We start from the raw sequence: 121,432 nt of genomic DNA, 5'->3' as shown, positions 1-121,432 counted from the left end.
TCTTTAAAATTAAAGCAAAGTAATCTTCAGTTTCAGAAGGGCCTTTTAATAACTGTTTGACCCACTTTATCCGGTATGTGCGATGTCCCACTATCTACTGAACTTTCACTTTAAAGGTCAAACTAGCAGATTTTTGAAACGAAAACGTGAAGAAACCAATAAAAATGGAGAAAATAGAAATTAAGCATAAGTTTCGACATTTGACGCAAAAACTCAGTGTGTCAGAGGTTTTGTAAGCAAATTTTGATAACGGATTTATAGGTAGTTGTTGAGGATGCTCTATCAATAACCGTTTCGATTTTGATGACACTGACCCCGACTGAAAAAGTTACCTTTTAGGTAAATCACTTGTAATGTTTTTCTGTCTAAAAGTTATCTTTCTAAAAAACTTCTGAAACAGACTTATCAAAGTTAGGGATGTCGTTTTGAATCATAGAATTAATGACAATTTATGTTTACTACTTTTTGTTAGATGAAACGTTATCTTCACAGCTTGTTTTGATCATCCCTGATGGTATTCAACACCAACTCTGAAAACCCGTGAATTAGAGTGAATCCTTTTTGAACCCAATCAAAATCAGTTGGTGGTTTTTGACGGAATTTTGTATGAAACAACATCAAAATTAGTTTTCAGAGATGACTAGAAAAAAGTTTCCTCAAACTTGTCATTTTCAAAATTAACTTCCGATTTCCAGGTTCGGAACCCAACTTCCTTCTTCCTTCCTTCTTCCGGGCTTTTTTCACTTTTTTCTTCCTTCTTCCTTCTTCCCTTTTCAAAAATTTTACTTCCGCACAGCTCTGCTTTGTAGTTTAAACATATTTTTTGAATTTTATTCTATATATTTTCAGTTTCAAAATGTCCTTATTCGGGTGTACTTGGTTTTTTGGTGATTATTGAAGACTGGCTAATAATGATTCGTACACAATAAATTCAATCAATTATTTTGTAAAAGATCAGCAAAAAGAAATTGGGACTAGTGTGCCCTACACTTCAGTCTGATCTGAGATCATTGGAGTAGACAGATAAAAACTTGTCTTTATTTATCCTTCGCTTTACTGTAAAAGCAGTCCAGTGCCTATTGAAATGATTTCTGTTTTCAACATTTTGTATTTTACTGTTTCACTATTACATTTAATCTTCTGCATTCACTGTTTAATCGATTGATATCATACCTCGGAATATGTTATGCACTTCGAAAAAAATAGTGCAGTTTCTAAAAGCACGTTTGTATTTGAACAGTTTTACAAACATGTTATCTTTATTTTCAAAAAAATAATTTTAATTTCCAGTATTTGATATTTTCAACGACTTCATCATAGTTTTTTTCGTTAACTAATGAATTTGCCTAAAGAAGACATAAATTTTTTAGCATCAAAAAAGAAAATAAAACTTTTCAAGCCACTGTCTCATGCATTGGTAAAGCGAAGTAGACAACTATTATGAAACCTTTCTGTAACTGGGAAATAATTTGCTTTAAAATAGTGAAAAATCGATATTTGTGAAGTTTTTGAAATTATCATTTATTATAGAGTATTTTGAGATTTTAATCCATGGTAATTATTTTGGAACCGATTGGTGCTTATTACACACTTTCTTGATACAGAAACAAACATCTAAAATTCACGCTGGGGGTTTAGAATCAAAAAAAATAGGCAAAAACTTGCAGATTTTAAGACAAAAATAGTAAAATTGAGCATTCAGAGTGTCAGATGTCTCGTAAGCAGATTTACATATTATTCTTCAGTTTCAGAAAGATCTCATAATAATTGTCTACCTCACTTTATCAGTTCGTGTAAGTCCTCAACAAGTCCAATATATGTAATTCATCATTTATCGAGGTTTTCTAGGATGATCTTTCGATCTTTATGTTTCGATTTTGATGATATTGACTACGACTAAAAAGGATCCCATGTAAGTATGTATACCACTTGTAATAGTTTTCTGTCAAAAATTATCTTTCTGAAAATTTCAAAAAAAAAATTTCTGAAACAAACGTATCAATATTGAGGCTGTCGATATGTATCATAGAAATAATGATAATTACTGTTTCACATGCATTTGTTAGATGAAAAGTTATCTACACGTCTTGTTAAGGTCGTATCTGAAGCGATACATATTTTTGTTGGTTTTTATTCCTGCTTTCTGTTTCGAAACTTTCATTTGTCTGGTACTTCTGAATTGTATGTAATTACTTCTTGTTTGTTGCAAATTTTATACAGAATTTATGTGTTCAATGAAACCTGTACATTCCTCTACGTACGTTCACATTTATCTTTATCGCACTTTCTTTAGATTAGATAGAAAAATAAGAATGATGTTTTTTTTGAAATAGCAAGTGTATTTAATGCAGCAACGTATTTCAGTTATGAAGTTAAATAAGGGCTGAAGTCATATTTATTATTTCAGATTCTGCTACTTCAGAAAATTCTGAGCAACTTTTATCATTGGGGCATATGCTAAAAATCGCTCTAAACGACCTATATTCACGTTTTCCCGGCTCAAATTGAGCTTTCGTGGAAGAGTTTGCCAACGCGAATTTCTTCCACCGTGTAGTCCTCTCGAACAAAATAATCTATTTTTAGTTCTCGAATTCTCGTTTTCTTGCTTTTTACACCAAAATTTTGTGTTTTTTCAATTTATAATGTGAAAAAACAAATAAAAACACGAAATTTTGTTGAAAAAAAACAAGAAAACGAGAAATAAAAATGTAATATTTTGTCCGAGAGGACTACACGGTTAGTGGAAATTCGCGTTGGAAAACTCTTCCACGAAATCTCAATTTGACCCGGGAAAACGTTAATTTAGGGCGATTAGAGCGATTTTTAGCATATGCTCCAACGATGAAAGTTTCTCAGAATTTTCTGAAGTATCAGAATTTGAAATAAAAATTATGAATTCAGTCCTTCCTTAAACCAATGAACAGAAGAATATTCAAAGTGCTTCATCAACTTGAAGAAACAGTCAATGTCAACAAAATCACAACGTAGAAACTGAAAAAGCATCCTAAATCTGTTCACTCTGCAAACCAAAGGCATCATCTTGTCCGGTTCCAACGGGTTTTATCTCTAAAAAGTCCAGAAAGTTATTTCAAGTTTAGACCTGCCTTCGTATCTCGCGCGCATCCAAGCACGAAATTTTGTTTAAAAAAGAAAGAAAACGAGAAATAAAAATTAAACCAATGAACAGAAGAATATTCAAAGTGCTTCATCAACTTGAGGAAAAAGCGAACTTCATTAACTCTATAAAAAAATCTGGACAAGGAGAATCGTCTCGTTTTTATGATGCCAATTTCTTTTTTTTCTCAAAATAATTGGCAATCTGGGAGCACTGGAGTAGACAAATGAACACTGGTCCAGTTTTTTTTTCAAACGGTACTTTTAATATTTTACTGTTTCACTCTGTTCATGAATATTTGCATTCAATCTTTTGCCTTCACTGCAAATATCATATGCATCACGACTCGGAATTTTTATTGAGAACTATGCAATTTTAAAAAGCACTTTGTTTTCAAACAGTCTTACGAACTTGTTATAAATAACAGCTTTCAAAAAAATTAAATTTTTTTTTCATATGCGTGAACTAATGAGATTCCCTGAAGAAGAAATTGACTTTTTACCATCAAAAAGAAAAGTAAACTTGTAAAGCCATATACTCTCGCACTGGTGAAGTGAGGTAGAAAAGTATAATGATACCTTACTGTAACTGGGAAATAATCATTTTAAGATATTTTCAAAACCAAAGGAAGTGAGAAGTCGATACTTGTGAAGTTTTTGAAATTGTCAGTTATCATCAAAGTATTTATAAATCCCAATGGATAGAAATTATTATATAACCGATTGGTTTTCTTTACTCACAATTTTGAAACTGAAACAAACATTTGATATTCAATCTGGGATTTTGAATCATAAAATTAATGACACCCGTCATTTTTGTGGATTACAGATTATCTTTGTCCCCAGTCTCTATGCCAGTTTCTTCAGTGATAGTTAATGAAATAATTGAAGTATGACACTGTTCATGTGAGCATTTTTTAAATCAGTGACTTTTAACATAAACTTTAAGAAACTGTGAATAACAGTGAATTGTTATTGGCCTTAATTGAAAACTCCTGAATACAATTGGTAGTTAAACATTTCTCAAAGATTGGAGACACATAAACGATTTGAAACATTTTTAAACAAGATTTTTCTGTTTCGAAACTTACATTTTCATCTCCGAATCTCCTGTTATTCTATTATGTGTTTGATCACTTGTTACAATTTTTTAAACTACGGTTTACTTAATTGGCATTTCAAAAATCAATCATCAAATGTATTATCCTATTCTCAATTACTTCCAACCAGTTTGAAACACATTTTCATTGAATTCTATTAGGCTGGTGTATAAGTTTCTTTCTTTTTTTGGATCATTTTTGTCATGAAATTTCTAGAAGGCTAATAACTCACATAATGAGAAATATAGTTATTTAGTACCTATAACTTATTGTGATTATACCTGTGACATGACGTCTGCCATCTCCTTAATCTCAGCCGGAGACAAGTCAAAATACTTGAGGAACCCTTTTTTGGTACCATTCTTCGTCTCCATTTTTTTCTCAGAAAATGTTGACGAGAAAGGGTGATCTATTCAAAATTAAAACAAGCTAGAAAAATTATGCTAAAAAAATTAATAAGGACATTTGAACTAAGCAACTGTAGTTTAGTGCCGGTCGCTGAAGAACGGCGAGGATCAGCAATTTACGGATGTGTGAGTATTTTCGATTTTTCTTAAACGCTAGATAAGGAAATTGGTAGAAATGTTTATTATTGAGTAGAGTAGGCATTGATGTTTCTGAATTAATATTGTTTCAGATGATTAAGCAATTTGCTTTTTTTCACAGGAAGCGCGAACTCAACATCATCAAAATCACGTGATTTTTAAGTTTGATGAAGCCTGCTACTCGTGCTTCTGAATCAATCCACTAAATCTTTTGCACATTTTTAGAGCAATGTATCTACTGTTGATTACTTGTAAGAAAATAGTTCTGACTTGCTTGAAAGCGTTGAGAAGAGACCTAGACTTCACCCAGCTCTACTACACAAAATTTCTTAAAAGCACAAAAATCATAGCAAACACGCGACCCACGTTTTATCACTTAATTGAATGGTTTCTTATCATTTTTTCTGGAATCATTTACTCATGTTGCCTGCTAACTTTTACACATAGTTTGGCATAAATGCTCTCTCAGATGTTTCTGTAATATGCTTGAACGTAGCTGAACAATGATTTCTAGTTGCTCTCAATCGTCTGATCATAATTTTTTCGCCTTTAACGTTCTGACCGTAAACTAAAATGTGACAACAAGATAAAGTATTTTTCTATAACTTTCATTTAGTTTCTCATTAAGATCGTCAAATTTTGATACCAATGTCGACTAGAACCAAAAAACTTTCCAAAATAGGCGTTTGGTTGACCACAGAAAAAACCATCGTTTTAACGAGCAGAATGTCTAGGCACCAACTTAAAACTGTATTTGTTAGCCACTGAGAAGGTCATTAGACTGCAAAAAAGTTTGGGTCGATAAACAATCACAGTATCTAGAAACCGTGAGTCAAAGTTTAATCTCAAAAAAAGAAAGAAACTTATGCACCAGCCTAATACTTCCTGTTTCAAAACTTTCTTATCCCGGTTTACTTGATTATATTATGGCTGATACAGGAGAAAAAACAGTCATTTTGAAAAAAAATTAGGAAGCTGACATCGGTGCTATTTGGATTCTCTAAAGCGATTTAAAATTTCTAACCGATTCATTTGATATTTTACTGGATAATAATGAGACTCTTCACTTTGAATAATCAGCTTAATTCAGGTGATTGAGAGTGAAGAACACAATTAAATAGATGAACTGGCAAAGTGAGGTAGATTAGTTTTTATGAGACCTTTCTGAAACTGAAGAATAGTTTGTTTTAATTTCAAAGATATGAATTAGTAAGAAGTCATAGCTTTAACAAGGGGCCCTCGGGGTCAATGACATCAGAATCCAAAAAAAGAAATCGAAAGAGCATCATTGAAAATCGATAAATCTTTTCTCAAAATCTGCTCACGAGACATCTTATCCACTGAATTTTCACTTCTATAGGAAAAAACTTGCAGAGTTTAAGCCAAAAAAAGTGAAGAAAACGATAAAAATGAGAAAATACTTAAATTGAGCATTCAGAGTGTCAGATGTCTCGTAAGTAGATTTACATATTATTCTTCAGTTTCAGAAAGATCTCATAATAATTGTCTAATTGGCACTAGTGTTACCTGCTCTTCAATCTGGCAGCCCTGGGGTAAACAGATGAACACTGGTCCTTAGTTTTTTTCAAACGGTACTGATATTTTACTGTTTCATTCTGTGCATGATTATTTGCATTTTATCTTTTGCATTCACTGCATAGATTATAGGTATCATGACTCGGAATTTTTTTTAAAATTATGCAGTTCAAAACGCACATTTGTTTTCGAACAGTATTACAAACGTGTTATCTTAACATCCAATTATGACCACAAAAGGTTATTATTTTCAATGACTGTTTCATACTCTGCGTGAACTAATGATTTTCCCTGAAGAAGAGGTTTAGCATAAAAAAGAAACGAAACCTTGTTAAGCCACGACTCTCGCATTGGTGAAGTGAGGAAGACAATTATAATGAGACCTTACTAAAACTGGGAAATAAGCATTCTGAGAGATGTTGAAAATGAGAGGAAGTGAAAGGCCAATACTTCCGAAGTTTGTGAGATTTTCAATTATCATAAAAAATTTTTGGAGGAACCGACGGAAAGTAGTTGGTTCTTATTACCCACTTTCTTGAAACTGAAACACAAAACGACATTTAATCTGGGGTTTCGAATCATAAAAATAATTATAATTACTGTCACCCGTCTTTTTTGTGGATTATCTTCGCCCAGTGTCTTTGTGCCAGTTTGTTTAGAGTTACTGAAATAGTTGTAAAAATTAAACATGGGAGCATTTTTTAAATCAATGAATATCAACATAAACTTTCAGAAACCGTGAATAACAATGAGTCGTTATTCACTTTGATTGAAAACTCCTATCGAATTGCTAGTTAAACAAATTATTTTTTATTGAAAGTTGATACCTATGTAGGTATTTTTGGACAATTTGCTCACAAAAAGTTCCATGTCCTTCATTTCCTGTTTCAGAGAAATAATGAATATCTCTGTTAGTATGGAAGATGAGAAAAAGAGGTTACCACCAGTCGACAGAGCTTGAAAATCTATTATACATCTTTTTCTACGGTTACATTTTACATTTTCCGTTCTGTTCAAGTGTATAACTGAAAAAGTGCCAAAAATGTGTCATTTTCCGTATTTTCCATGTTTCCGTGTTTTTGAATTTCAGTTTGTTAGAACTGATTTTATTAGAAATTCTGATGTAATCTAACCCGAGAGGATTCAAACCCGCGTCTACTGAAGTAATCTTCAGCCCAGGTATTATAGACTACTACATCCTCTGATCGACGAGTCTATCCGGTACCGACACAGATAAGAATGGTGGGGGAAGTTAATTTCATAATAAGTACCCTGTTTTTAGGAATTTTAATTATAATTTTATTGATTTCTAAATTAAAAATGTCCTGTTTTTTGGAATTTCAATAATAATTTTATTGATCTGTTGATTTTTGTTGTTTAATAAACATGTTTCGAGATTAATTTTCCAGTTTTCCACCATTTACATGGCAAAATTAGAAAATGTTCGAATTGAAAAGTTTCCAGCTTAGAAATTGCTCGGAATGTTGTAAAAATGAAGTATTATAACTAAAAAAAAGTTAGAAATAAGAAAAACTATGAAAAAAATAGGTAAAAGTTGAAAAAACCCAAAAAAAATTCGAAGTCGACCCATTTTTTGGGAAGTGGCATAAACTTTTGACGCGGCCTAAAAAGTGATTTTTTGATGGTGGAGCCGTATTATTGGAGGTGAATGTCTGAAAATTTGGTCATCTAGGTTTTTTTAGGCGCTGAATTTAATGGTATAACTGGTTTTTCTCGAGAATGTTTTGTTTTCGCAGAAACCCCTAATTTGGGGGGTGGCATAAACTTATGACGCGCACTGTATTCTGGGCCACATGGCCCATTTCGTGGGCAAAGTGCCGAAATTCGGTTCAACGCGCAGCATTCAGCTCCCTTTTCTCTTTCCCATTAATCACAATAATTAACAAGATTACACATTTTTGTACTTTTCTACTATTTATTTGTCAAATTCAAACACAAAACAATTATTTCAATAATTATGGAAAGTAATAGGATAAGCTGAAATTGGTCAAACTAGAAGATGGAACATAGGGATACAGGAAAAGGAAATAATTTTTCGTGAAAACTACAAATATACAAATTACAACAAAAAATTCAGAGTAAATGCAAAAAATTAAAGATAGAAGAAAATGAGCAGCTGGAGAGCGTAGTTGGCGATGATTCTTGTGTTGTTGAAATCATTTTTTGTTCAGCTGAAATTTCACCAAAAGTAAACAAAAACAAATAAAAAATACTTTCTTACCTGTTAAGTCGAGTTTAGATTTGTTTCATTTTCTGTGCGAAATAAGTAGAATTATATAAAAGGACGATAAAATTGGAAAAGAAACGAAATAAATAAGAAAAATCGTGGCGAAAAATCAGAGTGCGCAGTAGAGCGCGATTTCTCAACTTGTGCCCACTCCGTGCCCATGCTGCGCCCATTCATCCTCACCAAGCGCCCAACCTGTGCCCACATCCACCAAGTATTTCCTAACTCTCAACCTGTGGCCCAACCTGCGCCCAAACTAGGGCCCACTGGGCCATGTCGCCCTTTTTGCGGGCACTGTGCCCTATTCACGGGCCACATGGCCCAATCGAAAGTTTCGCTGCCCAACCCTTGCCCAAAAATACCTGAGTATAGACTACTACATCCTCTGATCGACGAGTCTATCCGGTACCGACACAGATAAGAATGGTGGGGGAAGTTAATTTCATAAAAAGTACCCTGTTTTTTGGAATTTCAATAATAATTTTATTGATTTCTAGGTTTAAAAAGTCCTGTTTTTAGGAATTTCAATTATAATTTTATTGATTTCTAAATTAAAAAAGTCCTATTTTTAGGAATTTTAATCATAATTTTATTGATTTCTAAATTAAAAAAGTCCTGTTTTTAGGAATTTTAATTATAATTTTATTGATTTCTAAATTAAAAAAGTCCTGTTTTTAGGAATTTTAATCATAATTTTGTTGATTTCTAAATTAAAAAAGTCCTGTTTTTAGAAATTTTAATTATAATTTTATTGATTTCTAACCCGGGAGGATTCAAACCCGCGTCTACTGAAGTTACCTTCAGCCCGATTATTATAGACTACTACATCCTCTGATCGACGAGTCTATCCGGTACCGACACAGATAAGAATGGTGGGGGAAGTTAATTTCATAAAAAGTACCCTGTTTTTAGGAATTTCAATTATAATTTTATTGATTTCTAAATTAAAAAAGTCCTATTTTTAGGAATTTTAATCATAATTTTGTTGATTTCTAACCCGAGAGGATTCAAACCCGCGTCTACTGAAGTAATCTTCAGCCCAGGTATTATAGACTACTACATCCTCTGATCGACGAGTCTATCCGGTACCGACACAGATAAGAATGGTGGGGGAAGTTAATTTCATAAAAAGTACCCTGTTTTTTGGAATTTCAATAATAATTTTATTGATTTCTAAATTAAAAAAGTCCTGTTTTTAGGAATTTTAATTATAATTTTATTGATTTCTAAATTAAAAAAGTCCTGTTTTTAGGAATTTTAATCATAATTTTGTTGATTTCTAACCCGGGAGGATTCAAACCCGCGTCTACTGAAGTAATCTTCAGCCCGATTATTATAGACTACTACATCCTCTGATCGACGAGTCTATCCGGTACCGACACAGATAAGAATGGTGGGGGAAGTTAATTTCATAAAAAGTACCCTTTTTTTTGGAATTTCAATAATAATTTTATTGATTTCTAAATAAAAAAAGTCCTGTTTTTAGGAATTTCAATAATAATTTTGTTGATTTCTAAATTAAAAAAGTCCTATTTTTAGGAATTTTAATTATAATTTTGTTGATTTCTAAATAAAAAAAGTTCTGTTTTTAGGAATTTTAATTATAATTTTGTTGATTTCTAACCCGGGAGGATTCAAACCCGCGTCTACTGAAGTAATCTTCAGCCCGATTATTATAGACTACTACATCCTCTGATCGACGAGTCTATCCGGTACCGACACAGATAAGAATGGTGGGGGAAGTTAATATCATAAAAAGTACCCTTTTTTTTTGGAATTTCAATAATAATTTTATTGATTTCTAGGTTTAAAAAGTCCTGTTTTTTGGAATTTCAGTAATAATTTTATCGATTTCTAGATTAAAAAAGTCCTATTTTTAGGAATTTTAATTATAATTTTATTGATTTCTAAATTAAAAAAGTCCTGTTTTTAGGAATTTTAATTTTAATTTTGTTGATTTCTAACCCGGGAGGATTCAAACCCGCGTCTACTGAAGTTACCTTCAGCCCGGGTATTATAGACTACTACATCCTCTGATCGACGAGTCTATCCGGTACCGACACAGATAAGAATGGTGGGGGAGGTCAAAGTTAAGAGCGATAAAGTATCTTGATTCTGGGATTTATAACTTACGTATATCAAATTGATGGTCATTTGATTCGTCTCGATCCATTGCTTTCTTGTCCACCGTTTGTTGCACTCGACCGTTCCTTATCTATCACGACTGTTGCTCTTCATGCGCTGTGGTTTACCACTGAAAAAGGTTATGTGGATATTTCAAAGATGGCCAAAAAGAGAAGATAGAAGAGTCACCATCCAGTACGGAAAGATGGTGGACGACTGAGCCAAGAAGATGATGATGAGGAGACTGGGGGCTAGTGGGCGGAGTCTAGTAGGAAACAGTCATCTGTTGGTCTAATAGGATAAGTGATTTCCCATGGAGATAAGTGAGCAGGTGGTTTGTGTTAACAGTAATGAGACAATAGGCAAGTGACTATCTAGTTTATGTTGTCTTGGGAAAGGGCATGGAAAAAGGAGGAAAGAGGTTGTTGAGGTCAAAAAAAACGTGAATATTCAAACGAAAGTGAAGTTGGGTGACAGGAGACGATAGTCATCTAGGGCGGAAGGACAGGTGGGCCCTCTTATCCTACCGTTCAAGGTTCCAAGTTTCCCCCAAAGTCATCCGTTCGGACAGATTTCTCAAAGAGATAAAAAGGCAGATGGTAATACGTGAAGAAACGTGCCCAAAACAATATACCAAGAGAGACAATGTGTAAATTAGTTGACATGTCTACGTTGGAGAAAGACATCTGCTATTTACTCGATCTATAACAGTGGGAATTGGGTCTGGTGCAACCAGACTATTTGGGGTCAGTATAATAATAGGGGTCAGGGAAAACGTAAGTTTTGTATGACAGTAACTAAAAAAGGACTAAGAATAGTTGGGTAATTTGATACTTAATTGAAAGTGGGCTTGTGACTAGAATAGTAAAACGAACTACCGACTCACGAAGAATTAGTAGTAAGTCTTAGTTTTACAGACAAAATGTAAGAAACGAATATTTGAGAGAAAGTCACTACAATTTATATCAAAACCGAATTTTGACGCAAAATAGAAGGGAAATTCATGGACACGTAGGGGGGAGAATGTGGGTAAATTTACAATCGGAAAATTCAAAAAATCAATGACAGTATATCATGAGAAATCATGGAGAAGCGTAAGGGTGGGAGACTTTTTGATAAGTTTAAGGCGGAAGAGATTATCTTCCATAACCCAGTATGAAATCATCCACAGCGTCATCTGACTCGGGCTCCGTGAGCCAAAACTTTGTATCTCTTCTGACTCTTCTGGATTGTCGGGCGACTGAAGCACAGAGTTGAGCCTCATTCATGTTACACGATCCACAAGAGGCTTGACAGTTTTCAGCCATCCATTGACGACGACGAGTGCAGAATTTTGGCCACGCCAGTAGGCACACGAGATGTGGCGATCGTGGCAGCCTGGAAATGAATAATTTTCTGCTTCGAAACTTTTATTTTTATGGCTGAAGATGTAATTCTATTGATTGTTGTTTCGAAATCTTTAATGTTTTTATGCAATGTTAATTTGAAAAAATGTAAACAGGATTAACTCAATAATTGTATTTTCCAATTCTCAATTATTTCCAACCAGTTTGAAACACATTTTATTGAATTTCACACTGATTTCCTGTTTCAATAATTTTTTATTCCGGTTTATTTGATTTTGGTGATTGTTATACAAGCGAATCATTTTTTGCAAAAAGGAAAAGCTAGCATTGGTATTATTTTTTCTTGTTCTCAAAAACGAATTTTTCAAATCTTTACTGTTTCGACGGGAACCTGCGCGTGATAGAAAAAAATCTATCCATTATTATTTGCGATTACATTCGCTTTGAAAACCATAGCCATCATGTCCCAAAACTAACAAGTAATCAGCTTTATTGAGGTCAGAGGAACTAGAAAAACAGAAAAATGACAGATGTAATACATTTTCTAGTCAAAATGACCATAAAAACTTGATTAAGAACACGAAAGAGGACTACTCCTCCTTCTTATCGGCGATTGAGGTGATGGTTTGACGACGGGCGGATTCACGGTTACGGACTTGGCTGGTCAGAAGGGCCTGGAAAGGTTTTATTAATAATCTCATGAGATAATCTATGAAAAAATCCTTGAGAGAACATTTTGGAACGGGAAAATTTTCTGAAACTTACACTCAAATCCATCAAATTTCCTCCATCCTGTTGTTGAATTCTTTGTTTCTCGATGGTTTGAAGGGTAGCATTCACATTTTCGATGCGATCAACAATACTGAACACGGATTCTTGCATTTGGTCGACACGACGGTTCAAGCTGAAATGAATCAGAAAATTCGGACCATTGATTGTCAAAGAAAATTCAAAGATTATCAGTTTTGTGAAACAGAATTTTAGTTTGCACAGGTCTTAATATTTCTCAAAAAGAAAACTTCTGCTTCATAACATTTTTTAAACATCTAACAAATAAAAATTGCTCAGTTGTAATTCTATTCCTATTGACAACCCTCTAACCCATTCCCTTACTTCGCATAATCCCTGTGATTCTCCATATAATTCCTCTTCTGCTCCGTCACTCTCGCCACTTCATCAGCAATATCCTCCGCCATTTTCTCCGGAATATGTTCGGTCATAGTGGTCACATTGAATCGAGTGAATGCTTCATTGATATCTTTCTCAGCGTATCCTGCACGATACAACATGATCTTGTAGTCCTCATAAGTGGCGTCCTCTCCAGGGGCATCCGGACGTTTTCCTCGTTTCGTTAGACCTCGGACTTTCTGGAATTTATTTGGATAATGAAAAATTTGGATACTGTTTTATTGAATAGTCAGAAGAAGCTGGAAATTGTTTCATCACTGATGGATTCTGACTGATAAATATGCTTACTCACATTCATAAACCAATCCAATATTCCTTCTCCATCCTTCTTTCTAGCCAACTCTGCCTTCACTTCCACATACGAATCGTTGATAATAGCCAAGAACATGTTGAGCAGAATGAACGAGACGAAGAAGACGTAGGCGACGAAGAAGGCGGGACCGAAGAATCTGTTACAGTTTTCCAGTGCGGAGAAGTTGAAGTCTCCGAGGATAAGACGGAGGAGAGCGAACGCCGAGTTGTAGAGGTTGGAGTAGTCGGCGATCTGAAATGGGAGTTATAGTTATTAGTATGGTAACAAAACAGAATGATTCTACTAAAGACTATTATCCTGCTAGAAACATTATTATCATACTTGCAAACCGGGACGGCGCGTATCTCCCTCAAATCGGAATCTTATGAGCTAAAAAATATACCAAAATGTAGATCTCGGGGAGTTCTATAACTGTGACCTACTGCGGACCGGATCGCTATTTGTTAATGTGCCGTGGGCTGGGCTGGAATGACCTATTGACTATTTTCCTGGCTTTTGGCAAGTTAAAGACTCACCAGTCGGTCTGTAGAAGGTCACGGATATAGAAATCGCCGAGATCTACATTTTGGTATACTTTTTAGCTCATAAGATTGCGATTTGAGCGAGTTACGCGCCGTTTTGGCCCGTTTTGGCCCGTTTCGGCCTGGTGTTATATTTCTCACCTGTGTTCCGAAGCACAAGTATCCAAACTGAGCGAATGCAAAGAAGAACACAGCAAACATGACTGCAAATCCTCCGATATCCTTTGCAGATCTGGTCAGTGTTGATGACAATTGAGACATTGTCTTGTTCACGGAAATGAACTTGAACACCTTGACCCATGCAATGAAAATCGCGCAGGCTTTGATATTCAAGTACGCGTTCTCCGCAGAAGTGACGTCATCAAACGGAGCATTTGTCAACCCGTTTTCTATGACAGAGTTGACACGATTCGTTGCAGTTTTTGTACGCTTCATGGATAGGATGATAGTGGCAACTGAGAATCCCAGCAACGCTACGTCGACCAGATTCCAGAATTGAGTGAGGTAGTGAAGACGGTGGCGGGCGATGGCGAAGAGCTCTTCGAAGATGAAAAAGAGAATGAATCCACAGAAGATCCCTTCGAAAACTATCATTCGGGTACCAGAGGAAGCTTGATAGGTCATCAGATTGTAGGTCATGATTTTAGGAGTCGTGATAACACCACCAGATGCGGGGAGCTCGAAGAGTAGTCTGGAATTGAAAATGTTTCAGTTTCATTGGCTTCATAATTCAATAATCTTTTAATTATTTTTACTCAACAATCATTTTCATGAATGATAGATAACTTACTTCACAACACAAAAAAGATTGATGTTTGCATTATACAACGCAAAGTCCACAACAATAGCTCTTGTTCCTCGATCAATCCATCGATTAGCTTTCAACGTGGCAATCGCTGACTGAGCTTCAGTGGATCCAGATACCGGGAGACGTTGAACGAATCCACCACCTCCGTAGGTAGAGATAGTACCAACAGTGTCGAAGTTTTCGAGTTCTTTGGATGTGGCGTAGATGTATCTGCAGGAAGGAATGGGGTTACGGTAAGTTTCAGTTGGAGAAAAAGTCGATGACCAATTGTGATTCACCGATTTTGAAACAGTTACTGTTTCAGTGAAACATTTTTTAAATTTCCGAGTGTATTAGTATTTATATGTACATGAAATTCCAGCTAAGGCTTCCATTTTGTTCAATTCTTGATCGACGTGACCGTTCGCCACCCTACGCAATTTCTTCTGTCTGCATGCGCCATATTCGACGACAATTTTTGAAATAGAAACCGGCTAAAGACTGACATTTTTCCGGTCGAGAAGGACAAAAATGAACAATTACGCACAAATAGGGACCTCGGTCGGCGGTCGGCCGGAGGTCGGACCGATCCCGACCCGCGGGGTCAGAGAAAGCACATATGAAACAACTGCGCTCCAGAAAAATTTGCATAAAGTTAGCGCGAGATTCAAATAAGAAATCCAAAAAAAATTTTGTGTGTGTTGAAAATTTGTATTTTTCCTACTTTTGATGAATTCGATATTTTTGGGCGAGATTAAGCCGAAAAGAAACGAGAAAATTAGAAAAAGTCAGCTTCTTTCGAAAAAATGAACACCCTATCGTTCGACATGGTCGGCCACGTTATAAATCCCGCATTATGGTTGAGCGTCGACTCAATTGGCAACCTGCCGCTTCATTAGACTATCGGTTTCGCGAGAAAATAATTAGAATTCATATGGACAAAAATGACTCTGTGCGACCTTACCGAATGGAAACGTAACTGTAGGTTGTACATATTTGAAATTGTTACTGTTTCAGTGTAACATTAAAAAAAACGCAAAGTTTTCCAACCATGGTACATCTTTGCACTAATTAACTTACGCATCAACACTGCCATCTGCCACATTTGTCTTGTCCTCATACTTCTCCTCATAATTCGCAAAACACTCTTTGATCTCCCTCTGGAAACTCTTCATCACAGTACACGAGTCATTGGTCACTCTCAACATCCGAATCCGAGGCTCTCCTAACAACCGGTTCTCATAGTAAATCATGTTCTCGTTATCCGTCGAATTCGAATTCTCCGTCCAATAGATACCGGGGATCAGGACTTGGGAGAACCACTGAAAACGTAAGTTTGTGACTATTCTAATGTAATTTTAAATAGCTGCGGAAATCAAATATATGAAACAGAAAACCCCCACTCACATCCCAGATATTATCCATGGAGGTGCAAGATCCGAAGGCTGGGGCTCCGTTGGCGCCAGAGGCGGAGACGAAAAGATTGCTCATGACTTTGGTGTAATAGTAAGATTGGATGCTATTTTGGGCGAAGGCAACTGGAAAATAAATATCGTTCTCGTGGAAAAATGTTTCATTTTTTCGTAAAGAAGATTTTCAAAAAACTATGCTGTTTCAAATACATAGCAGATTTGTTTAGTTACGCAATTCAGCAATGTTTTTAGTGTGTTGAAATTTTGTATGTTTCCCATTTTTGATGAATTCGATATCGTTTGTGAGAACCTTAATCGTAAATACTAAGAAACATGGAAAAAATCAGCTAAAAGTTATGAGCCGTTTTCTAAAAAGTGAAGATGTGAAGGATTTTTTGATATCATCGGATTGAGAAAAAATTGAGAGTTCCAAACGTGTGGTCCATTTCTGGATTGATCCACGTCATAAAAAGTTATCAATCGTTTTCTAAAAAGTGAAGATGTGAAGGATTTTTTGATATCATCGGATTGAGAAAAAAATAGAGGATTCCAAACGTGTTGTCCGTTTCTGGATTGGTCCACGTCATAAAAAGTTATGAGCCGTTTTTTAAGAAGTGAATATCATAACTTGCTTCAAAATGGTGGTAGAACAAAAATTCAAAGCTTGCTTGGCACCGCGCCACCTAGCGGAGCCCGCCGGCAGGCGGGGGACGCTAGTCAGCAAAAAAGAAATTGGGATTAGTATTACCTACGCTTCAGTCTGAATTCTGAGAGAATTGGAGTGGACAGATGAACAAAACACAAAACATCAAGAACACAAAAGAGGACTACTCCTCCTTTAGTTATGTGAAACAGTATTTTTGTTTGCACAGGTCTTCAGATTTCTTCAAACGAAAATTTGTGTTTCATAAAGTTCCTGAAACATGTGTTAAAACTAAGAACACTGTTTTATTGTATAGTTAGAAGAAGCTGGAAATTGTTTCACCACTGTTGGATTCTGACTGACAAATATGCTTACTCACATTCATAAACCAATCCAAAATTCCTTCTCCATCTTTCTTTCTAGCCAACTCTGCCTTCACTTCCACATACGAATCGTTGATGATAGCCAAGAACATGTTGAGCAGAATAAACGACACGAAGAAGACGTAGGCGACGAAGAACGCGGGACCGAAGAATCGGTTACAGTTTTCCAGAGCCGAGAAGTTGAAGTCTCCGAGGATAAGACGGAGGAGAGCGAAGGCCGAGTTGTAGAGGTTGGAGTAGTCAGCGATCTGTAATGGAATTTTAATAATTGGGCAGGAACATAATGTATTAACTTTACCCTTCATAAAACCCGCTTGAAACATTATTATCATGTTTGCGAACCGGGCCAAAAAGGGCCAAAACGGGTCGGCGCGTTACTCGCTTAAAACGCATACATATGATCTGAACAATAAACCAAAATGTAGATCCCGGCGAGTTCTATATTCGTGACCAACTACGGGCCGGCTGGCTATTCGTCAACATGCCGCAGCCGGGAAAAAGTGCTAAAAAGCGAAAATGATCAAAAAGCCATTACAACGGGTCTGATGGCTATTCGGCTATTTGATGTGCCGCGGGTCGGCTAAAATTGCATTTTTGACATTTTTCACGTTTGACACTTTTTCCCGGTTTGCGGCATGTTAACGACTAGCTATCCGGCCCGTATTGAGCCACAGCCGTAGAACTCGTCGACATCTATGTACATTTTGGTATATTTTTCAACTCATAAGATTTGAGCAAGTTCGACACCGGCCCATTTTAGCTCGGTTTGCAAGTATGATATTTATTTCTCACCTGAGTTCCAAAACACAAGTATCCAAACTGAGCGAAAGCAAAGAAGAACACCGCAAACATGACAGCAAATCCTCCAATATCCTTTGCAGATCTGGTCAGTGTAGATGACAATTGAGACATTGTCTTGTTGACGGAAATGAACTTGAACACCTTGACCCATGCGATGAAAATAGCGCAGGCTTTGATATTCAAATACGCGTTTTCCGCAGAAGTGACGTCATCGAACGGAGCATTTGTCAAACCGTTTTCTATGACAGAGTTGACACGATTCGTTGCAGTTTTTGTACGTTTCATGGATAGGATGATAGTGGCAACTGAGAATCCCAGCAACGCTACGTCGACCAGATTCCAGAATTGAGTGAGGTAATGAAGACGGTGGCGGGCGATGGCGAATAGCTCTTCGAAGATGAAAAAGAGAATGAATCCACAGAAAATTCCTTCGAAAACAATCATTCGGGTACCAGAGGAAGCTTGACAGGTCATCAGATTGTAGGTCATAATTTTGGGAGTCGTGATGACACCACCAGATGCGGGGAGCTCGAAGAGTAGTCTGGAATTGAACATTTTTCGGTTTCATCGGTTTCATAATTCAATATGCGTTTTCACTCAGCAATGGTTCGGTCAAACTTACTTCACAACACAAAAAAGATTGATGTTTGCATTATACAACGCAAAGTCCACAACAATAGTTCTTCTTTTTTCTTTTTAATGTACATATGTATTTGGCTCTGAAATATGTAAAAGTGAAAAATGAATTTTTTTCTTCCAAAAAAAATCATCATTGCAACATTCAAAACACCTGGACAGGGTAATAGAAGAGTCTATATGAAGCATCTGCGCTTCAAAAACTTGAGTAAAATTTTCGCGAAACTCAAGAAATCTTTCCTAAAAACTGTTGTGTGTTGAAAATTTGTAGTTTTTCTTTTTCTGATGAATTCTATATTTTTGTGCGAGGTTTAACCGAAAATAGCGAGAAAAATGAAAGGAAAGTTAGATTCATTCGAAAAGTTTAACTATTGTTTGTGCACGTTATAAACACGCGATTTGGCTGAGCGGCGATTAAATTGACAGTCTTACAATTGGTGTGCAAATGTGCTTTATTAGACTCCCGATTTTGCGGAATAGAATTTGAATTCGTATGGACTAAATATGGCCCTGTGTACGTGACCAACAAGCCATTATATTCAAGAAACGTTTGGAATGTGATAAATGGGCGGTGCCTAACACAATTGTACCGCAGAATTTTTTTAAGCTGTCATATAGTTTTCATATAATACTAATATCTTTACTATTAACAAACGCAAACAGCTGTATGTTTTTTTGTCTGTCGCCGATCCTACCGCCCTTCCTACTGGACCGATTTTCTTCGAATTTGGACCAAAAGATCAGAAATTTTCTCTTAACGATGCCCGTCTTTTTCTTTTTTCAAACTTCTCAAAATTACGACTTCTGGATCAAAAATACTGCTTTTCAAGCCAAATTCGACGAGAGAAAAAAAACGTACCGACAGTGTCGAAGTTCTCGAGCTCTTTCGATGTTGCGTAGATGTATCTGCAGGAAAAGGAGGGGTTACTGTATGTTTAAGTTGGAGAGAAATTTTTCGATCAATTGTGGTTCACCGATTTTGAAACAGTTATTGTTTCAGTGAAAAATTTTTAAATTTGTCATCTTTCAAATAGATATTCTGTCAACTAAGAAGGAATGGGTGACTGTAGGGTAAAGCTAAAATTCGGTTCAGTTTTGACCGGTCAAACCGATCGCCAATCTAAGCAATTTTTTTCTGTCTGCATGCGCCATATTCGACGACTAAAAACTGACATTTTTCAGGACGAGAATTGCCAAAACGAAAAAGAAAGAAATATTTTGAACAGAGTTAGTACTTCCAATCTTTGATGAGCACAGGTCTAATATTTCGATTTTCCAAAATCATTCGAAATTCGTCAAATTTTTCGAAGGGTATCATGTTATGAAGGCATTGTTAGCTCACTTTTCACAAACTGAATTTCGGATTATTTTGAAATTTGTGAAAAAAAATTAAACTGCCGATAAATACGTAAACACTTCACTCAGAAATGCGGACCTCGGTCGGCGGTCTAGCGGTGGTCGGACCGATCCCAACCGGTCCTAATGGAAGCCTTACTGTAGCGTGTACATAGCGAAAATTTTTACGGTTTCAGTGTATCATGAATTTAACGCAATGTTTTCCAACCATGTTCTGATCTCTGGTTAAATATAAACTTAAAATAAAAACTTACGCATCAACACTGCCATCTGCCACATTCGTCTTATCCTCATACTTCTCCTCATAATTCGCAAAACACTCTTTGATCTCCCTCTGGAAACTCTTCATCACAGTACACGAGTCATTGGTCACTCTCAACATCCGAATCCGAGGCTCTCCTAACAACCGGTTCTCATAGTAAATCATGTTCTCGTTATCCGTCGAATTCGAATTCTCCGTCCAACCTCAATTTTCTAGTTCTGATTCGCAACGATTTTGATTCGGGTAGATTTCTGTACCTGCCTAACTATTCTAAAAAAAGTTCCAGTTACAATTAGTTTTCAAAGAGTCAGGCTAAAATCGCTTCAGTGTTTACTATCCCGTGATTTCTAGAACACTTACCATAAACCAACACAATCAGAAACACCGCATACGATCCAACTTCCATGAACGAGCTCGCCGTCAACTTGATCTTTCCATCCGATTTCTCGTGTCCAATTTCAACGCCTCTTTGATCTCCTCTTCCTTCTGAAATTCTAGTTCAATAAAACATTTCTACAGAGCGCACTTACCACACTAATTACTTTTCCAGTACAAAACTTTCTCAAAATTGGCTCACAGAGAGTTCCAACATGTGCCACCCTGACACCATCCGCCATGGTATCCAAAGTGTCCACTGAACAAGGCACGTTGTTAGCCAGAAGGTTTGAGAGTTGTTTGTCTTCAGGTTCCACGAGGAATACTAAATTTTTTTTAAACATAGTAAGAAAAAGGGCTAAGGGGACTTACCTTCCATATCCGGTCTCAAATTTCCTATCAAAAAGGCTACGGACGATGCAAATCCACCGCCTCCAACGGAAAGGAAAATTGAGTCTATGTCATCCCCAGCTTGCTCCAAAATCTCAATTGCAATGGATGCCTGAATCCGAATCTTAATTACAAATTATCCCCTTCAGAAGTCTACTTACATGTCCATTAATCATTGATCCACAATCATAAGGGTTCACAAAATAGTACTCCAACTTTTCAGCTTGTTCTGCACATACTGATTCTCTGTAACTCTCACTGAATTGTCATAATTTAACTTATCAGCTTACCTGCTAATAACCGTGGACTCACAAAACACAAGGTTTGCGTTGTACTCTTTCATTCCATCTATTTTAGAGATCGGAGCATTGTCTGGTACTACGATAGTGCAAGGGAGGCCTATTTTTTGAGCAGCCCAGGCAAGGGCTTGGCCATGGTTTCCGGATGAGTGGGCGATCTGAGAATAGAGCAAATACAGTCGCTAGACTACCAAAATACAAATAAAAGAAGAAGATTTTATGTAGTGCTTGGAACATAATTAAATGTCGTTAGAATCTAGGCAAAACAATAAATAAGTCACCGTTTCAGAATGTAATTTTCAAGTCATCTTTTTTTTAAATCAGTTGGTCCAATTTTGAAACAATTTTTTTTAAATTCAGTTTTTCTAAGACTGGGCAACATAATGAAACAAAAAAAAATTTGTAAATGTTGATTTTTTTGGAAAATCCTGATTTCGACTATGTTTTTAATCTTCGATAAAACTCAAGCTTGAATAGGATTTTTAACTATTTTTGATTATTTTTTCAATTTCGAAAAAATTGAGAAAAATACTAGCACGGTACGCTTCTTACAACCGCGCTCTACCGAAATCGAAGAAAGTTGTGTGCGAAATTGAGAGACTCAGAGAAAAATAGATTTTTCAAAGGCATTTTGGTGGAACCCAGTTATAAGATCTTTGCCGTGCTAATACTTATTAGTTTTTTTACCTCAGAAGCTCGAAAAATTTACAGTTTCAGTTTTATCATATCGCAATGTGTCAACATTTTAAATTGTTTTTTGAACGCTTTTTATTTGTAATAATTTTCTACTCACCACTCCGTTCGCTTTTAGTTCCTTTGCCAGAATCGCTGAATTCAATGCTCCTCTCACTTTGAAACTTCCCTTTTTTGTAAATGTTCAGATTTGAACAATACAGGCACTCCAACCTTTTCATTGATATTTTCACTTGACATAATCGGAGTGTTATGAAGAAAAGGGGCGGTTCTCTTGTGAGCAGCACGCATTTCGGCCACGGATATTTCAGTGGTCATTATTCTCTCTTCAATCGGCGGAAATAACTGAAACAGTCACAAGAATATCCTCAAGGTTGAAAAGTAGAAAAATTGAGTGAATGAAACAGAAGAAAAAAAATGGTCGACGCGTGTTATCTTATCAGTGGTTTAATAAAGTTTTATCAGTAGCGAAGTTTGACCTTCATTCATGTGATAGAAAAGAAGACAAAGATTTTATGACAAGGTTGAGATAAAATGCTTGCGGATAGGTTGGGAAAGAATGAATGAAATATGTTCTACGGAATTTTGTAAAAAAAAAGCAACTTATCTTTTTTTGAAATTTTATGTTAGTTCGAGTTTTTTGTGTTTATTGTGTATCGCTCAAGTGTAGCTATATTTATGAAAGGTCTAGCACTTGATACCAATGATAGTGAATTTATCGGATCTCTGGAACAGCGAATTCTGTATCCCAAACAAACGTATTTACCCGATAATTTATTACCATTTCTTGAATAAATCAAAATTGTACAAAAAAAGTAAATAGTTCCGAAGTTTTTTTCGCTGTGTGGTTGAACAACACAGTACTGGATACCGATGAAAATAAGCTCATCGGATATCTGGAACAGCGAATTAAAGTATTCAAAACAAACATTTTTATTTAGATGAAAAGTTTCACAGATAATTAATCTTCATTATAATGGAAAAGCAATCCCACAAAAATCTTATTCTGGTTTTCACATGTAACTGAATCAGACTATCAATTCATGACTCTAAAAAAAATTTTCCGCATGTGTGTTGTATGTATTTCGAAAAGAATATTAAATATATCTTTGATTTGAAACAGAAAAAAATCATATCTATTTCCAAGAAACGTACTTGGTTTTCTCGTTCAAACACATCCAGTAATTTAGATTTTTAATCGAAACCATCACAGTAATAATTGAAACTATCACAGTAATTGGTAGAGGCTTATGCTGTAAAAATTTTTCCAAACGATGGCGAACGAAATACTGATAGTACTTCGGTTTCGGTTTCAGTATCAGGAGAAACTTAAACAGTAAAAAAAACCTTCCAGGTTTAAAAAAATGCAAAAAAAAGCTGTTCTGTGCTTACTATTTTCCCAGAGGTACTTGCGTTCTTCATTGTTGTCACTTCGATTGTTGCCACTATCTGTCCTAAACATTATATTGCTCCATGATTTTGTTTTCCCATGAACTGTAGTTTCATCGGGTGCTTTCCAGGGTTAATAAAACAAATAGACGATTTTTTTCAAAAATTGAAGTATACACATTGGCAAAATAAAACAATTTTAAGTACATGGACTGACTGTAACAGGAACCCGAAATACTCCAACAATTTTATTTTAGCATCTAAGACCGTGGCCATCCTTTTACGGGTTGCAACGGTAGTTAGTTACGTACAGTGCGCGTCATAAAGATAGCCCCCCTTCCGATTATGTCGGTTCTGGCTCATCCGTAAGTTTTTATGAAAAATGGGTAACAGCATTCGATTCCTCGTGCTGGGCGCAAAGTTTCATGAATCTCCTACAAAAACTACGGGTACACCATCGAAAACTTGAAAAATAGGCCGCGTCATAAAGATAGCCCCCCTTGAGAATTTTCAATTTCTCCATGATTTTTTTCCGTTTTTTCACTAAAACACGTTTTCAATCGATAAAATTCGCATTTTTATCAGCGTTATCTTATTTTTCTCCATATTTTTACAGCAAAAATTCTACTTTGAAGAGCCAGTTTATGCTAAAAAGTCCAAAAATCGGGATTTTTGAGGAAAACGATCGTAATTCGCATTTCAAATAGAGGGAGCAATATTTTTGCACGATATTTTACTTTTTTCGGTACTTGTCTGATAATTTTATTTTACTTTTGGCTGAAAAAAGCGGCTCTGAATGCTCAGAGGCCATCCCAATGTGAAGTAAATTCACTTAGGAAGATGGTTTTGAGCTTCTTCAAGTTGAAGAACGTCTGAGAATCTGTTTTTGAAGTGAAATCTGTTTGAGAATGGTTTAAATAAACTTTTGTTATGTAACTAAGACGTTTCTAAAAGACCTTACCAGGTTACAGATAAGTACTAGCAGTAGAAATCATGGTCAAGTTATTTTCACAAAGGAATATTGTGTTCTCGAACCAATAGTAAGTTTAAGAGATTTAAAATTATTTGAAATGAGTGAAAAACCTTTAAACAAAAACAATGTTTGTAGTTTCTTTTCAAAAAGTTGTCTACTCATCGTTTAACTCACGATATCCAGTGTTTTACTAGTGAAAAAAGATTTGGGACACTAGATCATGATTTGAAAGACTAGTACTTGTTACTAATTGGTCGAAGTAGTTCAGCTATGTCTTGGTAATAAAATGAAACTTGATTCTACTATTTCTTTCAAAAACTATACCATAAAAACAGATTCTCAGACGTTCTTCATCTTGAAGAAGCTCAAAACCATCTTCCTGAGTGAATTTCCTTCACATTGGGATGGCCTCTGAGCATTCAGAGCCGCTTTTTTCAGCCAAAAGTAAAATAAAATTATCAGACAAGTACCGAAAAAAGTAAAATATCGTGCAAAAATATTGCTCCCTCTATTTGAAATGCGAATTACGATCGTTTTCCTCAAAAATCCCGATTTTTGCACTTTTTAGCATAACCTGGCTCTTCAAAGTAGAATTTTTAACGGAAAAAAATCATGGAGAAATTGAAAATTCTCAAGGGGGGCTATCTTTATGACGCGGCCTATTTTTCAAGTTTTCGATGGTGTACCCGTAGTTTTTGTAGGAGATTCATGAAACTTTGCGCCCAGGGGTTATTTCGCACGAGGAATCGAATGCTGTTACCCATTTTTCATGAAAACTTACGGATGAGCCAGAACCGACATAATCGGAGGGGGGGGCTATCTTTATGACGCGCACTGTATATCCAATGTAGTCGTTTCCAGGTTTAAAAAATCAATTGACGATTCATACAAAAAAATCTTTGGTAAAACAACCTGCAACGACACAATACAAATGAGACACCATGTTTAAATATCTGGACTGACAGAAACACTAAAGATTCCATCAATTTTTAACAATCATACTTTTTGGATTTGCTAGTTATGATAGTCATTTTGCAGAACGTATTCTTCATGTGTCTCATATTATCTGTTCGCGTAAGTACATATAAAAGTGTGAAGAAACCCAGAATATTGCCACTTGAACGATAAAACCGCTTGTTCGAAAATGCAAAAATGGAATTTTACAAAATGTCTTAGTTAGAACTCCTGGTCGATAATGGGAAATCTACTTCCCTGAAAATGTAGTAATACATAGTTTTAAAAATTGAAAGGTTAATAAATTTCTATCAACGTGAACAAATTGAAACTTTATTGAAACATGAATGTTTTTTTCTCAAATCATCAAGGAATTTACAATTTCAGTTCATCATACTAACGGGCTCTAGGAAACAATGGTAGTCAAAATCTTCAATCGTTTCCCAAGTATTGCAGAATTCCACAAGTGGTTAGAGGAAAAGTTTTTATGATTATCCAATCTTTGATTTAAAAACCGGTTACAACAATGTTCTATTGTTGAAACATTTAGTTTCACGATTGCTCAGATTATTCCATGTTCAATACCTTTATTCAAAAACTAAAAACATTTACAAAATAGGCAAAAGTGGTTTCTCCGTGTTGCTTCCACACCAGTTGACACCTCTTTTCACTCTCATGTATCCCTTTTCTCCCCACACCTTGTTGTAAGTGTTCTTGAGAATCCAGTAGTCTGGACCGTATCCGATAACGATTAGAGCATGAGTTGGTTCGGTCTGAAATACAAAACTAACAAATATTTTCTAACGTTTCAGGATATTCAGAAACTTCGAACTTTTCGAACTTTTCTGTTTAAATGATTTTTAGGGATCTTTTGAATAATTCAAATAGATTACTCTCTGACTCACGCCGCAATCCGGATCCTCTGCAATACCACTGTGATAGAATCTGTTCTTATTAGTTGCAAAGTTAGCACAGACAATCATTGGCCCCTTGAGTGCCACCATTTCCGCCAATTCTTCTTCACTTTCAGCCTCTGCCCAGGTAGAAATCTTCGCAACAGTTGGAACATTCTCCCGACATGTTGTGGACCAGAAGTAGTATGGATAGCTGCGAGCACTGGTGACTCCATGGAATTGAGCATAAGAGAGAGCCTCAACTGGCTCACCACCACCACATTTATCGGAGACAGGCAGTCGAGGAGCTGATAGAAAACACCATGTGATTATTACAGAGGCATTCTTTCAAGGTTTTTACTGTCTCAGTGAAACAATATTTTTTCGAAAATTTCTAGGGGAATGTTAATCCCGGTCCCATTCGGTACAGTTTTTCCGCCGACCTGACCGACCGCCGACATGACCGACCGTCGACCTGACCGACCGCCTACCTGACCGACAGCCGACCGCCGACCTGATTGACCGGCTACTTGACCGACCTTCGACCAACACATCGCCGACCGACCGATCGCGGTCCTACGCAATTTTTCCTGCCTGCATGCGCCATATTGGACGACAATTTTTTTAATTGAAATCTGCAGAAAATTGACAGTCGGTTCGGACGGTCGGCGGTCGGTCCTGTCGGCGGTCGGTCGGCGGTTGGACCGATCCCGACCGGGCCGAATGGAAGTTCAGTCCATGCAGTATTACCTGTTGCGAAGACAAGCTCTGCAGACCACCTCCACTAATCGACACAGCGGATTCAATAGCCGCCGCTGTAGCAAACGCCCAACAGGATCCACACGGTCCTTGATATTTGATTCCGGTCACATGGTTGTTTCCTTTCACATTTCTCCTGTCAATGGATTCTGGGATAACTCGTTTTTCTTTTAGAGCGGAAGGCTTGGCTGCTGATTTTGATGGACTCTTTGGTTTCGGTGACATCAAAAATTTCTTCCATTCTTCGTCACTCAAGTCAGTGAAGTCATTGAGTTCATAGGTCACTTTCCCGAGGTCTTCTTTGTTAAATCTGAAAGAGATTCAATATTAAAAAAGAACTTTCTTCCTAGTAGTCAGTTATTTGAAACCGTAAACAGTACCTCTCTACCAAATCCATATTCCTTGAGAAAATACTGAATCTCTTCACCAATTCATCCTCTGTCTTATACTTTCTCAAATACTTTACAAGGAAATCTTGGAATGCATTGGTATACTTGGCATCTGGAGTTGGGATGTGATGACGTTGAAGGATGACGTCTAGGTCTGGAATTCGGAAGGGCGGGAGAATGGGCAACAAAAAATATTTATGTTACTAATCAGTGATCTTGCAACTGCGCTCTACTGAAACTCATTATTTAGATGAAGACTTTCACAGATAATTAATTTTCATTATAATGGAAAAAGCAATCCCACAAAAATCTTATTCTGGTTTTCACATGTAACTGAAACAGACTATCAATTCATGACTTTTCAAAACTTTGCCACACGTGTATTGTATTTCGAAAAGAATGTTAAATATATCTTTGATTTGAAACAGAAAAAAATCATATCTATTTCCAAGAAACGTGGTTTCCTCGTTCAAATATACTACTGATAGTACTTCGTTTTCAGTATCAGAAGTAACTCAAACAGTAAAAAAAACCTTCCAGGTTTAAAAAAATGCAAAAAAAAGCTGTTCTGTGCTTACTATTTTCCCAGAGGTACTTGCGTTCTTCATTGTTGTCACTTCGATTGTTGCCACTATCTGTCCTAAACATTATATTGCTCCATGATTTTGTTTTCCCATGAACTGTAGTTTCAACGGGTGCTTTCCAGGGTTAATAAAACAAACAGACGATTTTTTTCAAAAATTGAAGTATACAAATTGCCAAAATAAAACAAATTTTAAATACATGGACTGACTGTAACAGGAACCCGAAATACTCCAACAATTTTATTTTAGCATCTAATTGTAAGACCGTGGCCATCCTTTTTGCGGGAGTTTCGTATATCCAATGTTGTCGTTTCCAGGTTTAAATAATCAATTTACGATTCATACAAAAAAATCTTTGGTGAAACATCCTGAAACGACACAATCAAAATGAGACACCATGTTTAAATATCTGGACTGACTGAAACAATAAAGATTCCAACAATTTTTAACAATCATACTTGTTTCGATTTGCAAGTTATGGTAGCCATTTTGCAGAACGTATTCTTGATGTGTCCCATATTATCTGTTCGCGTAAGTACATATAAAAGTGTGAAGAAACCCAGAAAAATGTCACCACAACAATAAAATCGCTTATTGGAAAATGCGAAAATACTCAAAAGAAACTTTCAAAATGTCTTAGGGCAAACTTGTTTAGATCCACAACAGAATAAATCGATAATTGAGAACCTGCATCCCTGAAAATGTAGTAATAATTTAAAAAAATTGAAAGGTTGATTAAATTTCTATGAATGTGAACAAATTAAAACGTTATTGAAACATTATGTAATGTTTTTTTTCTCAAATCATCAAGGAATTTACAATTTCAGTTCCATCACACTAACGGGCTCTAAGAAACAATGGTAGTCAAAATCTTCAATCGTTTCCCGAGTATTTCAGAATTCCACAAGTGGTTAGAGGAAAAGTTTTTATGATTATCCAATCTTTGATTTAAAAACCGGTTACAACAATGTTCTATTGTTGAAACATTTAGTTTACCGATTACTACGAATATGGAATGTTCAATATCTTTATTCAAAAACTAAAAACATTTACAAAATAGGCAAAAGTGGTTTCTCCGTGTTAATTCCACACCAGTTGACACCTCTCTTCACTCTCATGTATCCCTTCTCTCCCCACACCTTGCTGTAAGTGTTCTTGAGAATCCAGTAGTCTGGACCGTATCCGATAACGATTAGAGCATGAGTGGGTTCGGTCTAAAATAGAGAACAGATTAAGTCTTAAGAAAATATTTTCTAATGTTTCAGGATATTCAGAAATTTCAAACTTTGTTACGTGAAGTGTTTCTTGATGTACATATAATTCAAATAAATGACATGAAAAATTACTCTCTGACTCACCCCGCAATCCGGATCCTCTGCAATTCCACTATGATAGAATCTGTTCTTATTAGTTGCAAAGTTAGCACAGATAATCATTGGCCCCTTGAGTGCCACCATTTCCGCCAATTCCTCTTCACTTTCAGCCTCTGCCCAGGTAGAAATCTTCGCAACAGTTGGAACATTCTCTCGACATGTTGTGGACCAGAAGTAGTATGGATAGCTGCGAGCACTGGTGACTCCGTGGAATTGAGCATAAGAGAGAGCCTCAACTGGCTCACCACCACCACATTTATCGGAGACAGGGGTGCAGTCGAGGAGCTGAAAGAAAACACCATGATTATTACAGAGGCATTCTTTCAAGGTTTTTACTGTCTCAGTGAAACAATATTTTTTCGAAAATTTCTAGGAGAATGTTAAAGTCCCTGCACAGGTTTTTCGCGAGTAGACGCGTTACGGATGCGAATCTTGTGCGTAGTCTTTACCGTAACGAGGCTTCTCGCGATAGGTCGTTCGCGCACAACGCGTATTTCTCATTCGCACACGGTCCGTTTATGGATGTCCAACTTTTCTATCGACTGTGCGCGCATTGCTCGGATACGAGATCGCATGAGAATGGTTTACGATGTCCTAATGAGCGACTCTGATTGCTTTCGCAGACGGATCGTATATGGATGATTGGACTAACTTTTTCTCTCGCGGCCAGCTCAATTTTTATTTTTATTTTGAATATTTTTTCCTATTTTTTCTCAAATTTTTTTTGATTTATTTACGTTTTCATGGTTTTTCAGGGTGATAAAATTATTGGAGACCAATTCGAACAAAATGGACAACAATTTTGTTGAGGTTTGTCTATCGGCGACCTATAAATAGTGTATGACTTTTATTTTTCAGAATCTTGTCGGATATTCAAATCAAGAAATAAGGAGCCGGAAGTTCAACATTTTTCGATAAATTATGCAGAAACAATCTACTTCCAAGCAGTTTTTCGGTGAGTGAGCGATTTATTTCCAGATAAAAATGAGAAAAATAAATTTTCAGAGCATCAATTGTTGCCTTGGCGGAAACGGACGGAGGCAACTACAACAGGATTTTGGCTTCAAAAATGGACAGAATTATGGATATTGACACAAAATCGACACAAATCGACAAAAAATTAGGAATGCTTCAATAAATTTTATATTAATTTTTTTGTTGACTTTTCTATTTTTCGTTCTTGAATTTTTAATTGTTTAAATGATTTTTTTCTGAAATAAATAAGTCATTACAAAAAGCTTTTTTGCTTTGAAAACCAAGAAAAATGGGAAGGGGAGGGCAAGGAGAGCAACCAGAAATGAACGGATCGCGCACGGACCCGTATACGACGTTCGCAAACGGGTCGGTTTTGGATCCATAACGAGTATTTTTTTCGGTACCGATATGGACCGTGCGCGATCGTCCAGAGCATCCGTAACGGATCGTTTGCGAACGACCTGTGTGCAATGGCTTCGACCCGACCGATCTTCGACCAACAGATCGCCGACCGACCGATCGCCGACATGACCGACCGCCGGCCTGACCGACCGCCGACCTGACCGCTGACCTGACCGACCGCCGACCAACATATCGCCGACCGACCGACCGCCGACCTGACCGACCGCCGACCTGATTGACCGGCGACTTGACCGATCATCAACCAGCAGATTGCCGACTGGCCGATCGCCGTCCTACGCAATTTTTCCTTTCCTGCATGCGCTATATTGGACGACAATTGTTTAAATTGAAATCGACAGAAAATTGACAGTCGGTTCATACGGTCGGCGGTCGGTCCTGTCGGCGGTCGGTCAGCGGTTGGACCGATCCCGACCGGGCCGAATGGAATTTCAGTCCATGCAGTATTACCTGTTGCGAAGACAAGCTCTGCAGACCACCTCCACTAATCGACACAGCGGATTCAATAGCCGCCGCTGTAGCAAACGCCCAACAGGATCCACACGGTCCTTGATACTTAATTCCGGTCACATGGTTGTTTCCTTTCACATTTCTCCAGTCAACGGATTCTGGGATAATTCGTTTTTCTTTTGGAGTGAAAGGCTTGGCTGCTGATTTTGATGGACCCTTTGGTTTCGGTGACATCAAAAATTTCTTCCATTCTTCGTCACTCAAGTCGGAGAAGTCATTGAGTTCATAAGTCACTTTTCCGAAGTCTTCTTTGTTGTATCTGTAAATTATCATGACAGAATTAAATAGTTTGTTTTTTTTCCAAAATTCAGTTATTTGAAACCGTGAACCTTACCTCTCCACCAAATCCATATTCCTTGAAAAAATAGTGAATCTCTTCACCAGTTCATCTTCTGTTTTGTACTCTCTCAAGTACTTAACAAGGAAATTTTGGAATGCATTGGTATACTTGGCATCTGGAGTTGGGATGTGATGGCGTTGAAGGATGACGTCAAGGTCTGGGATTCGGAAGGACGGGAGAATGGGCAACAAAAAATATTTATGTTACTAATCAGTGATCTTGCAACTGCGCTTTACTGAAACTCATTATTTAGATGAAGACTTTCACAGATAATTAATTTTCATTTCAAGGATCATGAAAAAAAACAATCCCACAAAAATCTAATTCTGGTTAATTCACAGGTAACTGAAACAGACTATCAATTCATGACTCTTCAAAACTTTGCCACACATGTATTGTATTTCGAAAAGAATATTAAATATATCTTTGATTTAAAACAGGAAAAACCCATATCTATCTCCAAGAAACGTACTTGGTTTCCTCGTTCAAATACATCCAGTAATTTAGATTTTTTAATCGAACAAAAAACACGTGTTCATCGATAATTTATTGTTATTGAAACCATCACAGTAATTGGTAGAGGTTTATGCTGTAAAATTTTTCCAAGGGATGGAGGACATACTACTGATAGTACTTCGTTTTCAATATCAGAAGTAACTCAAACAGTAAAAAAAACCTTCCAGGTTTAAAAACATGCAAAAAAGCTGTTCCATTCTTAATATTTTTCCAGAGGTACTTGCGTTCTTCATTGTTGTCACTTCGATTGTTGTCACTATCTGTCCTAAACATTATATTGCTCAATGATTTTGTTTTCCCATGCACTGTATTATAAATTCACGACACTGCGCCGCATGGCTTTAAAGGCGCAGCTACTTTGTTCAAAATGGTCTCGAAGCGAAAAACATTATTTGCATTTATTTTTAGACCAGCAAAGCTCGAAAATACGGTATTTGATCTATTTCAACTACGAGACCATTCCGCGAAATTTCTGATAAATTAGCTGCGCCTTTAAAGCCATGCGGCGCAGTGTTGTGAATTTATAATAGTTTCATCGGGTGCTTTCCAGGGCCAATAAAACAAATAGACGATTTTTTGAAAGATTGAGGTATACCCATTGCCAAAATAAAACAAATTTTAAATACATGGACTGACTGTAACAGGAACCCGAAATACTCCAACAATTTTATTTTAGCATCTAAGACCGTGGCCATCCTTTTACGGGTTGCAACGGTAGTTAGTTACGTATATCCAATGTAGTCGTTTCCAGGTTTAAAAAATCAATTGACGATTCATACAAAAACATCTTTGGTAAAACAACCTGCAACGACTCAATACAAATGAGACACCATGTTTAAATATCTAAACTGACAGAAACACTAAAGATTCCATCAATTTTTAACAATCATACTTTTTTGGATTTGCTAGTTATGATAGTCATTTTGCAGAACGTATTCCTCATGTGTCTCATATTATCTGTTCGCGTAAGTACATATAAAAGTGTGAAGAAACCCAGAATATTGCCACTTGAACGATAAAACCGCTTGTTCGAAAATGCAAAAATGGAATTTTACAAAATTTCTTAGTTAGAACTCCTGGTCGATAATGGGAAATCTACTTCCCTGAAAATGTAGTAATACATAGTTTTAAAAATTGAAAGGTTAATAAATTTCTATCAACGTGAACAAATTGAAACTTTATTGAAACATGAATGTTTTTTTCTCAAATCATCAAGGAATTTACAATTTCAGTTCATCATACTAACGGGCTCTAGGAAACAATGGTAGTCAAAATCTTCAATCGTTTCCCAAGTATTGCAGAATTCCACAAGTGGTTAGAGGAAAAGTTTTTATGATTATCCAATCTTTGATTTAAAAACCGGTTACAACAATGTTCTATTGTTGAAACATTTAGTTTCACGATTGCTCAGATTATTCCATGTTCAATACCTTTATTCAAAAACTAAAAACATTTACAAAATAGGCAAAAGTGGTTTCTCCGTGTTGATTCCACACCAGTTGACACCTCTCTTCACTCTCATGTATCCCTTCTCTCCCCACACTTTGCTGTAAGTGTTCTTGAGAATCCAGTAGTCTGGACCGTATCCAATAACGATTAGAGCATGAGTTGGTTCGGTCTGAAATACAAAACTAACAAATATTTTCTAACGTTTCAGGATATTCAGAAACTTCGAACTTTTCGAACTTTTCTGTTTAAATGATTTTTAGGGATCTTTTGAATAATTCAAATAGACTACTCTCTGACTCACGCCGCAATCCGGATCCTCTGCAATTCCACTATGATAGAATCTGTTCTTATTAGTTGCAAAGTTAGCGCACACAATCACTGGCCCCTTGAGTGCCACCATTTCCGCCAATTCTTCTTCACTTTCAGCCTCTGCCCAGGTAGAAATCTTCGCAACAGTTGGAACATTCTCCCGACATGTTGTGGCCCAGAAGTAGTATGGATAGCTGCGAGCACTGGTGACTCCATGGAATTGAGCATAGGAGAGAGCCTCCACTGGCTCACCACCACCACATTTATCGGAGACAGGGGTGCAGTCGAGGAGCTGATAGAAAACACCATGGAATTATTACCGGGATTTTCTGTCAAGACTTTTACTGTTTCAGGGAAACAATATTTTTTCGAAATTTTCTGGGGGAATGTTAAAATCCTTGCAATAGGTCCCATCCGGTCCAGTTTTTCCGTTGACCTGACCGATCGCCGACCCGACCGACCGCCGACCTGATTGACCGGCGACTTGACCGATCATCGACCAACAGACTGCTGACCGACCGATCGCCGACATGACCGAGACCGCCGACCAACAGATCGCCGACCGACCGACCGCCGACCTGACCGACCGCCGACCTGACCGACCGCCTACCTGGCCGACAGCCGACCGCCGACCTGATTGACCGGCTACTTGACCGATCATCGACCAACAGAGTGCCGACCGACCGATCGCCGTCCTACGCAATTTTTCCTGCCTGCATGCACCATATTGGACGACACTTTTTAAAATTGAAATCGGCAGAAAATTGACAGTCGGTTCGGACGGTCGCCGGTCGGTCGCCGGTCGGTCCTGTCGGCGGCGGTTGGACCGATCCCGAACGGGCCGAATGGAAGTTCAGTCCATGCAGTATTACCTGTTGCGAAGACAAACTCTGCAGACCACCCCCACTAATCGACACAGCGGATTCAATAGCCGCCGCTGTAGCAAACGCCCAACAGGATCCACATGATCCTTGATACTTAATTCCGGTCACATGGTTGTTTCCTTTCACATTTCTCCAGTCAACGGATTCTGGGATAACACGTTTTTTCTTTTGGAGCGGAAGGCTTGGCTGCTGATTTTGATGGATTCTTTGGTTTCGGTGACATCAAAAATTTCTTCCATTCTTCGTCACTCAAATCGGAGAAGTCATTGAGTTCATAGGTCACTTTCCCGAGGTCTTCTTTGTTGTATCTGGAAATTACCAAAGACAGAATTAAATAGTTTGTCTTTTTTTCCAAAATTAAGTTATTTGAAACAGTAAACCTTGCCTCTCCACTAAATCCATATTCCTTGAGAAAATAGTGAATCTCTTCACCACTTCATCTTCTGTCTTGTACTCTCTCAAGTACATTACAAGGAAATCTTGGAATGCATTGGTATACTTGGCATCTGGAGTTGGGATGTGGTGACGTTGAAGGATGACGTCAAGGTCTGCGATTCGGAAGGACGGGAGAATGGGCTACAAAAAACATGTGTTAATTGAAGGATCAATTCTGTTATCAAGAAATCAACACTGTGAAACCGGAATGATTTATTCGCCTTTCTTCAAAAATGTTTTCGAAACTTATAATAGCGCACCCCTTTACAATTTACAAAGTTCTGTACGACTCAGTTTGGCTTCCATGAATTTAAAAAAGTGACATCAAACTTCTTCTTCTTGAAAATACCGATACATTATTCACATTACTCAATAAGATCCTCAAAACTACATTCAGAAACTGCAATTTTCCATACCTCCTAGAAGATCCTGTTCACTCACCTCCGAAACTGCGAGCCCAACCAGAAAAACCACCAAAAAACATGATTTCCATAACATTCTTCAGCGAGAAAATGAAAGAAAAATGTGCTAAATCGTTCCGAAATTTGTTATCAGCTAGTTTTTTCTTGGTATCAATCGGCTTATTTCCACTTATTTCCATTGATAACAATGAGACTCTTAATAAATAATCAGCTTAATTCAGGTCATTGAGACTAGAAGAACACAATTCGATAGGTGATGGACACGTTTCTTGATAGGACTTACTGAAGACTCGAAAGAACTGGTAAAGCGAAATAGGCAGTTATTATGAGACCTTTCTGAAACTGAACAATAATAAGTTTTGATTTATAGGATAAATATTAGATTTGTCACGGGCCGTGCCGCGGCGGGCCAAAATCAAACTTATTCCCTCTCCGGCCCGCCCATTTTGAAATTTTGAAATTTTAAAAAAATTTTTTGAAAATAGTATAGTTTTTTACAAACAATTTAAAATTCGATCAAAATGTGACTATGTATATAAATTTAAGATTAACAAGGAAACCTTTCAAGTCTGGTCAATGCCATGAAAATCGAAACGTAGAGATCGAAAGCATCCTTGAAAACCAATAAATCCCGTTTTCAAACTCTGCTTATCTGACACACTGAATTTTCACTTTAATAGTTGTAGAAATTTTCAAACCAAGACGCTGAAGGAAAAAATGAAAACAAGAAAATAGTAAAATTGAGCATTCAGAGTGTCAGATGTCTCGTAAGAAAATGTACATATTATTCTTCAGTTTCAGTAAGATCTCATAATAATTGTCTACCCCCCTTCACCAGTTCGTGCAAGTCCTGACAAGGGAATTGACTTTCGGTATCCGTTCAGAATTTTCTATAAACTTGCACACTGATAGTTTCGAGTTTGCACTAAACAATGATAATAGTCAAAAAGTGCAAAACTCGCGAAAAGTTGGATATTTATGCTCCGAAAGTTTGCTCATTTTTCATCATAGAAAACACGCGTGCCAATTTGGGAGGACTATCGGGTTCGTAAAGGCAACTAGCCATCGTCTCGGCCAGCGATCGGATGGCCACGTGGCAGTGAGGGGACTGGTAAGAGGAAGGTCTGGGGATCGACCCCTTCTCTCTTTTCCATTTTTTGCTTTTTAAAAACCGGCAATATAATGTTAATTACGGCTTTTTCGACCTATTCTATTGAGTTTTCCTCCGTTTTGGATTTTTTTCTACATTATTTTAACACCAGCCTGGCTGCCGCGCCTTCGGCGCTTCATCCGGCTGGCCTCTTCTTATTTTCCTGTTCGCCCTCTCACAGAAGTGTTCATGTGGCCGAGTGGTTAACGCTCACGCCTGTCGCTGAAAGGGCGAAGGTTCGACTTTTGCCCATGGCGCGCTCTCCCCTTTATTTCTCAAAAATCTTGCGGACATCCTGAAAAACAGACAGACAAATCCACAAACAGAGCCCACACGCGTTTTATATATAAGAATGATTTCGGAAGAAATTTTTTTTGTGAAATTTTTGTTGTGAAATCTATTGATTCCACAAGTCGGAATCTAATTTAATATCACTCAAAAACAGTAATCTATCTGAATCAATAAAAGAGCAAAGTCTCTATTCGTCTAATCCCCTTTTTCAGATTCTCCGTCGTCCTTTTCCCTGGTTTCTTCTCCTGCTGCTGGTCCGCTGCATCCGCGCTCTGTTGAGCTCGTTTTCTCTGCCCTCTCCTCACTCTCACCATGTGGGGCGTTGGCTTGCGAGGGACTTTCGAAATGATAGCGTTGCTGCACGGACTTCGTTTTCCAGTCCCTTTTTACATGATTTTTCCACCTTTTTCACTTTAATGTAATATCACCTCGTTTCATCACCTTTCTCTGTAATTCCCTTCCCCCTGTTTCATTAGGAATCTCACAAGTCCACTAAAAACAGTGGCAAATTACTTTCCCTAAAATTACTCAACTTTCACCCCTAATTCGACGACAAACTCGTCGTCTCCATTCATTACCCTTCAATAAATATTTAATCCACCCTATCTCTTGTTTTCTTCTGTTCTCTCATTTCAGATTCCTTCCGTTTATTTCAGGTCTTCACTTACTATTTAGGCCCTCAAAATATACATCTTTATTCCCATTTATTCTACATTATTAACTCCTTTCTGTCTTCGTCGACTCCTCGGTATGTCCTCCTCGTCTCCTTCTAGTTTTTTCCTTCCGTTCGGTCTCTCCTCGTATTTCTCTCGTCTCTATTCCTCTCGTCTTTCATACTCTCTCACTCTGTTAATCTGCCCTGCCTGATTTGTAATTAGTAAGGGAACTTATACTTTCTTTACTAGTTACAACAATTATTAGGTTCTCATGGCCTCATTCATGATGGACACTTTTCCTTAACAATTCATTAATTAATCTCGTTTTTTTCTGTGGATATCCCGGATTACCTTACAGTACAGTGCCTTCTTCATTTTAAAGCAATGTCTGATTCGAGAATAGATGAAAAAATTAGTCTGAAAAGCTTTCAAAAAGAGGCCATGAGAACCTAAAAATTTCTCAAAAAAAATTTCTTTCAAAATGTTCAAATAAAGTAGAAAATAATCCAAAACGGAGGAAAACTCAATAGAATAGGTCGAAAAAGCTGTAAATAACATTATGTTGCCGGTTTTTAAAAAGCAAAAAATGGAAAAAGAGAGAAGGGGTCGATCCCCAGACCTTCCTCTTACCAGTCCCCTCACTGCCACGTGGCCATCCGATCGCTGGCCGAGACGATGGCTAGTTGCCTTTACGAACCCGATAGTCCTCCCAAATTGGCACGCGTGTTTTCTATGATGAAAAATGAGCAAACTTTCGGAGCATAAATATCCAACTTTTCGCGAGTTTTGCACTTTTTGACTATTATCATTGTTTAGAGCAAACTCGAAACTATCAGTGTGCAAGTTTATAGAAAATTCTGAACGGATACCGAAAGTCAATTCCCTTGTGAGTAGGTCCTAAATATAAACGTGTCCATCATTTATCGAGTTTTCGAGGATGATCTTTCAATCTTTATGTTTCGATTTTGATGATATTGATTACGACTAAAAAGGATCCCTTGTAAATAAACCACCTGCAATATTTTTCTCTCAAAAATTATCTTTCTGAAATTTCAGTAAAGAAATTTCTGAAACAAACATATCAATATTGAGGCTGTCGATATTTATCATAGAAATAATAAAAATTACCGTTTCACATACATTTGTTAGATGATAGGTTATCTTCACGGCTTGTTGAAATTGTACCTGGAGCGGTTTTTTTTTCCTGTTTTCTGTTTCAAAGCTTTCATTTCTCTGGTACTTTCGAATTGTATGAAATCACGACGCATTTGTTGCAGATTTAATGAAGACTTTATGTGTTCAATGAAACTTGTACATTCCTCTACGTCCGTTCACATCTACCTTATCGTACTATGTTTAGATCAGAGAGAAAAGAGATGCAATAGCAAATGTATTTAAAACGAAAACGTATTTATAATTCTGTGGTACCAATGACCGGAAGACTATTCAGTTTGCTTCGCCAACTGTAAGAAACAGTGAACAGCAAAACTATATGGGAACAACTCGGACAAGTACGGACACCTCATTTTCATGATGTCCCAACCAGAGTGCGGCCCCGGACCTCCGAGATCCGGGCCTGCCCGGGTAATTCTACCGAACCCGAGTTTTGGAACTCGGGTAATCCGGGCTTTACCCGGGTATTACCCGGGTACCAAGGTGCTCAAAATTGATTGTTTTGCTCCATTTTCTATTTGTTTTTCCATTTTAAAGCTTAACAACTTGTTTCTCAGTTCTCATTCCGTCAGCAAGAAAAATGAAATGCATTTTTTGGGATATTTTTTGTTTGTGATTTTTCTCTTTCGTTCCAGCTTTTTTGTGTCAAAAAGCAACCTGACTTGTTCTTCAACTTTTTACATAAACTTTGAGAAACCGTGAATAACAATGAGTCGTTATTGACCAACAAGATTTTTCTGTTTCGAAACTTACATTTTTATCTCCGAATCTGTTGTAATTCTATTAGGCGCTTCATTTTGTTATCAAATCTGTTAAAGTTTTTATGCAATGTTAATGTGTTTATTTGAACATATTTCTGCTTAATTTCTGAGTGCACAGGTCAATTAATCAATAGTTTACCTCTGTTGCTACATATTTACTTGTTACACTTTTTTAAACTATGGTATACTCAATTGGCATTTCAAAAATCAATCTAACAAATGTATTATCCTATTCTCAATTACTTCCAACCATTTTGGATCACATTTTTATTGAATTCTATTTCCTGTTTCAAAACTTTCTTATTCCGGTTTACTTGATTATTGATGATTGATACGGGAGAAATTTTGAAAAAAAAGGGAAGCTGACATCGTTGTTTTTTTGGATTCTCTAAAGCGTATTAAAGTCTAATACCTAATTGCATTTTTGCATTCACTTCCGATTTCGCTCGAAACAGATAAAGTGAGGTAGATAGTTATTATGAGACCTTTCTGAAACTAATGAAAAATTTGTTTTAATTTCAAAGATATGAATTAGAGTCAGAGCATTAACAAGGGGCCCTCGGGGTCACTGACATCAGAATCGAAAAAAGAAATCGAAAGAGCATCGTTGAAAATCATTTCTCAAAATCTGCTCACGAGACATCTTACCCACTGAATTTCCACTTCAATAGGCAAAAACTTGCAGATTTTAAGCCAAAAAACGTGAAGAGAACGATAAAAACGAGAAAATAGTTAAATTGAGCATTCAGAGTGTCAGATGTCTCGTAAGCGGATTTACATATTATTCTTCAGTTTCAGAAAGATCTCATAATAACTATCTACCTCGCAAGTCCTAAATATATGTAATTCATCATTTATCGAGTTTTCGAGGATGATCTTTCGATCTTATGTTTTGATTTTGATGATATTGAACCCGACTGCAATATTTTTCTCTCAAAAATTATCTTTCTGAAATTTCAGAAAAGAAATTTCTGAAACAAACATATCAATATTGAGGCTGTCGATATGTATCATAGAAATAATGATAATTACTGTTTCACATACTTTTGTTAGATGAAAAGTTATCTACATGTCTTGTTAAGAACGTTGCTATTCCTGCTTTCTGTTTCGAAACTTTCATTTCTCTGGTACTTCCGATTTGTATGTAATCACCACTTGTTTGCTGCAGATTTAATAAAGAATTTATGTGTTCAATGAAACCTGTACATCTACGTACGTTCACATTTACCTTTATCGCACTATGTTTTCGCACTATGTTTGGATTAGATAGAAAAGATAAGAAGTGTTTTTTTTTGCAATAGCAAGGGTATTTAAAAGAAAATCGTATTATTAATTAAGCTGATATCACTGACCAGAAGACTATTCAATGTGCTTCATCAACTTGAAGAAACAGTGAACTATATAAAATTCTATTTAAAAATTTGGACAAGGACGAACGTCTCGATTTGATGATGACACCGATCGACTACTTCCGACCGATTAAATCTTTTCTAACCTATTGTTTAGAACATATTTCTATTGAATTTTATTCTACCGACATCCAGTTTCAAAATTTTCACATTTGGTTGCACTTGATTTTTGATGATTGCTTGGTTATCATTTTGTGAAAGATCAGCAAAAAATTGGCACTAGTTTTACCTGCTCTTCAATCTGGGAGCCCTGGGGTAGACAGATGAACACTGGTCCTTAGTTTTTTCAAACGGTACTTTTGATATTTTACTGTTTCACTCTGTTCATGAATATTTGCATTCAATCTTTTGCATTCACTGCTCAGATTATTGGTATCATGACTCGGAATTGTGTTTTGAAAATTATGCAGTTCAAAACGCGCATTTGTTTTCAAACAATTTTACGAACTTGTTATAACAGCTTTCAAAAAAAAATTGAATTGCCAAAATATATTATGTTCAATCACTTTATCATATTCTGCGTGAACTAATGAGATTCCCTGAAGAAGAAGTTGACTTTTTACCATCAATAAGAAAAAAAATCGTTCCATAGTAACAATATCCGACTTCTCACCCTGCTTTTCAAAATATTTGTGCGTCCAATACTGGAATACGGCACAGTCGTAACTAATAATAAAATACCCGAAGTACGTCCAGGCAGACCAACGTTTAGTGAATTTTCAACTTCAATCTTTATCTTCTCGTCGAGCCGGATTTGATAAATTCTTCTTCGGTAAATTATTATTAGGAAAAATAGATATTGACTATACCAATTATTTTCAACTTTCATCTCACAATACCAGACGAGGCCACCTCTACCATTGGAAAACTCCGAGATCTAAAATTCGTGAGCATTTTTTCACTCACCGCGTCCTCAGTAAAACAGTTAGTCCTACAGCTCTATAGCACAATAAGCTTTCTCCAGTATTGCGGTACAACTGACATGAAAAAGTAATCGCCCATCCTATAACATTAACAATTCATTTACCTTCCACGTGTTCACTATTCTCCCTCTATTTCATTTCAAGTTCCCCCCCCCCCCCCCCCTATTGACCTTGCCACGTACTCTCACGTACGTATTTTAAATAAATAAAATAAAATAAAATAAAGTAAACCTGTATCTCTCGCACTGGTGATGCGAGATAGGCAATTATAATGATACCTTACTGTAACTGGGAAATAATTATTTTAAGATGTGGTCAAACCCAAAAGAAGTGAGACGTCGATTCTTGTGAAGTTTTTGAAATTATCAATTATCATACAGTATTATTGAATGGTAATGAATTTTTTGGGAAAAAACGGAAAATAATTTGTTCATACTACCCACTTTCTTGAAATTCAAACAAACATTTGAAATTCAAGCTGGGGTTTCGATTCTTGTGAAGTTTTTGAAATTATCAGTTATCATAAAGTATTTATAAATAGTAATGGATAGAAATTATTATATAACCGATTGGTTTTCTTTACTCACATTTTTGAAACTCAAACAAACATTTGATATTCAATCTGGGGTTTTGAATCATAAAAATAATGACAATTACTGTCACCCGTCATTTTTGTGGATTACAGATTATCTTTGCCCCAGTCTCTGTGCCAGTTTCTTCAGAGATAAATGAAATAATTGAAGTATGACACTCTTCATGTGAGCATTTTCAAAATCAATGACTTTTAACATAAACTTTAAGAAACCGTGAATAACAGTGAATGGTTATTGACCTTGATTGAGAACTCCTGAATACAATTGGTAGTTAAACATTCCTCAAAGATTGGAGACACATAAACGATTTGAAACATTTTTTAACAAGATTTTTTTGCTTCGAAACTTACATTTTCATCTCCGAATCTGTTGTAATTCTATTAGGTGTTTGATCATGTTATCAAATCTGTTAAAGTTTTTATGCAATGTTAATGTGTTTATTAAAACATTTCGGTTTAGTTTCTAAGTGCACAGGTCAATTAATTAATAATTTACTTCATTTGGTGCTACATATTTATTTGTTACAATTTTTCAACTATGGTATAGAGCAATTGACCTATCAAACTTCTTAATAACTTTGAAATACGGTGAACAAAAAGGCAAAAACAGAATGTAAAAATGTTGTGATAGGCCCGGTGTCGAACCCCTTACCCTCAAAACCATAATAACACCTTTTGTTCAAAAATAAAATTTATTCATGTTTCACCGGTTTCGAAATGTCTGGTTTTGAAATTTCCTGTTGCGATGTCCCAGATTCGAAATTCGTACTGTGCTCTCTTTGGCGCAGTCTTTGAATAATCTCTCGAGAATCTCTCGAAAGATTTTCAAGAGATTTCTCGAGAAAAAATTTCGAGGGCACACACTGATTACAGATACTGTTTCACATACTCTTGTTAGATGAAAGGTTATCTTTACAGCTTGTTTGGATCATCTCGGGTTTTTTTCAACATCAACTTTAAAAAAACCGTAAACTGCATTGAATCGTTATTGAATTGTGATGACCAGTTATCAATTGAATATTTTGTCAGGTTATTCATAACTAACTTGAAACATATTTCTTGTTGGAGTTTTTCTTCCTGTTTTCTGTTTCGAAACTTTCATTTCTCTAGTACCTCCGAAGTTTATGTAATCATTTGGCTGTTTGAATCCGAAGCAAACATTTGAAAGTCAAGCTGGGATTTTAAATCATAAAAATGACTAAAATGACAAACAGGTTATCTTTACCAATAATAGCCTGTGTGCCAGTTTGTTCACAGTTATTAAAATATGGAAGCATATTTTAAATTAATGATTTTTAACATAAACTTTGAGAAACCTTTAATAAATATTAATGATAGTTAAACAACGATTAGAGAAACTTTAACGGTTTAAAACGTTAAAACATATTTTTCTGTTTCGAATCTTAGATTTTTATGTTCGAATCTGATGTAATTCTATTGGTGTTTCTTGGAGATCTTTTACAGTTTTTATGCAATGTTAACGTGTTTACTTGAACATATTTCTGTTGAGTTTCCGAGTGCACAGGTTACTTAATCAATAATTTACTTCATTTGGTGCTACATGTTTATTTGTTACAATTTTTCAACTATGGTATAGAGCAATTGACCTATCAAACGTTCTTAATAACTTTGAAATACGGTGAACAGCATTAGCTGAAATGAACAGCAATAACTAAATATGTAAGTGTATTTTCCAGTTCTCGATAATTTCCAAACAGTTTGATACACATATTTATTGAATTTCATATCGATTCCCTATTTCAAAATTATCTTATTCCTGTTTTCTTGATTTTCGGAAATTAGTAGAAAACAATAATTATTTGTATTCTAGGAAATGAAAAAGATAATTTCTGTTTCAACGGTGATAGAAATTATGTACATATCAGGAAAAAACTGTTTGGTGGATGAATTTTTATCCGTTTTACTGTAAAAACAATCCAGTACTTATTAAAATGATTCCTGTTTTCCGACGGTACATCAATTTTTTCACTGTTTGACGCTGCGCATTAATATTTGCATTTAATCTTTGGGGGTACTTGACTTTAGAACTCGGAAGAATAGAACTGTGACAAAAAAGAACTGACTGAAAGAGAACTGAACAAAGTGGAACTACGAAAAAATGGAACTGCTACAAAATAGAACTCAACAAAATAGAACTCTAGTTCGGTTGGAGCGCGTTAGCTTTCTAGACTTTTTAGAAGAATTAGAACCTATTCTCGAGGATAAAAATTAACTTAAACACTTATTTCGTGGAGATATAGTCTCTGTATATTTAATAGACTACAAACAACTACATAAAATGATATCAGATAAGCCCAATAAGCATTTTCAAAACCAGTGGTAGAGTTCTATTTTGTAACAGTTCTAACTTTCACTGTTCCACTTTGTAACAGTTCTATTTTTGCCTGTTCTATACTTCATAGTTTTATTTTGTCACAGTTCTATTTTTCCGGTTTCTAAAGTCAAGTACCCCCAAATCTTTTGTATCCGCTCTGAAGTTATAGAAAAAAACCAACAAGACATTTATTTTATTTTTTCCAACATTTATTTTTCCTGTTTGAGGCTGCGCATTAATATTGGAATTTAATCTTTTCCATTCACTCTGAAAGTCATTACCAAAAAGTAACAAGTAATCAGCTTTATTAAGGTCAAAGGAACTTGAAAAACAGAAAAATGATAGATGTAACACATTTTCTAGTCAAAATGACCATAAAAACTTGACTAAGAACACGAAAGAGGACTACTCCTCCTTCTTATCATGAGATTTGGATCAGCGTTGCACATTTGCATCACTTCCATGCACACATCATTGTGTGTATGAGACGAGTTTGAAACGGGAAAATCTTACACTCAAATCCATCAAATTCCCTCCATCCTGCTGTTGAATTTTTTGTTTCTCGATGGTTTGAAGTGTTACATTCACGTTTTCGATGCGATCAACGATACTGAACACCGATTCTTGCATTTGGTCGACACGGCGGTTCAAGCTGAAATGAATTCTGATTGATTCGGGACTACTGTCTGTCAAAGAAAATTCAAAAATGTGAAACAGTAGTTCCGTTTGCACATGTCTTACTATTTCTCAAAACAGACATTTGTGTTTCATAAAATTAATGAAACGTGTTTTAAAACTAGAAAACATTTACTTTCTCTTCCGATTGTCAATCTTGAGAATCATAACAAATAATCAGCTTAATTCTGGTCATTGAAACTAGAAGAACAGCAATTCGATATTCGAACTGGTAAAGCGAGGTAGAGAGTTTTCATGAGTCCTTTCTGAAACTGAAGAATACAATTTTTAATTTCAAAGATATAAATAAGTGCGAAGGCATAGAATTAACAAGAGAGCTTTTTAAATCAATGCCAACAAAATCACAACGTAGAAATCGAAAAAGCATCCTAAATCTGTTCACTCTGCAAACCAAAGGTATCATCTTGTCCGGTTCCTACTGATTTTATCTCTAAAAGTCCATGAAGTCATTTCAAATTTAGACTTGCCTTCGTACCTCGCGCGCTCGATGCAAGATGCGCTCTAGCGCACTGTGTCATTTCTGCGGCGCGAACACGCTAATGTGAAGAGAAAAAGAGCATTTTCTCCATTCTTGAGCTTGGGGCGACCTAGGGTAAGGTCGTTTTCACCCCTTTCTGTCAAGCAGACTTGCAACGGGCCGGGCCGGGCCGGGAAGGTTGTTGAAAAATAAACTTGAGGATAAATATGAAAAATTTTCAGAAAATAAATTTTTGGACAAAAAATTGTAGTGAAAAAAGTTCAAAAATTCAAATCCGGCCCGGAATCTGCTGTCAAGTCTCGCCCTTTATTCATTTTTGGCTGTTTTCATCACCATTTTCTATCGTTTTATTAGTTTTTGTGTGTCTTTTAGCTTAGGTGTTTTAGACTTGTTCTTGACTTCTCGCTCTTTTTTGTATCAATTATCGATAAGATAATTGATTGATTTTTATTACAATAAAATAGTAATTATCTAGAAAACTGTTTTTATTGATTTTCTCGTTTCGTTCGCTTGTTGTCTTTATAACCAGTTATTAGCGTGACACCGTTGTCACGTTAATAATTTGACTATCTCTCGAAACATGAAACAAGAACTGCTCACGAACGGGTAAAGTGAGGTAGATAGTTATTATGAGACCTTTCTGAAACTGAAGAATAATATTTTTAATTTCAAAGATTTATTTAAGTGAGAAGTCATAACAAGGGAACTTTTTAAGTCAATGCCAACAAAATCACAACGTAGAAATCGAAAAGCATCCTAAATCTGTACACTCTGCAAACCAAAGGTATCATCTCTCGAATTTTTGCAAAAAAATTATGCAGTTTTAAAAATCACTTTTGTTTTCAAACAGTTTTACGAACTTGTTTTCAATTTCAACTAATTAAAAAAAATTGAATCGCCAAAATATATTAAGTTCAATCACTTTTTCATATTCTGCGTGAACTAATGAATTTCCCTGAAGCAGAAATAAACTTTTTACCATCAAAAAGAAAAGAAAACTTGTTAAGCCACAGAATCTCGCACTGGTGAAGCGAGATAGACAATCATAATGAGATCTTTCTGAAACTGAAAAATAATCATTTTCAAGATAGGTTCAAAACCAAAGGAAGTGATAAGTCGATATTTGTAATGTGTTTGAAATTATCAATTATCATCAAAGTATTTATAAATGGTAATGGATAGCAATTATTTTATAATCGATTAGTTTTCTTTACTCACATTTTTGAAACTCAAACAAACATTTGCATCAGAACGCAACGAAATGGCCTCTCTTATACTCGGTTGTATTTGATTTAATTCTCATTTTTCACGATTCTTTAATCGTATTTCAAAATAAAAAATAAATAAAAATATTCAATCTGGGGTTTTGAATCATAAAAATAATGACAATTACTGTCACCCGTCTTTTTCGTGGATTACATATTATCTTCACCACTAGCCTGTCTGCCAGTTTGTTTAGAGTTATTGGAATGTTTGTAAAAATTAACGCATTTTTTAAATCATGATTATTAACATAAACTTTGAGAAACCGTGAATAACAATGAATCCTTATTGACCTCGACTGAAAATCCTAAATCCAACTAATAACATTTTCAAAGATCAGACACATAAACGATTTGAAACATTTTTTAACAAGATTTTTTTGCTTCGAAACTTACATTTTCATCTCCGAATCTGTTGTAATTCTATTAGGTGTTTGATCATGTTATCAAAAAAGTTGTTATGCAATGTTAATGTGTTTACTTGAACATATTTCTGCTTAATTTCTGAGTGCACAGGTCAATTAATCAATTGTTACCTTCTGGCGTAACATGCCTATTGGCTACAGATTTTAAAGTGTGGTATAATCAATTGATAAATCAAATGTGCTTTAAAAACTTTGAAAACGGTTAACAACTCACAAATAACCATCATTAACTGTATTTTCGATTCTCAACTATTTCCAACCAGTTTGGAACACATTTTCATTGAATTTCATATCGATTTCCTGTTTCAAAATGTTCTTATTCCGGGTTACTTGATTTTGGTGATTATTACAGAGGGTAACGAATCAATTTTCAAAAAGGAAATTCATGTTTTTGTATTCTCAAAACCCGTATTTTAAAACTTTTACTGTTTCGACGGGAACCTGCGCGTGATAGAAAAAAATCTATCCATTATTATTTGCATTGGATCAATTGCATTCAGTTTGAACACCATATCCATCATGTCCCAAAACTAACAAGTAATCAGCTTTATTGAGGTCATAGGAACGAGAAAAACAGAAATGACAGATGTAATACATTTTCTAGTCAAAATGACCAAAAAACGTGATTATGAAAACGAAAGAGGACTACTCCTCCTTCTTATCGGCGATTGAGGTGATGGTTTGACGACGGGCGGATTCACGGTTACGGACTTGGCTGGTCAGAAGGGCCTGGAAATACATATAAAGAGATTTATTCAAATCACTGCCATGCATACATCATTGAGATGATGAGAACAGTTTGGAACGGGGAAATTTTCAGGAACTTACGCTCAAATCCATCAAATTTCCTCCATCCTGTTGTTGAATTCTTTGTTTCTCGATGGTTTGAAGGGTAGCATTCACATTTTCGATGCGATCAACGATACTGAACACCGATTCTTGCATTTGGTCGACACGGCGGTTCAAGCTGAATTGAGAAAAGAAAATGGAATTACGGTCTTTCAAAGAAAATTCAAAGATTATCAGTTATGCGAAACAGTAGTTCTGTTTCCACAGGTCTTAATATTTCTCAAAACAAACATTTGTGTTTCATAAAATTCCTGAAATATCTTACAACTAGAGAACATTCACTTTCACTCTTCTCAGATATCCAATCCTGAGATTCTTAACATATAATCAGCTCAATTCGGGTCATTGTTTTATGACAGGAACGGCGCTCGTACTGGTAAAGTGAGCTAGACAGTTATTATGAGACCTTTCTGAAACTGAAGAATAATAGGTTTAAATTTCAATGATACAATTAAGTGAGACGTAATAACAAGCTTAACCTCGGGGTCAATGCCATGAAAACTGAAACTTAAGGATCGAAAGCATCCTCGAAAACCTATAAATCCTTTTTCAAAATCTGCTCAAACGACATCTTACAGACTTAATTTTCACTTCAAAAGTCAATACTTTTCATGATGCCCCAACTTCACAGATTGGATACTTTTCAATACTAAATCGTTTCAAACCTGTTGTTTGAAACGTATTTTCATTGAATTTTACTGTATTGACCTTCAGTTTCAAAATGTCCTTATTTGGGTCTACATGTTTTTTGGTGATTAGTCGAGAGGAATTCGAACAATCATTCTGTGAAAGATCAGCAAAAAAGAAATTAGGATTAATATAACCTACACTTCAGTCTGAATTCTGAGAGAATTGGAGTGGACAGATGAACAAAACACAAAACATCAAGAACACAAAAGAGGACTACTCCTCCTTTAGTGATGTGAAACAGTAGTTTTGTTTGCACAGGTCTTCAAATTTCTTCAAACGAAAATTTGTGTTTCATAAAGTTCCTGAAACATGTGTTAAAACTAAAAAAAACATTTAATTTTTACTTTCTGTTCCGATTGCCAACCTTGAGACTCTTAACAAATAATAATTAGCTTAATTCTGGTCATTGAGGCTAGAAGAACACAATTCGATAGATGATGGACACGTTTTACGTCATGAATCAAACTGGGAAAGAGAGGTAGATAGTTATTATGAGACCTTTCTGAAACAGAATAATAATGTTTTATTTTCAAAAAAAAAAGTTATAAGTCATAGAATTAACAAGGACACCTTGGGGTCAATGATATCAAAATCGAAACGTAGAGATCTTATATTTTTACATATTTGTATAAAACTTTATTCTATCGACTTCCTGTTTTTCAACTTTCCATATTTCTGGCGTACTTGCTCTTTGGTGATTAGTAGATTAAAACGATGATTTTGTGAAAGATCAGGAAAAAAGAAATTAGGACTAGTGTCACCTACGCTTCAGTCTGGTCTGGGAGCATTGGAGTAGATAGATTAACCCTGGTATTTCTATTTATTCTTAGTTTTAATGTAAAAACTATCCATTAAAATTATCCCTTTTTTCTTACAATGATAATGAATAGCAATTATTTTGAAACCGATTGGTGCTTATTACACACTTTCTTGAAACTGAAACAAACTTTTGAAATTTAAGATGGGCTTTGAATCATAATGATAATTACTGTTACCCAACTTCTTTGTTAGATTACATATTATTTTCATCACTACTCTGTGTTCCAATTTACCAGTTTCCCAGTTTGTTCAAAGATTATAAACGCGTAAACGGTTTGAATATTTTTTTAATCATATTTCTGTTTCGAAACTTGCGTTTTTATGGCCGAATTGTTGTATTTCTATTCCGTGCTTGTTTAGATCTTTCATTGTTCTGATGAAAAATTAACGTGCTTATTTGGACATATTTCTGTATCTATTAGAGTGTCGTCTCGCGAGAATCAGTTACAGCACTTTGCGAGAATTCCAGCTGAATCCAGCATCGTCTCGTTTCGTTCTGTCTCGTTTTGTCCAGCATAAAGTTCAACATATTCTCGTTCAGCATAGTTCAGCAAAGTTCAGTTCAGCAAAAGTTCAGTTACAGCATATTCCAGCACGTTTCATTTATTTTTCATTCCCGCATAATTTCATGCTGGACATTGCGAGAATCTCGCGAGACGAACGTGGCCATTCTTTTGTATAAAGAAATTTAATTTTGACGTTTCTAATCATTTTTTCATACAAATTTTTACGAAATGAATGTTGAAAATAAAGCAAAATTGACATTTTTAGAACCGTGACCTTCGAAAAAAGTTTTAAAATGAAGGAACACTGTATTTGATTCACAATGAAAGATCACGGAAATAACACTTTAGCATTGATTTTTCTATTTTTCTCACAGAAAAATAATTCACGTTCGTCTCGCGAGATTTTTGCAATGTCCAGCAAGAAATTAAAAATTATGCGGGAATGAAAAATAAATGAAACGTGCTGGAATATTCTGTAACTGAACTTTTGCTGAACTGAACTTTGCTGAACTATGCTGAACGAGAATATGCTGAACTTTATGCTGGACAAAACGAGACAGAGCAAAACGAGACGATTGCGAGAATATGCTGGAATCAGCTGGAATCGTCTCGCGATACGACACTCTAGTATCTATTAAAATGTTCACTGTTTCAACGGTGATAGAAATTATGTATTAGAAATAACTGATCGGTAGATGAACTCTAATTCGTTATTTATTTATCCTTAGTTTTAATGGGGAAAACAATCGTGTGCCTAGTAAAATGATCCCTCTTTTCCAAAGGCAAATTTGATATTTTACTGTTTGACTCTATCCATTAAAAGTAAAATTCAATTTTTTCATTCTCTGCGAAAGCGATCGGTATGCTGACCCAAAACTAACAAGTAATCAGCTTTATTGAGGTCATAGAAACTAGAAAAACCGGAATGACAGATGTAATACATTTTCTAGTCTAAATGGCCATAAAAACATGATTAAGAACACGAAAGAGGATTACTCCTCCTTCTTATCGGCGATTGAGGTGATGGTTTGACGACGGGCGGATTCACGGTTACGGACTTGGCTGGTCAGTAGGGCCTGGAAGTCTTTTTTGTGAAATTTCTCGTGAGATTTGGATCACTGTCATGAAAAATTCATTGGATGGATGAGAGCATTTTGGAACGGGAAAATTTTCAGGAACTTACACTCAAATCCATCAAATTTCCTCCATCCTGTTGTTGAATTCTTTGTTTCTCGATGGTTTGAAGGGTTACATTCACATTTTCGATGCGATCAACAATACTGAACACCGATTCTTGCATTTGGTCGACACGACGGTTCAAGCTGAAATTGATCAGAAAATTGAGAGCACTGTTTGTCAAAGAAAATTCAACGGTTATCAGTTATGTGAAACAGAAGTTTTGGTTGCAAACTTGTTAATATTTCTCAAAATAAAAACTTCTGCTTCATAACATTCCTGAAACATCTTACAACCAGAAAATTTTTAATTTCATTTTTGTTATATCGACTACCATCTAACCCATTCCCTTACTTCGCATAATCCCTGTGATTCTCCATATAATTCCTCTTTTGCTCAGTCACTCTCGCCACCTCATCAGCAATATCCTCCGCCATTTTCTCCGGAATATGTTCGGTCATAGTGGTCACATTGAATCGAGTGAATGCCTCATTGATATCCTTCTCAGCGTATCCTGCACGGTACAACATGATCTTGTAGTCCTCATAAGTGGCATCCTCTCCAGGGGCATCCGGACGTTTTCCTCGTTTCGTTAGACCACGGACTTTCTGGAATTTAAGATTTGGATACTGTTTTATAGAATAGTTAGAAGAAGCTGGAAATTGTTTCACCACTGTTGGATTCTGACTGATAAATATGCTTACTCACATTCATAAACCAATCCAAAATTCCTTCCCCATCCTTCTTTCTAGCCAACTCTGCCTTCACTTCCACATACGAATCGTTGATGATAGCCAAGAACATGTTGAGCAGAATGAACGAGACGAAGAAGACGTAGGCGACGAAGAAGGCGGGACCGAAGAATCTGTTACAGTTTTCCAGTGCGGAGAAGTTGAAGTCTCCGAGGATAAGACGGAGGAGAGCGAACGCCGAGTTGTAGAGGTTGGAGTAGTCGGCGATCTGAAATGGGAGTTATAGTTATTAGTATGGTAACAAAACAGAATGATTCTACTAGAGACTATTATCCTGCTAGAAACATTATTATCATACTTGCAAACCGGGACGGCGCGTATCTCCCTCAAATCGGAATCTTATGAGCTAAAAAATATACCAAAATGTAGATCTCGGGGAGTTCTATAACTGTGACCTACTGCGGACCGGATCGCTATTTGTTAATGTGCCGTGGGCTGGGCTGGAATGATCTATTGACCATTTTCCTGGCTTTTGGCATGTTAAAGACTCACCAGTCGGTCTGTAGAAGGTCACGGATATAGAAATCGCCGAGATCTACATTTTGGTATACTTTTCAGCTCATAAGATTGCGATTTGAGCGAGTTACGCGCTGTTTTGGCCCGTTTTGGCCCGTTTCGGCCTGGTGTTATATTTCTCACCTGTGTTCCGAAGCACAAGTATCCAAACTGAGCGAATGCAAAGAAGAACACAGCAAACATGACTGCAAATCCTCCGATATCCTTTGCAGATCTCGTCAGTGTAGATGACAATTGAGACATTGTCTTGTTGACGGAAATGAACTTGAACACCTTGACCCATGCAATGAAAATCGCGCAGGCTTTGATATTCAAGTACGCGTTCTCCGCAGAAGTGACGTCATCAAACGGAGCATTTGTCAACCCGTTTTCTATGACAGAGTTGACACGATTCGTTGCAGTTTTTGTACGCTTCATGGAGAGGATGATAGTGGCAACTGAGAATCCCAGCAACGCTACGTCGACCAGATTCCAGAATTGAGTTAGGTAATGAAGACGGTGGCGGGCGATGGCGAAGAGCTCTTCGAAGATGAAAAAGAGAATGAAACCACAGAAAATCCCTTCGAAAACAATCATACGGGTTCCAGATGAAGCTTGATAGGTCATTAGATTGTAGGTCATGATTTTAGGAGTCGTGATGACACCACCAGATGCAGGGAGCTCGAAGAGTAGTCTGGAATTGAAATTTTTTCGGTTTCATTGGCTTCATAATTCAAAAAGTATATTTACTTATCAATTTTTTCACCAATTAAATTACTCACTTCACAACACAAAAAAGATTGATGTTGGCATTATACAACGCAAAATCCACAACAATAGCTCTTGTTCCTCGATCAATCCATCGATTTGCTTTCAACGTGGCAATCGCTGACTGAGCTTCGGTGGATCCAGATACCGGAAGACGTTGAACGAATCCACCACCTCCGTAGGTTGAGATAGTACCCACAGTGTCGAAGTTTTCAAGTTCTTTGGATGTGGCGTAGATGTATCTGCAGGAAAGAGAGAGGGTACTGTATGTTTAAGTTGAGGAAAAACTATTCACTGAATATTAACGAAAATTGTAATAGTTACTGATTCAGTGAAACATTTTTTAAATTTCCGAGCTCTTTAGTAGATATACTAAAAAAAGCTGAGTATTTCATTTGGTCCGGTCGGGATTGGTCCAAAGTTTTTTTTTTCTTTTTCTTTTCAGAATTTTCCGAAATTCAATTTGTGAAAAGTGCACTGACAACTTTGTAAGAACATAATTTGACGAATTTCAAGAGATTTTTGAAAATCAAAATAATAAACCTGTGGTCATTGACCGAAAATGCACTATGACCGAAAATTGGTGTTTAAAATTGTTGGTAATTCTGTTCAAATTATTTCTAATTTATTCCATTTTTGTCATTCTCGTCCGGTAAAATGTCAGTTTTCACCCGATTTGTTTTTCAACAACTGCCGTCGAATTGGACTCGGTCAAAAATTGATCTTACTGTAGGGTGCACATAGTTGAAATTTTTACTGTTTCAGTGTAACATGAAATAAACGCTAAGTTTTCCAACCATGTTAGATTTCTTGAAACGTTAAAACATGAACTTACGCATCAACACTCCCATCTGCCACATTCGTCTTATCCTCATACTTCTCCTCATAATTCGCGAAACACTCTTTGATCTCCCTCTGGAAACTTTTCATCACAGTACACGAATCATTGGTCACTCTCAACATCCGAATCCGAGGCTCTCCTAACAACCGGTTCTCATAGTAAATCATGTTCTCGTTATCCGTCGAATTCGAATTCTCCGTCCAATAGATACCGGGGATCAGGACTTGAGAGAACCACTGAAAAATCAAAGAGTGTGTGAATTGTAGTAAAATTATATTGGTTGACAAGTAATAATTGTGAAACAGATACATAATGCACTCACATCCCAGATATTATCCATAGAGGTGCATGATCCGAAGGCTGGGGCTCCGTTGGCGCCAGAGGCGGAGACGAAGAGATCGCTCATGACTTTGGTGTAGTAGTAGGATTGGATGCTATTTTGGGCAAAGGCAACTGGAAAATAAATATCGTTCTCGTGGAAAATTGTCATAGTTTTTCGTAAAGAATATTTTCAAAAAACTGTGCTGTTTCAAATAGCAGATTTGTTTTTGTACAGTTTTAAAAATAGTTACACGAGAGATTGCAAAACTAACTTGAAATACATTGATTTGTCAAAACACTTAACTTCAACTCATCTCAACTATTGATTTTTCTTTTTTTTTCTTTTTTAAGTACATATGTATTTGGCTCTGAAGTATGTAAAAGTGAAAAATGAATTTCTTTTTTCCAAAAAAATCATCATTGCAACATTCACCTGCCGAGGGTAATAGAAAGTCTATGTATATGAAGCATCTGCGCTTCAAAAATTTGAGTAAAATTTGCGCAACACTCAAGAAATCTGTCCTAAAAACTGTTGTGTGTTGAAAATTTGTATTTTTTCTTTTTCTCATGAATTCTATATTTTTGTGCGAGGTTGAACCGAAAATAGCGAGAAAACTGGAAGAAAAGTGAGATTCATTCGAAAAGTTTAACTATTGTTCGTGCACGTTATAAACACGCGATTTGGCTGAGCGGCGATTCAATTGACAGTCTTACAATTGGTGTGCAAATGTGCTTTATTAGACTTCCGGTTTTGCGGAAAAGAATTTGAATTTGTATGGACTAAATATGGCCCTGTGTACGTGACCAACAAGCCATTATATTCAAGAAACGTTTGGAATGTGATAAATGGGCGGTGCTTAACATAATATTACCGCAGAGACTGTATCAGAGCTGTGCGGAATTCCTTCCTTCGACTTCCTTCTTCCTTCTTCCGGGCTTTTTTCACTTTTTTCTTCCTTCTTCCTTCTTCCCTTTTGAAAAAGTTACTTCCTTCTTCCGTCTTCCTTCTTCCCTTTTGAAAAAGTTACTTCCTTCTTCCTTCTTCCTTCTTCCCTTTTCAAAAATTTTACTTCCGCACAGCTCTGGACTGTATATTAAAATTTCAACCGTTTCCTATAATTATGGTAACGATAAATTACTGACAAACAATTTACTCGAAACAGAAGAAAATCTGATGAAATCTGGTTTACTGTGGTCTAGTTCGACTAAAAATTCTACTGTTGCTTGGAGTTTTTATAAGTATTCGAGGCAAGCAAATATAATTGCGTTGTTGTACATCCTGATAAATTGAAGAAAGTCACTTTGAGGATAAATACAGTTCTCATGGTGCTAGCACTAATGAAAATCTCTCGAATCAAAACATATTATAGCCAATAGACCTCAATTTGGTAGTTCTGATTCGTAACGGTTCTCTGCATAACTATTTTTTTAAAGTTCCAGTTTCAATGAGTTTTCAAAGAGTCAGGCTAAAATCTCTTCAAAGTTAACCACCCCAAGTGCATGCTCACCATAAACCAACACAATCAGAAACACCGCATACGATCCAACTTCCATAAACGAACTCGCCGTCAACTTGATCTTTCCATCCGATTTCTCGTGTCCAGAAGCCAAGAGAGCTTGAGAAAACGAGATTCCTTGCTTTGGAGCTGGGTTCTTCTTTTTATCATGCTCATACTCCTCGCTGACCATCGAATGATCGAACGCAGGTGCTTGCTCCGCCGCAGCCACTGGCTGCGGGGGATTAGCCCACCGCTCATCCGAAGCGTCGTATTTCATTGGTCAGATAACCTAGAAAAATTAGAATTCCAAAGAAAAATACCGGAAAATATGAGAGGAGAAAAAAGAGAAGTCGACTAAAAAGTGGAAAATGAAGTTGGAAAGAAGGGATGGCTGCGCCGAATCCACGTCTCCGTAGCCAGGTGGCTCTTGGAGACGTCGCGGATTGCTAGGAGACGTTCGATTTCCGGCGGAGAGTCGCGATTTTAGGGTTTTTTTTTCGATTTTGTTGTTTTTTCTTTATATCGAAACGACTTAAGTACTACGGTGAGGGAAAATATAATTTATGGAGAAATGGAAACTGAAAAAAATTTCAACTAGTGTAAGAGGAACAGTCGGACATACAGAAATCATATAAAACATATACACTCCCTATCAGACATAGAAGTTCTTCCAAACAAGGAAAAATGAGAAACCCAGAATTCGGAAAACTGCGAAGCAATCGCAGCACGGTGAGGCCTACCCTTTGCAGCTAGGCTTTATTGTGAATTTCTAAAATATTGTCCCTAAAATATTTCATTTCAAAATGAAAATTTGTGATGATTCACAAAATGGAATAACAAATAATAGAAACATACCTAACGTTTCACACACTACATAATTGAATCAGACAACGTCGCGACTTCATGGGGAAAAAACATATGTCCTGGTCAGTATTTTCTTCGGAGTGATTACCAATCTAGATAACCTACAGAAAAGTTCTAACATTTAGTCCATCCAATATTAGAGTAATATGATTCCCAACAAAACGTCATTTTTGAGACAGAACATTTTTGTGAAGAGGCAGACGGCCACGCCGAATCGATGTCTCCGCTCAGGAGGCTTTTTTGATTGCTAACTAGGGAATGGTCTAAACTGACCGTGGAGTTCAGAAACGAGACCTAGCACAATCGATAGGCAATCGAATTTTAATGGGAAATCAGTTTTCAAAAATTGCTGAATGGCCTCCAGAATCCAGATATTCTAGTCTGAAAATGCAAACTTAATACATGTGATTTACTCGATTTTTCACCCAAATTTAGCTGTGTTTCGCCTCAAATATCACGGCAACTGAACATGCCTTTCGGCCAGCGATCCGTGGTCGAGTGGTGAGTGCGTCTGTATATGAAGCACGCTATGCAGGTTCGACCCCCGCTTTTTCAAACTTTTTTTGTTTTTTCTATTCTTCTTTATTTTTACTTTTTGAGCCGTTTTTCTATTACATCTGATCAAAACTGCGCCGTGAGTATTTTATATCCGTCTTGTCGTAGATAATATCGTTGACGGTACATGTGATTTATTTCGATTTTTCACCCAAATTTAGCTGTGTTTCGCCTCAAATATCACGGCAACTGAACATGCCTTTCGGCCAGCGATCCGTGGTCGAGTGGTGAGTGCGTCTGTATATGAAGCACGCTATGCAGGTTCGACCCCCGCTTTTTCAAACTTTTTTTGTTTTTTCTATTCTTCTTTATTTTTACTTTTTGAGCCGTTTTTCTATTACATCTGATCAAAACTGCGCCGTGAGTATTTTATATCCGTCTTGTCGTAGATAATATCGTTGACGGTACTTCTGATTCGCTTAACTTTCAAATTACTTCATGTGATTCAGAACCGTTCGCAGTTTTGATTAGATGTAATAGAAAAACGGCTCAAAAAGTAAAAATAAGGAAGAATAAAAAAAACAAAAAAAGTTTGAAAAAGCGGGGGTCGAACCTGCATAGCGTGCTTCATAGACAGACGCACTCCACAGGTAGTTGGCGTGCGGACCGCATGCGGATTCAGTCCCATTTTCCGTCCACATAGAGTCCGCAGCGGAAATTTGGTCCGCTGCGGACTGTATATGAACGCAGTGTGGACTTCGGGAAAAGAGGGAGATGTGGAGGGTGGAAGTTCGCGCGCGGCCTCAGCGCGGACCGTATATGGAATAGCAATGTCGTCCACGTGGACTGGTCGTGGACAGCAGTGGCAGCTCGCGGAGAAAATTATTTCATTTACGTTCGGTGTATTGTTCCGTTTTGTATTCGAATTTATTGAAAGTATATAATGCCGACTGGTATTTTAAAAGATTTTCAACCAAAGAGAAAGCGGGTAAATGACGATTTAGGCAAGTGGTTCTTACGAAGATGGTGACGAAAAAGAATTTACAGAAGTTAGTCGGCATAGGTTGAATGAGGATACTGAAAATCGCCAAGTTCCACGCCGAAGTCATGGAATTGAATCAGACGATGTTTTATCTAATGCGAGTGAGACGGATGACACAAATCTTACAATGGATTTGGGGGAGATGAATGTTGATGTAGATGGTGAAGGAAACTGGTTAGACTCGATGACTTCAGGTATAAATAAAAATAGAGAGTGAGAAAACAAAGGAGATCTGTCATTTGTAGAATTGGTGAATGACTTGAGAGATTGTTCAGACAAAGTTCTTCAGTTTTTAGCTTCTGCTTGCTTGGATCGGTTGTCAGAGAACGGTTATTTGTTCGATTTAGGATGTTTTACATATGGTTTGACGATTATTTTAGGCTTCGAAAGGTTCCTATCTTCACACGAAGATGACTTTGTTGATTCTGTGAGGAAAATATGGGAATACAAAAAAAACAAATGCACGGTTTCATACTACTGTAACATTTGTGGGTCAAATGGCAAAGAAAATATGAAGTTGTAGGAATTACTGTATCATTGCAACTTTGAGATAAACCATTCAGCTGTAATGAGTTTCCGGCCAAGTTTGTGAGAAATGGTGTTATGCCACAACTCCAACAAATAATGTCAACATATCTATCTAAGATCGTATCTATCAGAAAAGATTTGAAAGAAGGAAGACAACAGACTCATAACCTGGCGGCTCAGTTCTTCACTCCATTGAGAAGTTCGGAAGAAAGTGAGTATGAACTAAGGTTGTCTGGAATACTGTCAATAGATGGGGTCGCTGTACCAGGAACTTCGAAGTGAGTAGTTTATTATAGTTTGTAAAATAGTGGTTTTTTGATAGGAAACTCTGGCCAATTTCTATCATGCTCGTCGATCTTCCAACAGGCGATATGCAGAAAAGTAGTAACGTGATGTTGGAAGGTATGATTGAGAGCAGTAGCAATCCATCTACAACACTGTGGAACTCAGTCTTGCCGATTATATTGGCCGATTGTGAGGCTAGAGAAGGATCCGTTGGAATGTATAAATACAAACTTCATATCGTTACCGTGAGCGCAGATCAGCCGGTAATATACATATGTGAAATGATTTCGATGATTGAACTATTCAGGCAAAACGTAGTCTCTTCGGCATGAAAGGACATCATGGATCCCTTTCTTGCTTTTTCTGCCTCTCGGCAGGCACATTTTACAAATTAGGAGGCGAAAGTATAATGTTTTATATATAATTCAATTGAAATTTTGATTCAGAACGATCTGAAAAGAGACCTGACAATCTTACCGTAATAGATTCAGAAAGTGGATTGAATGGCTTTGGGAATGTTGCTGCTAAGATAGTACAATTTGTAAAACCATATGAAACACCCATAGATTGTTTACACAATCTGGGTGAAGGAGTCTACGAGAATGTAACCAAAGGTAACAGAACCTGAAGATTAGAATAATACGGAATCTCAGAACTTTTCTCCAAAGTTAACAAGTCTACTCCGAAATCAGATTTGTTCGAATGCGACTCCAACACCCTACAAAATGCTCTCAATTCGGTTATTCTTCCTTCTTCCTACTCCGAAATTGGTAATTGTAGAAATGGATCGGACAAAATTTCAGTAAGAGTTGAAGTTTATGCATTTCGATTTTAACCTTCTCATTCAGTTTTTCCGTCTACCGCTAGCACTGGTAGCTGTACAATCAGAGTTTCTGAAGCCTCAAGCTCGGTTTGTAATTATTGCTCTCTCCATGATTGCCAATAAGATGTACACAACTGGAAAAGGCCCTGCATTGTTTGACGAGCAGATGTGCTCCGCTGCTCTCTGGTTTTTGAAAGAGGCCAGCGAAGAATACTTGTCTTGCAAAACACATGTGGGTTTAGAGGATCTGTTAATATCTACTGTATTGTTGATTCAGGAAGTATTGTTTCATTTGCCTGATGTTGTTCATGCATTTGGGAACATTGGCCCTCTTGGCACATTTGCATTTGAATCGTCCTATCAATTTGCACTTATGGGTTACAGTACCAGAATGACACGACACTTCTCGGAGACAGCTTGCGCTAGGTGAACAATTCTCATCTCTAAATTCTATCAATTAGAGGATGTTCAGAGTTCTTATTCACAACGCGATCAGACGAGAAATCTCTCGACGCTTTGCAGAAAATCCGTCCCCGAGCCTCAAAAAATTTCTTACTTTCACGAAAGGGTTGACGCCTCAACAAGTTTACTACAACAACGTCATCAGCTGCCAATTGGAAAATATAGATGAACCATATGGTGACGGAAATACTCTATACGGATCACTATCTTTGCCTTGTGGGAAACTGAAATCGGAATATTACGAATCGAGCACTAAGGATGACGTCTTTTTTGCTGTGAAAGAAGGAGGGCATTTGGAATGTTTCAGATTTGTTGCGGCTATGGTGGATGCTGGAGAGATTAAAATATTAGCAGAGCCATTCAATGAGATTAATGTCGCCAATCAGTTTCCCTCTCTCTCCAAGGCTCTTCAAGAGCTCGATAACACTGATCTTTATTATGGGCAAGAAGTGATCCGAATGCTAAAGGAATTTGAAGGAGTAAAATTTTGTCAACTCTCGGAAAGAAGAGTCTTCGTTCCCTTGAAATCCGTCATTTCTCTTGGAAGTTATATAGATTGTGGAGATGGACTCTGTGTGTTTGCCGTAAACGGAACAATGATTCACAATTAATACGAATTATTGTCGCAACAAAAAAGTTCCGACATTTTTTCCCCCTCGGTGTTTGCGGACTCAAGCCAAAATTTGGAAATTTTGGCTTGAGTCCGCAAACACCGACGAGGAAAAAATGTCGGAACTTGTTTATTTCGATAATATCTGTTATTTTTCTCTTTTTTCCATTCTAAATTCCGTTTATTTCGTTTGAATTTTATTCCTTCCCTCCAAAAATGCCGTGGCCGTCATATGAAATGTCGGTCGTGTACTCCTCTCGGACGATTTCCTCTCGTTTTCTATGTGGGTGGTCCGGCATTGGATGGTTTCCGTTTCCTTGCACTTATTTCCTATAAACTTCTATTTGTTTTACTCAACAATATCCTCGATTTAACCGAGATCCTAAAAAGTCGTTTCCTTTCAGAATTCGTACCAATGGTGTATACGAGACGTAAAACTTCAGTTAAATCACACGAAAATGCTGCTGCGACATCTACAAAAGTATTAAAAAGTGGCAGAGGAAAGGCCAATAAAGCGGTTAAAAGTGGCGTTAAAGCCGTCAGAGATACTGAAAGAGAAAAAGAAAAAGAAACATTGAAAACAGGACCTCCTGAAGTCGTTGATGAGATGGGACCAGTTCCAGCTGCTGAATTTGTCGAAGACGATATGGAAGAAATTGCCGCTCCATATTCGTCATCGAATCGTCTTGTCGATTCACCAGTTTATGAAGAGTTAGAAAACGTGCGGCACGAGGAGCTGTTATCAGCTAATGTGAAGGTTTGTAACATTCCCTCCCACTAATTACCTTAAAAACTTTTCAGGAAGAGCATACATCCACACCGAAAAATCCAAAATTAATTCCACCTCCGAGATTTATAAAAAAAGAGCATTTGTTGACAAGTTCGTTTCGTACTGTGAATGAACAGTCTACAAGTCACTCTTCGTCTTTCGCAAACGGATTGAGAGAGTACAACGTCGCCGGAACTCCTTCTCAATTTTGTCCAACACCATCATACTCGCAAAGAGTTACCCCTTTCAACTCAGAATTGGGAGTTCGAGAGCGACAGAGCCATTTCTCCACTCAAAACAAAACATGGAATCCTGTCGGATTCTCAGCAAACAATTTGTATGATATGACAACCGGGATTCCTTTGCCACGATTAGAATGCGAGGTTTGTTATTCCCTTTTTGTACAATCAATTATCCACATTTCAGGAGAACCTGAAGAAGTTGACCAAAAACTTTCTCGACGCGGACTACTACCCGTTTCTTCAAATCGCTCAGCGATTTCATAATGTCAACAAAGACATGGAAATGTTAGCGATGGGTCAGGCGTTTAACGTCGCAATGGTATAATTGTCAGTGAGAGACTTATTGATGAAACAATTTTCAGCTGAACAAGATGACTGCTAGACTCCGCCAAGCGGAACGGGCAAATGAAACATTGGAAAGAGAGGTTAACAACTAATTCTCGCGTACATTTAGTTTAATATTATCGTATTACAGTCTGATATTATCAGAGGTCTTGGATTCGATTTGAAAAAAGCCACGGAAGTCGAGGAAGTTGTTGAGCTCCCGTGCAAAAAAAACTTCAAATTATCATCAATTGTTACTGTGGCGGAGGCTTCGAAATACACCTCATCCCGTTTTTATGGTGATTCGAAGCATTTAATTCGATTCGTTTACAAAGAAGTAATTCTGGACAACGGATTACACATGAATAACATTTATCCGTTTCAGGTAGCAAAACGGGATGATTTCTTTGCCGGATACTCCGCCCAAGACAGTTCAAATGCTGGATACTTTCCATTCGGAGACAAATTCTACGGCCCAATCGTCGGTGCGTTACAAGAAAAATTTTAAGTATTTCTTAACACTGCTTTACAGATTTTGTAATCGCCGGTTTTCGACAACTGAGGGATATCAACACGCTTACAACTCTTCATTGTGCCGCTAGGGAATCGATGGTCAATCTACTGTAAGCCACATTTCCTTTCGGTTCCCATAAAACTTTCGCATTTGCAGAGATAGATTCCGTAAGGAGTATAAAGATAAAATGGAAACAACTCCTAAAGAAGTCGCCGAAGCTCTAAAAGATCATCTTCTCCGCTTGTCTCTTGAGGAGGACCGTTCGTATAGGTATGTCTCATCGAAATCTTGATTATTCCATTTCGTTTTATTTCAGCGAACCTCTGGACTTCTCCGACTCATCACCGCCACACGACAACTACACCTGCCTCAAATAAGCAGTTACAACCAATACTACTCATTCCATTGTTAAACGTTTTCTCGTTTTTATTTGCGTTTTCCTTTGTTTTTCTTTCTGATCTTTTGATAAAAATAAATATAATTAACAGTAACATATTCTTCCCGTTTTCATCGATCAAAGCAGGGAGCGCGGTATGGGGAAAGAGGAGGGGGATGGCGGTAGGAAGAGAAGCATCTTTTTCGGCGCGCGGACTCCAAACGGACCGTATATGACGCACACATATCGTCCTTAGCTACTTCTTTTTGAGTCCGTCGCGGACGCGTATATGGTCCGTATTTCGTCGCTGGCCAACTACCTGTGTCACCACTCGACCACGGATCGCTGGCCGAAAGGCATGTTCAGTTGCCGTGATATTTGGGGCGAAACACAGCTAAATTTGGGTGAAAAATCGAGTAAATCACATGTATTAAGTGTGCATTTTCAGACTAGAATATCTGGATTCTGGAGGCCATTCAGCAATTTTTGAAAACTGATTTCCCATTAAAATTCGATTGCCTATCGATTGTGCTAAGTCTCGTTTCTGAACTCCACGGTCAGTTTAGACCATTCCCTAGTAAGAGACGTTCGATTTTGGCGAAAAATCGGGATTTTATGCGTTTTTCTTGTGTCTTCTTTCATACTGAAAAGAATGATGAGAGATGTGTAACACTGAATTGAACAGTGGTAGACAATGGGAAATAGAGTGAGAAAGGTGGTTAAAAAGAGAATGTAAAGACGAAAAGCAACAAACCAAGATATCAAAATATGAATATGACCAATAAGGCAACTTGAGACAGGAGAAAAAAAATTCATAAAGTTCTGTTGAGAAGTTTTCAGGTATTTGAGGTTCAACGGGTTCGTGAAGGTTGTTTGAGTCATAAAAAGCTACTCATTTAGAATCACTAATTTAGATTTTTTCTTAATAGTATGGAGGGAACTCGGGAATCTGTTTTTTGAGCAAAACTAAGACAGATGATCGATGTATAAATAGTTACAAATACACAGTCTAGTGCATTACATATTATATGAAACAGACAAAAACAGTTTTAAAAAACCGTAAAAACTTTTGAATTAAATTATTATTATTATTATCTCCACAACAATAAATACATATTTATGGCCTCTAACAGAAGATACTTGATCCAGATGCCTCTAGATACCGCGCTGATTGCTAAAAGACGTTCAATTCTCTAGTTTTCAAGAAAAATGAATATTGATTCAAGAGAAAATCCTTAACCTGTATTAAAATAAAAATACTGTAGATGTTTCTAAAAGTTTAGATTTTCAGTTACAGAATGTCGATATAATCTGGAGGCAACCAGAGTAAATGATCGTTTGCAGTGTCTTCTCAAAAATCGGAATAAAAAATCGCAGAAAAACGAGTGTTCGATAAGGTTAAATTATCACGCGATGACCAGAAGAGCGCTTCGAAAAATTCTGAAAGTAGAAGAGAAGAAAAAGAGTAAGGGATTTTGTCGGGTGGAAAAGTGGAAAAAAAGTTGAAATGAAGGCAGAGCTGCGCCGAATCCACGTCTCCGTAGCCAACTGGCTCTTGGAGACGTCGCGGATTGCTAGGAGACGTTCGATTTTGGTGGAGAGTAGCAATTTTATGGGTTTCTCTTCTTTTTGTTTTCAGATTTTTCTTTAATATATTAAAAAAAAACATAGCAGTTGTGAGCAAATTGAAGTTTGTAACAAGCTCAGTAAGGACTCCTCGATTATTGCGTTTAAAAAATGTTGTCATTACTATTATAACAACGTCTCACTATCAGAACAGCTTAAAACATGTGAATATCTCTGAAATTCACAATCAATCATAAAAATGTTAGCATCTTTTGATACCAGCACACTACTCACGCCTTTTGAGAAATTAAGTCCTACAACTTGTGCTTAATGAAGAAGAAGTTGTGAAGCAGTCTTAAAATGTCTCAAAATTTAAAAACTAGAAAGAAATCTCTTCCAATTGTCGGCGGATTGCAAGGATACTCACTCTTTTCGGAAAATGTAGTGTTCTTTTTTCCGCTCAATATTTTTTTGGAAATTCAACAATAAAACTATTCACTGAAGTGATCGTTTCTCGGCGCATTTTTTTAATAACCACAATCACACGAACGTAAAAATTTGTCTGGGAGCTACATATGAAAACTTTGAAACATTTGATAATTTAGACTCAAAAGATACCGTAAAAGCTGTATTAGAAGGGCGTGCCAATACGCGGGTTCTTCTAATAAACCGGCCTTTCTAGTACAGGTTTACAGTAATTCAAATTGCTTAGTTTTCATCGTAGCTACAAACATCATACGGTGCACTTATACTGTGCATTAACTATTCATTAGTAGGCTTTTTTGTAAGCTCTGAAAAGTTTTAAGGTCGATCACGATTAAAAATAACTACTTTCTTCTTACGGAAAAAGCTGTTTTGTAAATTAACATAACCAATCTATTCTGTTTCCAATATCCCGGTTTCTATCTCACCAGAATTACGGTAGACTCATCAAGTACGTCGATATTATCGACATTTCAACAATTTTTTAACAACTGTACGAACGAAAAAATTAATTGTTACGAGTGGCATTAACGTTTCAATCCCATCAGTGAGAAATCCCTATTTCACTCATTTTGTTCAAAAATTAAAAAGTGTTTTATTAAAAAGGCGTTTTTGATTGCTAAATAGGAAACCTTCGATTTTGGTGGAGAGTCGGAATTTTATGCGTTTTTCTTGTGTCTTTTTTCATATTGAAAGGAAGGATGACAGAAGTGTAACGCTGAAGTGAATGATGGAAGGCTATGGTGGCTCTAGACACCGCGCGGATTGCTAATGAACGATTCTCAAAGAAAATCTATATTGACTCAGGAGAAAATCTTGAATCTGTATTTTAAAAAATCAGAATTAAAATATTCTAGATATTTCTAAATTTAAAATTTTCAGTTACAGATAGTCGATATAATCTGGATCACAGCCACAGTAAGTGATCCTTTCGATTTACTGTAACATCTCAAAAAATCGAAATAAAAAATTCGCAGAAAAACAGGTGTTCGATTAAGTTAAATTACCACTCGATGACCAGAAGAGCGCAAAAAATTCGAAAGTAGAAGAGAAGAAAAAGATAAATGCATTTTGTGCGGCGGAAAAGTGGAAAATGAAATTGAAATAAAGGCAGGGTTGCGCCGAATCCAAGTTTCCGTAGCGAGGTGGCTCTAGGAGACGTCGCGGATTGCTAGGAGACGTTCGATTTCCGGTGGAGAATAGCGATTTTATGGGTTTCTCTTCTTTTTGCTTTCAGATTTTTCTTTCGTAGATTCAAAAAAAGACATAGCAGAATTTTTAAAAATGATGTTTCGAAAGTTTACAGTTACACCAGGTCTATGAAGTTTGTAACAAGCGCGGTAAAGTAGTAGGCTCCAAATATCTTAAGCAAAAGTATCGAGTGAAAAAGTGCAGGTCGTCTTAAATTACCAGAAACAAAATTATCCTGATGAATACCTAGAGTTTTCCATTTTGCAATTATAAAATTAATTGAATGCCGTAAATTTCATACATACATAGTTAATAATTGTGACCACTCTATTGTTTTACACATAACATGATACAGGGAAGAATATGTTGTAGTAGCTCAAAACTGGTCGGAGTAGATTTGAACTTCTCAGAATAGCTTGAAACATGTAAATATCAATGAAATTCACAATGTTACACATGATCATAAAATTTTTTGTATCATTTGACACCAGTATTACATCGTCTACACAAATGACCAAATCCTGAAAAATAAGTAGCTGAAGAAAAAGTTGTGAAGCAGTCTTATAATGTATCAAAGCTTAAATACTAGAAAGAAATCTCTTCGAATTGATTGCTAGGAGACTCACACTTTTCGAAAAATTTACTGTTCTGTTTTCATCACAAGGCAATATTTTTGGGTACTACAGCAATATCAACTTCCACGTGAACGTTTCTCTGCGCAATTTTTTCACAACTGTCACATTATAACTAACGAAACAAATTTGTCTGACAGGTAAACATGAAAATTTTGAAACATTTGATAATTTAGACTCATTTGAGATTTACCGTAAAATTGTATTAGAAAGGCATGCCCCTCTGGAGAGGTTCTTTTAATAAACCGGCACTTCTAATACAGCTTTCACGGTAATTTGAATTACACGGTCATATTCGTAGCTACAAACTTCCTGCCCGATACTGAGCACGATTTTTTTTGAACTCTGATCAGTTTTAAGCTTGAACACGATAAAAACAACTATTACCCAGTTACGGAAAAGATGTTTAGTAACTTTATTAACAAAACCAGCCTATTCTGTTTCCAATATCCCGGTTTCTATCTCACCGCAATTACAATATGTAGACTCAAGTACTTCAATAACGCTTTTGGAAATTTCTTCTGCCCTACGCCTAATTTGAAACATCCTACTCATAAGTATACTTTCCCCACCTATTATTTTTTAAACAACTGTACGAACTCTGAGTGGCATAAACGTCTCAATCCAGTATGTGAAAATTGAAAATTGAATGTTTCAGTAATTTTGTTTTGCCTTTCCGACATCTGTGTAAAATGTTCTGAGAATTCTCGAATTTCGACGGAAATCTCGGCAGCATTTTTGTGGTTTTTGATGAAATTTTTGTATGAAAACAACACCAAAATTCATCTTCAGTGATGAATAGAAAACATTTTCCTCAAATTTGTCATTTTCAAAATTAACTTCCGACATCCATTTTAAAAAATTCTACTTGATCACTAGGTTTGCATTTCCTACTGACATGGATTCTTTTTAAAATATCCTCTCATATTTCCTGTTTCATCTGAACATTGAGTTTTCAAAGTCCCTTCATAACATAATGTGTTCAGTACTTCCATGCCGTTTTCTTTTTTTTCAATTCTGTTTATTTTTGAATCTTCCATCATACCGGAATTGCGTGCTTCCGTTCTCAGAATATGTGGAAAAATAGATTGGAAACAGATGGTTGTCAGGAAATTGCGTAAACACAAATGCTCTTGAAAGTTTATGATTGAAAATAAATCCATGTGACGTAAAGAAATCTGAAATCTAGATTCAGGATTGTGGCGCAGTGCTAGTTGGCATTGGTGTAATAGTGTGTACTTTGGATGACGCTTTCATTTCGTGGAATCCATTGGTGCAAGCTCGACGGATTCCTGAAAAAATATTTTCTGTTTCCTATGGCTAACGAGAGTTTACAACATTTAGTGCTGACTCACTTCAGTTCGGAGAATTTGATTGAGAAATCTATTTCAGCAAAACAAATAGTTAACGCTGTGTGGTAGAGCGCAATTGTAAAATCTAAATATCCCCACACTCACTTTTAGCAGTAACCGTGTACTCCGACACCACATACATCACAATAATCGAATCAGTGGCTGGGTACAAAGTGAAACTGCATAGCATTACTCCAGAAGGCAGGCTGACGTCGAGGTTGAAAACTGGTAGAAATATTATGATAGTGATAGGGATGAATAAGATGATTGTGGGTGTTGTGATCTGGAAATGAGTGCATTGTTAGGATATATGTGAATCAACTTTTTTGAAAACTGTCCCAGTTATGACAACTCTCTGAAAATGTAAAAAAAGATTACCTGTAAAACCAAAGTCACAAAATGGAGCAAATATTCACAATGGAGCAAATATTCAGAATGCCCATAATACCCCTCCAACGAATTGACCCATCGACTGGGTCATATGCAACTATAGACATTGCTGGAATCTCTGAGATATTGACATTGTAGCGAAGAAGCACTTCTTCACGGAGATATTCATCAGATGTTTCATCTCTGGCCAGGAAGAAATAGGTTCCCAGGGCATATTGAAAACCGAAAAAGGCACAGTAGACAACCCAGATAAGGGAGTAGAACCCTTTGAAGTAGTTGAGTTTGTTTGTGCTGGAAATAGTCATAATTTGAAATCCAAAATCTAAAAATCTGTTTCTAAAATCAGTGAAAAATTGTACTAAATTTTGTGTTCAATATTCCATTTGCAATCTTTAAACTCACTCGAAAACCGCCCAGTATCTATAAATAAAATGTACTGATAGCAGAGACATGGTTGCTGAATGGAAAAATGTGTAGCCGGCTGAAATTGTTTGGCCAATGCTCCAGGGGGTACAATGCTCAAGGGGACAAAAGGGACATTTACTCTTGGGGGTACATAGTTGATGCTCAAAGGGACAAAGTCTCAGAGGGACACATGCTCAAAGGGACACTAAGTTGTTGGATTTGAGGGGGCCCCAAGTTATACTCAAGGGGACAATGAAAAATTCTCAAGGGGACAACAGTTTATACTCAAGGGGACAACAGTTTATACTCAATGGGACAACAGTTTATACTCAATGGGACAACAGTTTATACTCAAGGGGACAACAGTTTATACTCAAGGGGACAACAGTTTGTAGGCAAATAGATAATGAGAATGCTGGAAGAGAGAGAAAAGAACTTACTAGAATAGTTATTATTTATCGATGAGGAAACACTAGCATCTCTTTTCAATCATTGAGAGATGTCTCATTACGTCTATTGTTTGACATGAGAGTGGAGAATGAGATGACTTTAGTGTCACAATTATTTGTCGAAATAATCGATTTCGAACTATTCATTATTGTTTTTACGTTTTTCTTTTCAAATTATTATCTAATAACAATTCATTATAATGAGATTTTGCTGATTTGTTGAACAATACGATATGTGTGCTGCGGAAGTATCGAAATGAAGCAATGGAGTAAACTGTCTGACGTTTTTCTAACTTTTAGTTTATCTGAGTGAATACTCAATTCAACTGAAAACAAGCAGAAATTATAACTGTCCTCGTCTATCATGAAGACTTTAAACGTACTGGCACACAAGCATTACATTTTTCTACCAAACTCTATTGAATACAAATGCTGAAAACTCCCGAAAGTGACTATCACACAATCGAGAGTTTTTGGGTTGGTAAGGAAAAACAAAACGTTTCCTGAAGCGATCTGTAAAATTATGAGAAGCAATAAAGATTATTATAGAAATATGAGATTAACAATAGATTTAAAATTTACTAGATAGTTTATTTAGAATTACATAAACCGACAGTTCTGGACAAAAACTATTGTCCGAAAAAATTAAACCAAATCTAAGAGACCGATTGAATCAGTGGTGAGTTGGAGCAGCGATGACCTTGACTGCGTTTCTCTCAGACGAGCGATTTCAGCCTTTCTGTTCTTTCTGATTCCACTTGAAAAGGAAGTACATTCCATCGTAGCTAGCGAGTGCGGCACGGCAGATGTTGGCTCTTCCGAATTGCTCATGAAGGTCAACGAGACTCTCTGGGTGTGGATTGCCAGATTCCACGGACAGCATCAGCCATCTTGTATGAGCCAAGGCTGAAAAATGAGAAATTTTCAATATTAACCAGCCAAAGATAAAGAAAGAGACCAGCAACAACTCGTTTCTGATTGAAACGACGACTTTTACTTTTTTTAGTATCGGAGGTCGTCACAATTCTTACCTGCTAAGAGTTCCCGATCCGCCGGTTCGTCTTGAGTTCCGTATTTGACAACATCCCTTAGTAGATCGACTCTCCTCCAGTTCTGTTTCCACGAGTGAAATCTTCTCCTTGATTCATCGAACGATTTCTGCGAGGATCTGGAACGAAACAAATAAAAAACTAGACAACGGGAATATTAGCATTTCTCACCGAGCCGCATGGAGATGTCGAAGAAGTTGCACGCATTCGGAGGAGCGAGGAGTAATCGCTGAAAATAATTCGTGTTCAAGAAATGAATAAGAGATTATTGAATTGAGAGAAAACGAGATGAGAGCGGCAAAAATCTTCAAAAAATGAGAGAAACAGGCCAAAAGATCAACAAAAATAGGCCGGATATATCAAAGAATAGGCAAAAAAAACAAAAAATTTTAGGATTCTAGCGGAAAAGCAACAGAAATACCTTAAAAACAATAAAATTCACAAGAACAATTCCGAAAATCTCTTTAGAAATGAATATTATTACACTATATTACAGAAAAACTCGGAAAAGTACGAAAAAACTGGAAAAATTCTTAAAATTCGAAAAAAAATTCGTTCGAGAATGTTCGAAAGAACACCGCCTCGTTCCCATGGCCGAACGTTTCACGAGTTCTCGGCCACTTGTAGATTTACGGGGGCGTGTACTCTTGGAGAACAAGTAGAAAAACAATAAATATTTATCGAATAGTTTGCCTAATTCGGGGTATTTTATCATCGGTTGTTCTGCTACTTTGAGTGAAAATTCAAATTAAATTTATTATTTCGATTCACCCATAAACGAAAAAACTCAAATGATAAATTAAACTGGCTATTACTACGGAAAGTAATAATTAAAGAAAAGGAAAACAAAAAATCTGAAAAAAAACAAAAAAGAACAATTGAAAATAACAAGAGAATTGAGCAACATTCAATAAACATTAAGTATGAGTCTTCTTCAAGGAATTCGCTCTTGTATTGTACTTGGTTTGGCTGGATTTTTGTACGCGATTGCTGCGATGATGGTCGTCCGAAGATTTTCTGAACAGTCAGATTTTATTAAAGATTGAAAAAAAAACACCACTGTACCGAGAAAGTCGAGTATGCTTGGTTTTTGGAGATTTTGGGCTGTCCAAAGAGGAATCTATCTCAATGTTTTCGTCGCTTTTCAGAGCTCCTACGTTTGCTGCTTTGCTGGATTGATTTCTTTTTCTCGGGACGTTTATATTTTTTATAAATTTATTGAGCCTTCTGAACGTGGCGCAGTTGTCAGAATCAGAGCTGGATTCTGACTCCGTATGATTGGCCTGAAGAGAGTTCGACGGATTACTCTGTTTCTCCGTTTCATCACAAGCTGAATCTATCATCGTATCATCCGAATCGACTATTTCAGTAGGTGTTCGAATCGTCGTTTCTGTCATGTCGATATTAGAAGAGATGACTGAGTTTTCTCCATCAAAACTCGTTTCATTTTGTTCCGATGTTTTACCACGAGCAAATCTGAGAAAAAGTTGTTGCATGCATCTAATACGTTTTAACTCACCCAAGAAGGGTACGATCATCGTTGTTCCGCGAACTTGAAGTATATTTTCTTTTATTAAACCTTCTTGCTTCTTTTCCACTATTGATTCTTCTACTGAACTCTTTTCTCGAGATTTGTTTCAGATTTCTCCCCATTTCAGTCCAGCATCTCATTCTGGTATGAACCGGCAAAATAAGAGCAGTGGACAAACTGAAAATGTGGTACTGTTGTTCACAAACTTGCAAATCAGTCTTACATATGCAAACAAAGAGCATTCAAATCGGTCGAGCACTTTGAATTCTTGCAAACCAGTGTTGAACCATTGACGATGTGTACACTGACAGCTCTGAGAGAAACAAATATTTTTGAGAAAATAATGTAAACCTACTCTTCGCTGTTTCTGCTTTTCTGAACAAGAAACTTTTCATCAGTTTTAGTAGTGACTTCCAGAGAGAAAACATCGTTTAACTTTAACTTGTCTTGGTCGCAGCCTGGAAATACAAGTTTCATTTAGTCGGATTTTCTATTTGACTAACTGTTCCATAGAATGTTCGGGATTTTCAGCACTTGAGAAACGGATGATTTTAAAAATCCAACTTTTTGCAACATTTTGGACCGATCAAATCCTGTGGCGTTTTCACTATTTCGGTACGATGAATAGCTTATGAAGCCATCATTTCCATTCAAAACTGCATCAGCTAATCGACTTTTTTCTTCTGTAAAATCAGAGATAAAGTTCCCACTCTGGCGATTGATTTCTCACCTTCAACAATACAGATTAACTTTTCTGCGCAATGACTTCCGGTCACCGGTTTAGAAAAATGGTTCTTGATTTTTGAATTAAAGTTTTCAATCCGATTGGTTGTCACGTATTGCATTATTAATCCAGCTTGCAATCGTTGATACAGAGAATGGGTTTTAAACAAATCCAGTTTTCTGATATCCAACCTGAAGGAAATTTAGGAAAGTTACATTTGTTCCGGAGTAATAACAACTCACCAATTTTTCACAGTCTCACTCAAGTCCGATTCTTCTATTTTTTTCTCAAAACTATCGAAATTCATCACATCGAAAAGGCCTCCTCTTAACTGTCCGTCTTCCAAAGTTGTACCGAAGATCGTTCTGACTTCCGAGTCAGAAACTAACATTTCTCTCGTTAGATTGTCACGTCGATGAACCGCACAACGGAGAAGCACCGTATCTTTGAAATAATCTTTCTGTAAATTGTTTAAATAAGATTAAACATAATATTATAAAAACTCACATTTGTGTATTCGGATAAAGCGGATTCGCCGTCTGTAACAACAACTGGAACACCTTTCTGCAGTCTAGGATCCACATTGAGGAATTCTTGATGAAGACAATCGGCGAAAAACTTGTGGCACTCTCGTTTCTTACTGGAACTGATCATGAACGCCAAACAACAGTGGCGTGTTTTTGTGCTTGACCGAGTTCTGAAACGTAACAATTTTTAGATTAATTTAAAAGCAAACATACAGAAATCCGGTCAAATCGCAACTGATAATGGTAACTACGCAATCCGATAAATCGAAGGTGCAATCGATTTGGAGCTGGCCAGACATCTTATTTATTGTTCCGCTATTTGAATTTTTCGAGTGATAATCTAAAATTTCCAATACTTCAGGGATTATAAGTTTTTTCCTTACCGATAAAAGAATTTATATCATCAACCGACCATTTCTCTGATTGATCTAACGTGCTCTTATAATCCTGAATATTTATTCTAGTAGGCAAGGATTTTACATAGATTGACATCATATCCTTGTCGACATAAACGAATTCAAAATCTTTTCCTGAAAAAATGATTACAACAACTGTAATTTTTGATTACTCACCTTTCGAATTGAAATATGAATCTCTTGTTGTTGTTTGCAGCTGAGCTAACACTTCTGGGACAGTAACCGGAACCAATCCTCTGTTCTTCTTCACACAATCCGGCACCGTTCTAGCCAAATTGCGCACCTGAATTATTTTATTTTCTATTTCCTGTTTCTTTGGCAGTCTTTCATACTTGTTTCTCACTCAATTCGGGATGAATCTTTTTCAGATTCTCGAAAACTGACTTAATCGTCTTCCCGGCCAACTCCTCTCGAACCTTTTTACTCAAGCTATCTGAAAAATTTCGAGTCTAATTGTTTTTAATAGCAGAAAATCCACCTGAAATTCGATTATTCTTCATATTCATAAGATCGTCGTAGAAATGTCGAGCACCCGTTGATACGTAAACAACATGTAGAGTTTTTTCGTTCGCATTTTGAAGAGTCTGTAAATTTTCGTGTGTCTTTAATTAATTTTTAAACCTACATATTTCTTGAACGAAGAACAGAGAGGAGAACAAAAGCTTGTCACTTCGAACTGTTCTCCTGCCAACGAAATCAATCTCTTTCTTGGTTTAATCACTGGTTTTCCTAAATTATAGTTTTAAAATTTTTAATTCAAATAATAACGAGCTGACCTTTCTCCTTTCGTGACCACTTCAAACTATCATTGTATATTCCACTGGACACATCAAATGAAGCAAATTTCGAACCAGATTTCTCAAATTTTGGAAGAACGAAGTTGGAGACGTCTGTTGAAGTTCTGGCTCTGCAAAACCTTACTGCAATTCGTTGAATTCTAATAAGAAACATACCCCAATTTGACGATTGTTTCCATTTCTTTCTTTCGAAAGTTTATGAAGTACGGACCGCTCCTCCAAATGCCATCTGCTTCCAGAACTGAATTACAGTGTTAAGAATTTTCACACTCATTTCTATGCCACAAACCTTCCGAAAACTCCATTTTTTGCTGTTGAACACTTTTTTCTTTTAGGTCTCCATCATCTGAGCTTTCGGAACAGGAGGATTCCTGTTTTGATTTTTTATAAGGCTTGAATTCATCCCCCGTCTCCTCTGAGGAGCTTGACGAGTACTCATCATCCATTTATGTCCGTTCTGCAACTTTCACATTAATCTCAACGGAAACCGAGAGAGACGGCAAAGTAGAAGATATACAGTAGCGAGCATAAGTGAGCACCCCTTCATACTTTTATGTGTATCTCAGCTGAAATGAGTCCGTTTTGCATAAACTTTTTTATAAAAGAAAGCCAAAGTATTCAGCAATAAGAAAATATGTTTTTTGAAAAATTTCCGTCATTGATTTTTTCGATAATCGATTTTTCCTGATCTTGATTTGAAAATTCGAAAAAAAACTTTTTATTTTTCTCTTGGAGATATTGAGTTTTTGAATTGAAAATGTTGGAAAACACTCAAATAAACAAAAAATTATGTTGAATTAGCTTCTCAACTCCTGAGTATCGTGCTAGAGCTCCAGAAGTCAAAAGTAGTGCCCTCGGGGAAATAATCATAACTCATCAAAAAATGTTTCATATTTTTTGAAACATGCACCAAAATACGTGTCTTGAGTTTTTCTACAAACCAACATTAAAAAGTTACAATTTTAGAAAAAAATAATTTTTCTAATTTTTTTCACTCAAAAATTATTTTATTCCCATTTTTTCCCAATTTCCGTCATTTTTTGGTTATAAAACGTACATACCTTTCAAAAACTGTATGCAAAGTGCTTTGTCACAAATAACAAAACACATGTATGTATTCCTTGTTCGTGTTATAGCCAGTAAATAACGGAAATTGAGAAAAAATGAGAATAAAATAATTTTTGAGTGAAACAAATTAGAAAAATTATTTTTTCTAAAATTGTAACTTTTTAATGTTGGTTTGTAGAAAAACTCAAAACGCGTATTTTCGTACATGTTTTAATTAATTTGGAGCAATTTTTGATGAGTTATGATTATTTCCCCGAGGGCACTACTTTTGCTTTCTGGAGCTCTAGCACGATGGTCAGAGGTTGAGAAGCCAATTCAACATAATTTTTTGCTTATCTGATCATTTTCCAACATTTAGAAGCAAAAAACTCAATAATTCCAGGGGAAAATAAAAAGTTTTTTTTTCTGATTTTCAAATCAAGATCAGGAAAAATCGATTATCGAAAAAATCAGTGACGGAAATTTTTCAAAAAACATATTTTCTTATTGCTGAATACTTTGGCTTTCTTTCAAAAAAAAGTTCATGCAAAACGGACACGATTCAGCAGAGTTACACATAAAAGTATGAAGGGGTGCTCACTTATGCTCGCTACTGTAATTAAATTTAAACAATTTACGTGTATGGCTCTAGATGAGTACTAAAAATAACAACAAAAAAACAGAAAAATTGGTGATAAAATACCCCGAAATAGGCAAACTTTTCGATAAATATTTCTTATTTTCCTACTTGTTCTCCAAGAGTACACGACCCCCGTAAATCTACAAGTGGCCGCGTGCAGAAAACGTTCGGCCATGGGAACGAGGCGGTGTTCTTTCGAACATTCTCGAACGAATTTTTTTTCGAATTTTAAGAATTTTTCCAGTTTTTTCGTACTTTTCCGAGTTTTTCTGTAATATAGTGTAATAATATTCATTTCTAAAGAGATTTTCGGAATTGTTTGTGAACAACAGTACCACATTTTCAGTTTGTCCACTGCTCTTATTTTGCCGGTTCATACCAGAATGAGATGCTGGACTGAAATGGGGAGAAATCTGAAACAAATCTCGAGAAAAGAGTTCAGTAGAAGAATCAATAGTGGAAAAGAAGCAAGAAGGTTTAATAAAAGAAAATATACTTCAAGTTCGCGGAACAACGATGATCGTACCCTTCTTGGGTGAGTTAAAACGTATTAGATGCATGCAACAACTTTTTCTCAGATTTGCTCGTGGTAAAACATCGGAACAAAATGAAACGAGTTTTGATGGAGAAAACTCAGTCATCTCTTCTAATATCGACATGACAGAAACGACGATTCGAACACCTACTGAAATAGTCGATTCGGATGATACGATGATAGATTCAGCTTGTGATGAAACGGAGAAACAGAGTAATCCGTCGAACTCTCTTCAGGCCAATCATACGGAGTCAGAATCCAGCTCTGATTCTGACAACTGCGCCACGTTCAGAAGGCTCAATAAATTTATAAAAAATATAAACGTCCCGAGAAAAAGAAATCAATCCAGCAAAGCAGCAAACGTAGGAGCTCTGAAAAGCGACGAAAACATTGAGATAGATTCCTCTTTGGACAGCCCAAAATCTCCAAAAACCAAGCATACTCGACTTTCTCGGTACAGTGGTGTTTTTTTTTCAATCTTTAATAAAATCTGACTGTTCAGAAAATCTTCGGACGACCATCATCGCAGCAATCGCGTACAAAAATCCAGCCAAACCAAGTACAATACAAGAGCGAATTCCTTGAAGAAGACTCATACTTAATGTTTATTGAATGTTGCTCAATTCTCTTGTTATTTTCAATTGTTCTTTTTTGTTTTTTTTCAGATTTTTTGTTTTCCTTTTCTTTAATTATTACTTTCCGTAGTAATAGCCAGTTTAATTTATCATTTGAGTTTTTTCGTTTATGGGTGAATCGAAATAATAAATTTAATTTGAATTTTCACTCAAAGTAGCAGAACAACCGATGATAAAATACCCCGAATTAGGCAAACTATTCGATAAATATTTATTGTTTTTCTACTTGTTCTCCAAGAGTACACGCCCCCGTAAATCTACAAGTGGCCGAGAACTCGTGAAACGTTCGGCCATGGGAACGAGGCGGTGTTCTTTCGAACATTCTCGAACGAATTTTTTTTCGAATTTTAAGAATTTTTCCAGTTTTTTCGTACTTTTCCGAGTTTTTCTGTAATATAGTGTAATAATATTCATTTCTAAAGAGATTTTCGGAATTGTTCTTGTGAATTTTATTGTTTTTAAGGTATTTCTGTTGCTTTTCCGCTAGAATCCTAAAATTTTTTGTTTTTTTTTGCCTATTCTTTGATATATCCGGCCTATTTTTGTTGATCTTTTGGCCTGTTTCTCTCATTTTTTGAAGATTTTTGCCGCTCTCATCTCGTTTTCTCTCAATTCAATAATCTCTTATTCATTTCTTGAACACGAATTATTTTCAGCGATTACTCCTCGCTCCTCCGAATGCGTGCAACTTCTTCGACATCTCCATGCGGCTCGGTGAGAAATGCTAATATTCCCGTTGTCTAGTTTTTTATTTGTTTCGTTCCAGATCCTCGCAGAAATCGTTCGATGAATCAAGGAGAAGATTTCACTCGTGGAAACGGAACTGGAGGAGAGTCGATCTACTAAGGGATGTTGTCAAATACGGAACTCAAGACGAACCGGCGGATCGGGAACTCTTAGCAGGTAAGAATTGTGACGACCTCCGATACTAAAAAAAGTAAAAGTCGTCGTTTCAATCAGAAACGAGTTGTTGCTGGTCTCTTTCTTTATCTTTGGCTGGTTAATATTGAAAATTTCTCATTTTTCAGCCTTGGCTCATACAAGATGGCTGATGCTGTCCGTGGAATCTGGCAATCCACACCCAGAGAGTCTCGTTGACCTTCATGAGCAATTCGGAAGAGCCAACATCTGCCGTGCCGCACTCGCTAGCTACGATGGAATGTACTTCCTTTTCAAGTGGAATCAGAAAGAACAGAAAGGCTGAAATCGCTCGTCTGAGAGAAACGCAGTCAAGGTCATCGCTGCTCCAACTCACCACTGATTCAATCGGTCTCTTAGATTTGGTTTAATTTTTTCGGACAATAGTTTTTGTCCAGAACTGTCGGTTTATGTAATTCTAAATAAACTATCTAGTAAATTTTAAATCTATTGTTAATCTCATATTTCTATAATAATCTTTATTGCTTCTCATAATTTTACAGATCGCTTCAGGAAACGTTTTGTTTTTCCTTACCAACCCAAAAACTCTCGATTGTGTGATAGTCACTTTCGGGAGTTTTCAGCATTTGTATTCAATAGAGTTTGGTAGAAAAATGTAATGCTTGTGTGCCAGTACGTTTAAAGTCTTCATGATAGACGAGGACAGTTATAATTTCTGCTTGTTTTCAGTTGAATTGAGTATTCACTCAGATAAACTAAAAGTTAGAAAAACGTCAGACAGTTTACTCCATTGCTTCATTTCGATACTTCCGCAGCACACATATCGTATTGTTCAACAAATCAGCAAAATCTCATTATAATGAATTGTTATTAGATAATAATTTGAAAAGAAAAACGTAAAAACAATAATGAATAGTTCGAAATCGATTATTTCGACAAATAATTGTGACACTAAAGTCATCTCATTCTCCACTCTCATGTCAAACAATAGACGTAATGAGACATCTCTCAATGATTGAAAAGAGATGCTAGTGTTTCCTCATCGATAAATAATAACTATTCTAGTAAGTTCTTTTCTCTCTCTTCCAGCATTCTCATTATCTATTTGCCTACAAACTGTTGTCCCCTTGAGTATAAACTGTTGTCCCCTTGAGTATAAACTGTTGTCCCATTGAGTATAAACTGTTGTCCCATTGAGTATAAACTGTTGTCCCCTTGAGTATAAACTGTTGTCCCCTTGAGAATTTTTCATTGTCCCCTTGAGTATAACTTGGGGCCCCCTCAAATCCAACAACTTAGTGTCCCTTTGAGCATGTGTCCCTCTGAGACTTTGTCCCTTTGAGCATCAACTATGTACCCCCAAGAGTAAATGTCCCCTTTGTCCCCTTGAGCATTGTACCCCCTGGAGCATAGACCAAATTGTTTTTCTCATCGAAAAATGTTGATCCGAAAACTAACCCAAAGGTATATTCCTTGACCACGACCCACTCAAACCGAATGATTCCTCAAAACTGAAGAATAGTAAGGCGGCTTTGTAGTTGTGCACGTTCTAAACTTATTTCTCAATACTTAGTTTTTTTTTTTCTCTTAAATTTATAAAAAGTTATTACCGGCCACACAAAAATCTCCACTGTTGCAAAAGTCATACCGAGCAGTGTAAACGCACTGATAAGGTACTTGTATGACCCAAAATTCTTCTGTGCTCCGAAATAGTTGAGGAGCAAGAGAATGGTTCCAGCTGTGATTGTCATGACAAAACCAAGTTTTGGGACAAAATGAGTGACGGAGATCCAGAAGAGGTACGTGCCAGGGGAGGACATGGTGGAGTCTGACTGATTGAATATTGGTGTTATTGTGAGGAGTGGAACGGGATTCAAGGAACTGAGAAAACAGCGTATTTATAATAAAACGAATTCACATAACGCGAAATACAATAATGGTTCTCCGAAATATAACAAGTCCATCAACTATAATATTTACAGAAAACAACAAGTTCAACGAAAATGCCAGATCATAAAGTACACAGCCCAACAATAAATACAAATTGTCGAGCAAAAAGGTAAATACTGCAACAGCAAGAAATGAGTTTGATATATTTATTTTTTGTTTCACAAACATTTGAAAAATAAGATTGATTGTAATCAATATTGGTGTTATGCAAAGTGCTATGTTTTACCCATTATTGAATATTGCTCTGTAGTATACTCACCCCCTCCTGCTTCTAAATTATCGTTATCGCTAGAAACTCCTCTCCGTTTCTTCACCAGGAAAATCTTTCAACGCTGTAACATAACTTATTCCTCCTATTCCGATCGTCTAGCCCAACTTAATCTCTTCTCGCCATCGTAGACTAAAAGCCCAGCTTCTCCTCCTATATAAATTTCTAAGCGGTACCTCATACTTTCCACACCTAGATTCGTACATCCGGTTTTCCTCCTCCACCCGTCGCCCTATGAATCTTATTTGTATTAAACCCAAGTGCTCTGACTTTTTTTCCCACACCATTCCCATCTGGAATGCCATTACCTCCCAAAGCTCATATTTTCTCTCCCCTTCCGAGTTCAATACCCTAATCTCATCTAGTATCACACGCTATTAGAGCTTATTCTTATTCTGTACTCCCAAACCACCTTTCCCCGCATTACCACATTGCTCAATTCTTAATGCCTTCTTTTATTCCCCTCATACCGGTCATTATTTTTTTTTGTTGCCCCACTTCTCTCACTTTAACCCACCCTTTGAATGGTCTCGTGAGGGACTCATTCTCAGCCTCCCGCCCCATATATTGATAATTTTTTATAAGAATAAAATACAATACAATAAATAAATTATTGGTAACTATTGGAAATTAGTGACTCCGCTAATAAGAATTGATAAGAGTCTTCTCAATGCACGAAACATGCAGGTTACTAAAATTGCTGTTTCACTATTTCCATTAACTAGAGGATTTATCGTCATACTAATACTGGTTCTTTGTTCACAATTTTCACCGTAACCACGTAGAGTCCCGGACTACCTATGCAGACGCGCTCTATTGACGAGCATGGCACACATTGTCGTAGCGGTCTAATGTTCACCACGGTATGCACAGAAAGTTCTAAAGTTCACCGCTATGACAATGTGTGCCATGCTCGTCAATAGAGCGCGTCTGCATAGGTAGTCCGGGACTCTACGTGCATAACAATTTCGAATACTTAAACTTAACCCCAAGTTTACAAATATCCTTCCTCGCTGAATGTGTAGTATTCATTTATATGTTCGGTTCGAGGAGACAGTATATAACAAGCACAACATATTTCTCATCTGGAAAAGGTTTTTCTGAAACCGACAACTTTTATCCTATAAGAATATCTGATCCAGTGAAAAAATACTGATACAATATATGGTCTCAAAAAGAGGAAATGGATTCAAAAACTGGCAATGAGTGCAAGGATATTTTTTAAAGTTTAAAGTTCTTTATCAATTTATTGGTGAGCTACTTATTTTACGAATTCCTGTTTCTGAAGTTTGCAAAAAATTTGGAGGCTCATAACTTTACATTAATTTACGAGAGTTCACAGAGTGTTAATTTTTCCCATTAGACAAGATTTTCTCAAACTGACCAGAATGAAACATGAAATAATCACAACCAAATTTTGCTCCACAACATGTTTTACTTTACACATTTCCCGTTGGTTTTAGTCCTTTTATTTTATCTCGAATTCAGAATAATATGCTTCATATGATGCTGAATCGGGAAGCTGACTCGTTTTGTCGATGACTTTTTGCAATTCTGGAAAATTTTTGCTTTTTTTGACATCTTCTACGTTAATTTCTTACTAGCAAGCATTGCTTTATCTGTATAAATGAACGAATACTGTTACATGTGGTTAAAAAGTAGGACCGTCATTCAAAAAGGCAGTGATGTAATCCAATCCACAAAAAATATGATAGTTCAATGTCTAGATTAACCTAACTCTTATTTTTATTCTACATTTATTCTCAAAAAGATAGAGCAAAATCTACCGATCAATTGAAACACATTTCATGATGAGAAATATTCAATGAGAAACAGTAAATATGCTATTGTTTCGGTGGCTTGGGAAAGTTTTAAAGGTCCTCCAAGTATCAATCATTTTGAAATTTTTCGTGAATTGCTTTTGTCGTCTCGAGATTTTTGTAATTTGAAGATTTTTTTTTCAAAAATTCAAAAACTAAACAGCTAATCTAGAGAAAATGAAACAGTATCTCAATATTTTCTGTTTCACAACTTTCCTAACTTATGATATTCTGAAAACATTTCAATACCAATTTTTTTCCCATTCAACCCTCAATATTTCTAAACTACTGACCTCTGTTTGATAATTGATATGTTTTCAGTTCTAACCCAATGACTCATCACCGTAAAGTGACGCATCTCAACAAAATCAGGTGGCTTCCAACTCATTTCCTTCTCAAATTTCATCACAATAAACCAAATGAGTTTACATTATCTCAGTCTCTTCTGATCGTCGGCCTCTTGATTCCTCTCCCTCTTCCAGAGATATCAAAATAACAAACTTTCCTCCTCCCATCCATCCTTGACTCCGCCCACAAAACTTAGAGACAAAGAGGAGATGAGAGAGCAGAGAGAAAAAAGAGAAAAACGGAGAAGAAAAGTGTATAAAACCAGGGGCCAACGGGCGGGTCGGCCTCACTTGTCAACAAAAGAGAAATCTTTTTTCTTGACAAAGGAAACGGAGAAATGAGGTGTTCTTTTTTGATTCTTGCTGCGCTTTTTGCACTTTCGCAGGTTAGTTTTGGGGTTTTTTGGGAATTTAAAAGAAAGTTTGTGTTTTAAAATAATACGATAGCTCATATCTACTTCTTTCATTGATTGAACCTTTTGTATAAAATGAGAATTTTCCAAAACTTAAGTTTTCAATCTCAGTCTTTTATTTGGATGATAGAATTTAGGGTGTGTTTCAAAATACTAGTAAAATATTTGGGTATCTCTGGTGTTAATGTCAGAAAATAATTTTGTACATTTAAAAAATTGTTTCCTTATTTTTCGGTTTAAATCTTGTTTTTTCTAAGTCGTCCGTACTCGGTTTCCAAATAACTGAAACTGGGTTTGACCTATTCATTAAACTTTAAGACGCACTCTCCGAGTCGATCGAGCATCGATCAACAGACCATGTTCACCCGAAAAAAGTTGATCATCTCCGATTTGTCAATCCTTTTGATCAGAGATAGTATCAAGTGTTTTCAGCAGAACGAAGTACTTTTTGGCCAGGTCCGTCACCTGGGTACCTAGAAAAATCAAAAAATCGATATTTTTCGAAAATTTTTCCTGAAGTAGTTAGCTATGAAATCTTAACGGGAAATTAATGTAGACACTATTTTAAGCATTTTTTGTGTTCAGAAGAAAATTCCAGCTCAACACCTTCATAGTGAAAATTTTGAAAATTCATGAAATTTTCGGGTTTTTTTCATGAAATCGTTTTTATCTCGACAGTGACACGAGAAGACAGCGTTTTTTATTTAATATTCGAAATCTACATGAAATTTGGTATTGGAAACATGTTGTCCCTACTCGTAACTCGGGGACCAAAGAACGGTTTTTGAGGGAAGAATGAGAAAAACTTGAATTATAATTTTCGAGGTCCTCCGGTAAATCATTTTTGATGTTCAAAAACAAAGGTTTTTTGATTTTTCTTATTTAGTCATGTCATTTTCTTTTATTCCCAACACGATTTTCGATCATACCACAAAATTTTTTTCGAAAAAATTGAATTTTTTGAATTTTTGAAATTTTTTCCTGAAATGAATTTTTTGAACTGAAATATGAAGGATAACAATATAAAATTAGGAGGATATGATTGAAACATAATTTAGGTCTATGAAAAAACAAATTTCCATCATCGGGTCATGTGCAACGTACGCTTTCAGGGTGAAATTTAGAGAAATGTTCAACTACGGTAGTTGATGCATAGGAAATTGGTACTTGCAACGTTATTTGGCAAAGGACTGTGTTGAAAATGACAGAAAACATAGGAAAACTGCAAAAATAGATTAATATAGCGAGACTTTCTATTTACGAAAAAAAAAAGAAAAAAAAAACCTTTTCTGACTTCCAAAAAAGGTCAGACCATTGAACATGTATGAGTCTCTTTTTTTCAATTTTTTTTTCGAAAGTCTTGCTATGTCAATCAATTTTTGCAGTTTTCTTATGTTTTCTGTCATTTTCAACACAGTCCTTTGCCAAATAACGTTTCAAGTACGAAGTTCCTTTGTATCAACTAATCTAGTTGAACATTTCGCCAAATTTCATCCCGAAAGCGTAAATTGCAGATGACCCGATGATGGAAATCAGTTTTTTCATAAGCTTAAATTATGTTTCAGTCATATCCTCTTAATTTTATATTGTTATCCTTCATATTTCAGTTCAAATTATTCATTTCAGGAAAAAATTTCAAAAATTCAAAAAATTCAATTTTTCGAAAATTTTTTTGTGGTATGATCGAAAATCGTGTTGGGAATAAAAGAAAATGACATGACTGAATAAGAAAAATCAAAAAACCTTTGTTTTTGAACATCAAAAATGATTTACCGGAGGACCTCGAAAATTATAATTCAAGTTTTTCTCATTCTTCCCTCAAAAACCGTTCTTTGGTCCCCGAGTTACGAGTAGGGACAATATGTTTCCAATACCAAATTTCATGTAGATTTCGAATATTAAATAAAAAACGCTGTCTTCTCGTGTCACTGTCGAGATAAAAACGATTTCATGAAAAAAACCCGAAAATTTCATGAATTTTCAAAATTTTCACTATGAAGGTGTTGAGCTGGAATTTTCTTCTGAACACAAAAAATGCTTAAAATAGTGTCTACATTAATTTCCCGTTGAGATTTCATAGCTAACTACTTCAGGAAAAATTTTCGAAAAATATCGATTTTTTGATTTTCCTAGGTACTCAGGTGACGGACCTGGCCAAAAAGTACTCCAATTTGCTGAATACACTTGATACTATCTCTGGTCAAAAGGATTGACAAATCGGAGATGGTCAACTTTTTTCGGGTGAACATGGGTGATCGAACGAGTCAGAGAGTGCGTCTTAATATTTTTGTGATTACTATAACTTTGAAATTCTATACTTTCTCCATACATCAGTTTCATGAAATATAAATGACAATATCAAAAGCTCAGTTATGAGTCAACATATTTACCCAAAATACTTTTTTAAAAATCAAACGAAGCTTCGATTCCATAATGATTCTATTGACAATGACATTAATGTTGTTAGTTAATTGCTTTGATAACTTCAAGTAGAAACAGTGTTTTAGAAAGTTACTACACGATGAGCATTGAGGTTTTTTTAGTAGCATTATAAGATCTGTTCATTTTTAACTAACAGACATTTAAAGATTTCTCTAATAGGTTTCAGGAAAACCAAGAAGTTTTGGAATAGTCAGTACCGTTTCGTGGGCACTTTATAAATTGAGCAAATTTCAGAAATTCAATTTTTCCATTTTTAGGTGTCTTATCATACTTCAGAACTATAACTTCAAAATTTCAGTTAAAGTTCACATCATGGTAAAGGTTACTAGTTTTGATCTCAAGCTATAAATGACTCATCGCTAAATGTGTTTCTTGAATCACTAAAGTGGTTAAAATGAATCTGGGGACTTTGTTCATTCTATGCAATGGTATTAGAACAAAAATAATTCTAGATTTCCATACTTGCAACGGGCCGGGACGGGCCGTGACGAGAATTTCCAAGGCCCGGCCCGGCCCGAAGGCCCGGCTGAAAAATTTGAACTGAAATTTTGAACGAAAAGTTGAATTTTTTCCCATAAATGTCGAATTTTTGACTATACTTCAGAATTCAATCAAAAGATAGTTATGCATCAAAAGTTGAAAATTTTTTTGTAAAATTTCCAAAAAAATTCAAAAAATTTGGTAAAAAATAGGTACTTTTTTTTGAAGCCGGGCCGGGCCGAGCCGTAAATTTGCAAGTATGTAGATTTCTCAATTTGTGTAGCAGAGAACAACAAAAAGACTAGCACTTACTCTTATCCAGATTTTGAAACAGCACGTTTTTCTGCTTCATGTTCATAATTTAAGTAACCTCTTTACTAACAGTTGTTTCCAAGTGGCAATCGCGAACTCTTAAACCTAATGTCTTTAAAAAAGCCTAATTTCGCTCTCAAAATTAAAATTATCATCTGCTGCGACAATATGAAAATGTTTTGAAACATTTAGATTATCAGTAAACTTATTCTGTTTCGAACAGTTCACTTTTGGATTATTCATATTCAAAAATGTTAGTTCGACTTGCCCCATCAAAAAATTTCCCAATTTTCACGTTTCCCCACTGATTTTTGTTGATTTTTTCATTTCTCTCTCAAAAAGATCCAATCGAGATAAGACAAAGGGAGGACCCATAAATTATGTTAGTGTAACACATCTCTCTTGTCCCATATCTTTTATTTTCTTTTTCAATTTCCGTCGTCGTCTTTTTACGTGATGACGGAGGGGAAATAGAAAACAGTTGCCGCTTTGTTTTTTCGTATTTTTGAGTGAGAGGGAAAGACGGAAAGAACGGGAAGAACAAAGTGATGTGGATGAGAGAGGGGAACAAATTTGACAATAGGATTATAGTGTGTGGTTTTAGTTTGTGATGGAAGGTAAATATGATAGGAAAAGTTTTTTGATACTATAGAGCAAGAAAGCCGAAATCACTAAAAAATTAAGTTATTAGAACTTCAAATTTACTATGAAAAGTAGTTTCGGAAATAACATACCAAAAAAATGAAGACAACTGAAAATCAAGAGTCTGAAACGGCAAATTTCCTTAAATACCTAAATTATTGTACCTGAGTATAATCCATGCCTTCATTCCAGTTAAGCCAACGTCAGCTCTGCTTTTAATCTTTTTGTTCTCTACCTTTGTATCTATTGTCTGGTCTAGGGGCCAATGTGACTAACCACATTGAGGAATTGTATGATCTCTGCTCTGGATTGTTACGGATAGATCAGAAATGAAGAGAGAAGAATGCTTTCAGTTTCAGCTAATTCATTTGTTATTTAGTTTTCTGGAATTTTTAATATGTGACGACTAATTTCAAAAATTAAAAAAAAACATTAGCAGAATTGTGTCTGTGTAAAACTGGGAACAAAAACTTCAATGTTTCGGTCTTAACATTTGAGTACGCAAACATGTTTTAATCACTATAAACGAAAAATAAGTTTTAGGAAACCTGGGTACACCTTAACTGAACATTCCCAGTAACATCTTTAATTTCCAGGCAGCCGTCCGTCGTGACGCTTCCGGACCAACCCTTGTCCTCCGTGACAACTGTAAGATCATCCCAGCCGGAGGATGCTCCTGCGACGTGAAGGAAGGAAATGATGAGGTTGTGATCCGTGAATACGACAGTGTTGATCAATGCAAGAAGTCTGTTGAGCTGGCCACTGCTGAGAACAAGAAGGCAGTCAATGAGGAGATCAAGCAGAAATATGGAGACTTCAAGGACAACTGCTTCCCAAAACCATCTGGAGGCTGCAAGTGTAATGTTGACTTGGGACACGGTGAAGAGGTCGCTGAGTACTCCGCTGACGCCGACTGCAAGAAGTCTGTGGAGTCAGTTACCGCTGAGCACAAGAAAGAGCTTAATGAGGAGATCAAGGAGAAATTCGGAGCCTTCAAGGAGAACTGCTTCCCAAAGCCATCCGGAGGATGCAAGTGTAATGAGAAGGATGCGAATGGAAATGAGGTTGTGACTGCTTATAACAATCCAGAACAGTGCAAAGTGTCGGCTGCTCGTGTTAAGAGAGATGTCGGAGCAACTGTTCAACGTCAACCAGTTAGTGTGGCCAGAGCTAATGTTAAGGATGTCAAGCAGGCACAGCCGAATTATGATGTTAGAGATCCAGTCAGGTTGGTTTTTTGATTTTTATTCTTGGAACCGCGGAAAATCATATAATCAAAATTTTCTATGTCTAGACATTGACATAATATTAAAATGAAACCGTGAAAGTAATTTCACTTTTTGGGTTAACTTTTTTAGAAGTTTTCCATTTGAAATAAAAACTTTCCAAACCATCTGAACTATTCTGGGAAGTGATGTTGACACTAGCAAACAATTAGCAAACAAATATAACAATAGACATAAAAAGTTCAAGTGTTCATGGGAAATGTCTAGATTTGGTCAGGAATGACTTTTTTATGAAAAAATTTCTACTATGAATTAAAAAAAATTGTGATGTCTGAATAAAATATCACTGAAACATAGAATGATTATAGTGATAAAAATTCCGGAGCTTCAATATCCGAGCGAAATTCAAGAAGTTCGAATACTCTCTATTTTCTCAAGAGAATTTTCAATATCTCATTCCAGAGAACGCGCCCAAGCCAACTACGCAGCCGTTGTGGATGAGTTGAAGAACAAGTTCAAGGGATTGAAGGAAGGATGTTTCCCAAGACCAAAGGGATGTCTGTGTGTCATCGGAAAGACTCCAGAAGGACGTGACATCACTGACAGAAGAATGAAGGATGCCGACTGCAAGTGCAAGGAAGGAGAACGTGGACCAGGATGTCCAGCTGCCTAAATTCCTTTTTTGGATAACAAATTAATGGATACTCCTCTTGCCGTCTTTATTTTATACGTTCTGACTGAAAATCTTTGAATTGATTAAATGTGAATCACCGTTTCATTTTTACTGTAATAAATCTTTGATTGTTTGTTTTACAGTATTCCATTCAGAAATACTGAAATATATAAATTTTGAACCGAAATTTCCCGTTTCACCAATGCGATATACATCACTAAAACATGAAAGGACATTTACTATAGAAAAAAGTTAACAAACTGAAATTCGAAAAGACCGAGAAACAGTAGAATCTATCTATTACAAATTGAACTTTTCATTAAAAAACTTGTCAAAGGTTGGTTACGTATGACTTTTATTCTAAATTGGTTACGTATGACTTTTATTCTAAATTGTTACTGTTCCAGTGAAACAGTATGCAATTAATATAAATTTCAAAAATAATTTTCTTTTTTCAAAAACACTTATTAAAAAAAACTTTCTACTAATATTAATATTATTTGTTTTCAGTTCAATATACAGTAGCGAGCATAAGTGAGCACCCTTTCATACTTTCATGTGTATCTTTGCTGAATCGTGTCCGTTTCGCATAAACTTTTTTCTGAAAGAAAGCCAAACTATTCAGCAATAAGAAAATATGTTTTTTGAAAAATTTCAATCACTGATTTTTTCGATAATCAATTTTTCCTAATCTTGATTTGAAAATTCGAAAAAAAACTTTTTATTTTTCTCTTGGAGATATTGAGTTTTTGGTTTTAAAATGTTGGAAAACACTCAAATAAACAAAAAATTGTGTTGAATTAGCTTCTCAACTCCTAAGTATCGTGCTAAAGCTCCAGAAGTCAAAAGTAGTGCCCTCGGGGAAACCATCATAACTCATCAAAAAATTTTCCAAATTTTTTGAAACATGTACCAAAATACGTGTCTTGAGTTTTTCTACAAACCAACATTAAAAAATTACATTTTTAGAGAAAATAATTTTTCTAATTTTTTTCACTCAAAAATTATTTTATTCTCATTTTTTCTCAATTTCCGTAATTTTTTTGGCTATAACACAAACAAGGAATACATACATGTGTTTTGTTATTTGTGATAACGCACTTTGCATACAGTTTTGGAAAGGTATGTACGTTTTATAGCCAAAAAATTACGGAAATTGAGAAAAAATGAGAATAAAATAATTTTTGAGTGAAAAAAATTTGAAAAATTATTTTTTCTAAAATTGTAACTTTTTAATGTTGGTTTGTAGAAAAACTCAAGACACGTATTTTGATACATGTTTCAAAAAATTTGGAAAATTTTTTGATGAGTTATGATGGTTTCCCCGAGGGCACTACTTTTGACTTCTGGAGCTTTAGCACGATACTTAGGAGTTGAGAAGCTAATTCAACACAATTTTTGTTTATTCAGACTGTTTCCAACCTTTTGAAACAAAAAATTCAATATCTCCAAGAGAAAAATAAAAAGTTTTTTTTCGAATTTTCAAATCAAGATTAGGAAAAAACTATTATCGAAAAAATCAGTGATTGAAATTTTTCAAAAAACATATTTTCTTATTGCTGAATACTTTGGCTTTTTTTGAAAAAAAAAGTTTATGCAAAACGGACACGATTCAGCAGAGTTACACATAAAAGTATGAAGGGGTGCTCACTTATGCTCGCTACTGTATCATCAATAAAGTATGCTCACATGTATCGCAATACAAAAAAGAGCAAGAAACAAATGTCGAATACCTTTAAATAATTAGCATACAAATAATCTGTGATAATTAAAATAATTAGATAGGAACAGATTATAAAAACCAGAAGAAGCAGGAAATAAAAATAATAGAAATAATGTGATCTTCATTTTTAAGGATCATATAAACTTTTTCAACTTTTGTTGGGAACAGGTTATATCGAAACAAATCGAAACTAAAGTTTGTACAAACACTTTCTAGCATACTTGCAACGGGCCGGGCCAGGCCGATTTGAGAATTTTCACCGGCCCGGCCCGGCCCGGCCCGACCCATCCCATAGGATTTTTGACTATTTTTGATGAAAATTTCAAAAAATTTGGAAAAATTTTGTGAAAAAATTGTGTTCATTTTTTGACTCCGGGCCGACCGAGCAGGGCCGGGCCGACGGGCCGGGTCGATATTTTGCAAGTATGCTTTCTAGTTCTATATTCCACAATAAAAAATTAAGATTCTGCAACTTCTTTACAGGATATGGCATCCACTGCCACACCAATGAATTGCAGTTTCTGAAAGGAATTAGAAACAGTAACTATTTTAAAAATGTGCATTCAGTTAATACCATTAATTCAGAACATCTTTTGCAGGTTGGAAACTTTTTTGCATTAGGGCGACCTAAATTCTGTCATTAACTCTGCTGCTTGATTTCTGTTTTGATAGTTCCGAATAAGAAGAAAGAGAGAAAGTGGAAGGTTGCTGCATCGCTCAAACGTGTTTTTATATTGTTCCACTGATACATTGTTTTGGTTACATGTTAGGAAGATTTCTGGAATATTAGGAACGGTGAATAAATTTTCGAAGAGGCTATTTATATATTTATTCAATATACGTTTAAGGAATCGTGAAAATAAAAACTATTTTTGTGCCAACTTTTTGTAGGCAATTATAATTTTACCTCGTTCACGAAAAATGTGGCACACACAACAAAAAGTTCGATATTTTTGAAGTACCTAATTTTTAAAAATCATTATTCAAATTTACAAGATTTTTAAAAAGTACTGTCGCTCTATATATTCACTGGTTTATTTTTTATTTTTTATTTTTCAAGAATAAGGGACTATAAAATAATCATAGAATTTCTTATGACTCTCATTATTTGTTTACAGTTCTAACAATGCATCATCAATTAAGTATTTTCACAAAACTTACTAGGACGATGGAAATTTCATTCGAAATAAATCGAATCATCACACTACATTATTGTTTTGACGGTCTAAACTTTTCGAAAAAGTTTTTCGGACAAAAATTTTTCGGATAATTTTCGAAAAAAACCGTTCGAAAAATTTTGGAAATTTCTCCTGAAATTTCAAAATTTAAGTTACAAAAATAGTGATTTTTCGATTTTTCCTGAAATTTTGTACTCAAAACAGGTTTCTATCAGCCTTTCTTCGAAATACTTACACTTTTTACACAAATTCAAGATTTTTGGCCCGAAAAACACATTTTTCATACAGTTTTCTGGAAACTTTTTTTTTCGAATTTTTCGGTTTTTTTCAGTCAAAATTTTTCGAACAAAAATGTTTTTCGATTTTTTTCGGTCCGAAGTTTTCGAAAAAAATAAGTTTTTCGGTTTTTTCGGTGCCAAGATTTCGAAAAAAAAGTTTTTCGAAAATTTTTCGAAAACTTTTTTTCGCACAGCCCTGAAAGGGATGTCTGTGTGTCATCGGAAAGACTCCAGAAGGACGTGACATCACTGACAGAAGAATGAAGGATGCCGACTGCAAGTGCAAGGAAGGAGAACGTGGACCAGGATGTCCAGCTGCATAAATTCCTTTTTTGGATAACAAATTAATGCCTCTTGCCGTTTTTATTTTATACATTCTGACTGAAAATCTTTGAATTGATTAAATGTGAATCACCGTTTCTATTTTCTTGTAATAAATCATTGATTGTTTGTTTTACAGTACTAAGCGGTTGAATGGAATTTCATAAATTTTGAACCAAAATCTTCCGTTTTTCTAATGCAACATAGATCACAGTAACACAAATTTTTCCAAAAAAATCGGAAAAACTTCGAAAAAAAATTTAACTTTTTTTAGTATTGAAAATCCGGGCCGAACCGGGCCGGAGTAATTCTGATTTCGGCCCTTAATGCGAATATCTAATAGCCAAAAGCTGACAAACTGAAATTCAAAAAGATCGAGAAACTGTGAAATCTGGCTTTTATAAATAGGGACCGCAATGAACGTGGGCGGAGTTATTCATTTTCTTCTCTTGGGACGTCATGGGGAGATTATCAGAATGTTTGACGGGCTGTCCTGCGAGCCCAGAACGCTAAAACAGATTGACAACTTTTTACCCCTATGTAAACGATTCACCCTAATTTTTAATTTTCTCAGAAAACTGAAAAAAAAGATTAACCAAAGATGTGATTATTGAAATAGTATAATTGGATATGAATTATTATAAATAGAAGATAACAACCAAAAGAAACAGGAAATAAAAGCGGTAAATCTAATGTAATCGTCATTTTTACTACGTACATACTAGGGAAGTAATTTTTCCAACAAATCGAAACTATAGTTTGTACTAACACTTTCTAGTATTATACACCACTATAAATATTTTTGCAACTTCTTCTGCAGCAAAAGACATTCACTGCCACATCAATGAATTGCAGTTTCAGAAAGGAATTAAAACAGTAACTTTTCAAAACATTCGCTGATTGCGAAATTCTGGAATTACCATTGCTGATTAATTTCTGTTTTAATAAATCCAAACAAGAAAAATAAGAGAAAGTGGAAGGATGTTGCGTCATTTCAAACGCGTTTTTTTTCTAAAAAGTGACGACGTGAAGAATTTTTTGATATCGTGGGTTTCAGAAAAATAGAGGATTCCAAACGTGTAGTTAGTTTTTGGATTGATCCACGTCATAAAAAATTACGGGCTGTTTTCTAAAAAGTAACGACGTGAAGGATTTTTTGATGGCATGGGATTCAGAAAAAATAGAGGATTCCGAACGTGTCGTCCGTGTCCGGGTCAATTGCGATCCACTGTAACACACAGAAGGGTGGTGTTGAGAAGGAGGTTTAGTCGCCGTTAGGCGACGTGAACCGACTGGTTGTTTCATAATTGGTTGTTGATAAAAGCAAAATATACTCACTCTTTCGGACATTCCACTCCTTGACTTTGCTGGCTTGAAAACTGTGTATCCGACCGAAAAACCACTGGGTAGTGTGACAAACTCCTCGTATCTGATACCACCTCCTAAACTGAAGAATTCTGGATTACAGGGACGACAGTGTTGGCTGTCTAGGTCGAGATAGTGACCGGGTTCACACGAGAAGGCTGAAAAAGGTTTTGTGGGTTTTACTGTCACAAGAAGCTTAAATAATCTTGGTTAGGTGGGATTTTTGATGATAACAATATATTGACCTATATTATCAACTCAAAATTGTTCGTCCTTTCTGCAAAAGTGTAAAAAATGGAACGAGACATTTCTGACAAAAAAAAGTTTGAATGGATAATAAACCCACAGTAATTCAACCCTTTCCTCGGAGTCGGTAGATTCGAGCATTGCATTCCACTATGTGGCGCTGTGTAGTTTGTGAACTCCTAATTCTGATGCGTGCAAAGAAAAATAATATTAACAGGAGGGAAGTGGTATGGCCACTGAAATTAAAAGAAGTACTGTTTCGATTTTATATCAAATTTGAATTTTCTGGAGAATAGAATTATTTGGATTTTACCCTTCGGAATCGTTTTTTTTTCTATGTTCCCCCTTAATTATCCCGTCACTTTCCTCCAAATTAGCCTCTGATCCTTCCTTTAGAGGGTGTGGTTGGTTTTCCATGTGAGCAGTGTGTCAATTAAGAAAATGAAAAGATGAAAGAGAAGAAGATGAGAGATAGAGAAATGTACTTTTTTCCGATTTGTTATTTTGGAATAAGAGTCGAAATAGAGTATGAAAAGGTAGTGTGTTGGAAGGGATTAAAAATTGCAATTCTCAGAATCCAGAGATGAGATAGAGAATGCTTTAGTAATAAGAAATACAAATTCACGAATGAACTTGCACACTTATTAGCTAAAAACGATGAAACACGCGAAATACGAGAGAAAACGACGGATTCAAGAGAGAACTCAATGCAATTTATATCAAAACCAAGTTTTGATATAAATTCAATCTGAAACGCGCAAGAAACACACAAAACACAGCTTTTTGAGGAATAACCTTTTATTCCCACGGCCAAACGGCTAGAATGCAATAACCAGACTTGTCACGGGCCGGGCCGAAACCAGGAAAAATTTTGGCCCGGCCCGGCCCGGCCCGGCCCGCCGGGCCAAACTCAGGAAAAATCTCGGCCCGGCCCGGCCCGGCTCTTTTGAAACATTCTGAGTTTTTGATTTTTTTCTGGAAATTTTAGGAAAAATGTGAATATGTATGATAATTTAAGCATTTTTACTCTTATTTTCCGAAAAATTTTAAATAAAATTTGGTAAAAACGGGTTCCCATTTTTTGAAATCAAGAAAAAATTCGGCCCGGCCCGGCCCGGCCCGGCCCGCCCGGGCCGAACTCAAGAAAAATTTCGGCCCGGGCCGGCCCGATTTTTGACAAGTCTGGCAATAACTATATTAATAAAACATACACAATGGGTTAAATCACCCAAAATAAGAGGTAAACAACAAATAACGGCTCAGAGAGCCAGAAAACTAGAGGAGGAACCCTTCTCTCTGATGACTTAACCGAAGCACCACAAAAGCGCCCAGGCACGAGTGTCGCGCCAACCTTCTCAGAGGCGCATCTTGAGTGTAACAGACTTTCGCGAGGGAAATTTAAATATCTTTTCTGAAACGAAAAGACTGATAATGACAGAATTTCCGGTGAAACACCGGACACTTTCAGTTTCATTATTTTTAGAAACACGAAATGAAAGGGAATATAATTTGATCGTCTGTAGAAGTTCTTCGAATTTTCAGCGTTTTTTTTTTCAGCAAATTGACTGTAAACTATTCTATAGTGAACAGAAATGAACGAACCGGTGACTCAGCTATACCTTTTAATTCATGCATTTTTAACCGCGTGAAAATAATTTTAATAATGAGAGACTGATTTTCGAGTCTTAATTTATGTAGAAAACAATTATTTTCCACTGATCCCAAAGTTTTTGTACGAAAAGACAGACTTGTCACGGGCCGGGCCGGGCCGAAATCAGGAAAAATTTTGGCCCGGCCCGGCCCGGCCCGGCCCGCCGGGCCAAACTCAGGAAAAATCTCGGCCCGGCCCGGCTCTTTTGAAACATTTTGAGTTTTTGATTTTTTTTTGGAAATTTTAGGAAAAATGTGAATATGTATGATAATTTAAGCATTTTTACTCTATTTTTCCGAAAAATTTCAAATAAAATTTGGTAAAAACGGGTTCCCATTTTTTGAAATCAAGAAAAATTTCGGCCCGCCCGGGCCGAACTCAAGAAAAATCTCGGCCCGGCCCGATTTTTGACAAGTCTGCGAAAAGAAACTTGTTCAGTAAAAACTTTTTTGCAGATTTTTTTCGCAGCATTGAAATTTGCAAACAGAATACATTTCTCAATAGTCTGAAAACTATTTAAGAATTTTTCAGTGTTGTTTACAAGGAATCCGTCTCATGTCTATTATTGTTGACGACCCAACTGTCCTGACAAAAGGAAATTCCGAAATTAAAAAAAAACATTTTAAAAACTACTAAAAGTTGCTGCTTGAAATAGTTCTTGAAAAAATCAAGTTTTTCTTCAGATTTTGAAAATTTGAGCAAAAAAAACTACGAAACTTTGTATTTTTATTCTGGTTCGAGAGATGTTCTCTTCTCGAATAAATGCGCATTATGCAACTTGAACTTTTCGTCTAATCAAACAAACAAAAATTTCTCAACATTGTTCTTCTTTCATCTCAAGGCCGTTTCCAACTTGCGAGACACGTCCAACTTGTTAGCATGGTTAGTCATATGAGAAGTCATGCTGCGATGTCGAGAGGTTAAGCAGTTGGAGTGCCATCTGTACAACTTTTAATTTTTATTTTATTTTACTTCAATTTTATTACTTTTATAGATTATACTTTTTCACTTTTTCCTTCTCGAAATAGAGTCCACCCGCTAGTAGAAGTTTAGAGCTTCCTATCTCTGTTGCCTTTAAAGATATAAAAATTGTTTCAATTTAAGAAATATTCAATTGATATAAAGCTATAAATTGTAAGTGAAAATGTTTTTGACATTTTCATCGGGAACCGAGATATACCGCTCCAAACACACCGCTAGGTGCACCTCTGTTACATGTTTCACAGAAAATAAATCCTTCTTTTTATTTTCAGAACAAAAAACAAGATGAGCCAAAGACAATGTCAAGGTTTCGCAATTAGGTTATTAGGGAGGAAGTTGGAGGGAGGAGTTCAACTCTCCCGAGGAATGATCCGGTATATTCTCTCTTTTGGAGGGCAATTTGGATTCTCGAGAGGAGTGGGAGTTGCACTGTTTGAACTGATAAGAGATAGCAATGACCTCATCGAATTGGATGCACACTTTTTCAGGAAATTGGAGAGAGTATTGGTGAGAAATTAATCACCATATCACTTCCAACTTTGCTTAAATCGTGAAAATCATGCAAAATGAACTCAGTGTTGGTTCTTCGTGGCCTCTTTACATAGACACGGAGGGGACGTATTCGCAACTCCGCAATGAATCGAGGTTGGCTCTGATAACCATATTCGATGTGGATTCCACGATGGTTTATCTATTCCGGACCCACCACATGTCCTACGAGCAATTGTAATCCTTTGAATCAAATAAAAATTGTGGTGCCTGAATATTTATACATTCTGACTGAAAATCTTTGAATTGATTAAATGTGAATCACCGTTTCATTTTTACTGTATTAAATCTTTGACTGTTTGTTTTACGGTACTGCATCAAATTGACGGCATTATGAATTTCAAACCGAAATATCCAGTTTCACTAAAACAACATCGATCACAGTAACATGAAGGGATATTATACGATCAAATTTTTAAAAACCTAGTTTGCAGCACAAATTGTTATGATGATATAAATTATGAGTATTTTCTAATTACCGTTACAATTAAAAGTTAAACTGTGTTTCAAACTGGAGTCAATTTCAGCTTTCCATGTTTCACAAAGTTGAAGTAGGCATCATTTTGAATTTATATTACTACGACATTCCAATAGTAAAAAGCTGAAACGCTGAAGTTCAAAAATACCAAGAAACAGTGAAATCATTTCTACGTACTAGAGAAGCTTTTTTCAACTTTTTGATTGCGACAGGTTATTGAAACAAATATAGATTGTACCAAAACTTTCCAATATTATACTCCAATATAAAAATTATGCCATTCTGCAACTTTGTCTGCAGCATAAAGCACCCACTGCTACAGCAATGAATTGCAGTTTCAGAGAGGAATTAGAAACAGTTACTTTAAAAAAAATTGTTTACAAGACTTCAAATTCAAATTCAAATTCAAAATATTCAGAACATTTGTTTAATATCGAAACTTCTATTGCTTTGGTTTTGAGTAAGGAAGTTTTCTGGTTTATCAAAACGGAGAATGAATTTTCTAAAAGAATACCAAAAATCGACAATAAGAAATCGAATTATCAGTTCCCAGATTAGTCTTCGCAAAAAAATTAACACGTTGGTTTTCGAATGACAAATTATTTAAGGTTTTCGAATGACAAATTATTTAAGAACAGTGTTTTCATCAAGAAGAAATACATACTTTTGAAAAAAACGTTCTGCAAATTTACAAGTTTTATAAAAATACCGTTAGACATACTCTACATATTCACTATTGTTGGTTTGATAGGATCAGATGATTTAGTTGGCTCGGAAATTAACAATACCTAAGGGTCGCAATATATTTCTATGTGAGCATGCATCCTCCAAAACAATAGCGACAAGTAATGACAGAAAAAAAGGTGATCAAACTAATTGCTGGTTCCGCAAATTTTTTCGATTGGGATGCGACTCATTTGATTACTTGATGTCTGGAATAGGACAATTCAAAGGAAAACTCAATAATCACTGTTTCACTAAATTTTCAAGACTTATTTTCGGTTCTTTAAACAATTCTTCGGGTTATTGCGTATGTATAACAATAAACACTCAAATTTTATTTTTAAAGACTTTGTTGTCTGCAGGTGATTGAGAACTTTACACTATCAATCACATATATATGATTAGAGAGTTTTAAATATATCACTTAACCTATTCTCTTCTAAAAATGTTTCCGATTCACATTACCTGTAAAGAAGAACACATTAATCTCAAACGAATTGATATACGAGGTCCTTTCGAGTCACAATAACATATGTTCATTCAGAAAATTATTATGATATTTTTCTTTCAAATTTTGATCTTACTATAGATCTCCAAGATTTATGTACTTCCACTCGATCCTCCGTTTCCTCCAGTCCCCATTCCTCTTTTCTTCATCCTTCTCTTTTTTCGTATACTTCAAAAACATTGACTTGGCAAAATCATTGTAATTCTGATATTGCCCGTTACGGATGAAAAGAGTGGTTATAGCAAAACACCCAACAATTAAAAGTTTTCATTAAATCTAAAAACAGTTGAGTGGAACAGCTAAATAATGAAAATTTCGCTTTCACTTTCAAGGATCAAAATTCGTGGTCGTATTTGTATGTCTGTGAACATATGTTTGTAAAATGAATTTAAAACATAATTGTTGGAGATAACACGCCGTCCTGGAATTTAGAGTTTGTGTTAGGAACTGTTTCTATACTGTTTCATCCAATTCAGAAAATCAGTTCCAAATCTATTTTTTCATTAACTTATACATTCTCAGATAAACTCACTTTTTCGGAATACTATGAATCGTCTGCTTCCCATTAACACATTCTCCATTGATCGTCTCATAGTCATTCGATTCACAAACTGGACACGCCTGCGCAGTTTCCATGATCACCAAGAATAGACATCCATCACATGTTCCATCGGGACAACTGTGTGGAAGACGCATTTCCATTTGTTTTTTGGTTGGGAGACAACGAGCAACAACTACGAGTTGATTACCATTCGGACACGTGGAAGAGAGCGATGCAACCGGGTCGAACCAAAAGAAGACGTCCAGTGGGCGGGACGTGTTGTCGTGGCTGTCTGAATAATAGAATACAATTATTCACTGTTTTAGTACTACCAGATTATAAATTGGTTGTAACAGAATATATTACGCTACTGTCCTCCTTAAACTCACCATACTCCAACACCTCATCACCCAAACTCGTGTTCCCATGAGTCCTACTCGTAGTGATTGAATCCAATCGACTCGCCACTAACAACGGAGTCACGTAGGCAGTTTTAGATCTATTCGAACTGGGAGTTGGCAGTGCAGTCACTCGACAAGCAAGTCCTTCAACAGCCTCTTTTTATCAACACTCAAAACTCATTTCGAAGGCGATTCCAATTTCAAGGGATTTAGCAGAGATGAGAGAGTCACCGGAAGGAAGCCAGGCGTCGCCAATGTTACAAGTAGTTGCGACGTCTGGAAAAATTGGCATAACTTCCTAATTCTGGTATTGTAGCCAGTAGTTTGGTACAGTGTCGACTGGACAGCGGGCGCAAGAAGAATTTCATTATTAAAATTTGCTAAACAGTGATTCGTACAAAACATGACTTTGAAACATGGAGGATTCTTTTCTTGATAAGACTGATAAGCGAACAGCTTTGCTTCTGATTATAAAACTTATGCTTTCAAATAGAAAAAAACTTATTTATTTTGACACTCAAGACAACTAAACTTGAAAAATAATCAACTTTTTTTTGTTTTACATGATTAACATGTCTTCCATGTATCAGTCAAGAATTCGGTAATCTTGCGTGTTGAGCTTCCATCGTATCTCAGTAACCTCTCCACCCTGTACACTTAAAAAAAAACTCACAATTCCCATCCGGATAATAATCTTTCTTTCACAGACTCCCAATGTGTTCTTCTCCATTCCGGGATTACATTTCGGACACGTCTTCCATGGAGTTGGTGAAGGGAGTTTAGTAGAAGAACTGGACACTTTCCACATTGGGAGGACCCGAAGAGAAGTGACCAGGAGAGCATGGAATGCATTCTGCAGATCCTCTGGGGAAACTTGTACCAGTTGGACAGGCGGTACATTATCTTGTGAATCCTAATCCTAGAAATGTATGCTAAAGTAAAATGCTAGCCCTTACGGGGCATTCTGAAGATATGAGGGTATGTTTGAAAGGGATTAAATTTTTTAAAGCAGTTTCAAGTACTCTTCAAATCTAAAAGCACTTACAACAGTTAGCAAAAAAAACCATTTTGAAGGATATGAGTATGGAGACTTGGGAGCTAAAAAGAGCAGTAAAATTACCACTTCTCCACGATATTCTGTTTAACCATGGATAAAAAATTTCCAGTTATAAGGCCTAGGTAAAAAGAAAACATTCTTTACTGAATTTGGTATCATGCCTCTTTACCGTTATTTAAACAAAAAAAATGAATATGGTACGGATCCGTCATATCGATCCTGGCCGGACCAAGTTTGCAGAAAATGACAATCTGGAGACACATGGAGTGGGTATGTAGATCAACTCGCCGTCCTTGGAAACCCAGCCGGCTCTGTAAACATTTCTAGATTGTTTATGCTTACTGTTTCGGTTAAATTTTAACAAATTTTAAAAAGCATCACTTTTTGATGTTCCAATCTTTTCTATATCACACAAACTCACTCTTTCGGACATTCCACCACTTGACTTTGCTGACTTGAAAACTGTGTATCCGGGTTGGAATCCATATTATCCACCGAGAAACCACTGGGTAATGTGACAAACTCCTCGTATCTGATACCACCTCCCAAACTGAAGAATCCAGGGTTACAGGGACGACAGTGCTGGCTGTCGAGGTCTAGGTAGTGACCGGGTTCACACGAGAGGGCTGAAAATGTTTTTATACGTTTTACTGTCACAAGGAGATTAAATAATTGAGGTCACGTTGGATTTTTGATTGGATTTTCGAATTCGACATTTTTGGGAAACAATTCAAAAAAATTCAAAAAATTCAAATTCTTGTTCAAAATTTCAGTTCTAGTGTTTTCAGCAGGGACGTGGAAATTCTCGTCAAGGCCCGGCCCGTTGCAAGTATGCTTTTTTCTGATTTGTTATATTGGAAAAAGAGATGAAATTGAGGATGAAGTGAATAAAAATTGATAGAACAAAACTGAACGAACCCTTGATTCAACAATTATTTGTTCATTAATGCACTTCTAACCACGAAAAAATAATTTTAACAATGAGAAATCGACATTCGAGTCTTAATTTTTGTAAAAACAAACGATTTTCAACTAATGTCAACGGTTTTTTTCATGAAGAGAATCTTTTTCATACTAAAAGTATTTGAAGAACATTTTTGCAGTTTTAAAACGAATGGAAATTTGTAAAGAGATCCAATTTCTAATGTGATGAAAAAATATGGTTTAAAAATGTTTACTTCAATTTTTTTAAATTAGAAGGTCTATAACTTTGAAAACTACATACAATAATTTAATTTTCAGTCATTGCTGAAATTTGATGATAAGTTCAAAATATCGATGAATAAGGAGACCGATAATCAAATAGTCAAGGAATCTCGTCAATTCTCCTAATTTCGAAACTGCAAAGATTTTATATAATTTTTTCAAATACAATGTTCTGGAGTGAAATAGCTGTTGAGAAAATCAAGTTTTTCTCCAGATTTTGAGTATACAAACTGTATTTTTCTGTTTCATGATATTCATAATTGTTTGGTGAAACACTTATAAAGTTATTAGCAATACATACATTCTGGTTGGAGAGATGTGGGAGCAACTGTTCAACGTCAACCAGTTAGTGTGGCCAGAGCTAATGTTAAGGATGTCATTCTTCTTCTTTCTTTCTTTTTTTCACCTAGATGATAATAATATTCAATAACCGAATACTATTGCCATTTCATTATCATGATTAATAAAACAAAATAGTGAAATTGTAATAAATTGGTTATTTAAATCGGTGTTTGTTTTTGCAAAAAAATCCAAAAATCAAATGTTGTACTGAAACCTGGGTCAGTGAAAAATCTCAAACCGCCCTGTTATAAATCTGTTCTAATTACTCAAGTATTAGTAAGATCTCCTATTGACCATAAAAATATACAAGATTCCGGAAACAGAAAATCAAATAAGCGAAATTCCATTTTTCATTTCACCCTCTCCCTCCCATTAACGTCAATCCAAAAGAACCGTCATTTGCCCTAAATTCTCTTCCCCTCCCACCTAACGAAGCCAATATTATCTGCTCCCCCCGAAAGGACACCCATCTGCCTTCTTCTCCGTCGTCCGTCCTTCACAATGATTCCAAATGCATTTGCATGCTTCGCCGTCCCCCTTCCTCTCCAGAATAGAAAAGAGAGGGAGCGACGTTGTCTGTCGCCCTCCAATATCGATATTTTTCTCTCTCTCTGTGACACGAGAAGCTGACACGAGAGAGTACGGGAGGAACGAGAGACGCAGACACACGGGCTCTCCTCTTCCAAAACAAGACACGTCTTCTGGATGTCTTCGTCTCTAGCTCTCTCTCCCCGCTTCTTCTCTATTCTCTTCTCCATTCTTTTTCAAAAGCTGCTTTCACTCACTTGGGATAATTAAAATTGTCTGTCAAGTTGGAGAATGTGGAATTGGAATCGAAGAAGATATACTATCAACTAAAAGTGCTCTAAAGTGGTTAAGCCGCTCCTCACTAAACCTGTGTACTATTAACTTCTGAGCCGGGGATAAACAAGCAAAATATCAACAAATATGTATTGGTGAGTTTTATTTTTTTGAACAACTTTTGAATACTGGAGAATGACGAAATAGTGTTCGATAAAAAATTCTGTATCTATCAATTGCAACGCATTTTTCTTTCCATTAATAAACACCATGAAACAGGAAAAATACAAAGTTTGATACACGGTTTTTTTTCGCTCAAATTTTCAAAATCTGGAGAAAATCTTGATTTTTTCAAGAGCGATTTCAAGTAGCAACACTCAAGAGAAGTTTTAAAAAAAATTCTTAATTTCTTTTCAGTTTTGAAATAGGGGTAAATTTCAAGATTTCTAGTTTCAACTCAATATTTGCAAAAACATAAATGGAGAAAAGATTCGTCCTGACAAATCAATATTTTGAACTTATTATCAAATTTAAGCAATGACTGAAAATGAAATTATTGTTTGCAGTTTTCAGTAGAAAATTATAGACATGAAACGGATTTCTAGTTTTAAAAGGTGAATTTCAAAATTTTAAAAACATAATTTTTATTATATTAGGAACTGGAACTATTTGCAAATTTCACTTCATTTTAAAACTGCAAAAAAAAGTGTTCTCCAATTTTTTTTGACTGAACAAAAATTGCGTCGCCTTGCCATCCCGTTTTGAACCAATATTTTATGAGTATTTCTGACTAAAAATTTAAATTTTAATCAGAAAGTGAATATTCATGGTAATTTAAGCACTTTTACTCTGAAATTTCGAAAAATTGCAAAAAAAAGTTTGTTTAAAAATCCGGGGCCGAGAGAAAACTCAACCACTTTTGGCAAGTCTGATAAAAATTTAATTTTTAATTGCCATAAAATGACCCACACTGAGAAAAACGTAAACCATAAAGTAATTGATAGAAACTTCCTGAAATCTCGATTATTCCCTTTCATTTCGTGTTTCTAAGAATACTGAAACTGGTAACATTCTCTATCTCACAACTAATTTCTAAGAATTCCAATTTTTAATCCCTTCCAACGCACCACCTTTTCATCCTCTATTTCATCTCTTATTTCAAAATAACAAATCAGAAAAAAAGTACATTTCTCTATCTCTCATCTTTTTCATTTTCATCTTTTCATCTTCTTTGTTGACACACGGCTCACATGGAAAACCAACCACACCCTCTAGAGGAAGGATCAGAGGCTAATTTGGAATGGACAGAGGGGATAATTAAGGGTGGAAGATAGAAAAAGAGATTTTGGATTTTCCACAGAGTCAGTAAATCAATTGTCCACATACTTGTCACGGGCCGGGCCGGGCCGGGCCGGGCCGGGCCCGCTAAAAAAATCTTCCGGCCCGGCCCGTCAAAATATTGAAAAAAAGGCTTGCTGCGGGCCCTGCGGGCCGGCCCGCGGGCCGGCCCGTGATTTGACAAGTATGATTGTCCAGAACTCAAACATGACATAAAATTGAAACAGTTCTTTTTTGTATTTCAGTATTCATATCACGTCCCTCCTGTTCATATTCTACTCCTTCACTACATGCCAACAAATTTGCACGGATCAGGATTACGAGTTCACGTATACAAACTGCGATGAGAATGGAGAAAGATGGAGGGTTGCAGTGCCACGTAGTGGAATACAGTGCTCGAATCTGCCAACTCCGAGGAGAGGCTTGAATTGCTGTGAGTTTATTATACATTCAAAGTTTTCAGTGCGAAAAAGTGGCCTCGCACACTCACGTTGTTTCCTTATTTAACACTGTCCCGAGTAAATGGTCGTGGCAAACAGTTTTTAAATGTATACATTTTCGTTGATAAAGAAAGCATCAAAATCCAAAATGACCAAAATTATATGACCTCCTTGTGACAGAAAAACCAACTAAAACATTTCCAGCCTTCTCGTGTGAACCCGGTCACTACCTCGACCTCGACAGTCAACACTGTCGTCCCTGTAATCCAGGATTCTTCAGTTTGGGTGGTGGTATCAGATACGAAGAGTTTGTCACATTACCCAGTGGTTTCTCGGTGGATAATATGGATTCCAACCCGGATACACAGTTTTCAAGTCAGCAAAGTCAAGTAGTGGAGTGTCCGAAAGAGTGAGTTCATTTTGTATTGAAAACATAAGAGCATCAAATAGAGTTGCTTTTTAAAATTTGTTAAAAATTAACTGAAGCAGTAAGCCTAAACAGTCTAGAAATTTTTACAGAGCTGGTTGGGTTGTTAAGGACGGCAAGTTGATCTACATACCCACTCCATGTGTCTCCAGATTGTCCTTTTCTGCTAACTTGGTCCGGCCAGGATCAGTGGAGTTCACTTATCGGTGAGTTGAAGAAAACATTCCAGTTTTTGAGTATTTACTTGGGAACTGTTGAAGAAATTTGATGCTCAATTATCGAGAAATTCTCAAATTTATCTTACAAGCAACTGCTTAAAAAAATTAAAAGTATTGAAATTACTGTCTAGAAACGGAATAAATTAAAATTTGAAGAAATTTTGCTAGCATAGGATTATGATCTGCTGGTGCCGGGGGTGATATCGAAAAAAAACTGATATTGTATAACCGGAATAAGTACCAAAAAAATTAGGAAAATAGTTGCCGTTTCTCATCTTTGTTAGCATCGCACCGTTCTTACAACTGTGCTCTGTTACTAATGACTGTGTTTCCCTAATAACTTTGTCAAAAATTCTTATAAATCTATCAATAAAATGGCTCCAGCTATCATATTCTATCTTACCAGACTAGTTACGGGCCGGGCCGAGCCAAATTCAGGAAAAATCTCGACCCGGCCCGATTTTTGACAAGTCTGGAATTTACTATCTTACAATTTCAAAACAACTGACACTATTTTTCTCAAGAAACTCACATGATGTTCTTACCAAATTCAGTCAAAAAACATTTTCTTTTTACCTAGACTTTATAACTGAAAATGTTATATCCATATTCTTATCCATTGTATCATAACAAAATAACGTGGCGTCTAGTTTACTGCTCTTTTGAACTTCCTAATCTCCAAACTGATATCCTCGGTCTCAAATTTTTTATATCATCAGACATATTATAAATCTATATTGACATATCTACTGTTGCAAAAAGTGTTCTTCGAATTTGAAGAGAATTTGAAACTGCTTTCCTTCGTGGATTAACTGCTTACTCTCATATTTTCAGAATGCCCCGTAACAACCGTGCTCTCTCCATGCAAGTAGACATCCGTAACGAGCAGTGTCAAAGTTACAATGACGTCGCCAAGTCAATGTTTTTGAAGTATACGAAAAAAGAGAAGGATGAAGAAGAGAGGAATGGAGACTGGAGGAAACGGAGGATCGAGTTGAAGTCGGGTGCCAATGTGATCTCATGGATTATTCAGAACAATCTGGGATACCAGGCATCCAGTCAACCTATTCATATTGATCGGATTGATGTACTAGGATTAGCATTCACAAGACAATGTACCGCCTGTCCACCTGGTACAAGTTCTCCCGGAGGATCTGCGGAATGCATTCCATGCTCCCCTGGTCACTTCTCTTCCAAAGGGTCCTCCCAATGTGGAAAGTGTCCAGAATCTCAATACTCTGGATTCAAATCCGAGAAGTGTATTGACCGACCTCCTTGCCGTGTATCCGACTACTATCCAGTCCGTGAACCGTGTACAAACGGTTCAAGTCGGGCGGTCTACAAGAAAGTGTTACCGTCGATATGTCGAGATGACATGCCTTCTTCTACTAAACTCCCTCCACCAACTCCATGGAAGACGTGTCCGAAATGTAATCCCGGAATGGAGAAGAACAAATTGGGAGTCTGTGAATTCTGCAAGAAAGATTATTATTCGGATGGGAATTGTGAGTTTAAAAAAGTATTTTCTGTCTGATAATTTATAGAAGTGACTGGTGGAACTACAGTTATGATATCCTGGTTCCAATCATTTCTTGAGAGTATGTGGGGTTACCAAATTCTTAACTGTTACATAGAAGTAATATTAACCAGGGAAAACAGATAAAATTTGATTTTTGTGTTTATTGTGACAAATTAGTTGCATTGATTGTCAAAATAGAAAAGTTCGACTAATTGAAAGTTTAGCTTGGTTAAGTTTTTATCAGGAGCAAAGTTGTTCACTTATCAGCATTACTAGATAGGAAGATAATCCTCCATGTTTCAAAATCATGCTTTGTACTAATCCATGTGATTGATATTAATGTAAAGGTGCAACTGTTACTCTATCCGGTTTACAATCAGTACCTGAGATACAAAAATGGATCAATATCCCAAATTACCGGTTTCTCAACTGATACCTAGAAGTAATATTAACCATGGAAAACAGATAAAATTTGATATTTTTTCTAATTTAGTTGCCTTGAGTGCCAAAATGGATAAGTTTGGCTATTTGAAAGTTTAGATCAAGTTTTTATAATAATGAGCAAAGCCTCACTTATCGGCTCATTCAGACAAAAAAAAAAGAAAATCCTCCATGTTTCAAAATCATGTTTTGTACCAATCCCTGTTTAGCTAATTCTAATCTCGCTTCGTCTTTTGTAGCTTGCGCCCGATGTCCAGTCGACACAGTACCAAACTACGGACTACAATACCAGAATTGGGCAGTTATGCCGCCAAAGTTGAGCAGTCGATGTGAATATATTTCTGAAGGTGAGTGAAAGTTTGTTTGACCGAGTACTCAATAAACTCATGTATCATTGAAACCTTAATTACGAAAGTGAAACTGTAACAATATTTCCAGACGTCGCAACTACTTGTAACATTGGCGACGCCTGGCTTCCTTCCGGTGACTCTCTCATCTCTGCTCCATCCCTTGAGCTTGGAATCGCCTTCGAACTGATTCTTTCGATAGAAGAGGGATTCTGGAACCCTCTTGCCCCTAAGCCATCCAAAACTATGAAAGTACCAGTGGCTCAAGTGACAATAGTATTTGAAACTTCCTGTGCTGATGAGTCATGCGCCCTCTACTTCATAGAAGACATGTCAGCTGGAATCAAGGGACAACGAGAATCATTCTATCACTTCCTTGCTGCATTCAACGGAACAAACAGTAAACGAGTCTGGAGTCATACTGTAACTAAAAACACTCCTGCGCGGTTTATGGTTGCATTCTTACGGTCTGGAGTGTCATCTGGAGAGGATAGAATCTCAGATGAAGCTAGAATCTACTCAATCAACGTTACCAATGTCGGACATCGTGGAGGACAAGGCGGCGGTGCATCTCAATGTCTGACATGCCCACATACTGCTGGAGGAGAGACGTGTGTGCCGTGTCCGGCTGGAAATTATATGCACGAAGTGACGAAATTGTGTGTGTCGTGTCCGGTGAACACGATTGTGAACGCTTCTTCGAGTAGAGTTGGAGTCAAAAGTTGTGTTCCGTGTGGACAAGGATTGACGTCAAAGGATGGAGTGACGTGTACAGCTATTGGGAAGATTCAGTTGGATTCTGGAGGGAAGGATAACAATGAGACGAAGTTCACTTATGATTTCTCGCCGTTTGTTGGAAGGTTAGCCAATATCAAAAATGAGTCTGGATCACTGTCTTGAAATATTGATATTACTAATATAGAAAATGTGAAACCTTAATAATGTTCTTTCAAATTTGGAATAATTTAAGATCATGGAACATCTCTGGTGTCCGCGTATTCTCCCGAGAAGGCTCAGCCTACTATCACTTCTTCTCTGTCGCCCTGTTCCCTCCTAACATCAAATGTCAGGAACAATACGATAATTTCGATATGATAGGAATACTGGACCAAGATAAAGAGGCTGTTGAAGGACTTGCTTGTCGAGTGACTGCACTGCCAACTCCTAGTTCGAATAGGTCGAAGACTGCCTACGTGACTCCGTTGTTAGTGGCGAGTCGATTGGATTCAATCACTACGAGTAGGACTCGTGGGAACACGAGTTTAAGTGATGAGGTGTTGGAGTATGGTGAGTAGGAAAAAGAAATCGATGTAACAAATTTTATTATAACCTACTCATAATCTGGTGGTGCTAGAACAGTAAATAATTGGATTTTATTATTCAGACAGCCACGACAACACGTCCCGCCCACTGGACGTCTTCTTCTGGTTCGACCCGGTTGCATCGCTCTCCTCCACGTGTCCGAATGGCAATCAACTCGTAGTTGTTGCTCGTTGTCTCCCAACCAAAAAGCAAATGGAAATGCGTCTTCCACACAGTTGTCCCGATGGAACATGTGATGGATGTCTGTTCTTGGTGATCATGGAAACTGCGCAGGCGTGTCCAGTTTGTGAATCGAATGACTATGAGACGATCAATGGAGAATGTGTTAATGGGAAGCAGACGATTCATAGTATTCCGAAAAAGTGAGTTACGCTGTTAACGACCAATCAGAAAAGATATTTGTTAGTGATTTTCAGAATTTGACGAAACAGTATAAAAATTCATTTCTTTTTCAACACAAGTTATATGTTCCAGACACTGCGTTATCACTGGCGCCGCCTCCCAAACGAAAGAAGTGGCTTGCAGTGCATTCACTGCTTTCCAGAAGACACTTCTGACTATTCTCGTCCTCTCAATGGTCCTCCTTTCGATTGGATTCATTTGCATTTGTAGAAGAAATCGACGGCTGGAATACAAATATACGAGACTTATTGAGTCTCATACTGGAGAATTGCCAGCTGTGGAGACGTGTGGATTGGATGAGGATGAGGATGATGATGAGGTTGGTTTGAAAAGTGTTGGGGTCGATATACTATAAGAACATTTATTTTCAAGTTTTGAAACAAAAGTGAAACATAAATTGGTACCTATATTAATTTTGCTGTCTCATAACTTTCAAAAATCTCTTCGATCTATATTTCTTACGCTTCGTTGTCTTTCTGATAGCTTTTATCATTTCCAGCTTCAAGACCGTGTAATCTTCTCGAAAGGCCGTCGTTCAGCTCCAAATAACTCGAGAACAACTCTTCGAGATCATCGTGAAAATGACAATGCTGCATTTATTTCTCTCGACAGTGAAGATTGATTCATACCGGTTCTAATTCCTCCCCTTTTCCTGTTTTCTTTTGTTTTTTTGTGATTAGTCATGTCCCATTTTTCTTCCCTCTGATTCTCTCTATTTTATCTTTTTGGGGTTCTGCACACTCGCTAGAAAATGCCAAAATTTGTATTGTTTGTCACGTTTTTCTGTTTTTATTTTTGCGGTTTCGAATAAATGACGTAAATTGGTAAAATGATGATAATTTATTATTTAGCCGTTAATGGTTCGAATAATGTTTATAAATGAGCTACACAAAGCCGAACAATGTTTCGAGTTTGTCACTCCTTTTAATCAATAGCTGAAAGTGTAATTATTTCATTAAAACATCGAGTTCCGGGAAGGAAAAATGAATCTATTATTATTTCAAAGAAAAAAAAATATCGGAAAAAATATAACTTTGCAAATAGTATCTGCATTTCAAAACAGAAAAGTGTGGTGGAGCTGAACACAAAACATTGGGAAAACAGAACATTTTAAAGAAAGAATTCACGGTTTCTAATCTAATAGACAAAGGGAACTTGGTTCGTTGGTACATTACATGGTTACAATTAAATACGAGCAGAGATGATAGAATTATGCAAAGCATGAGTAAGAAAAAACTAAAGAAATTGTATAGTGTTGTTAAACGAAAAGAAATATATCCTCTAGATAAAATCCAATTATTATAATTTCTTCATTTTTATACACTTATCATAGTAATGATACTGCAATATTGTTGTGGCTGATTAGGTTAAATGATTTATTTGATAAATATCAATCTTGACATTTTTTTCCTCTTTTCCACTAAAATTATTCGGTTATTGAATTTTTTTATTACCAAGGTAAAAAAATGAAACTATTATGTCGTTTCTCTAAATTACCGTGAAAATCTAACACCATCAGTTGCAGTTTTCACTTTTACTTCGCAATATTCATACATAAGTTCTCCAGTTAAAAGGAACAGTTATGTCTTCAACATACATATTTCGTCAAGAAAGCGTTTATGGTATCAACTAATATTCATACATAGATGTGAATATCAAAAATGGGAAACGGGGAAAGTCTATGGATTCTACAATTACTATTGCTGCGGTTACCACCTCCAACGGGAAGATTTGGTATTTGTTTGTGTTTCAGCCAATTCTCATTTTGAGTTTGAAATGGGCTATGAGGTTATCTGTGTTTCCGGTCTGTTTCAGTCGGTTCTCAAATAAAGTCAATATTTAGTTTCACTGGTTTTTGCTTTATTACCGCAACTGTTTCCAAAAAACCTGCATTTCAGCATACAATTCGCTGTAATAGAAATCTTGGAAATAAAAAGAAAACAACTAATTCCGATTTTCGCAAACAGTTTAGAAGAACATTGTGAAACAGAGATCACTGGAATTAAAGTATGCATTCGGAGTATCATCTCACTGACTGAAAAGTGTATAATTCTTTAAATTACTTATTGAATGTCGCAGATTTCAAGTTTGCTTAACCAGTAATCGTTGAGAAAATAACAGAACTGACTTATGAATCAACTGGAACAGAAAATTGTAAGCTGGTCATTTCGTATGTTTGAAAATTAATTGTTTGTTTCCAAACGCATGTTTTTTGTTGGTCCAATCCAAATGGTTTCTAACTGAACAAACCTAAAGGTTCAGTTTTTAGCAAATTCTGTGAAACATGATTGATCTTAACAAACCCGTTTCATATTTAAAAAAAAAACTAAATGTTCTTTCAAGAAAACAATTCTCTCAACTTTCCGTGACTTTTACACAAATTCATTTAAATAACACAAAAAATAAAAACCAGTGTATAGATCAAATTGAAGCAATCAGTGTTCATGTATAAACCGGATTCATACTTGTCGTCAAGTAGTAGGACCAATAGACCAGATTGAAGAGAGCGAACATCTGGAATTGCAGAAATTGTAGAAAAAAACGCACAATCAATAAAAAAAACCAATTCGGATTCAAAAATATAAGTGGGCAGAAAATTATTTATTGGTTTGTGAAATGTAAAGAAATCTTTATTAATTTCTCATTATTCTTAAGCCATAATGTGTCTACTTTGAAAAAGTGGAAAAATTCATCTGGAATTAGAGACAATTGCGAGAAAATCAACGAGAGAGGTAGAATGACTAATTTTAACAAATGAATAGAAAAATATAAGTTTGCCGAAACAAAAGAAAAATATAAGTTTGAAAAAAAAAGTTTGCCGATAATGTGCCTGCTTTGAAAAAGTGGAAAAATTCTCTCACCGTTGGAAATAGCATACTGGCCACTCGATCTATCGATGCTCCGAGTTCACTTCCTTTTGCTCGTCGAGCACTCAATTCCACAAAACTTCTGAAACGAATCCCTAGATTATAAGTAGAGCGCATTTCCATACCTCCTAGATTCCAGATTAGGGTGTCCCACTCCATTTGAATTCAAGTTCCCCACTGAACATCTCGCTTCTCGAAGTCGTTGGTCATGCATTTTATCGTTGTATGCCACAATGGCTAACTCGATTAGAGAGAAGAAGATGAATCTGAATATTTCAAGGATTATTTTTTCAATTGAGCTTCTGTTTCGGGGGTGAGACATTATTTTTGGATGTTCGGAAAACTGATTCGTTCTATCAATAGGCCTGCTTTAAAAAAAATCAAAAAGCTAGAACTCACCCGACACAACTGAACATCCAGATATCGATTGCTTTGACATAGGAGGCCTGAAATACGTAAGAGATGATTTATGTTATGAATTCAAAGGGAAGAAATGGAATTTATTGTCCTACGAAATTCAATGCAATAAGATGTGTGCAACAGAAATATTTAATTTTTTTAAAGTATCATTTTTTCCAGGCATCGCAGGAAAATGAAGGATAAATTATATTCAAATTTAAAGCACAATCATAAAAAATTTTGACAAGAATACCTGCAAATTGATTATAAACTATCCACTATTATTTCAAGGCATTATAAACTATTATTTCAAGGCAAGCTTTTTTTGAAATGCATCAAACGATAGTTCGTTTATGCGTATCCAAAAATCATGATTCTGAAACACGCACTTATCGAAATGTGCCATAGAAAGACAATCGAAATCTCGGAAAATGAAATTTTTGAAACAGGATGTTCTCATGTTGCAGTGAATAATAACATTTTCACTGAAGTTATTTAGCACCCTGATACAGTAAGATTTTGATACAATTGTTTGCTTTTAGGCACTCGAAAAAAGAACAAATGGTGATTCCGGACCAGTGTTGTTGGGAATTCCGACTTCCGACTTCCGACTTCCGACTTCCGGGTTTTTTTCACTTCCGACTTCCGACTTCCGACTTCCGGATAAGAAATTTCACTTCCGACTTCCGACTTCCGACTTCCGGATAAGAAATTTTATTTCCGACTTGCGTCATTCCATAACGGTGGAAAATCGGAAAAGTAAATTTCGCAGAAATACATGGTAAAATGGTCTAAAAAACAGAAAATAAGATGTTCTTCAGCAAAAAACTAATTTTCCACTGATTTTCGGCAATTTTATAACTTTTCTCTTGGAGTTTTTGAATATTTGCGAAAAAATCTAATTCCGACTTCCGACTTCCGGACGTTTTTTCACTTCCGACTTCCGACTTCCGGATAAGAAATTTTACTTCCGACTTCCGACTTCCGACTTCCTAATAAGAAAAATCACTTCCAACTTCCGACTTCCGACTTCCGGATAAGAAAATTTTCACTTCCCAACATCTCTGTTCCGGACGTGGCATTTTCTCAAACGTTGACTCAAATTTTAAAATTCACTGTCTGCTCGAATACGCAAACTCATGAATATTACTTGTTTTTTCCACTAATCGACTTTTATTAATTTGCTTTTTTTGACAAACAACAAATCAAGAATCTGAAACAGCAAGTTCTCACCTTTGGCAGTGACTTGACAATGTTACCAAATTGAAACGTCAACGCCATTAATGAAGAGACTGAAAGTGTGATTCTAGCAGGGAGTGCTTTCGTATCCATCCAGAAATCAATCCATGATATGAATACAGATATGTAGGTAGGAAGATACATTTGAAGAATATAGAAACCGTAGAGACGTTCGAAATGAATGGACACGGACAGACGGTGCCACATTCCTGCGGTATAGGCCTGGAAGGTTTGGAAAATAATTTAAAGCAGATTCCACGTGACGATTGAAGTTTCCTGTTTTATATGCTCGACAAAAAACATAATTTTTTCTTGGAGTGTTAATTTATGAATACCAAGATCTTCTCACCTCAGTAATACTTCCATACGTGATATTCGTCATTCGAAAATCCGGAAGATTATAGTCACTTCTTACTGTAGACACCGGTGACCATTCCAACCACTGTAACTCCACGTCAGCAGCATTATAGGAGTAACTTTCGAAAACCAAAGAACATCTGGTGCCTCGGATCGAATACGGTAGTTTAGCCAGATGGTCCCGTTGGGAAATATCATGAGGAGGATGTTGGGTTTAGGGGAATCGTGGACTTTGGTGGATTTCGAGTTGACGATACAGACATTTGGGGACCACAGTTTTGGTTCCATATCGTGATCGAGGGACAAGTTTTTTCGGCATGGGTCGAGGTGGGAAAAAGCTAGTCTGGAACCAAATATAAATCATCGAACAAAAAACCCGTGAAACAAAAATTTTCAGTTTCAGCAACATGACTATGAGTGTTGATTGCAGAAATGTTCAATTATGATATCGTGATTATAGCGACGTGTCAAATTCCTTACCTCTTATCATACTGTCAGGGTACCGTTTTTGTTTTGTTTCTTTTATCTATAACTTTCCGTTTGAGACCGATAAGAGTCCTATAAAAGGTCTCTTACGGGCGCAATCGGGGCTCTCCGTCCAGCTCTCTTATCAGAGAGACTGGTCTTTTCTTATTATTTTCGAGGTAGAAATAAATGTGTATTTGAATATTGAGTTAGTCTTTCTTACGAACCGCTACACGATGGAAGATAAAGTACCTAAACCTCAGGGTTTAGCTACCCTATTTAACGCAGTTGTCTTCACTTAGAACACCACGTGTTAGATAATAACATGGAGGTTCCCCTCGGCACATGAACATACTGTTCATGTGTGACCTCGAATCGTAAGATTTGACGAGTGCGGATACTAGTAAAAGAGAAGTCCACGTCTGACAAGGATACTGAATAGTACCCTTCTTGGAGCTGGCAAGTTAAAATGTTTCATACCACACGATCTACGGAACTTAACGAGGTGGCCACCGAATTTCCTACTGGCTAACATCAACACCAGAATCTGAAAAAAAAAAATATGGAGAAAGATACTGCTTTAAATCTGTCGAGTTAAAAGATATTTTAAGATGATCCGGAAATGAAAACTGAAGGAAAAGTTTTCAGAAATGTAACGAAGGAGTTCTGACGACAGATTTGGACCATGTGAATGGATAAGATACCTCTCAAAAGTCAAATGTTGTGACCTGAAAACAAGGGTTCAGACTTGTAGGTGGATCAAACCATCGGTTTCTTATTGGTTCACACCCCACGGATAAGTCATTAATGCTCTTTGACCCGGACCCGACGGGGGCCAAACAAAGTCATTAAGGGGAGAGTCTATTGGATGACGCAAGCAGTTTAGATAAGAAAGGCGCGGTCTCGGAAGACCCCGCTTATCAGAATTGTCATCCCTGTAACCCTACTTTGCAAAAGGTAGTAAAGTTACAGATAAGACGTGACGTAAGTCGCACGGCGCCGAAAACGACCCAAGTCACAGATCTATTTGAGCATAGATCAAAAATTTCGAAGGAAAACGTTAAGTTTCGATGAATAATATTTTTGACAAAACAAATGAGAAAAAGGAAATCACAAGACCACGTGCTTAACCTGTAATCATCGAAATTCATCTTTTAAGATGAACACTGATATTCTACATAAGACGTCTTGGGAGCATAACTTTATCAAACGAAAAAAAAAAAAACAACAGAAAAGAAAATACAGCCTAATGAGAAAAAAAAAAACGACGAGAAGACTAGAAATCAGTCCCATTCGCAAAGGATAGACTCCAATGGGAATGTCGAACCCGAATTTCCCATAAGATATACCATCCTACTTCGTGGGAACTGCAGGAAGAAGCCATATCTCTCCTCAAAATAGTGCTTGACACTCATCTTTCGACCTCGGTAAAAAAGAGTGCGATCGATGGTCCTAAACAAGAACAATAAAGGTAAATTGAAGGATCTAGCAAGAACATACCAATCCGTTGTGAATTGGAGAACTCCTGATTCTCCGCCGTGTCGGTGGAGGAATTCTATATACATCGGACGTTTGTTTCGGAGTTGAAAATTCAACTGCGCACTTTCCATCCACCGCCAGCGTGGGATGTTTTCATCCAAAAATTGAGGAAGTGGTTGCATTGTCTAGAAGAAAAGGACTAGGTCAAAGGTCCAATGAAAAAAAAAAAAGAGACAATGCAAATGAAAAAAAAAAATAAAATCGACCGAAAATGAGGTCGAGGACTGTAAATCGGAGGAGTGAAACCATCTATCAGTCTCATTTTTACGGCACTGAGAAGTCGTAAAACGTAATTAAACACCGAAACCTGAAACATCATGAAAACGATGGATGAGGAAAAGAAATGGCACAAAACTCCAAGATAACGGAAAATTCCGGGAGAGGTCACTATAAAAACAGGAGAATGAGAAGCGATTGATCTAATTGCACAAAAATTCTGGCTGATGACCACAATGGTCTCTCGGAATTCGTCGACCGTCACTTCCATTTTCAATTCATTATTCACCTGTTTTCAACCTCTTTTCTCCTTTCGTCGTCGAGTCACGGAAACTCAAAATAACGAAAACATTACAGAAATGGAGACCGAATCACCCATGCCAATAGATGAAGAAATTGCTCTGGAGGCGGCAGCGGATCCGACGATGGAAAAGCTGAGAGAAATTGAGTTCTCTATTGCTTCATTGGAAAAAGGCATTCGGAAGGTAATCCAGAATCAAGGAGTCATTTCCAAGGAGATCAAAACCATTGAGGAGAGTCTCACCTGGAAGGACGACAGGACGAACGTCCCAACAAAGAGGCAAAGGCAAAGCTGTAAGGAATGTGCCGGGCACCACCAGGAATACGAATGTCCACGCATTTCCGCTGGCCAAAGGTTCATGAATGCCATATCTGCAGAAATATGCGTCAATTGCAATACTCGACACCCCGGCGACTGTAAAAAGAGACCCGCGTGCTCAAAGTGTGACAAGAAGCATTTGACCATGTACCATCAGTGATTCTTTCTCAATTCTGTTAAAATTAACCATAGGACTCTTTAAATAAATCTGTTATAATTTCAACAGTGTACTGTATTTAATTCAGAGATGTTTACAAACACTTGAATGTTTGCAAGTCCACAAAACAGAAGATTGATAAGAAATAGAGAGCAGTTAATGTCTTTTCAGAGTCTCATTGACGTCAGCACACACGCAAACAGAAATGACCAGAAGGAATTCTGGAAACTGTGACGCAAATGAGGCGTGTCCGAGAAAACTGATAAGAGCCCATATATAAAGAAGAGGAGACGGCAATTCTTATCTTTTGACAGCAATGTTACATTTACGGAATCGAGTGATTCGACGACCAGCACCAGCGCCTAACGCGGGACATCGTGAACCTCCGGCCGCTGAGGCGCGCGGAGCGAGAAGGGTCCCGTTGGCAAACAACTTTAAGGACATTAAGTCCGCAACGGAGGCATTGGGGGTGACAGTGCCGAAGTTTGCAGGTGAAAAAGATGAAATGAACTTTGCCCAGTGGGTGGAGAAATTCGTCTTGGAAGCCAATACGCTTCGCCTCGGCCGCCAATTGACGACCGCGGTCTTTCCGCGCTTGTTAACTGGGTCAGCGCGTCTGAAATATGACGGCCTGGCAGACGAGGACAAAGCTGACTTTGGTCTTTGTACCCAAGCTCTAGCGGAGAAGCTAAGAGTCCATGGGAGCAGAGACAGGGCAATGAACGAACTTACCACGTTGAAGATGAAACCATCGGAAACGATGATTAAGTTCGCGAAGAGAGTGGAGAATGTAGCTAGGACTGCATTCCCGGATTTAACTGAGGAACAAAGGGAAAGAACTACAGTGAACAGGTTCATTCAGGGTCTACCGTCTAGAATCCGGATCAAACTTCTCGAGAGGGAAACTCCAGCAGATCTCGACGAGGCAGTGGAAATTGCAGAGAGAATGGAGGATATCATGAAAGAGGAGGATAGAGATACGATCAACCTTATTGACCAAGTCCGGAAGACTGACCGTAGAGAAGATGATGAGAGCCTGAGAAACCAACTCAGGGAGCTCACCATTGAATCGAAGAAGCAACGCCGTATGATTGAACAGTTGAATGAGAATCAAGGGGGATTTAACAATTCCAGAGGTTTCCCCAACCAGAGAGGATTCTTCACCCAAAGAGGTGGACATTTTTCAAGAGGACACTCCCAACCCAACGAGCAAGGAGGGTTTAGAGGCCATGGTTACCAGAATCAAAGGAACGTTGGACCCCAAAGAGGACCCTCGAACTATGGAAGGAACACAGGGAACAGAGGGAACTCTTATACAAGAGGAGGATGGCAGCCGAATCGTGCACCAACGCACTCTGGGGTTCATTTCCTCATGATTGTGGCCTGTTTGGCACTATTTATTCCTGGCGCAACAGGTCAATTCCAAATCTGTCCTAATGTGAGAAGTGGAGAGTATTTTGCTCCACCTCCACAAATGTCGTGCGTATTGAATCCAATAGAAACGGTGGTAAAAGCAACCGTAGATATCTACACAGAATATGGAGCAGCAATGAAAGCAAAAGCATACCGGTGTTCGAAAACAACATATACTGTTTGTTCATACACAGGGTGGCTAGAATGGTTTGTAAGAAAACCTAACATTGCAAACATTACAACAGCTCCAATGACAAAAATGGAATGTGAAAATGCAGTGGATCATCATCAGGTGGGAAATCAGACACTGATTTCAAAAGGTAATGGTATTTTCCACAGCTTACCATCCGTCACTAAAGTAGAACCCTGGATAAAAGGAGGACAATGTGACGAAGGAACAGTTTACAGTCTTGAAGTGGGAGAAATTGCCACCCCAGATGGAGAGAAAGTAATCTCACCATTGGGAGACACCTCGGGATGCCAAGCACCTAAAGGTCATTGTGAACTGACGGATGCTTTAATATTATGGATCTCTGACGGAATTACAAAATTTTGTAAGTACTCAAAAGTACAAACCACAGAGGCATATATTACAAAAACGAAAATTGCCATACCGTCCCTACAAATGGCACTGGAAATCAAACAAAACCAAAACGACACACAAATAGAAAACTGCTCTCTCAGGATGGCAGTGATAACGAATAATAGTTTTATGATTTCAATCAGAGACTACAGACAGTCATTATCGGAGCTCATTGATTCAGTAGAGAAGAAACAAAGGAGGAGAAGATCGTTAACACTGAAAGAAAGACCAAAGGGTTTACTGATTGAACGACTCTTCGGACCAGAGGCCACTATTGATAAGTACCCTCTATTCTCATATGATCCTATAACAGATCCCAGAATCATCCACGAAATGAGAAGAAATGATATAACTATGAGTCAAGTAAAATGGCAATGGGAAAACTATCGTCTTCCGAACATGCAAATGGCTGTCCTGAGAGCCATTAGGGAAGGAGAATACCGGAAACAGCTCATTCGGGAACTCCGAGAAAACGACGGAAATCTGGAGAACGCGGTTACTATCAAACAGCTTGAACAGCCATCACATCACTTCGATGGGTATCTGAATGAGGAATTTGGAACTGCCCACCCTGTCCAGCCAAACGAAAGAAATGAGGGGAAAAATGCGACAGTGACGAAAAAGGATATACTCCCCACTACAACCAAAACTCCACTAAATCGAGAAATGGTTGGAGTAGAATACATCAAACAAATTTCAGAACTTCACAGAAAAGCTTCCGAGAACCGAGAGAATTCGCAGCTGAATGGGAGACTACAATTTGTAGCTGATAAAATAATCGAAACAAATTATCAAGAATTTGATAAAATATACCACCAAATATGTGAGATGCAAAACTCGCATATTGAGATCTCAAAAACTTTATTAGCAATTGATCCTACTCTTGGAATGCGGGCACTACTGAAAAGAAATGATGTGATAGCCAAAAGAGCGGGGATGGTCTACTTGGTCTCACAATGTAGTGAAGTTATTGCAGAAAAAGTATTCTACGATCACAAGGTTAATGGAACGTGCTATGTAGACACACCGGTCCAAGTCCAGAATCAGACATGGTTCATAGCTCCAGGAATGGAAAAAGACTTAATGAAAGATAGTGTGGAAATACC

At 36.5% G+C, this 121,432-nt stretch overlaps 11 protein-coding genes across 11 annotated transcripts; 3 read left to right on the top strand and 8 right to left on the bottom strand.

Moving 5' to 3' along the window:
* Window positions 1-12,603: 12,603 nt before the first annotated feature.
* Window positions 12,604-20,480, bottom strand: GCK72_012688 (uncharacterized protein; the record flags this gene model as incomplete). The annotated part of the gene is made up of 11 exons (XM_053729320.1): window positions 12,604-12,687; window positions 12,779-12,917; window positions 13,127-13,380; window positions 13,494-13,745; window positions 14,177-14,726; window positions 14,826-15,053; window positions 15,903-16,144; window positions 16,230-16,360; window positions 17,253-17,508; window positions 18,053-18,602; window positions 20,308-20,480. 11 exons carry the CDS (start codon window positions 20,478-20,480, stop codon window positions 12,604-12,606), a joined length of 2,859 nt encoding a protein of 952 aa, XP_053584092.1.
* A 255-nt stretch (window positions 20,481-20,735) lies between these two features.
* GCK72_012687 (uncharacterized protein) lies at window positions 20,736-21,423 on the bottom strand (the record flags this gene model as incomplete). Its single annotated transcript, XM_053729319.1, has 5 exons — window positions 20,736-20,801; window positions 20,846-21,015; window positions 21,063-21,192; window positions 21,242-21,326; window positions 21,371-21,423. The coding sequence occupies 5 exons, from the start codon at window positions 21,421-21,423 to the stop codon at window positions 20,736-20,738; spliced, it is 504 nt and encodes a 167-aa protein (XP_053584091.1).
* A 4,573-nt stretch (window positions 21,424-25,996) lies between these two features.
* GCK72_012686 (uncharacterized protein) lies at window positions 25,997-28,077 on the bottom strand (the record flags this gene model as incomplete). The annotated part of the gene is made up of 5 exons (XM_053729318.1): window positions 25,997-26,161; window positions 26,294-26,626; window positions 27,032-27,350; window positions 27,421-27,583; window positions 28,008-28,077. 5 exons carry the CDS (start codon window positions 28,075-28,077, stop codon window positions 25,997-25,999), a joined length of 1,050 nt encoding a protein of 349 aa, XP_053584090.1.
* A 985-nt stretch (window positions 28,078-29,062) lies between these two features.
* On the bottom strand, window positions 29,063-35,722 carry GCK72_012685 (uncharacterized protein; the record flags this gene model as incomplete). Its single annotated transcript, XM_053729317.1, has 9 exons — window positions 29,063-29,227; window positions 29,372-29,671; window positions 31,232-31,550; window positions 31,626-31,788; window positions 33,654-33,765; window positions 33,898-34,197; window positions 34,778-34,935; window positions 35,170-35,365; window positions 35,666-35,722. 9 exons carry the CDS (start codon window positions 35,720-35,722, stop codon window positions 29,063-29,065), a joined length of 1,770 nt encoding a protein of 589 aa, XP_053584089.1.
* A 12,720-nt stretch (window positions 35,723-48,442) lies between these two features.
* Window positions 48,443-56,790, bottom strand: GCK72_012684 (uncharacterized protein; the record flags this gene model as incomplete). Its single annotated transcript, XM_053729316.1, has 11 exons — window positions 48,443-48,526; window positions 48,626-48,764; window positions 51,658-51,737; window positions 51,845-51,983; window positions 52,192-52,445; window positions 52,546-52,797; window positions 53,229-53,778; window positions 53,867-54,094; window positions 54,688-54,929; window positions 55,016-55,146; window positions 56,523-56,790. 11 exons carry the CDS (start codon window positions 56,788-56,790, stop codon window positions 48,443-48,445), a joined length of 2,367 nt encoding a protein of 788 aa, XP_053584088.1.
* Window positions 56,791-62,037: 5,247 nt separating this feature from the next.
* Window positions 62,038-63,848, top strand: GCK72_012683 (uncharacterized protein; the record flags this gene model as incomplete). Its single annotated transcript, XM_053729315.1, has 9 exons — window positions 62,038-62,379; window positions 62,424-62,774; window positions 62,818-62,952; window positions 62,996-63,058; window positions 63,109-63,294; window positions 63,343-63,442; window positions 63,490-63,580; window positions 63,628-63,741; window positions 63,788-63,848. 9 exons carry the CDS (start codon window positions 62,038-62,040, stop codon window positions 63,846-63,848), a joined length of 1,443 nt encoding a protein of 480 aa, XP_053584087.1.
* Window positions 63,849-77,429: 13,581 nt separating this feature from the next.
* Window positions 77,430-79,420, top strand: GCK72_012682 (uncharacterized protein; the record flags this gene model as incomplete). Its single annotated transcript, XM_053729314.1, has 5 exons — window positions 77,430-77,581; window positions 77,625-77,794; window positions 78,873-78,930; window positions 78,983-79,119; window positions 79,245-79,420. 5 exons carry the CDS (start codon window positions 77,430-77,432, stop codon window positions 79,418-79,420), a joined length of 693 nt encoding a protein of 230 aa, XP_053584086.1.
* Window positions 79,421-86,265: 6,845 nt separating this feature from the next.
* Window positions 86,266-89,668, top strand: GCK72_012681 (uncharacterized protein; the record flags this gene model as incomplete). The annotated part of the gene is made up of 3 exons (XM_053729313.1): window positions 86,266-86,355; window positions 88,366-88,997; window positions 89,458-89,668. The coding sequence occupies 3 exons, from the start codon at window positions 86,266-86,268 to the stop codon at window positions 89,666-89,668; spliced, it is 933 nt and encodes a 310-aa protein (XP_053584085.1).
* Window positions 89,669-97,983: 8,315 nt separating this feature from the next.
* On the bottom strand, window positions 97,984-101,454 carry GCK72_012680 (uncharacterized protein; the record flags this gene model as incomplete). The annotated part of the gene is made up of 4 exons (XM_053729312.1): window positions 97,984-98,170; window positions 100,202-100,502; window positions 100,600-100,718; window positions 101,285-101,454. The coding sequence occupies 4 exons, from the start codon at window positions 101,452-101,454 to the stop codon at window positions 97,984-97,986; spliced, it is 777 nt and encodes a 258-aa protein (XP_053584084.1).
* Window positions 101,455-101,876: 422 nt separating this feature from the next.
* Window positions 101,877-102,384, bottom strand: GCK72_012679 (uncharacterized protein; the record flags this gene model as incomplete). Its single annotated transcript, XM_053729311.1, has 3 exons — window positions 101,877-101,979; window positions 102,090-102,294; window positions 102,351-102,384. The coding sequence occupies 3 exons, from the start codon at window positions 102,382-102,384 to the stop codon at window positions 101,877-101,879; spliced, it is 342 nt and encodes a 113-aa protein (XP_053584083.1).
* Window positions 102,385-112,914: 10,530 nt separating this feature from the next.
* Window positions 112,915-115,622, bottom strand: GCK72_012678 (uncharacterized protein; the record flags this gene model as incomplete). The annotated part of the gene is made up of 7 exons (XM_053729310.1): window positions 112,915-112,986; window positions 113,334-113,421; window positions 113,465-113,605; window positions 113,739-113,785; window positions 114,972-115,199; window positions 115,327-115,419; window positions 115,473-115,622. The coding sequence occupies 7 exons, from the start codon at window positions 115,620-115,622 to the stop codon at window positions 112,915-112,917; spliced, it is 819 nt and encodes a 272-aa protein (XP_053584082.1).
* Between the last annotated feature and the right edge of the window lie 5,810 nt (window positions 115,623-121,432).

This window comes from Caenorhabditis remanei, chromosome IV (assembly GCF_010183535.1).
Source record: "Caenorhabditis remanei strain PX506 chromosome IV, whole genome shotgun sequence".
Taxonomy (NCBI): Eukaryota; Metazoa; Nematoda; class Chromadorea; order Rhabditida; family Rhabditidae; genus Caenorhabditis; species Caenorhabditis remanei.
The sequence above is the reverse complement of the archived record's forward strand: the minus strand, read 5'-3'. Positions and strand labels throughout refer to the sequence as shown.